Source organism: Dermochelys coriacea, chromosome 7, assembly GCF_009764565.3.
Source record: "Dermochelys coriacea isolate rDerCor1 chromosome 7, rDerCor1.pri.v4, whole genome shotgun sequence".
NCBI classification, from domain to species: domain Eukaryota; kingdom Metazoa; phylum Chordata; order Testudines; family Dermochelyidae; genus Dermochelys; species Dermochelys coriacea.
In genome coordinates, this window is record NC_050074.1 from 69,015,012 (window position 1) to 69,131,382 (window position 116,371).

A 116,371-nucleotide genomic window follows, 5' to 3' on the forward strand; every position below is an offset into this window, starting at 1 on the left:
AGACTTCATCCCATTACTCCCAGTTGGACCAGCTCTAAACAACTCCTTTTCCTCCTTGGTGTAAATACTCCATCATTGATGTGATTGGGTGTCTTGGGCAGGCCACTCTGAGAATTCCACATTCAGGGCAGACAAACCCCAAAAACTGGTGATTTATTCTTTAATTAGATTCACCAAACCAGTAACAAAATAGCCTCTGCAATACCACATTGATTAACCAGAAACCTAACAAGTTTCCTTAGGCCTGGTCTACACTACGGGGTTAGGTCAAATTTAGCCACGTTAGGTCGATTTAAAAATGACTGCATCCATACAACCAATCCCGTTCCGTAGACCTAAAGACCTCTTAAAATCAACTTCTGTACTGCTCCCCAATGAGGGGAGTAGCTCTAAAATCGACCTTGCTGGGTCAATTTTGGGGTAGTGTGGATGCAAATCGACGGTATTGGCCTCCAGGAGCTATCCCAGAGTGCTCCATTGTGAGCGCTCTGGACAGCACTTTGAACTCTGATGCACTAGCCAGGTACACAGGAAAAGCCCTCGGAACTTTTGAATTTCATTTCCTGTTTGGTCAGCATGGCAAACTCAGCAGCACAGGTGACCATGCAGTCCCCCCAGAATTGTAGAGCGTAGAATGTTTCTACGCTCCCCCTATTATCTCCGTCCCTGAGGTTATCACAGATTAGAAGATGAGAAAAAAACACACTCGCAATGACATGTTTTCCGAGCTCATGCAGTCCTCCTGCACTGATAGGGCACTGCTTAATGCATGGAGGCATTCAGTGGCAGAGGCCAGGAAAGAATTAAGTGAGCGCAAAGAGCGGAGGCAGGACACGATACTGAGGCTAATGGGGAGCAAACAGATATGATGAAGCATCTGTTGGGGGAGCAAACGGATATGATGAAGCATCTATTGGAGCTGCAGGAAAGCCAACAAGAGCACAAACACCCCGCTGCATCCACTGTATAACTGCCTACCATCCTCCCCATGTTCCATAACCTCCTCACCCAGATGCCCAAGAATGCGTGGGGGGAGGGTCCAGGCACCCAGCCACTCCACTCCACTCCAGAGGATGGCCCAAGCAACAAAAGGCTGTCATTCAAACAGTTTGATTTTTAGTGTAGATATAATAAGCAATGTGGCCTTGTCCTTCCTTCCTCCCCCACCCCAGCCGGACAACCTTGTCTGTTATCTCATTTTTTTTTATTAATAAAAAAAGAATGCATGGTTTCAAAACAATAGTTACTTTATTTTGAAGGGGGGAGAGTGGTTGGCTTACAGGGAATTAAAATCAACAAAGGGGGCGGGTTTGCATCAAGGAGAAATACATACAACTGTCACACCAAATCCTGGCCAGTCTCGAAACTGGTTTTCAAAGCCTGATGCGCAGCGCACCTTGCTGTGCTCTTCTAATCGCCCTGGTGTCTGGCTGCTCAAAATTGGACACCAGGCGATTTGCCTCAACCTCCCACCCTGCCATAAATGTCTTCCCCTTATTTTCACAGCTATTATGGGCACACAGCAAGTGGCAATAACAATGGGAATGTTGGTTGCACTGAGATCTGACCTAGTCAGCAAACAGCACCAGCGAGCTTTTAAACATCCAAAGGCACATTCTACCACCATTCTGCACTTGCTCAGCATATAGTTGAATTGCTCCTTCCTACTGTTCAGGCTTCATGAGCCATGGGAGCAAGGGGTAGGCTGGGGTAGGTGCGACCGTGCGGTGCTGCCAGCTGGGAGAGAAGCCTGAGGCAGAAGCCTCCAGCTTGCATGATATTCCACGCAGGACTGAATCTCCATGAGACGAAACTTAAAGAAGAGAATGACCTGGAGTCTCTGGCTCCTATTTGGTGCTCTAAGAGGAGAATAGCCATATCTGTCCAGGCACCCCGGTCAACCTCACCAAAGTCTGCCAGGAGCACCCAGGAGATATATGATGGCTATCAGTCCTACTGCACCATCTGCCATGAAGGCAAGGAGCTGCTGCTGTGTAGCAATGCAGTACCGTGTCTGCCAACAGCACCCAGGAGACATATGGTGAGCTGAGCGGGCTCCATGCTTGCCATGGTATGGTGTCTGTACAGGTAACTCAGGAAAAAAGGTGTGAAACAATTGTCTGCCATTGCTTTCATGGAGGGAGGAGGTGGGCCTGACGACATGTACCCAAAACCACCTGCGACAATGTTTTTGCCCCATCAGGCATTGGGAGCTTAACCCAGTATTCCAATGGGCAGCGGAGACTGCAGGAACTGTGGGATAGCTACCCACAGTGCACCGCTCTGTAAGTTGATGCTAGCCACGGTACTGAGGACGCACTCCTCCGACTTAATGTGCTTAGTGTGGACATACGCAATTGACTGTATAAATTCGGTTTCTAAAAATCAACTTCTATAAAATCGACCTAATTTTGTAGTGTAGACATACCCTTAGGCATTCCAGCCCATGGCTCGCATCCAGGCATCCCAATCTACTATATTGGGAGGTTATTGAAAACCCATTTCATGATATGTGAGGTTCTTTCTAAACCCAAAGGATCAGACACATACCCCCAGGTCAATATATAGCCCAGATCTTACCCAAATTTCATGCGGTTAGCAAATCCTTAGTAAACTAACTAAGGATTTAATAATAAAAGAAAAGAAGAGACTTATAAGTGGTTAATAGATCATATAATACTAAAGATTGCCAAGTCCTTATATCAGGTCTGGCTTGTAAAGTCTGTCTGATAACTTCCAAAAGATTGGAAGGTCCTCAAGCTGTAGTTCAAGATGCTCCTTTTAGTTGTAAATCCACAGTCCAGAGCAAGAGAGAGGCAACATGGAGCTGTTTAAGGTGTCTTTTTATATCCTCTTCCATATGCATGGAAAATTACTGTCCCAAACAAAGCCGACAGCCCCTGTAATGGAAAAGGTACTGGCCCAGGATGGAGTGCAGGTTCAGAGCATATCACATGCCCTTACGTGTTTTGCTGAATCATGGGGGTTGGCCTTTGGCTTCTTGCTGTCTGAGGCATTCTCAGAAAGAACTATCTGTACATGATGAGAGTTTGTAAATGGCCCATTGTGAGACTGGAGTGTCCCTGATAGGGACATAGGGACATCAACACATAGCTGTCTGGCCCACATATAACTCTAACTGGGAGGTGTCACTCAGGAATACACCACATGTTTAAGATACATAGACAATATTCATAACTTCAGATGCAAAGATAATGCATGCATATGAACAGGATAATCATACTTAGCAAATCATAACTGTTCCATTGACACCTTCAGCGATATACTTTGTTCAAGATATGCTGAAATTGTTTAACAGTGGTAGCAACAATGATTCAAATGGTCATCTTTCTTATACACAGCATCACAATTGACATAATTTTGTGTGTGTGTGTGTGTGCATGTGTTGTTGCTGGTGCAGGTGGCGATACCTGTAGGTAAGGTTACCCAACACTTCCCATTACAACCTAAGAACCAGTTTTCTAGTTGCTTATAACTTTGTCAAACTTTAACGGTTCAGGTATGTCTGCCTCAGCCTGAAAATTTTTTAAAAATCTCACCAAAAATGGTTCAGCCATTTCTGAGAATGAGGTTAGGTAAGGAGAACACACATTGTTTTACCCGTTTTAACAAATTATTTTTAAGAAATGTTTTAAACATTCTGGCACTTCTGTGCTGTGGAATAGGAACTTCGAATGTGGTAGGAGTATTGCCCTGGTGTCAGAGAAATGCCAATTGCTGTTCCCATGATAAGACACCCACATTTGGCTAAGTTATGAGCCTTTGAAAGCTCCACTGTTTGCACATGCTCAGTAGAGCAACTGGTTAGGGTTTGCCTGCTAAATTCTTTGATGGTTATGTCAGTACTGGGCATGTCTCATCTGCTCACAGTTCCTACATGTGACCATCCCCTGAGAGCAACTGAGCATACCCCATCCTGGGCTTCAGGGTCTGAGCAGGACTTTCCCTGAAGTTGCTGCTCTGAGCTGCTGTGACACTGGGCACCTGAACTGAAAGCCTGTAGACTCTCTTGTGCACTCAGTGCCTACCCCCACCCCCTGTTTCTGGCCAGGCAGAAAGAAGGAGGGGGAAGCAGCCTGACTTAGATTTCAGAGTGTTGAGGAAGTGGAGGCAGGACATGGGGAGAAGGGATTGCAGGAAGGGTGAGGGGTGGGAACAGGACAGTAGCCAGACATGGGGTGGGAAGCAGTAGTAGACAGAAGTTGGAGTGTGTGCACAGCAGCAAGTGAGGGAGACAGGATTGTAGGGGAGGGGCAGTGGCATAGGATCTTGAGAGAGGGGAAGGGAGGAGAAGGGTTTAGAGAACTGTACATAGGCCTCAAACATCCTAAATGGGCCTGGATAGGAGCAATGGAGGAATAAGGCAGGATTTGGCAGTGGAGCACATAGGAGGAGAGGGGGACAAATAGGCTTGTAGGAGGGATGGGGCAGATAGCTCTATTACAACTAGAGGATTTTCCCCTTCAGAACCTGGAATGAAACCCAGGAGCCCTGACTCTCTACATTCCTTACAGCCGGTTACAACTCAGATTTTCCGTGCCACAGGCAATTCCAAAAGTTTGCTTGTTTTTTCATTTGTTCATTGGAACAAAAATTCCAAAATTTCATTTAGGAAAAATCAAACCGAGATTTTGTTTTGAGTAACAGGGGGTAGCCATGTTAGTCTGTATCCACAAAAACAACAAGGAGTCCGGCTACTAATGTTATATATGCCATCATGTGCCAGCAATGCCCCTCTGCCATGTACATTGGCCAAACTGGACAGTCCCTACGTAAAAGAATAAATGGACACAAATCGGACATCCAGAATGGTAACACACAAAAGCCAGTGGGAGAACACTTCAATCTACCTGGACATTCTATAACAGATTTAAAAGTAGCTATATTTGAACAAAAGAACTTCAGAAACAGACTTCAAAGAGAAACAGCAGAACTTAAATTAATTTGCAAATTTAACACCATTAATTCGGGCTTGAATAGGGACTGGGAGTGGTAGGCTCATTACAAAAGCACCTTTGCCTCTGACACCTCCTCATCTGTTATTGGGAGTGGACTTCATACACCCTGGTCAAATTGGCCCGATCAGCACTGGATCTCCACTTATGAGGTAACACCCTTCTCTTCATGTGTCATTATATAATGCCTGCATCTGTAATTTTCACTCCATGCATCTGAAGAAGTGGGTTTTTTACCCACAAAAGCTTATGCCCAAATAAATTTGTTAGTCTTTAAGGTGCCACCGGACTCCTTGTTGATTTTGTTTTGACTTTATCAAAACATCTAGACTTAAATTAATAATATACACAGAAAAGTCAAAACCATAAAGTTGAAATAAAACAATTTTCTACCTTATAAAAATCAGATTTTCAAAGAAGTTTTCATTGAACATTTTAATGAAGTTGATACGTTCCCCGGGAAGGTCTCACTTTTGTTGAAGCAGCATTTTCTGATGGAATTTTTTTCTCTCAGACAAATTTCAACCAGCTCTAACTCGCCTTTGCTGTTAGCAAATAGGTATGAAACCCACTGGCACAGTATAGGTGTTTTCTCCCTCTACTGTCTGATCCACATACCAAGCCTGCTACTACTTTGTTACCTCAAGGGAAAGAGTTCTGTGCTGTGGATGTAAAGGCCCAAACCTTGCTAATGACCCAAGTTGGGGGGTCAATATAGTTCCAAAGATGGAATTTTTGAGTGTTTTTTTAATTAGGAAATTAATGCAAATGGATTATTTTAAAGTGTGTTCAGGTTCTAAACTCAAGCACTCAAAAGCGAGGACTTACCAAATTTCAGGTTACCTGTGCAAAATTAATTTCCTTCCCCCCACATGCAATATGATAGTTTTTAATTACATGACTACATGCTATTTTTTTCCCACAGGACTGACAGTGCTCTGAAACCGCATCAAGTTTCTGCAGTGATTGAGGCTGTTGTCTGTTGGACCCAAATATATTACAGAAATTAGAAGGCATGTAGTGAATAAGGAAGGAGTGGTAGGAAGAGAGAAGATGGGTCTCAGGGTTAGGGAAATCAAATGCCACCCTGGACAACTGGATTCTATTCCTGCCTCTGCCAGTGAGGCTGGCAAAGTGACTTAAATCAAACTTTTCACAGCTGTCACTAATTGTGTGTTCCTTTTGGGGTGCCCAATGGGAAATGTCTGAAGCCAGATTTGCAAGCAGTGCTGAGTGCTCACAACTGCCACCAAAGTCAACTGGAGCTATGCTTTAAAGTTCTATAAAATGCTAAGTATTCTCAAAAATCACAGCCTATGAGAATCAAGCTGGGCACTCAAAATTGGTGAGCACTTTTGAAAAATTTAGCCTTAATTGCTCTGCATTTCAGTTCCCCATCTGTAAAATGGAGCTAAGTATCAACCTTCTCACCTTACAAGGGTGCTGTGAAGATAATTCAATAACATTTACAGTAAGAGCACCGTTACTGTTTATGAAGTACCTATATACTGCGGTGAGAGCCCCATGGAAATGCCTAGTAGAAAATTAGAAAGACAAGATAAGTGAGATAATATCTTTTATTGGACCAACTTTGAACCTGGAGAAGAATTCTGTAGCACTCAAAAGTTTGCTCTCTCGCCAACAGAAGTTGATCCAATAAAATATATTACTCCACTTACCTTGTGTGTCTCTTATCCTGAGACTCATATGGCTATAACAACACTGCAAACAAGGGAAATTTAATAATTTTGTAGTCAGTATGCAAGGTTTGAATGGTGTGTGCAAAATAAGGCCTGGGGTCACACATTGAATACAGAGGATAAAAAGAAATATTGACTAAATACTCATCCACTGAATGAGGCATGGTCCTTCAGAAAAAAATAGTATATGATGATATAAGTAAAGACTGTATCATAATGCACCTGCACAAAGGAGCTGAATTAAAGTTGTACAAGCAACATTGTCTGGTGTTTACTAGTTTTTGAGAAGTGGACGTTGTCTTAGTGTTCTTTTAATGTCATTATGGGATTATATATGTGTGTGTGTGTGTGTGTGTATACACAAGGCTTTTTTACATTTGGAAATAGATGTTACTGGTGAAAGGTGTGAGATTAGGAGCAACTGCAGACTGATGAACTCTTTTTATCTAAAGAACATGCACAGCACAGAGAGCAACTGATTTCCCCCCATTCCTCCAAGATGCTGCAATCCTGAGTCCCATTGCTCCCTGAGTTCAGTGTCTATTGTTCTGAGCTTCAGTCTTCATATCTCTTTCAGTCCTTAGTCTGGCTTTTGAGATTACCAGTGAGGAGGTTGGTTTGTACCAGTTCTGGTGCTGATTTGGTGACATAAGACCCATCCATTGTAAACTGGACTATGATCAGCAGGTCATTTAATATAGATCACTAACTAGCCACTAGATGGAAACAACTTTTACCAGGGACATAAAAATGTAAGGTAATAGAAAGAAGTCTTCCATTTTCTGTATGTTTCCACCACAGCCAGAGCTGTGTAAAGGGAATTTAATCTCACTGAGAAACTGGCTTCCTGTTTCATAGGTGATATTATCCCCCTCATATTATCATATTGAGCTATTGTTCTTAGTAGGATATTGAATTCCCCTTACAATATTCAGTGGTGCCTTAGGGAGTCAACTAAATTCTTATCTGGGAGTTTCTCTGAATAGGGCATATGTGGAGATGATGTGTCCTGGTTTGTATGCTTTGTCACTATTGTGTTAGATTGTATTTACTCATGAGCTTTCAGCTCCCATCACTGATGGGCATATAATGCTTTTACACTATGGTTTCTGAGAAAATACTATGTAGATAATAAAAGTCAGCTGTGTTCCAGAAGATCTATGGAAATGTTATATCCTGCAAACAACTCATGACAGACATCTCTGCAATCATCTATTCTTAGGCTCCAAGACTCTTTTACTCAATTAAAATCTAATAGCTTAGCTCAACAAAATGGGAAAGCATCATTGCATGTTGACTTTTCAAATATTCTTGCACAAGGCTTTAAATGTAAAGAAAATAGAAGCAAAAATGATTGAAGGTAACAGTTCTCAAATGTCTGTGTTGCTGGCCAAATGTATATCCAATTACATTTTTGTGTCTATTAGAAACGTATTGTGTGTGTGTGTGTCCAATTACGCGCCCTATAAATTGTACCTTTATCATGCTCCTTTTGCATTTCACATTGGAGCTGACAGGTAAGTTGAACTTCTTTATAAATTACCAAAAAAAATCTATTTTAAGTATAACAAAGTCTCAATTTAAACTTTCCATCTTAAATACTTTTTCAGAGTTTCTTTACATTTCCCTCTGTTGCTAATACACCAGTCTATTTTTATTGAGGAAATCACCACTGATACAGAGGTGTTTAGAAAATGCTAAATTTATGACAATGAAGAGAAAGAGGCAGAAGAAGAATAAAGTCTGAATGAAAAAGAAGGAGGAGTACTTGTGGCACCTTAGAGACTTACAAATTTATTTGAGCATAAGCTTTCGTGGGCTAAAGCCCACTTCATCAGATGCATTCAGTGGAAAATACAGTAGGAAGATTGTACACACACACACACACACACACACAGAACATGAAAAAAATGAGGGGGTTGACATACCAACTCTAACAAGACTAATCGATTAAGGTGGGCTATTATCAGCAGGAGAAAAAAAAACTTTTGTAGTGATAATCAGGATGGCCCATTTCAAACAGAAAAGGAGTACTTGTGGCACCTTAGAGACTAACAAATTTATCTGAGCATAAGCTTTCGTGAGCTACAGCTCACTTCATCGGATGCATTTCAAACAGTTGACAAGAAGGTGTGAATAACAGTAGGGGTAAAATTAGCACGGGGAAATAGTTTTTAATTTGTGTAATGAGTCATCCACTCCCAGTCTTTATTCAAGCCTAAGTTAATTGTATCCAGTTTGCAAATTAATTCCAGTTCTGCAGTTTCTCATTGGAATCTGTTTTTGAATTTTTTTGTTGAATAATTTTGACTTTTAGGTCTGTAATTGAGTGTCCAGGGAAATTGAAGTGTTCTCCAACTGGTTTTTGAATGTTATAAATTCTTGACATCTGATTTGTGTCCATTTATTCTTTTGCGTAGAGACTGTCCAGTTTGGCCAATGTACATGGCAGAGGGGCATTGCTGGCACATGATGGCATATATCACATTGGTAAATGTGCAGGTGAACAAGCCTCTGATCGTGTGGCTGATGTGATTAGGTCTCATGATAGTGTCCCTTGAATAGATATATGGACAGAGTTGGCAACGGGCTTTGTTGCAAGGATAGGTTCCTGGGTTAATGTTTTTGTTGTGTGGTTGCTGGTGAGTATTTGCTTCAGGTTGGGGGGCTGTCTGTAAGCAAGGACTGGCCTGTCTCCCAAGATCTGTGGGAGTGAGGGATCGACCTTCAGGATAGGTTGTAGATCCTTGATGATGCACTGGAGAGGTTTTAGTTGGGGTGAAAGTGATGGCTAGTGGCGTTCTGTTACTTTCTTTGTTGGGCCTGTCCTGTAGTAGGTGACTTCTAGGAACCCTTCTGGCTCTGTCAATCTATTTCTTCACTTCAGCAGGTGGGTATTGTAGTTGTAAGAATGCTTGATAGAGATCTTTTAAAGTGTTTGTCTCTGTCTGAGGAGTTGGAGCAAATGCGGTTGTCTTAGAGCTTGGCTGTAGACAATGGATTGTGTTGTGTGGTCTGGATGAAAGCTGGAGGTATGTAGGTAAGTATAGCGGTCAGTAGGTTTCCGGTATAGGGTGGTGTTTATATGACCATCGCTTATTAGCACTGTAGTGTCCAGAAAGTGGATCTCTTGTGTGGACTGGTCCAGGCTGAGGTTGATGGTGGGATGGAAATTGTTGAAATCATAGTGGAATTCCTCAAGGGCTTCTTTTCCGTGGGTCCAGATGATGATGATGTCATCAGTGTAGTGCAAGTAGAGTAGGGGCATTAGGGGATGAGAGTTGAGGAAGTGTTGTTCTAAGTCAGTCATAAAAATGTTGGCATACTGTGGGGCCATGCGGGTACCCATAGCAGTGCTGCTGACTTGAAGGTACACATTGTCCCCAAATGTGAAATAGTTATGGGTGAGGACACTGCATGCATCTGATGAAGTGGGCTTTAGCCCACGAAAGCTTATGCTCTAATAAATTTGTTAGTCTCTAAGGTGCCACAAGTACTCCTTTTCTTTTTGCTGATACAGACTAACACGGCTATCACTCTGAAAGTCTGAATGGTTGCTTTTCCCTTTTAAAATATAAATAATTTAGACGGTGTACCCTGAGTAATCTTGATTGCTTCCCCCCCACCCCCACTGTAGTAGACATGCCTACCTATTGCTGCATAAGTAATACTGAAGTTTAACTTCTCATTTTTTCTTGTGTGACAAGTGTATCAACAGCTTTATAAAAAAGGGTTTTTGCTCTCTAGACCAATGCCTATAAAGGATAAATTGTTTAGTCGGTAATAATCAATCATTCAAACCCAACTATTTTATAGCTACACTAATCATGTTAGTATCACTGGGGGAAGGGGGGGGAAGACTAAGCTAAAAAGATTTCAGTCCCAAACAGAAAATGTTATTGTGAAATAAAGAATTCACACTTCTCAATCATTTTTAATTTTGAAAAAAAGCACTCAGCACTAGGTAGTAAATACTCTTTGTTTTATAGCTGGCCTCCAACAATGTTGCCCCAACTGTTTCACATAGTCACAGCAATAGCCTTTTTGCTGGTGACATGCCATGCCTGGGACCACCATGAAGGAATTCACAGAATCCCTGGACTGAATGGATTGCCTGTAAAAGAAGGAACGCCTGGTTTAAAAGCATACCAAGGACTGCGAGGTAATTGCAGGGGTTACCTACCGCAGATGTATAGATATTCTGCTATATTTCATTATTTGTATCTGATAAACCGAATTCTACTTTGTTGCACTTTCAGTCCCATTTTCAAAAGTGACAGACATTTAGAAGCCTAAGTCTCATTGAAAGTTAGCGGTGCTTGGTTACTTAGATGTTTTTCAGAATGTTACTCCACCTCTAAAGCTATAAAGCCACCAGCGAATGTGATTGTGAAGCAGTCAAAATGTGTCTACAGGGATTGTTCCAAATGTATTGAGTTCATTCAGTTTTTAAAAGTCCCTTTTTTGTCATTTAGACATAATCTCTGCATATCATTCAGAAGAATGAAAATCTGGAATTGTTTTCCAATCTGTTCATTTAATCTTGGGGGGAGGGGGGGTCTGTCTGTATGTGTTTGTGTCTCTGTGTAAAGCAACCTAGAGAAAAATGGCCATAACCGAGTTTAACTTTCAGTTCTACTCCTAAATATGACTATGTGAAAATGGCATCTTCTTATTCAGCTGATCTGCTCCCTGTGTCTATTCAGTTGTGTCTGCTGGCTTTCCTGGCTAGGATAATATTTACTGTGCCTTACTCCTGGTATTGCCGCAGAAGCAATGCAACTGAAAATGAGAGAGCTAGGACTGCATTGGTGTTACCGGGTACGTTTCAAAACCTGCAGCCATGAGGCTCAGAGTCAGGTCTACAGACATTTGGACTCAGGCTCTGAAGCCCGGTGCAGGGTGAGTTTCAGAACCTGAGCCTGAATGTCTACAGAGCTGTTTTTAGCACCGTAACATAAGCCCCATGAGTCTGAATCTGTAGACCTGGGCTCTGAGACTTGCTGCTGGAGGTTTTAAAACACACAGTGTAGACGTACCCATTGCAGGCAAAACTGGGACTGCAGAACCTTCACACTTAAGGTATATCTACACCAACTCGAGTAGCCACACGTGACCCCCTCTGAGGGCCTAGGTACAACGAAGGCGGCTAGCCCAAGCTGCTACCCATGCGACCACAGACATACTGCTATTTTTAGCATGCTAACTTGAGCTAACTTGAGTGTTTGCCTGCCTGCGCTGAGATGCACCCTTACAGTTGCTGGTAGGCATAACCTTAGAGATGATGTACCAGTAGGAAAGAGTGCAGCTTGACTTTCAGGGTTTGCACCACTGGAAGTGAAAACAAAAGTCTCTCTCTTTGTAAAAGAATATGTTTAATACAGATATCCTAGAGAGACTATAAACCTGAATCTCCAAAATGCCATCGTTACAAAGTCACTATTCAGAGTACAATCATACTTTAAATGTAAGAGATTAATCTAATCAAGTTAATTGGCACTGTACGAGCTGATAAGAGATAATTACATTTCTGCAAGGTTATCCACAAGGTTTGAATCCACGACCAATAGCACCAAAGCTTCTACCTTCCTTTATTATTACTAGGAAACAACACCCACTTTACAAGTCTGTTACACTTGGTTCTGCTCCACCACCAACACCACATGTGATCAGGGCTTTCCAAAACAGCTATCAAGTCAAAAGTAGTATCTCATCCCAGCAAAATCTACTTCTCTGACCATACCCTGAGCGCAGACCATCCTTTATCATTAGCAGGCCGCAGACTAGAAAACTACAGATTATAGCCCAGATTCTCCTGACCAACCTGGTCCCAAGGGGTTGGAAGTGAAGGGGATGAGTGCTACAAAAATAGCTTTTTTGCAGCTTCCCAGTGCTGTGGCCAGGAAGCAACAGCCTGATGGATGTTTTATCTTACACCAGCAGTCAGTGATCTCAGGGAGCCCATACAGTATCTTAGGATCAACCCTCTTTTGCCTGGCTTGGTACTGGACTGATGCAAAGCACCAGTGGGGCATTAAAGACTAACTCAAAGATCTCAATTTTAATTCTTCATAAGTGGTTCCCTTCTTAAAGTAGTTTCCACGAGCCTTGTTTATCATCAGGATGGTCAGTGTCTGAAAAGGCCCTTCATTTAACACACTGAGATCAAATTTTTTCACATAGAAAAAACAAATGTTACAGTCACAAGCGTTTTAGAAAACTGCTATTAATTTCACACAACAACTTCCACATTATTGGTGAAGGCTGGTCTTAACACTTAAACTTAAGGGCATATATTTTTTATTTTTTGTCCATAGGCCTACTTGCTTCTCATGTTCCTAAATTACAAGAAATCATCAAAGGATTCAAAAATCGAATTGCCAGACTGGAAAGAGGTAATCTGTCTGCTTTTGCTTTCTGCCCCACCCATAACTTGATTAACAAGTGTGGAAAAAATAAGCCATGAAATACCACCTCCTTAAAAATAGTCCGAGTCTTGTTCCATTTATTTTTATATTCTTTTTATACAAAGAATCTCTGGGGACGGGCAATGATACATTCTGTATTGTGTTAGAGAGATTAATCTGTGGGCCATCTAATTAGTTACTAGGGTTCCTCCTATCAGCCTCAGATAACTGCGATAGGTTGAAACACTGATGCAAACCAGCCAAAGGTGGCTTATTGCACAATCTCTTTCTGTGCAGAAGTGCTTTCAGGACTCTCTCTCTCTGGGTCATCTGCACTCTGTGAATGATCTTGAGGGCCATCACAGTTATTCTGTGGCTACAAAAGTGACAAGTGTCATATCTAACTAAGGCCTGCAAAGATTTATGCATGTGCTCAACTTTATGCACTGTGACTAGTCTCGAAGTCAGTCCCATTACTCAGTGTGTGCAAAGTTAAGCAGGTGCACTAGTCTAAACGATAGGAGCCTCAGGAGCAAAGTGAATTTAAAATTCTTCTCTTCTCTCCTTCATTTCTTCCCCTTCCATCCACATTCCCTCTGTCTCTTTAATTTTAATTTCTCTCTCCCCACTTTTCCATCATCTTCATCTATTTCTCCTCCCTTTTCCATCTCTTTCCCATCTCCTATTCCTTTCTAGTCTTATAACTATCTCTAATCAATACTCCTCCCCTTCCCTTCCTCCATTCTCCTCTCTTCTTGAGTTTATATTCTCTTTGTTCTGAAGTCACTAGACAGGAGCAATAGCCTATTCAATTTAGCATGTCATTGATGTTCCATCCAGCAGAGAGCAGTGTCTGGTAGGATAAATGACAGCCTATGATCTGGAAAAAGAAAAGGAGTACTTGTGGCACCTTAGAGACTAACAAATTTATTAGAAAGCTTATGCTCTAATAAATTTGTTAGTCTCTAAGGTGCCACAAGTACTCCTTTTCTTTTTGCGAATACAGACTAACACGGCTGCTACTCTGAAACCTATGATCTGGGTTTCTTTAATCTGGGGGTAGGAGGGAAGCGAGGGTTGTATCAAGTTTGCAATTTGTGTTCCTTATTTTATTCAGAAGGGTTAGTTTATTATGGATGAATACAGAAAGTGGGAGTCCCAGTATAGTAGCAATCATGAGAGTGTAAAATGATTTTAAAAAGTTTAACAAGATTTTTTGCTTTACTTTGTAGTCCTTACTTTGGATGGGACCATAAAGACAGTTGGAAAAAAAACATTTGCTACCAATCGGCAAGAAGGCAATTTTCAGACCGCATTGGAAGCATGCAAACAGGCGGGCGGCTCCATTGCATCTCCCAAGAATAAGGGGGAGAATGATGCTGTTTTCAGTATTGTGAGGTTATTTAACAAATGTACCTATCTGGGTATTGAGGAGCATGGGATTCCAGGTGAAGTCAGTTCCCTGGATAGAATAGCCCCAAATTATACCAACTGGCATGCAGATGAGCCCAGTGACATAGGGGAAGAAAACTGCACAGCGATGTGCACGGACGGTGCTTGGAATGGCACAAGTTGCAACCAGTACTGCCTCACTATATGTGAATTTTAATCCTTGCTCCTACCTTTCCTTTAAAAGGTCGGACATCTGTAGGGTCCTTTGAATTCTCTTTCATCCATAAACAAGAATCTGTCTTCTCAGCATTGTAGTTAGTGACTTCTGTGATTATTCTGTATGAGAAAATGAAAATCAATAAAGTCATGATGCACTGTGATAACCATAGAAGGAGGGAGTTACCTTTAACCACAGCACTGACTAATTTACAGAATTCCTGTCAACCCCACTGTGCTGCTGGTTTCATTTATAAGCAGAATTTGCAATGTTTAATTACAGATATGATATGCCAGCCTAGTCTACCAGCCTGGACCCATTTGGGACACTAAGGGGTAACCTATGAACAAGAAAAATTGTATCACCACAAGTTAGGCACATATCTGGTGATCAGCAGGATGGATGTAGATCCTGGAAGTGGTGCCGTTTTTCTATATCATGTAATGTTTAAATGTTATTGAGCATCCAATCCAAAAGTGTCATAAAAAGAGACAACTCATAGAAACATAGTTTAATTTTGACCAAAATTAGCAGAAAGCTTCTAAATACAATAATGCAACTATGTACTCTCAATAGTACTGTTTGGAAAGTTTGGGAAATATTTAGCTGCGGATTATCTATTTTTCCCATACTTGGCCTTTGTCTGCAGTCACACAAAAGTATGAACTTGTTTGTACTGTATAATACATCAAACTTTGTCATTATTTGTAGAATAGACTGATTTGAGAACAGTTTTCCATCTGCTATTTTTATGAAGTTTTGCAAATAATAAGACCCCAGCCACTTAATTATAGAACATTTTTTTAATTATTGGCTCAACCGATGACAAGTATAAAGTACACATGGTACACCTGTACTTATCTCCTTACTATCACTGAATACAATGACAATACATGTTAACTACTTATATAACAGTAATGACTGAGTAGAGGGCTGTAGAATGTGTTTATGAATATATCCTGTGAATTACAAAGTGACCTATGTGCTGTTATGTAACCCCTACATATAACTATGAACTAGTGGATGTCTAATGCAACATTACTACTCCCTCTCTGAACCTGTGACTGATAAGTACAGTACTTTGTTGGTACGCTCGTCACTGTCACCATTGCATGCATCAGAATACACTAAGTCTTCCCCATGTCATTTGCATCTCCTTGTTGCACAGGTACTCACAGCGCCACACTGCACAAAGGTGGGGATGGCTTCTGGAGCAGGTGGCAGCACCATTATGTTAAGAACAAGATATCCCATGCTATTGACAGGTTTCAGAGTAGCAGCTGTGTTAGTCTGCATTTGCGAAAAGAAAAGGAGTACTTGTGGCACCTTAGACTAACAAATTTATTTGAGCATCAGCTTTCGTGAGCTACAGCTCACTTCATCGGACGCATTCAGTGGAAAATACAGTGGGGAGATTTATATACACAGAACATGAAACAATGGATGTTACCATACACACTGTAAGCAGAGTGATCGCTTAAGACGATCTATTACCAGCAGAAGAGCAGGGCGGGGGGAAGAAAACCTTTTGTAGTGATAATCAAGGTGGGCCATTTCCAGCAGTTGACAAGAACGTCAGAGGAACAGGGCAGGGGGGCGCATTTTTGTCAACTGGTTTGTCAAGTGGTGAAGCCAGTCTACTACAAGCGATTAAAGCTGTAGTTCTAGTGCCGAAGCAGGACCTAGTTCTGGTTGAACGAACTGGTGCCTGTGTGACTCCTTATACCATTGTCTCGTATATTCAATTTGGCAATACTTGTATCCCTTGCTGTTCCAATAACATTGTTTATATTATGTAGAACTGTGGTTTCATGTGATCGGAACAGTGACATTAACCCACTCTATTGCTTATTATGCTGCAGAAAAATACAATGAGCATGATCCATGGCTTGCCCTGTGCACCTACTCAAGATGCAGGAATCAGAGTGTTAATTTCCTCTCAGATTGGTTCCTGGGGCAGTGAAGAGACTCAGGGAAGATTGTGAACTGACACTTCAGTCCTAGCACTGTCGATCACTCTACTGTTATGTTTCACCCCACTAGAGCAATATTGGTGGTATCATGATTTGTTTCTCTATAGCAAGTCTGAGCCCCAGTCATGGATTAGGACCTTATTGTGCACACACAGCACCAAAAAAACCAGATCTGTCCCAAAGAACTTGCAATTTAAGAATAGCCCAAGAGTCAATGGGTAAATACAGATGTTCCAAGAGGGAACCATGTAGTAGTGGATATTGGCTTTTTCTTGGTTTCTCTACTCCGAGTCTTCTCCAGGGCATGTTTTAGCACTTATGTCTATCCTTTCCCCGGCCTATGGCCATGAGCCTTGCTTGCCTCCTCAGTTTGAGGCTGGAGAAATGATGGCCCATACTACAGGGGAACAGGCAGCAATTACTAGATTGTTCTCTTTGTTATACTAGTTTTACACTCACATACCTGCATTGAAGTCAGTGTTACTCCTGGGTCTCCCCCACCTGAGAAGAAACTTGGGCTTCAGTATTTCTAAGATTGGGGTAGATATAATCTTGCTTTTTAATTTTGATTTGATTGACTAGGTGGCTCAAGAGATTGGTTATGCAAATCAGAGCCTCCCTCAGGTCAGATGAGTAGTCACAGAGATTCATTGCAATGAGGGTCATTTACTGGCAAAGAGAAATGAGTTGCTGGTCAAAGTCTAGTGCTCAGTGGACATATAGCCACCTCATAATATGTACATGCCACCTCAAGTATCAAATCAGAAAGTGCCCACGCATCTTCATTGCCATTCTTAACCGACAGGCCATAGGCAGACCTGGAGTTTAGCCCTGTTAGTTCAGGAACTTGAATCACACTGGCAAGGGATGTCTAAGAAGAAGCCTGACACACAGTTTACCTGGTTGTATCTATTCAGTTAATAAAGTGGAGAATTTCGTCTCCAGCACACTTAGGCCAGCATGGCCTTTATATCAACTAAATTCACTTTGAAATTGTTTTTTTTAAGTTGGCCTATGCATATGTGACTCACAAACTAAAGTGAAGGTTTTTTGTCAGAAAATGCCAGACTAAAACCCAGCCCTCAAACCTTATTCATCTCTTAAGTTTACAAAGTTCTGATGAAGGCAGCTAGCTGGTTTAGTACCCATTCTTATTTGCCCACACCCTCAAATACCACCCTGCTTCCTGGCACTCCAAATGATGCCATATAATATTTGAAACTCAGGTAGCTGAATGTCTTGCTTCCAGGAATGACATGTAAGTGTCACTGTGCCTCAATAGGTCACCACTGAGGTCTGTCATATTGAGGACAGGCCCCTGAGAAATAGGATAGACTCGACCCAAATTGGTGGTTCTTCTTCCATTAGATTATACCAAGCCAGTAACAAAAGTGAACGTCTGTAATCACCACACTGGTCAACAAGAAGTCAAAAATGCAATCATCTCCTTAGGCATTCTAGCCCTTGGCTCACCACCCAGACACTAGAGTTCACGATGCGTGGTTACTGAAAACCAATTTCAACAGTTATAGGGTCCTCCTCATCTAAAGAGACCAGCCACCTAGCCAGGTCAATATATAACACGGATCATACCCAATAATCCCCTGATGTCATTCGTTTAGTAACTAAAAACTAAACATTTGATAATAAAAGAAATGAAGAGTTATAAATGGTCAATCGATCATATACATACATGTGATTGCTAAATCCTTATATCGGGTTTGAAGCAGTGATGGAATAAACTGCTAGCTTGCAAAAGTTTCTCTGCAATTGCCCAAGCAGACTGTTCAAAGCTTCCTTGTTAGAAATCCAGTCCAGAAAAATGAAGCCCAAATGAAAGTGTCAAGTGCCTTTGATATCCTCTGCCATGTGCATGGAATTTTACCATCTCAAACAAAGCCCCCAATAGGACAGGCGCTGATGAAGTCCAGGGTCACTTGAGCATATCACATGCCCTTACATGCTTTGATGACTCACAGAGGCAGCCATTGCCCATATTCTTTCTGAGGCATCCACAGGAAAAGCTTTTGGGGCTGGATTAATGTCTTCAATAGCCCATTGTGAGCTAGGTGTCCTTAACTGGCCTTCAACACATAGAATTTACATTAGGGCAATACAGCTATCTGCAGGTGCTACCCAGGATTACAACGCATGTGTAAGATCCAAATACATAGCCAATATTCATAATTTCAGATACATGGATTTAACCAGGATAATCATATTTGATTGATTGTAACTTTTCCATTGATACCTTATGATACACTTCATATAAGATTTATGGAAATTGTGTAACAGTGGACTTCTTTGTTATACACAGCATCACAGTTAGTTTGTCACATTAACGCTAAAACAGATTGTTTACCACAGACCTCATTGAAAACAGGTAAACATACTTTTAAGCAAATGATCATTTGGTTTGAAATTTTCCATGAAACAGACAAGAAATTGACCATCACCAGTTAATATATTTGATAAGATATGGGAATTGCAGCCGGAAATCTGGAACATTAAGAACCAGATGCAGAGTCTAGTGCTGTCTAAGGAAAGAGTCCCATTGTCTTCAGTGGGATTGGATCAGGCCCTAATGGGGCCAGTCAAGAAAAAATAATAAATACATAGCTGTGTGTGACTAGTAAATAGGGTGACCAGATGTCCCAATTTTATAGGGACAGTCCCAATATTTGGGGCTTTCTTATATAAACACCTTCTCCCTTCCCTCCCCAGACACCCTGTTCCTATTTTTCACATTTGCTATCTGGTTACCCTACTAGTAAGTGATGATGTTGATGATCTATTAAAAAAAAAAGCACAAGCCATTTTCCTGCCAAGAAGACCTTCATTAATAACCAACAAGTGACTCTTAAAATAAAGCATTCGACAGTGTGCAAACTTTCACTTTGTTTCAGGACAAATTATCAGAGACACCTGTGGTGAAGACAGATTAAGCCTGCTTGAACATTTCTTTAAAAGGATCATGTCACTTTAAGAACAACAACAAAGTGGGAGGTGAGAGAGGCACCTACAGTATAACTAATCAGCTGTGTATACTTTAATGTCAGCCTTACTTGATCCCTTCTGTCTCACAGGCTAATTATACTCCCAGCTAGCTGCCTTTGTCCGATATGCTGAACAACTTTTAAGAAAAACTTACTCTATTTCAGGCTGACAACCAGGAATGGAATCCCACACAAAGCAACTTGATGGTATCAGTGAGATTTGAAAGATACATCTAAGACTTTAATAAGAAGGTAAGATTAGACAGGAAAGAACAGAATTGCTAATGATACCATACATCATGCTTTCTTAGTTGCCTATAAGAGTAGAAGAAACAGTGCCTGAACAATTCAATCCAAAAAATTAGTTTATTAGCCAGGTTGCAAAAATAAGTGACAAATATGGTAACAGTTAATACTGGTGTTTCTAATTTCCTTTTTTGATCATTTTAAATTGCCGATTTTGTCATTCAATTTAATAATCTCACTGTTAACCCAATGTAGTCTACGATAACTAAATGGGTATGGAGTAGCGTCTGCAAATATGTTGCCCTCGACAGTCCTTTATTTGAAGCAAAGCTCCTCTAATGTACAAAGATACTAGATTCTCATCCAGTGTAGACTGGCATAGTTTCATACCGTTGATTTCAGTTCTAGATTAATTTACATTACTACTACTGGGTTTTGTTGCTTCCATTTTAGGTATTCTCAAATGTATGTGAGAGACTAATTATAGACATTCTATCATAGGAGGAGTTACTGTCCTGTATACAGTATATGCCCCTAATTACAATAAGAACAGGAGACAAGTGGATAACAGACATATGCCACAAATTACAAAATACACACAAAACATACCTGGGTCAAATATTAAGAAAATTATAATTTTTCATATTCTACAAAGAGACCCACAAAATCTCATTGAAATTTGGGTTCACAAATTTTAAATAGTAAGAGAAAAATCATGGGTCTATTTTAACTAACACAGCGCTGCTGTTTACTTTAGACAACTGGCTGAATCATATAACAAGTAACGGGAAAAAATATATTTGTCAGTAAAGTCCTAGTAGTCAGAAATTGTCTTTTATTAATAGTCCGAGATAAAAAAATGATCAAATATACTGTGTAAGTGTATTGTTTCATAATGTATTCTCATTTAGTATTTTTCTTTCCTACTCCTTATTTTCATTTTATCAAAATATATGTCAACACCAAAACTTCATATTGTTTATAGAACCCCCTCAAGTTAAATTTACATTAATTTACACTGTGAGATAACCAGCTTTATTATTGAATACTGTGGCTAAACAATAAAGTCATTTCCCTTTAAAAGAATAAAATGAAATTGCAACAGTATAATATGTTTAACAGTAATTCCAGATATCGCCTGAAATATTTATGAACAACTAAGAGCTTGATCCTACACTTAATACGGATGGATGGGAATATTTTCAACAATAATTTTGCAGTGGAAAATGCCAATCTGTTGAAACCAAAACTTTTCATGGGAAGGGGGCATTTTTATTACACTTTTGTTGGGAATGGTTTCTTATGTCCAGGATGCAATTTCTGGAGAGACAAAGAGAGAACACTCATGTGAGATGTTGAAGAGTCAGAAATCTCTCCCACATGTGCCTAACCTCTGGGCTACTGGCTATTCTGGGGTGACTCGCTGATTTTCCATGAAAAGGTATCCAAAGGTTTGTTTCACCCCCAATGGGAAATTTTTTGAAGTCTCACATTTTTGCAGATTGGGGAAACAGTTTCTCACCCAGCTCTTTTATTACCAGATGTAGGGCTTATTATTGTAAATAGTAAAAATGACTTTAAAAATAATGGTACTTCTCATAGCAGTAAGCACTGTGCCCAGTAGTTAGTGTTTTCAGGATAAGGGGGTTTGTTTGGGGCGGGGGGAGGGTTTGGTTGCTGAAGAGTATAATTTCCTTTTAAAAAAAATGGACAGGCATTTAGGACACTAAATCTCATTGAAAGTCACTCCAGTGCTTTTGAAAAAAAAAGATATATGTAGGACTTAACTCAGGAGTTGAACATTTTTTGTTGGGAAGTGGCCTATTTTAAAAATGAAAACTTGTCACATAAAATTTCAGATCATCAACATTTTCTGGCTCTCCAAAGTTTTCTACCAAGCTTGTGACTCATACGCTTGCCAATTTTTTCAGAAAGTTTAATCAAAATCATTTTAACTTGTTTAATGGCACATTCATTTTCCTCACTGAAGAGCCCTGCAAAACAAACTAAAAATTTCAAAACATTTCACAAAATTGTTTCCTTGTTTTGACTGGCTCTAGTTATTGTGTCTTACTGTTACAGCGAGGGTCCAGGAACCCAACTTCTCACTGGTATATGCCTCAGTGGACTTGCATAGTGTAGTGTAGGCCTTTTAGGAGCAATTACTTTCTTTAGAGGAACAATATAAATCCATTTGATAGTTGTAACTATGAAAATATGGGATTGGCAAATAGTAACAAAATGGGCATATAATGGAATATCATTTAGACCACTAAGTTTAAATAATTAAGTCATAGTAAATTAATGGAGACTGAATTATATGAAGCAGAATCAGTACACAATTGCTATTTTTAATCCATTTTACATTATTTTCCCATAACCCGTTTTAGAGCACCTGTCTCCACACAAGAAAGGATTTGTATATCCTTGATATAAGAGACATTTAAAAATTGCCCAGTTCTCCAGCTGATGTCAGAGCAGAAGCAGCATAGTATAGAACAAGCCCATATGCACATGGAAACTCAGACTTACACTAAAAAAAATTAGCTAGGGAATTTTGATCATTTGAGAACATTCACCAGCAAAACCCATCCCAAGTTAAGTGTTAAAACATCTTACCCTCCCAGTTGTTTAGGGTTCAGAAAATGTCACATGGATCGACATGGATGCCTTAATTTATTATTTTCCCCACTACTAATATTGCATGCTTTATTTTGAAACTGGTATGTATCATTTTTATTAATTACTCTAATATGGTAAATCAACAAACTTACTTAACATACTGTTTCCATAAAGAGATGGCCTAGTGGTCTAAGCACCAGGTTTGCAATACTGAGACTATGCTGATATATAAATATAGATGTTCAGTTTTCTGAGGCATGAAAGACTGTGGTCTCTTCTGCCTGAATTTCAGGATTGTGTCATTTGCTTTATATGCACCTTAACAACCCCAGTGAGGTTTTGTTTTGTTTTTTGTTGGTTTTTTTTTTTTTGAAGGAATCTGAAGTTGCTTCAGTGTCCTTGGATTAAAGTTTTTCTCTCTCTTACTTTGCCGATTGTTTGTCTTGCAGCTAGCTTCTACCTGAACTGGCTACATTTCATTAAGTTCTCAGATTCACTAACTTCTAGGAAATGAGCAAGGGATGGTGCTGCCAAGACGGCTGCTACTCTCCTTTACAAAAACTCAATTGAAGCCACAACAGATGGGCTTCTACTTAATGGTTATGGTGCTGCTGGAGAGGTGAAATTCCACTCTTCCACACAATAATGAGGGAGAGCTCCCTAAATAGTCTTAATCCAAAAATCACAACCGAATAAAATATATATTGGATCTATTGTGCTGTCAGCACTACACTTAGCCCATCAGGGCAGTGAAGAAGACTCAGGATCTTGTTAAATTTTGTGAACTTTTTTGGGGAAAAATCATGGGTGTAGTTTGACTTCTATATTGCAGGGGCTGGGGCAGGGTAGAGAGATTTAACCAGGGCCACAGGTGGCTAATGCGCAGGAGCCCCCATCCGGGCTAGCGGGTGCCTTGGAAGGCTCGTCTGGCAACCACGCAGGCTCCAGACGGTGGAGGGGCCAGGGGAAGTGTGGGAGGTAGCCACCTAACTCCCACGCATGGGTTTCTTGCCGACTCAGAGCCAGCCCCACTTGGTCACATGGTACACCAGGTCCACTCCCTGTGCAGCAGCTGGCGGAGCCAAGCCAGTCAAGTCACCGCTAAGCTGCGCTGCCAGGGGAGAGGTGATTTTATGGATTTTAACTTAGCAATTGTTTTCTATGCATTGATGTATTTATTTATTTCATGGTACTCTTGTTGTGCAGTATGTGTTTGCTTCAACTGTTTGGTGATTGTGTAGGAATTAGTATGTTTACTGCAGCATGGGAACATCTGAGCAGATAGCCTCATTAAATTGTCCCTCACCAGCCAGGCTGTTCTGCCTGCAAGCTCCCACACACAGTTGATAAAGCTCATTGCTATCAATTAATCTGAGAGCAAACATTCGTTTACAGCAAATATTTCCAGCCCTGGGGATTGATTCTGCAGTCCCTTACTGATAAAAAAAAAAAACAAAAACAAGAAAAAGTACCCCTCCCCCACCCCAAAAAACAGAAGAAAGCAGAAGAAGAAGAAAGCAAACAGTTTCTGGAAGTTTTGGAACAGCCTTCCAAGGGAAGCAGGGTAGAAGTGGGAGAAGTACCACTGAAGTCAATAGGGCTGGCCTCAGTGGAGTTTGTAGACTTGGGCCCCTTCTATATGTGTTGAAAAGCAGCAAACCCCTTTCTGTAGGTGGCAACAAGGAAGGATTCTCCTGCACTCAGGCTCTTCACACATCACTCACGGAGCTCTCAATGGTAATGAGAATGGGTGATCCCGGCAGGTGAACCCTATGGGAACTTAGGTGGGATCCCTGTGGTGGGGCCTGGCCTCCCCCACACTGGGGCCAGGCAATAGGAAGTAGAGCTCCCCATTCAGCGCACCTTTGCTCCTTTGCTTTAGGACTTTGCTCCTATTCTTGTGTCATGAAGCAGGAACCCCGCATGCTACTGGGATCCGCTAAGCCCTGCAGCAGCCCAGAGCCATTGAGCTGCTGTGGTAGCTACAGCAACTGTAAATAGCAAGCGTGGCCCCAGGCAGGGGAAGCAGTGACCCATTTCTCTGTCCCTGCCTCCTGATGCCTTCAATGAGAGCCCGCCCTGGGGGAGGTGGGTCAGGAACTCACTGGCCACCTGTGGAGTCCCAGGCTTCCCATGCCCTAAGTGGGCAGGAGCAGGGAAGCTGCCCAGGGGAGCAAACTGCACTGAGTTTCTATAACCTATGAGAAGTCCTTCCCTATAAAGGTAAAGGACACTCTGCAAAAAGAATTCTGTTACAAACAGAAATGCTGTTAGAAATGATAGAAGCAAGATAACAATCCCTTGCTACATGCTTCAGAGAGGGCAGCAAAGCAGCAGAGCCGCTCAAACAGGCTCTTCCAGTCAGGTCCAATGAATATTGTATTTTTGTTCATGAAACAAAAAAAAAAAATCTTCCAGAAAATTCAGCTAAACTATATAAAAATCCTCTTGGCTGGCAGTACAATGGTGACAATAGTCAAGAAACTAGTAGTTATAAGTTCTTCAGGGCAAGGACTGTTCCTTACCATGTTTGTACAGTACCTAGCTCAATGGGGTGCTGTTCTCAGTTGCCCTTCAGGCACTACTATGATAATGTTGAGACTTGAATGTCAGAGGCCATTCCAAGACAAGGAGTTAAATATTACAGTCAGCAACTTGGACGTACTTCACTAATCAAGTGCCTGCTAGTTTCCTTGGTACCTCACTAATACTCACTGCTAAAAACCCACACACAAGCTTCAAAGCTAAGGTATGTCCATATTTGCTTTCCAAACCTTTAGCAGTTGGTTCTTGCTCAACGAAACACAAAGAATCAAGCTAATTCACTGGCAGGGATTTTTTTTTCTATTGTTGCAATGTCTTGTGGTCTGTACCTGTCATTTAAGGGATGATATTTCTCCAGGAGTTATTCAAGAGTAACACAATTACACTGAAGCCATTTCAAAAAAAAGCAACCATACGTTTATCCACATGTCCTGTACATTTCCAGCTGACTGACTGTTAGCTCCTAGGTGCTATACGAGTGGCATTAGACACTAGTTGCTAAGGAGGATCTCCTGATAGAAATGGGAGCACAGACTCAGTTATATTTGCTGTTACAAATACTTCAGATCATATGCCTCCATGGATTTTGGAGCCATTATTGCATTTGGTCATTGTGTCAAGTTCTTGACAGCCTTCCCCAAGGAGAATCCCTTGTTGAACTTGCTTTGTACATTTCCAGAGTAGTCAATAGTGTAAGATTTGTAATCGTTCAGCACTCTTCATAAAAGTTAGCTAACTTATGAAATCTAAAAAAGGACAGAATTTTGAAGCACTTAGCTTTGTTCTTATGATCAGTTCAAAGAGTAGGGCACTAGGTTATAGTCACTGCCCCCTTTGTGAAAGCCATTTTAAGATGCATCTGAGAATTGAAAACAAGAGACTAGTTACCCTCTCTACCCACATGCCTTTTACTCTCACTTGCCATTTCATTTTCCCTAGGCCTATGAAACCTTTACCTTTTTTGAAGAAAGTCATTTAAATATTAGTGTATTTTTCTGATTGTAAACTAGCTTTCATCTTGCTTACTACTATTTCAACAACCTTTACACACAACTTGGAGTTGGTCAAAAAAGGGTCTTTTAAGAAAACTGGCTTTTGCCAGCTACATAAATATTTGTATTTAAAAAAATAAAGCAAGCATTTCATTTCAGGACAATGTCCATGATATTTTTGGGGGGGGTGGTGAGGGTAAACATTTCTACATTTTGGAAAAACTGTTCCCATATGTGAAGACCAAACAATGGTTTGATTTGGTTTTTAAAAGAAAAAATATCCATAAAAATTGGGTGCTGGTGGGAAGACACCAAGATGGGTTCCTTGAAGGGTAAAGGTGACTGGGAACTTGTCTCCTCTTCCTCTCCCCCCGGCCCCCTATATTGCCATCAGGAGTGCCTTCAGTGATGATGATTAAGGGCACCAGGATCATCTCTGTTTCACACCTGTCAACAAAGACTAAGTCTTCAGATCACCTGGCCCAGACATATTCCCACCGGTGTTTGAACTCTGTAAATTCATTGTAGACTGTAGATTTGCAGACAAGTATTAGACTGCAACTATACCATAAAACAAGGCCTTTCATCAGTATTTTGTGTTTCTGCAGCCCTCAGCAATGATCTTAAAGGCTATGTTATAATTATGAGCTGTAAAGGAAGTCTTAGCTGCTTGAGAGAATGGAAGCAGTTCATCATCTTTTCAAGGCAGCCTGTTCTTTCAAGTTCTGATTTAGACTGTTAGTCATATGCAGTCAATGAGATGTATAGTTTAATTGGGACAATGACGACAATAAGAGGCCTATTTACCAATATAAACCCTTCCATGAGATATCTTGTTCTAAATAAAATAAATAAATAAATAAAATAAATGAAGCTCCTGAATCTACTGCCCGTTTAAGGTTCAAATACAAATACAGCTTCCACCAGCTATAGTGGAAAGACAAGTAGAAAGTGTGGCTACCTTCAAGCAAGTCTGAGGTAAAATGGCTAAAGTATAGGAGCCACCTCTCAGATACCCTCCTCTGATCAAGTTTAGCTCTCTCTATTTCTCCTAAAACTCCTTTCTCAAGGCATTTGTTGCCTGCTGCTATTGAAGAGTCATCAGCTGTCCTTGCTAGAGGCTCTGCTACTCCACCCATGCTGGTCAGCAGATCTCCAGGATGCATCTCTCATAAGTGTCCCTCCTTCCAAGGAAAGTTACTCATTAACATCCCCAAATCACTTATGTTCCACACTGGTTTGGTATCCCTTTACTTCCATTGACAATGATTTACCTCAGAAATGAAGAGGTGGTTATGGACAGTCTTATTTGAAAGGAAAAATTCCATCATATTTTACGTTCCCAGTATAAATATTTTTATTGTGACTGGCATCTAATGCATTGTGTCCTACATTTGAGGCTTGGCAAGTTGGGAACTATGCAGGATGGTTGCTTGTTTGAGGAGGTGTTTTAAACCTATTTCTACAATAGTCTGCATGCAAGGTCCCTTCACATCAACACAAAGCTATTCATGCTAGAAAATGGAATTGAAAGTAGTTGTAGGCCCATTTCAGAGGCAGTGGATAAAATATCCAAATGCTGACTATGTCACAATGAAGCCTGTTCAAATTGACATTGTCAACGGGGGGGGGGAGGGTCACGTTGCCAAATGCACCATATACAGAAGTTAGTTACAATGAACCTGGATATTTTTTAGAACTGACAGAAGTTAGTAAAAATATTTCCATTTGCCCCTCCCATCATCCTAGTATGAGTGCCTTATGAATTTAGGCCACTTATAAGATACTATTGAAACGGTTGGTTAAAATTTAATTTTGAAATTAATATAAAGGTTAACTGGGATAAAAGGGCGAGAGTTAACTGAGCTACACAGCACCATTAATGCTCACATCCCCCCTCCGCCCCCCCTCCAAATGTCTTACACACTGCTTTTTTCTGCTCAGTGTTGCATAGGTCATTTGAAGTAGGTAATTACTGCTATGCACTGCTTATATGCACTGTTATACTGGCTTTTCGTTTCCTCTCCTAATTAGCAGCTGAGGGGAGCTATAGAGCCTTAAATGGGAAAATAAACTTCTGGTGGAAAAGAGTGATGCAGTTGAGAATTGTCTGCCTGCATGTAGGGGTTTGGGGGTGGGGGGAGAAAAAATGGGAACAGAAAACAGAGGAGGAAAAGCAAGTGTCCAGGTAAAGGAGGGAAAGGGAAGCAAGAAAAGAAGTCAAAGGTTAAGACAAAATCTGAAGGAAAACTGAAGGCAAGAACCGAGTGAAGAAACCATTATTAGAGGAAGAGACAAAATAGGTTAGCAAAATGAAGGTGGGGGAGGATCGTCCGATACAGAGGTGTGCAGAGGCCACAAGGCCAAAATTAACCAGCTCCTGGACAGACCACACTGTACTCCTGCTTTTCTGGCTCCATGGAGAGTCAGTGCAGCATTCAGAGTAGCAGCCGTGTTAGTCTGTATTCGCAAAAAGAAAAAGGAGTACTTGTGGCACCTTAGAGACTAACAAATTTATTTGAGTGAATGCCTCCGATGAAGTGAGCTGTAGCTCATGAAAGCTTATGCTCAAAGCAATTTGTTAGTCTCTAAGGTGCCACAAGTACTCCTTTTCTTTTAGTGCAGCATTAGTCAGAGAAGCTAAAGTGGAGAAAAATGATTGTGTGAAGAAAAGGAGGAAGAGGAGATAAAAGGGTAGAATCAAAACCTACAAGCCAGTGAACTTTTTATGAGATGTGTATTTTATACAATTGGTGGCACAGGACATGATACAGCTAGTTATACAGAGAGGGGAAATATCCTTGTTGGAATGCAACCAGTCAGGCTGATTATTTAACTTTACAAACATGCAGCTAAGATAACAATAAGGGTAAAATAATCACATTCATGCTTTAGGGTGTAAACTGATATGCCAGGCATCTGGACAGAATTTTTTCCTTCCATGTACAGCATTGCACAATTTACTACAAGTGAAATTCATTCATCAAGTTACACTTATGTGGCTGAAGGGGAAGGGAGCGACTTTGCTATGTGCTAGGGAGCAGCTTTCTAAACAGCCTTACCTAGACCAGAGGAGGGGGATACAAGATTGGGGTTTATGGACTTGAAGTTCAAAACTCCCTGCATAAGGGGAGCAGAGTGGGTGCATTGGCACTCCATTGCCCAGAATGAAAGGGAAACTCCATGTCCCCAAAACCCAGAAAAAATTCTTGGTTTGGAAGCAGGGTTCAGGATTTGGTCCTCAATTAACAGGTTCTGTTTCCTTTTGCCTAATGCCAAAATGAAGTTCCATTTGGAATCTGCTTGATGATAAATCCCAATATTCCTAAAAAATGTCACCAGCAAAATCCTGTTCGCATTCATTAGCAAGTCAGGTGTGCCAGATATCCTGTGACCCATGGGTCACAGGATAAGATCCTTATTACAGATCCTTTGCCCTAGCCTTCAAGGTCCTGCACAGTTTAACACCTGCCTACCCCTCTGCTCCAATCTTGCTCCTTTATTGCCATTTGCACCACCTGAGATGTCTGACTTACCACTCAAGTGCACACTTTTTCCAGTGCAGGCCCCTTCAACGGACTCTGCCCACCTGTCTTCAAGTTTCTCCTCAAAAGACCTCCTCCTTCAAGGAGGACTATATATGCTAATCCACTCTTAATATAAATAAAAATAAAGCAGCATTAGGACACATGCTAGATACCACATCTCACTCATTTGCTTTCTGCTGCACCATATCCCTCACCTTTTGTTTGTATATTGTCTGTTTAGGCCCTGATCTTGCAACCTGTGCAGTGAGGGCAGACCATGGAATACATGCATTGATCACTGCAGGACTCGGTCCTTTAATTATAAGATCTCTGGGGCAGAGATCTCATTCCATTACTAGTCCATAAAGTGACCTGCACGATTGTATCACTATTTAAATAGAACCGATCAAAACTGTATCAAGAGAATTTCAGTGGAAATGACTTTTGGATAAAATGGAAGTTTGCTTGAAAAAAAAAACACATTTTCATCAAGAAGTTTGAGGGTTTCATCAAAAAGGAAGGAAATGCCAAAAACTGAACAAAAATGGGGTTTGAGTTTTTGGACAAACCCCCACAAAATTAAGAAGGTAAATAAAGATGGGAAAAAATGTTTTTCATCTATATTTTTCACAGGGGAAAAAGTGTCCAGACCCATTCTAATAAATAGCAATAATATAAAGTAACTCTACCAAGCAATTCTGTTTATGAGAGAGTCCAGACAAAATTCAGTGGTTGGATTCATGAAAGAAGTGACTGTGAGGAATGTTTTGTAGCTAACACACTAGCTACAAAACCAGTGTTCTCATTATTAGTCTCTCTTTGAATTCTAGGATATAGTTACAATGAAAATTAATGTATTTTCCACTATCACATATTTGCAAGTCAGTATGTATGAAGTTTTTGCATTTTATACGTGATGGAACAAATTCTCATCCCCTGTGCAAAGTCTAAGTGAGTGGGCTTTGTACAGTACTGTGGTGAGTTGTGTCTTGTCCCCACAAACCTTCTGGTATGGTGTGGAAAATCAGCACTGCTACTTTGTGACTACTACAGCAACTTTTACGGCTGGGTTAACAGAAGCAGCCCTGTATGCTCTCCTGTTATAGAGAGGTTTTGGCTCAGTGGACCTGCATGATTTGTGCATTACTTAAAGTCATATAAACATAAGTGGCAGGTGGAAAAGGGTAGCTCAAGAATTGAGACTCCATTCATCTGGAATTTATTAAAACAACCAAGAAGGGAACCTTAGAAATTAACACTGCTGGGAAGAGCAGGTACTCATATCTCCAGTAAAAGAAAGTACAGCCTCCTGAAAGAATGTCTGACCAGTAGATTGCAATTCCTGGAGGAATGCTTCCATAAAACATTATTTTACTTCTCCTACTTCTGACCCAGCTTAGCTTGTGAGAGAGAATAGCATGAAGGTTCTGAAGCTTTGGTTTCATCTTCAGAGCCTGACCTGCCCTGTAAACTATCAGCCTGTAGTTTTATGATAAACATACAAAAAAGTACTTTAGTGCCGACACATATCACCCTCAACTTTACAGGAGTAGAGAACAGATTTGTTTAAAACACCAAACTATACTGCTTCTCCTAGAGCTTTCCCCATCCCGTAAGCTGTTCATACGAGGGTGGCAGTGTGCTATATTATAATGGATATCATTAATGCACTTGCAGGGGTAACTGGCAGCAACCTAGGCCTTCTTGAATAGTTGAGGGTGGGGGGCTTAGGGTTTGCAGTTTGTGCTTAGCCAGGCTATTGGGTTGAAATACATATCTTACCGGTCTACGCCCAAGAGATGTGATCTCACACACACACACTAACATGGTTCACTTGCCACTGGGACACTTTCTTGTAGCAGGGTCTGAAGATCAGGTCTCATCTATTCTGGCATCCCCTTCTGTCATTTGCTTGTCCCATAGCCTCTCTCTCTCTCTCTCTTTCTGCAAGCTCAGACAGGTCACCCTATAGTTTTCCCCTTCTAGGGTATCAAAGCTTCTCCAAACAAACTGTCTGACACCATCTCAGATTGTGCTCCATACCAATTCTAAGTCCAGGCCACTCATCCAGTGACTGATAGGGGAACCCAGGCTGCCCACATTTCCAGCCCAGGGATCCGATAAACAGCAACCAAAATCTACAGAGTCTCAACCCTCTTTACTCTGCCTTCCACAGAATTTCTTCCCCACAGCTTCTCTGGGTAAACCCTTCTCACAGGGCTAGGATCAGAGGACTCTTACTCCCCCAAGTTTCTACCTACCAACCCACCTCTCAGTACCCAGAGAAGAACTCCAGACTCATTTCCTTCTGCTCTCAACTTCCTGGCTGTATATAAGCCCAGCCTGCTCCTGGGCAGCAGGGCTTCATCTCCAATTAATGCTTATCAATCAAGCCTGACTGTCCCCAGAGTGTGTTTGATAATCTTAATTGGCTTCTTCTGAGCCACCTTCACCTCTTCAGGCTCAGGTGGGGGAAACACCGCATCTCACACACATACACACACACACAAAAATCATCCCTCCCTCCCGGCAGGATGTCTCCCTTGGGAGGCGCTGTTTCAAACCTCAGCACTGTGGCTGGTGAGCAGTGTGGCTGCTCACAACCTATTACCCACTAATGTGAGCTGGCCCAAGCAGAATCCCTCCAGCCACTCAAATCAGATCTGATTCTTCCTTTAAAAAAGAAGTCTCAGTCCTGGCCAGCCGTGTAACATCTCTCCTGTTACTATAGCTCCTGCCTCCCAAGAGAGCTTCTACTTCAGCTGGGGATGCAGTACCTTTATAGGGAATAAGTCTCCACCTAGACCACATATAAATATCAACATGGCTTCCTGTAGCTCACCTTCCTTCACCTGCCCTGGGGTGCAAATGCTTAATTATAGGATGTAGATAATGTGTCCTCTGCTCACTTCTTCATACTGTCTCCCTTAGGTCACACCACTGGTTTATCACTCTGATCTGAGCACAGAGCCAGCACTTCCTCAATCTGCAGTAGAGCTGTCTCCTTTCCCGGTTGCTCTTCACCCTACCTTGGGATCTAAAAAAGGATACAGGATAAAGTAGGGCTGTCAAATGATTTTAAAAATTAATCGTGATTAATCGTGCAGTTAAACAATAATAGAATCCTATTTATTTTAAAAATGTTGGATGTTTTCTACATTTTCAAATATATTGATTTCAATTACAACACAGAATACAAATTTCAGAGTAGCAGCCGTGTTAGTCTGTATTTGCAAAAAGAAAAGGAGTACTTGTGGCACCTTAGAGACTAACAAATTTATTAGAGCATAAGCTTTCGTGAGCTACAGCTCACTTCATCGGATGCATCCGATGCATCCGATGAAGTGAGCTGTAGCTCACGAAAGCTTATGCTCTAATAAATTTGTTAGTCTCTAAGGTGCCACAAGTACTTCTTTTCTTTTCACAGAATACAAAGTGTACAGTTATCACTTTATATTTATTTTTATTACAAATATTTGCACTGTAAAAAACAAAAGAAATAATATTTTTAATTCACCTAATACAAGTACTGTTGTGCAATCTCTTTATCATGAAAGTTGAATTTACAAATGTAGAATTATGTACAAAAAACCCCTGCATTCAAAAATAAAACAATGTAAAACTTTAGAGCCTACAAGTCCACTCAGTCCTACTTCTTATTCTGCCAATCGCTCAGACAAACAAGTTTGTTTAGATTTGCAGGAGATAATGCTGCCTTCTTCTTGTCACAATGTCACCTGAAAGTGAGAACAGGCGTTCTCATGTCACTGTTGTAGTTCATATCGCAAAATATTTCCATGCCAGATGTACTAAAGATTCATATGTCCCTTGATGCTTCAACCACCATTCCAAAGGACATACGTCCATGCTGATGATGGGTTCTACTTGATAACAATTCAAAGCAGTACAGACCAACACATGTTCATTTTCATCATCTGAGTCAGATGCCACCAGCAGAAGGTTAGTTTTCTTTTTTGGTTTGGGTTCTGTAATTTCTGCGTCAGTGTGTTGCTCTTTTCAGACTTCTGAAAGCATGAAATATGAAATAAAGCTCCACACCTCATCCCTCTCAGATTTTGGAAGGCACTTCAGATTCTTAAACCTTGGGTCGAGTACTGTAGCTAGGTTTAGAAATTTCACATTGGTATCTTCTTTGCATTTTGTCAAATTTGCAGTGAAAGTTTTCTTAAAATGAACAACGTGCTGGGTTATCATCCGAGACTTCTATAACATGAAATATATGGCAGAATGTGGGTAAAACAGAGCAGGAGACATACAATTATTCCCCAAGGAGTTCAGTCACAAATTTAATTAACACATTTTTTTTTAACAAGCGTCATCAGCATGGAAGCATGTCCTCTGGAACAATGGCTGAAGCATGACGAGGCATATGGATCTTTAGCACGTAAATATCTTGCAACATTAACTACAACAGTGCCAGGCAAATGCCTGTTCTCACATTCAGGTGACATTGTAATTAAGAAGTGGACAGCATTAGCTCCCGTAAATGTAAACAACCTTGTTTCTCTTAGCAACTGGCTGAACAAGAAGTAGGACTGAGTAGGCTTATAGGCTCTAAAGTTTTAAATAGTTTTGTTTTTGAGTGCAGTAATGTAACAAAAAAAACTCCATTTGTAAGTTGCACTTTCATGATAAAGAGATTGCACTACAGTACTTGTATGAGGTGAATTGAAATATACTATTTCTTTTGTTTATCATTTTTACAGTGCAAATATTTGTAATAAAAATAATGTAAAGTGAGCACTGTACACTTTGTATGCTGTGTTGTAATTGAAATAGATATATTTGAAAATGTAGAAAAACATCCAAAAATATTTAATACGTTTCAATTGGTATTCTATTGTTTAACAGTGCGATTAATCGACTTTTTTGAGTTAATTGCGTGAGTTAACTGCGATTAATCGACAGCCCTAGAATAAAGCAGAGCTCTGACAAGAACCTTAAACCCTGAGTGATCATCACAGTTTCTTGTTGCTTTCTCCTGGTTTTTTGAATAAGGTTACTATTATCTCAAAACAACTGAAATCCTGAGATGCTTGGCCTGAACAGAAAAGAGTTCATTATTCTGGCAGCTATATCCCATTTTGTGGGACTCTATCATAAGCTAGAGTATTTAGTACAGACTTGACCCACAGCACCTGACAGACGGAACCCTTCCTGCTGAGCCAAAACCAGTAGTAAATCAAAGCACCACAATGAAGTTGGAGCGACCATATACAGCTTGAGTTGCTGCTGTCTTTCTGACAGGCTGTTACACTGAGTTCTTGCCTACTTACAGACCCATAAGATTGCATGGATCTTCTTGAAAGAGTAGGAAGTATTAAGTCTGGTGTTGTGGATAAATTCTGCCTTTTTCCATCATTTCCAGTCTATTTTGAATCAGAAAAAGTATCTTTGCCTCTTGTCCAGGATTGTTACATGGTGGTGCAATATGGTATTAGACAGCTTCACCCGGAGGTAGCTGCATTTCACTGGTGGACGAAGTGATCCTTGGGGACCGTTTGTATTTCATTTCATATTTCAGGTCGTAAAGTATGTTGGAATCCTTTTTGCCATGAAAGTTGATGTCTGCATTTAGGATTATTGTTCTCATCCTGCTTTGCTAGAAACCAGCTGTGTCACCATGGCCATATGGTGCCATCGTTCCTACCCTTTGGCTGTCTTATTTCATTAGTCTCTGCTCCAAAGAGCTTACAGTCTATCTCCACGGGTTTGTATAATGCCTCGCACAATGAGCCTGATCTAAGGGTGGGCCTCTAAGCATGACCCAGTTACACATATAACTAATAATTATTCTAAGCTAGTGTTTAGTCCCTAGAAACCACCTGTTTTCTAGAGGTGCATGGTTAGCACTGACAAATCTGAATGGGATATTGAATGAACCTTGTGCATATGAAGCAAACTCCCAGCCAAACTAGGGCTGGTTGCTCAGCTGCTGCGATGAGTTAGGGCAGGTCTATACTAAATTGCTACGGCGGTGCCGCTGCAGCTTTTGAAGAGAAGATGCTACTATGCCAACAGGAGAGCTTCTCCCATCAGCGTAGTTAATTCACCTCCACAAGAAGCGGTAGCTAAGTCAAAGTGGTAGCGTTGTCTACTCCAGGGGGTTAGGTCAGAGTAACTATGTCCCTCAGGGGTGTGGATTTTTCACCCCCAGAGAGATGTAGTTATACAGATGTAAGTTTGTAGTGTAAATCTGGCCTCAACACTCATCTGGGCCTTCAGTGACTCAGCCCCCAGGCATGCAGGGGCAGCCTATCACTGAGCAGAGCCTGGGTCAGATGGCCCCAGGATCAAGTATTTCCACAGCCCCAGCACAGCTGCAGTTCAGGCTGAGCAACAGCATGACCTGCCCAGGAATCCTCCTGCTGCCACACAGTGCACCAGACTCCAGCAACTCCCAACCTCCTCCTCAGTCTTGCCTGAGCCCTGCCCCTGCCCTGCACTAGCTTCACTCCAGCCTTGTCGCTGACCTGCTCCAGCCTTGTCTCTGCCTCCTGACGCACTCACCCCACGCCCTCAGACTCTGACTATCTGGTTTTCAACCTTTGGCATGTATCTGGACCCTGGCTTCGGTACCAACTTGGGGCTTGCCTTTGAACTCTGACCACGGGCCTGTACCTGGACTCTGGATCTCGATTCTGAGTACACCCTTCGCTCAGGCCCAATCCCCCGCCTAGCTGTGACCCACGCTCCAACCACTAGGCCTGATTATCAGAGGCAGTGCCTGACGTTGTGTCTCTTTCTATAGCCTTCTAAACATTGCCAAACACTGATTCGGCTCCACTAGTGTTAGTGACATTTGGCATCATAGTGTAGACAGGCCACTGACATCCAGGTCAGGTAATGCTGTTCAGAGCAGGTCTAACTATGCAGTACTTAATACCAATGGAAGCTGGCTGTTCGTTAAGATCAATGAAGCTGAACTGGTGCTGGTCCCATGGGAAATGTTTGCATATGTTCCCCTGTGTAAACAAGACTCTTGTGTCCTGGGGACTGATCCAGGATTTCTTTGTTGTACATCTAGATCTGATTTACTGTGTAGGCTTGAATAATACTTGTCTACTTCACAGTGCTGTTGTAATTATTTATTGTCCTGTATTTGATTGTTTGCGGAACAATAAACATTGTTAATCTGAAATAAACTCCAGAAGATTATAAAGGTGTGATCCAGTCCAGCATGTGCTAGGCTGGCAGTCAAGTGGTAGTTAACCCAATCTGTAAAGCAGGGATGCTAAATGCACTTTACAAAAATAGGCAATATCTCTGGATAAAAAGTACTAGCTTTATTAATAAGCTGTTACAGACAACAATTATTCTTGATATTCAAACTAAACTGTTCTTTCTCCATGTCATGTCCTTACTCTAAGTAAAGCGAGTGCAATGTCTCTAGTAATCTTCAAGCAGATGTTTTAGAAAAAGACTTACGTGTGTTTTCTCTTCACAGTTCTATGTCTTAAAAGTGAGGAAATCATGGTGGACACTGTCTTGGCACCATGGACAATAATCTTGGTGATCTTTGCTACAGTGCTGATAATGAGCTTTCTGATGTTTCTCCCCCCTGTTGCCATGGTGATCTGGAAAATGAAGCATATGCCCCAGATCTCTTTGCATGGAACTGTGTAACCAGGCCTAATGGACAGTGCAATGCCCTGGAAACCCACAAAGAATCCTGCAACTAAACAAGCTACAAACTTACTCACAAATAGCAACTATTTAACAGAATTCATCACAAAAACTGAGCTTTTCCCAGGCCTACTGCTGCTGAGGTCCTGCAGGACACTGTATATAACTTTATATTAACTTGCTAAAGTTCCTACCACTCTTCCTACATCTAATTGGCTGCACTGCACTTCATATCACTTGATTCTTGGATTGCGCTTCTCTCTGTGACCATAACTGACCAACCTATGATAAAAGAAAAACAAGTAGCACATGCCTTTGTAGTTATGACCACTTGTAAATAGCACCAAAAAGACACAAGGTAACTATATTAGTCTGAAAAGCATGGTAAGCCCTGAGAGCTATATATATATATATCTATATATAGTTTGATAGAAGCTGAATATATTTTCCCTCAAAGGGAACAGTGCAATGAATGGCATAGTCATTCTATTAATTAATCACAGTCTTGTGTCTGTTTAGTTTGAAAACTCATTCTTCTGTTTTGACCATTTCTTGTTGTTGTTGGGTTTTTGGTTGGTTTGGTTTTTATTTTATTTGTTTCCCCAAATTCTAAGTATCCAAGACAAAGCTATCCCTAGGCTTGAATTCTTGTGTGATTTTTAACCTGGTGCTCAAAGCTCAACTGTGCAAACACAAACTGTGGCAGGTTAAAGCACACATGCTGCAGGAATTTCCCCTGAATTGTAGTGACCAAATTTACTATGGAAAATAGAATGTGATTATTTAGGTTTAAATATGTCCTGTAGTTTGTGTTCCTTGGTGTGCCTTAGCACTTCTCAAACTGAATATTTTGGAAAGGCGGGACTAGAACAATTAAAAGCTTATTAGCACTCCTATCAGTAAAGTAACCTCCAGCATTTTATGTCAAACATACCCAATGTCATATAAGATTGTGGGCCTGATTCTGCGCTTCTCATGCTGGGTTTAATAAGATGATTTGCACTATATGTGGTTAATGCTTTCCCCTACCATGCAGGTTTGCTCTGAGCCACATTCTGATCTGTGTAAATCTGGCATAAACATGTGCCACTGATCAAACTCTGTAGTTTGTCCCTTTATTGATAATTATGTCAACTTTTAAAAAAATATAATAATAATAATAATCAAGAGGCTAAGTCGTGTTGTTCTTATTCAGGCAAAAGTCTATAAGAGTTTTGTCTAAACAAGGCTCAGAGACTAGATTTCTTTATTTTGGTGAAAAAAAGAGAAACAAATCTGCTTCTTCTGAAAGGGGATAGCAATACTTTTTATCTCACATGTAAGGAATTAAGCTACTGCCTGCACTGTAACTGACTGAACCAGAAGACTTTTTTCTCTTTCCTTTGGCATCCTTTTGCATTGCCATCTAATAAATAAAAGAGGACTGTCCTGTTCAGTTATTGGGCTGAAATCAAATATTCTGGATAATTTTACAGTCTGTTTTTTTTAAATTACTAGCTTTTTAAAGCTGTAACATCACTTCTCAGCTGTACAAAGTTGCCCTAAAATGACCTTCAGTGTGCTTGACGACAACGGCTAATGAGAGGGAAGGCTACTGAGGGTCAAGTGCAGCATAACAACTCCCTTTCTTTGAAATTACTGCTAATAGTCATGAGGATTGGAAAAAGGAACTGATATGAGAAAGAACACAAACAGTAGGGGTGTCTGTTATTAGAGCTGTGGACATGGTGTACAGTCAACAAAAAAGTAGAACAAAATATCTTCCAGACTCAGATTGCTTAGAAAACTAAGTAGCCACCAAACCTCTGTTTATGTTTCATAATTGTTCGTTTTCATGTTCTGTTACTATGTCACCCAACACAGATTAGTCCCATCTTTGAAAAGGACCTGGGATTGTTTTCTTGCTTCTGTTCCAGGTGACCAACAGCTAAGTGTTTTTTTCCTCTTCATGTTTCTCATTTAACTTGCTAAACAGTGATTAGATTTTTAGCAAAATGGTCTTAGCCTCAATCCTCCTCCAAAATTAAATGAAAGACCAAATCATTGTGTATCTCTTCTACCAAACCTGCCTCAGTATTGGATTGGAATCAGACAAGGAAGTATAGAAGGAATGTGGCTGGATGCTTTTGAAATCTTCTTTCATGCAGCTAAGGGACCTGGATGCTCTTTGAAGGTGATGCATGAGGAAAGATTACTGCAAGCTCAAGGCCAAGTGTCTCAAAACTCTTACAAGTGACATCATCAAAGGTGCCTAGAAAAGTTCCATGCTAGAAGCCACTTGTGGTTAAATCCTCTGAAGAGGAATTTAGTGCTTCATTGAAGGGTCAAGGTAAAATAACCAGAGACATTCATGATCCTAGTGGGGCATGTAAAAGTAGAGCATGTTCTCCCAACTGTGTAGCCTTTGCGGGCGACAAAAGTGACTTATGCTGCTTGCTTATAACCATCAATTGAGTTCATTGCACAGTTCATTGCTAAGGACAGCTAAATAATGGGGGAGGGGAAATAATGACACTTTTTTCCTATGCAAAACTCAGAGCTTACAGACATTTTCAGACAGGCATATCCATGGGCATTTAAAGTGTGTAAATTCTCCAACATTCTTTCCTATTGAGTATCATTAACTTTGCTCCTGCTCTGTTAAAAAATGTAGGCAGGAGTTGGAGGTTTGTGTGACATTAGGCATAGACTAGAAGTTAGTGCAAGATGTCCATTTGTATCTAATCTGTTTAAAAGAATAATTGCACGTAAGTCTTCACTGAACACAGATATACTTGCATAGGTTTTTTAAATAGTTTTTCATTAGCTCATGTGAGCTACTATTTGCTCTGCTGTGTTGCAATACATCTTCATTGGCAATGAACTTGAAAACTCAGCTAATCTCATTTTAATCAAAAAGTCTGCTAGGCTTGACCAAATTGAGTAAATAGTTTTTACCACAGCAGTATGTGACACATCTCTAAACAGTTAATGCAAAATTTCCAAGCTTTCATTTAATCAGACTTGCTGTATGTTTATAACATTGATGGGACTCTAGGTACTGTTATACCATCACCTTTTTATGGCATACAGTCCATTTTGAAACACTTCAGGGTTTTTTGCACTCTATTTGTAGACCAGGCTATTAAAAAAGACAAGTTTGTTTTACACACAGAGAGGGGATAACTTCCTGAAGGGAAAGTTAATATCTTATAAATAAAATATAGAATTTTTAACAAAATGACCTTTTTAAAAAATGTGTCTACTTTAAAAATGTAATTAATATCTCATTGTTATCATTCCATATTCACTAAGTGGTCTTAGATTTGACACATAAGTGATCTCAGAATCTTCACGTAGATGGCCTTTGTTTTGTCATTTGGTTGGGGGGAGTTTTGCTCTTTAAGAGGGCTCAGGAGTGATTTAAGTGGTCTCAGTTTTGCTGAGTAGGGTGATTTTGGTATTTAAGTGGTTGCAGGGGTAACTTTTCCCAAGGAAGTTATCCCAATTTTGCCACTTAAATGCCAAAATCACCCCACTAAGTGGCAAAATTGAGACAACTTAAGTGAAAAAAGTAACCATACTGAGATACTTAAGTTAGCTCTTTAATGGGATGATTTATGTGGCACGCCCCCCCCCCACGACTTCTTAAGTGGCAAAAGTCTCCTAATGTGGCAAAACTGGAGTATCTTAAGTAGGAGAAGTCACCTCAGAGATAGCACTAATATGGTACTAGTAAGCACTAGATAGCACTAGTAAGACAACTAAAGTGGCAAAACTACCTCTCAGGTCCAATTAAATGGCAATCACATCCAAGACCACTAATGTGGAAAAAAATGGGACTCCCTGAGTGGCAAAAAAACACCTCTTAGACCACTAAAGGGGTAGAACTGGGAACATCTAAGTGGGAAAAGTCACCCCAAAGGCCACTAAAATGGCAGAAGCCACCACACTAAAATGGCAAAACAGGGGCCATTTAAGTGGCTAAAGTCAACCAAGAGACCACTAAAGGGAACACTAGTGGTAAAGACTACTTAAACAACAAAATCAGGGTCACTTAAGTGGCAAAAATAACTCATGAGACCACTAAAGTGGATGACACTAAGCTGGAAAGGGTTGTAAGCACTTTGGAGGACAGGATTTAATTTCAAAATGACCTTATAAAATTAGAGAATTGATCTGAAATCAACAAGATGAAATTCAATATAGATAAGTGCAAAGTACTACACTTAGGAAGAAAAAAACAAATGCACAACTACAAAATGGGGAATAACTGGCTAGGCACTAGTACTGCTGAAAAAGATCAGTCCAGGATTGTTAAACTGACATGAAGAAAGTTTGCGCTATCACTACTCATGCACTACCTGCTCCCTAGATAAAGAGAAGATTTCAGACTCCAAGGCTGTCAATTAAGCATCTTTCATCAGCACTGAACAAATTTAATCTACATAACCGAACACTTTCTTTATTACACGATACACATGTTGGGATATAGACCATATTGCCTTAGCTTCAGCTCTGAATTCTATGCAAACTCCATATTTGTGCGCATCTAAGGGCTGAAGTTAGTTCAAATGATGGACGTGCTTTTCAACCCTTCCTAAAAATGCCACATGTTCATTGATCTGAGAACTATCCCATTAGATTGATCTGAATTAACCTGCCTTTAGCTTTTAAAATATCCTATTGCAATTATAAATATAGTAACCCGCCTGCCTGCGCTATGTTTGTTGAACCATACACCTAGTTACCACACAACATACAATTAATTGCCATTTCACGTTTCTGAGAGACGTCCTTCTCAGCCTCAGCAAGTTCCCTGAAGAAGATTTCTATCTGCTCGCTTTCAGCAGTGGCATTGGCTATTGTTTGTTGACAGCACATGTGAGTGGGAAAGTATGCAGAATTGACTCCACTGACAGCAATTGGTGAGGCTGTAAAGACAAAAGGAGATTAATGACTAACCTGAAACCAGTGGACGAGGCATGGGATGGGAGTTTGGGTAGTGGCGCCAGAGAAACTAGATCCACCCCTACCAAGTGAAGCTCAGGAATAGCATTTGCTGTCTAAAATAAAGCTGCTCCTCTTTTTGACCCTCGCAATCAGCTCAAGTAAAAGTGAAATGAGTCTCCATATTTAAGAGTGGAACGCTTTCACCAAACACAAGAAGGATGGCCTTGTGGGCTAGGCACTGAAGTAAGACTTAATAAGTCTGTGTTCCATTCCTGGCTCTTCTCCAGACTTCGTCTGGTGACACAATCTCTCTAGTCTTCATCTGTAAATGGAAGATGATAATGCTTTCTGTGTGCTCCCCTTTGTCCATCTTATTTATTTAGACTCTTTGGAAAAGGAATTGCCTTTCATAGTGACTTGCACAACAGGTCCCCAGTTGGGTTCTTTGAGCACTACTGTAATATAAATGTCAATCCCTCCTACTAATATTATTCCATGCATTGATATGGATACACTATCTACAGAAGATGTTAGAATCCACACATTCATCATCAAGCACACAAGAACAAAGTAGAATATATGTTCAAATATAATGTCATAAAAGGTACCGCACACGGCAGGATGATTATTGGCTAATAAATGTGAAAAATGATCAAAGTTGAAACACAAAAACTCTCACATGACCTTTCCTTTACTGTGGGTTTAAAACTAACAGTATTTCTAAACCAGCAGTAAATAAAACAGTACTATTACCCATATTGGAATAATTGCTTATTAGAATTTTAGGAGTTTTCTTAAATCAGTGGCTTTCAACCTGTGGTTGAAATCTAAGATTTCCAAAGGGGTCCGCACCTCCATTTGAAATTTTTTAGGGGTCCACAAATGAAAAAAAAAGTTGCAAAGAACTGTCTCAAATAATAACATGTTTCAGAAATACTCACAGATACAATCAGCCAGCCTGTTTCCACCAACTAGTTCTGGTGTCCAGGAATAACCAGTAGACGGTCCACATTTCTCATATACCCTGCTTCGTCTCAGAAATCCAAAGTCATAACCCTTGTGTAACACACATGAAAGAAATTCTATGAATTAGATGACATCACTGAATATGTTTACTACAATAAACTGTAATGTTAGTCCACTGGATTTCAGTGAGAGTACTTGTGTTAATAAATGTATACATGTTTGCAGAATCAAGGACTTTGTTCATATATATGTGCAGTGACATATCAGTAATTACAATATTAATTGGCAAATTGGAGGGAGTCAGAAGAAAGTCAAAAAAAGGAATTTAAAAGGATTTGAAACTATGATGAAGAGAAAGGGAAATATAATCAGATGGCAGTTATGGGATAACAAACATTGGGAGGAAAGAACATTAAGGAGGCATGATTTAAGGTGTAAAATTAAGGAGTATTGACTTAGAACTAAAACAGGGGGAACAACAAGTTAAGTATCAGGACTCCATGAGACACAACGGAGGTGACTGAGGTGTTTAGAGTCCAACAAATCCAATAAAACCAAGCATAATGTAAAGTCATAATGCAATCTTCCTTCAGACAGGTCTAAAAAAATATACAGCACAATTCTGTTCTGCAAAATCCTTCCTATTCCAAGCATCATTCTCCCCAATACAGACAATAAATGCACAGCAATATATGGACATATGTTCATACAAAGATTAGGCTAAGGGTAACCTTCAAACTTAACACTATGATCTAAGCATTCAAAGATATCTGTGATGGGTACAGGAAAGAGCTAGAAAAGAAGAGGAGAGATAAGACTAGAGGAGGGGAGGTTTCAACACATACCTTTCGGGGTAGAAGGGCTACTGTATTAAAGCACTGAATTACTATAGTACTAACTGTAAAATGTATACAATACCTGGTTACACATTGGCTTGCAGTAGTGATCGCTGTCAATGCTGACACACACAAGACCACCATTTTTGGGAGCCTCTGGGACAGAGCAATTTTTTGACATGAAGGCCTGGCAAGCTTTAGAAAGAGAAAATAATTCAGAGCATTGGAAATTTGGCAACCTTACAAAATTATGCTATGTGTGACAGGGTCAGGCCAGATGGCTACAGGAGAGTTCAGGGAAGGAAGATATTAGCCTCAGGATAAGCAGGTCCCTCTTCCCCGGGTAACTGAGCAGGGGTTACTCAAGGTTAATTAGGACACCTGGAGCCATTTAAGAACCTACCAGAATGGATTAAAAGCCTTCCCCGCAGCCAGTCAGTGTGGGTGATAGGTGTTGTGAGAGGGAAGGTGAGCTGAGTGGTATGAAAGTTGACAAAGACCAGGGGAGAACCCCACAGGTATAGAGATTGGGGAGAAGCCCTACCCTAAATAGGAGCTTCTCCAAAGACCTGAAGAAAAGGACCCTGTCAGAGGGGAGAGACTGAGCCATGCATTTGGTGTGATGCTGCCATGCCTGGAAGGGCTATCAGAGACTAGGGGCTCTCCCTCCTCCAGCAGGAGGGTCAGGAGGAACCCTGTCCAAGCAAATAATAAGCCAAGGGGCATGGGGAAGTAACCCAGGGAAGCTAGCTAGTAACCCAGGGAAGATAGTAGCTAGCATGAGGCTGCTACTTGTAGGGTCCCTGGGTTGGGGCCCGGAGTAGAGGATGGGACTACCCCCCGCCCCTTTTCCTCTCACTGGATGTCTACCAAGGAGGCCAGAAGCCCCAGTGAAGCAGTGAGGGTCTAGCAGGCCCAGAAATGGGAAGGCCGCTTGGAGACAGAATTTACCCACCCACTATACACGGGAGGGTGGAATTCTGAGAGACAAGATGCTATCCTGACCCACTGCTGGAAGGAAGTGTAGGACCCACTGAGGCAGAGAAGAAGCCCTGCTACATATGATTGAAACAAGTCATAATTGCACTCAATGCAATTATCACCATCAAATCTAGGGGCCATATTCTCTTCCATGCTTCTGTCTCTATGTCTTGCTCAGGAGGCTCAGAGTTTCCACAGCACACACTTTCCACAAAAATATTAGTTTTGTCAAAAACACAATTTTCCATCGAAAACTGTTTTGATAGAATACTCTCGACCAGCCCTAACTGTTATGTTTTAAAAGTTCATCATGTTGTGCATGACTCTGGTTGGCATTTACAATCAGTGCAGAGAAAATTGAAAATATCACATTTAAAATAATTCAGATGTTACACAGTTTTATGGAAAATATGATAAACTGTCCATTCCTCAGTGCTACAGATTCAATAAACCTACTTACTGCAGCTACTTGCATTTCTTATAACATGAAAGGCTAGAAACATTTTGTTTTTACTGACATCTTAGGGTTTATCTACAGTGGTGCTGAAAAGTTAGTAATGTCCAGTTCAAGGAGACATACTCACACTAGCTCTGATCAAGCTAATGTGCTAACTAGTATGGCTAGTGTAGACACAGCAACACAAGGGGTGGAACCGGCAAGCTGCCCAAGTATGTACTTAAGGTTTCAGACAGGATCATACTCATTGTAGCTAGTCCCTCCCATTATTTGCACCACCATGGTTATATTTATATTTTTAGCATGCAAGGCTGATCAGAGCTAGTGTGGGTATGTCGACCTGAGCAGGAAATTACACCTTCCAGTGCCAGTGTAGACATTGTCTTAGATTCTGTAGAAAATGTGATCCCCAGAATAATACACTTCACTGCTTACTCAGGGGCATAACCCCAAGTTTGAAAACCTCTGATCTAAAGCCAAGTTGTAAACACTAATATACTCCGATTTTATGTAACTTGTAAAGAAAGGACTTGATGGGAGAAATGGACAGTACTGTTTCCAAAATCTCAGTAAACATCATTGCATCCTCTTGTGTGTTTGGACATGGTGAAGGAGGACAACTGGATCCAAGGAATATATATATCTGGAAGGAATCCATGTCCCCAACCAGGCCCATAGTGATCTAGACAAGGATGTATATACACACATGTGTGCAGTATGTGGAGCTGCATAGGAGAACATCTCTTGCCTCTCAGATGCCCTTTGCCTACTGCGGAGTGTCTAGAGGGCAGACGGAACTAATGAGACCCTGTTACCCTTACTGGGGTTAGGGACACTGGTGGCAGGATCTGCTTTTTCCCCTCTGTCCCCATTAAGGGGAGGGAGACCAGCAAGGGGACAGATCTACCTGTAGAAGAAGGGAGGCTGTTAAGGGACTCATAGCTTGGACAATTCTTCTCCAAATCCAGTTCAATATCTCTTGCTTCCTGGGTAGAAATTGAGGCAAGGCCTCTCTGAGGTTGCTGGCTCTACACCTCTGGCATTCTGGTCTGATTTCAAGGGTTAGGCGTTTGTGATGTCATTGACTAACCACATCTAAGCTTGCTTGTCTGAGGTCAAGGGACAAGCTGTTGTGAGATCACTGGTTCAGCATCTATAGCTTGCCAGGCTGTTGATTGCACAGGCCCCTGTGAAGTTTCTTAGGCCCAGATCTTAAAAGGTATTTAGATTTAGGCTTCAGTACCTTTGAGGAGCTGGGACTTAATCATGATTTTTTCCTGCTGCTTCCACTTCAGACCTGATAATTTCTCATTTTGTCAGCCAGCAAAGAGCAGGAGAGCGGGTTTTGGAAGAGCTGAAGAGGGTTGGATCTGACATTCTGGTTCAAGCCCATCCTTAATGATGCCCAAAGAATTCCTCTGGCTAATACACTATAAACATAGAGTCCCCTTCAAGTAAAAATGAAGATAAATAATAAAATAAAATTCCAATAAAAGGTAAAATCCTCACCTTTCCCTTGAACCTCTCTTAGGCGATCAAGTACCTGTTGCAATAACCATGCAAGGGAATTAATTTCAGTTCTCTGATCATCAGGAAGCATTTCAAGGAAGCACTGAGAAAACCTCTGTGGAGGGAGGAAAGAATGGATTGTTAGTGTGGGAAAGACTTATGAAATTCAGAGAAAAGAGAAATCTCATAGTGTTTTTCATTATCTTAACAAAGTTAATTTTTCCTAAAAATAATTAATCTAAACCTGAAATTTGAGTGCTTATAAACAAATCTGCATAAATAAATGCAGACACTATTGCCAGAGAGCACTGGGATATTGACCTTGGTTGTTTTATTTATACTATATATGTATAAGGATGTAAAAGTGATTTTAAGCACAATTATCCCCACTGCCACTACCACACAACCTCTGATGCCCTCAAAATTACACAGAATTTGCAAAGAGAGGTGAGACAATAAATCAGTCCAAATCTGGGTTCCGTCAGTTAGAATAACCATGCTTTGATTTCCTAATGGCCTAAGCGCTAAAGGTATGTCTACATTGCAATGTAAACCCAACAGCTGACTGGTATTGGGGAACCTGGGCTTACACATCTACAGTGTATTTTAACCCTATGTTAAGACTTTTCTAACCTGTGCTCGAACCTAGGGCTCTGGCATCCACACGCCAATGAGCAGACCCCCACAGTCCCTAGCATCCATCTCAAAATGTGGCCGCTCTTGCCCTACAACCATGATGCACTGTGGGAAAACTTTACTGCCTGCCCTGCTCGTTATCAGGAAGCAGCTCGCTTTCCAAAAGACTTGATTGGTTCGCTCTCCATTGTAAACCCAGGACGCTCTCTGATACGTGCTTGCAGATCAGTGATCAGAACAGAATGGGTTAATGCTGCCCTGAGCTACTCATTCACAGGGGGGAAGGAGTGGCTTCCATTTTCAAAAGAATGGATTGCAGATTGTTGGACTAGAGAAGACTAAAAAAATTGTCCCATGAAATTGTGGGATACTTCTGGAGATTCCCGGGACCCAAGACAAGCAGGGCTGCATCTACACTGCAAAGCAATAGGGCTCAGACCCTGAGTCCTGGTGTAATTCAAGCTCATACCTTCCAGGCCTACAGGTTCCCGGGACCCTGGGTCATCCCTCAGCTAGTACAATTGCAGTGTAGATGCAAGGGCAGTTAGGCTTGAGCCTGGGCTTAAGCACGGGCTTAAGTTGCAGTGTAGCCATACCCTAAGACTACTGTGGTGCCAAGGAGAACTGCAGGTGGCATGAGTGGAAGGAATAAAAAGCTGCAGTCCGTGGATTGTCAGCAGAACCACTCCTCAGAACTGCAGCTGTCCCTGTGGTAGGTGTGCTTCTCTGTGGTGAGAATGGAAAGAAGAGTAAATGTATTTGTTTATTTGCCTGCCCCATCCCAACTCCTCCATCTCCCTTCCTCTGCTCCACCCTTTCTCCACAGCGTGAAAGGAGTTTTCTGCACAGAATCCTGACATCCTGCCACACCATTTCTTCACTGAGTGATTTGCTCCTAATAATGTTGTTAGTCCACATAAAGATGAGGCACAATTCCATGCAGAATACTCCAGCCCATAGCTGCATTTACACTTGTCTTGTACAGTCTTACAGCTGAGATGCAAACTCCCATCTGTTTGATTAGTAGGCAACAGCTCTACCAGCTGAACTAAAAGGGACTCTCTTCATTCTGGTCTAGCCAAAAGGAACTGTTACAGACTAGTGTACAAAGTAAATCCCTGTTTTTTATACATCTTAAACCTCATCAACTCCAGCCCCATACATGCATACAGCTATGAGACCACAGAGTGTATAAAGCCAGGTCTTTACCTTCACCTGATGATTCAAATCACTTAAATCAGCATTTTTACAATTGGCAGTTCCAGCTTCAATAACATCTACAAACAAACAGCATATTTATCTGTTGATGCTTCTGAAAATCAAAAAAGTACATTTTCTCTGCCTGTTGAAATATCATAGTGGAGCACTACAAAAAGATGACGGGTGGACGTTGTTCTTATTATATTTATTATTACACACACATTTTTCCTCCATAGAGACTCATATCACAGGTACTAGCATCTGTTCTCAATATTATGACAACTAAAGAGACACTCAAACAGCATAGGCCCCATAATGCACTATTCTAAAAGGAAGTTAAATCCAAAGCAATGCCTTTAGTAGAGGATGACATCCGATGCAATTATTAATATTTTGCTTACCCCATTCAGGAATACTTTGTGACATTTGTGGGAGGTAGATTTGAGACCTAAACAGTAAACTGTGTCCTTTTACCACGAGACCAAATTCTGCTCTCAGTGACATGGGTGTAAATCTAGAGACAGACTATTAATTTCAGAGGTGTTATTGTAGTATTATGCATATGTAATTCAGATCATAATCTGGCCTATAAAGTGCATTGGGGAGAGAGGATTATTACTACAGTGGCTACTAAACTTTTGTCTTTGGAGACCTGGGTTTAAATCCTGGTTTAAGTCACAAGCAAAACTGAGCTTTGTTGGTTTTACCCAAATGTCTCCTCTGAGGGTACCTTCTAGCCCTCCAAGCCTGTGTATGCCAATATATTTGTTGGTCTAGTGAAAAATATCACAATACCTACCTTTAGGGTTGCTAACCCTCCAGGATAGTCCTGGAGTCTCCAGGAATTAAAGATTAAGTCATGTGATGAAACCTCTAGGAATTCAGCCAACCAAAGTCGGCAGCCCTACCTACCTTATCCATAGTTTTATTAGCACAATACTGTCTTTAGCCACAGGGTGAGATTTGGTCTAGTGCTGTGGGAGGCACAAGGCCCTCTGTGCCATCTAGTTAAGAATTCTAATGGTGCACACAGCTGTGTGTGGGGCCATCAGCATTGGGGTGAACTTCATCCTGAGTGGTTAAGTATGTGTAGTCCCTTTTGTGGGGGGGGGGGACAGAAAGATCTTAAAGGGACCCCTGCTGTCTCCCTGTTGCCCTGTGTAAAGTAAATCCCATAGAGACACCACAGCAGCTCCTACTTCACTCCCAGATCCCAGTCCCTATCTCACAGAGCATGTTTGAGAGAAAAGTGGTCAAGCCAGGGAATTCTTACCCCCCACCAACCTTGGGCTGCTTGATCCAGCCTTAATCAGCCAGGTGTAGGTTAGACTGAAGCTGCTTTAACTTACGCTGAGGACTGTTTTTGTCCCTGGCCATCCTAGGTGTAGATGGGGAGGTGTAAATGTTGCTTAAAGCCACCTTTACCCCCACCTCCCTCGCTTAGCTGCACAGAGGGCAGCTCAGACAGCCCCACAGCCCGGCCTTCTTGTTAACTCTTTTCCTTATGCATGACTAGTATATCTCCCTTTGAAATTATTGCTAGGTCCCTAGCTCACCCACTGTGGTTTTTAGATGTTGCTTGTAATTATTAGAATTGGGAGCACTGGCTGTTGGGAGTCTAAAAGGACAGGGAACAGGAAGGAGGGGGGAGGAGTAGAAGAGGCTGAGGGAGAGCTACTGAGGGTGCAGCAGCAGCTTGGAAAAGAGGTTTCCACTTTAAAAAATGAAGTCCTGTTGAAGTTTGTTAGTTGCCTGGCTACTACAACAACCACTCCCTCCCCTGAAAAGAAATGACAAACTTTATGATCACATTTGTCAGGGATAAATCTATCTTCAAGTCCCACTGTGAAGAGGTGACAAATGTAAAATATGTAAATAGGAGATTTAAAACAAACAAACCTTGCCTGTCAGACAAAGGGTGTCAAATAAATAATCTTTACCAGCACAGTAAGAATAAGCAAAGCAAAAAGAGCGGGGATCACTTTGTGTGTATTTTTGCAAGATCAGATGGTTATGGTTCAAATTCTAGCTTGGATAGCTGAGGTTATCAATTTTCAAATTCAAACCAACTGCAGGAGGTGCTCAAATACCCATTTTAGACACTACTTTGTCTATTTGGGTGCCTGAAGGTAGAAGTAACTGCCTATCTTAGGTTGAAAATTGTTTTCTGTAAGGTATTATTAAAGAATGGTCACAACTTACCTGTAACAAGCCATACTGCACTGATGAAAAACAGCATTTTCCAGAGCAGGTGGGAGTTGTACTTCATCTCTGCTACCATAGAGCAGGTAGTAGTTACTCTTTCCTTTCAAAGTCTAAAACAAAGGTGCAGGAAGCACAGACAAGGCTGTATTTGCACTGGATCACTGGTTATTTAGTTTGTGCTTTATCCAAAGTTAACAGTGTTCCTGTCATGGAGTATTACCCAAGCTGCTGGGAACCCACTGGAGACCCTGCCAGGAATGCATCTAGGAAAGATTTTTATTTACATGGTATTGGATAAGGGGTGCCCACAGTCCCTGCCACTGCTGCCACAACTGAGAAGTCCTCTGACTAATTCACTAGTTTGCTGTAAACGTTTTTATCACTTATTATTACTATTTTCTAATCTTCAAATGCCTGATATGTCACCTTTAAAAAGAAAAATCTCAAAAAAATGGCTCACTCACTTCTAGTTTTCACCCACTTTAGAGAAAATAGGCAAGACTCTCAGCTGGTTTTAGGATACTGCAGTTAGCTAAGGGCAAGAGGTAGTTGAATCATTCATGGAGTTAACTCTTTCGGGCCTGATTTTCCACTTCTTTCTGCCTTTGGTAGCAAGCTACAACAGTGCAAAGTGAGTGGAGAACTGCCCTAAATGCTACCACTGTGTAAGCAAGTGGATAATTCTGATTTGTTAGCATTTTGCACCTGCTTTGTACCTATGTAAATGGCTACACAAGTTCAAATACGGTGGAGAATCAGACCCTTTTTCTGGGAATCATTCACATATTAATTCTGATTTCTGGTATTTACTGGTAAGTTTTTGCCAAGTTCAGACAGTTTACAGACTAAAGTTTGTTAACAAATTGCTTGTTTTGACTATTTGTTATTCATTATTCATATTGTCTGATTGGTCAGCTAAAGTCACATAAGATTGATTCTGCTCCCTCATTGGGGGACTTTATAAAAAGATGAATAATTGATGGTAAATAGCATGTAATAAATTGCAAACAGCAAATACCCCTTTTTTCCCTGTGAAAAGAGCTATCCATGCAAAAAAAAAAGAAAACCCCACACACTCCAACTCCAGCCATTCCCAAAACTTCCATGCAAAGAAAAACCTGTTCACATTAATGAATGTGAGTAGCAAATTAAAAGGAACATCAGCATGCTGGACCCAGAGAGCCGCTAGGAATTTGAAGGGCTGTTGGAGAATACTGTTTTTGCAGGACTCCACCTGCTCTATTTGAATCACTCTGGTAATATGCAAAAAGCCCTTACTACCACCACATATGCAGTTGTCCCTTCTGTAGATAAAGAAAAGATGGCTTCAGCCTCCTGGATTGCCAAGCCAGCCCCTTTCACTAGTGCTAAATTCACCCTGATAAATCTTCTAGCATAGCTTTATCTAGATGTCTTTCATCAGTTGCTCATGTGACCTCCTGAGGCCCAGATCTTGATTTCAATGGGAGCTAAGCACCTAAATACCTTTGAGGAGCTGTGCCAACTTTCACAGCTCATGGGGAAACAAATACAGAAGCAATCTGTGAAAATGCTGATCATGGTTTTGATATATTACATGACTTCTGCCTATGGGTTTCCAGACCGACATAACAAACAAATGAGCTATTGTTTGCACTTTTATGGGAGCTTTGCAATTGACTTCAATGCTCTCAGGACTGGTTGTTTAGCGTGGGAGACTCTGAATGCGAGTAGGCCCCCGGCCAAGAGGAAGGGTAAGTATCTTAGCAAGGCATATGCCTCGGGCCAGATATTTTCAGGAATTAGGCACTGACAGACAAGGCGCCAGATCCTTCATCTCGCTCCAGCTGCTTTGTGCTGGTCTGACAAAGCAAACCAGCGACAATGCTAGTTGATCCAGTCAGCTCAGGCTTCCCCTAAAGTAACAGGAATCCCTGGATTCTCCATGACAATACTTCCGCACAGCCATGCTGTAGGAGTCTTCTCTCCAAGGTGTTCTGCCGGTGGAGTGTCTATGTCTTGGCACTCCCTAGCTGCTGGGACTCTCCCTTGGGGCCATAGACAGCTGGTGTAAGCTAAAGGAGCCCTGAGGCTGCTCTGGCCTGGGGATGGGAGGGTAAAGTTGGTGTATAGTCACCTTTGTCCCTCTCCCTTCCCTGTGTTGTGCCAACTTGAAGCAAGCTCAGGACCAGGACCTACAGAGTGTGATTTTCATAAATGCCTAGGAGCCAGATTTTAAAAGGTATTTAGGTGCCTAAAGATGTAGGTAGGCATCTAGAGGGATTTTGCAAAGTTAGGCACCTCACCGATTTAGGTTCTTAGGGAAAAAATCCCATGAGTTGTCTACCTGTATCTTTAGGTATTTAAATACCTTTGTAAATTTTAGCCTGGGGTGAAATTTTTGAAAGTGCTTAAGAAAACGAGAAGGCCAATTCTCACTGATTTTCAGTAGAAGCTGGGTGCCTAATACCCTTAGGTACTTTTGAAAATCCCACATTAACTGACTTAAGGCCACATTTTTAAAAGGTACTTTTGAAAATTCCAGTGAGTACCCATCTACATCTTGGGGCTGTCCATTAATTGACATATTAGGGTGGATAAGTGGATCCTTAATTTTGCATGTTTGTTTCAGTGTTATAAGCGGAGGGGGATCTTTGAAAATCACCACAAATGTGTTACAGAATTTATGGAAAGCTCTTTAAATGTCTAAATACCTTTACAATTCTGACCCTTAAGACCTATTTTCAAAAATTACTTATGCATTTAGAAGTAGAGCTACGTGAATAACTAATTTTTCAATACACTAGCATTTCCAAAACAGGAAAATTTTGTTTTGGGTCAAACTGAAATGTATTTTTTTGAAATTTTTGGTGAATCAAGAAGTACAACAAAAATTATTTTAGGGTCAAACAGAAACTTTTATTGTTGTGAAATAATTGAAATGTTTTGATTCAATTTCAATCATTTAAAAATATTAGGGATTTTTTTTAAATAACATTAAAGAAAATGTTAAACCAAAAGGTCTTCTGAACCAAAAAACTGAAACATTTAATCTGAAAATGTCAAAATGAAACATTTCAAATTTCTCAGATTTTTTTTTTACTGAAAGACTTTGTCAAAATCAATATAAATTTGCAAAATGGTTTTGGTGTCACCAGCTCTGCATTTTTCACTGAATTTTTTTTGGCAAAAAAAAACAATGTGCCTGTTCTAATGAGAAGTCTAAGTTTCATTGAGAAATCAATGGGACTTGGGTGCCTAAGTCACAGGTTCTTTTGAAAATTTTACCCCATGTGTGTAGCAGTTGTTTTCCTACAATTAATATTAACAGGAAATAGGATCCAGTTTATGACATGGGTTTTATTGATTCAAAACTACTGTACATTGAAACATGACAAAATAGAAATTAAACTCAGAGGCCCTTTGTTGTCTATCTATTTTTCATACACAGAACTAATAGGAAATGGATAAGGAAAGATGTCGACAGCACACAAAGATCTCAACAAATAAGACCGCTTGGAAGAGAAAGCAGAAAAATACTTTAATCACAAACATGCTTGGAGATGGATTTTCACATAAACGTCATAGGTGTAAAAATGTCACACAGACAGGCAGCTCTCTGATGAGCTACCTAATGGGGCTTTGAAGCATTCCTGCTACCCTCATTACCGCTCTGCAGTTGTCAATCACACAGGCTTTATCCCAATCTCATCATTACTGGTTTTGTCAGGTATATAGGCTCCATGGGCCAGATTCTCAGCTGGTGTAGATCAATGTAGTTTCATATTAGATTGATCCAGAATCTTTCTAGACAACTGTGATGTAGGCAATAAATAGCTAATTGAAATCAGTAGTGCTTTGGTGATTTACGCAAACTGAAGATCTGACCCTACATATTTTTAAACTTTAAGAACTTCTCCTTCTATATTTAGAAATTAATCCCTTGGTGATGATGCTCCACCCTGAAACCAGAGGTGGTATTTTATGCCAACAAAGGATATACATTTCTAGACATGCGAAATTGGGGCTCTCAGATGAAAAGAACCTCAGCTGGTCTGTTTTATTCCATGACATAACGTTCATTAGTATACGCAGAGTTTTAATTCTTCCCAGCAAATGAAGCCAAGAGATCTACTGACAGCCACTTGGTCACTGCAAGTAGTGGTGTCAAACTTTGAAAAGGGTTGGGGGAGTTGGGTCAAAGTGCTTGTGGGAATTGTGGGCAGGCTTAGCAGCTGGAAATTAGGCATGTGGAAGGGTTTGGCAGCTGAGAAAGCCAGCTCGGGCTGGGACCTTGTGACAGGGATACATTATGGACAGTACTGCTTATCTGCAGTACTGGTTACAAGTAAACTCAACTGCAATGTTAATATTAGTATTTCTACAGCACCTTTTACGCACAGATCTCAAACCTCTTCCCAGTCACAAATTCACACAGTCACCTCATAACACTCCTGTGAGATAGGAACATATTATTCCATTGCACAGACAGGAAAACTGACACAACTTTGACTTGCCAAGGATCACACAAGTAGGGCCAGGAATAGAACCCAGGATTCCTGATGCATACATTCCCCACTCTACCTACTAAACCAATCAAGAGGAAAGTTTACAAGATGGACAAAGAGAGGGTAGATGAAAGATTCACCCTTCTCATGGTTAGTCGTTATTCCCATTCCACATTTAAATAACAGTAAAAAGAAGCATGGGCATACAAAGTATCCACTATTATGAAGTTTAAGTTCCACATACAGAGAGGAAACCCAAAACTCAATCACAGTCTCCAATTGTGCTGGAAACAATTTTCTCCTGTCTGTACTAGCAGTTTAAACTGGTTTTCTCACTATTTATGATGGGACCCCCTGCTGACAAGTGATCTTAGCAACAGGTCAGTTTCCCGCAGACAGACTGGACTTCAGTATGTTCTTGAATCACACATTTAAAAGCAGTAGTGATAGGATATTCAAAAGAACAAAAGCAAATTAGTAAATGCAATTTAAAATATAAAGACTCATTTTCTAACATGCGTATAAATTTTTTCATGCAAACCCTGCTAGGTAAAATATATAATTGGCTCAGTGTTTTTATGTACCCAACATAAAATCCTTAGCAATTTTTATTTCTTCATGTAATGGGCTTCCCTTGCCCAGAACTGTTGCTACCATTTCCTATGAAGTAGCTTGAGTTGATCATGATGGGATCATGGCACTTTTATACGACGATGAGCAATTTTTTTATATGAGTTCTTTCTAGGATTGGGTGGGGTGTTCTTTGTTGGTGGTGGCTTACTCTCTCTCCCAATAATGATATAAATCATTAAGGTACTAAGCCAATGGTCAATGAAGGCAGTGGAAAGATCATGACTGCAGGCGAGGCTGCCTGTGGACTCCTGGTGAAGTTCCTGGCTGAAGAACAGGTGTAGAACTGCAATCTATTTTTGCATACTAATCCTGAGGTAAATAGAACAGGTCACTTGCTTGTTATTAGTAACTTCTATCTATTAGTAACTGTCTATCCTTGGGTGCAATGTAGGCCAATAAAGGTTCATGAGGTAGTCTTTGAAAAACTATAGCACTTTTTTTTGTAATAACTTAGCAGCAAAGCATGGCTTTTATTATCCAACTAAAGTTTCTTTGCAACAATTGGCCTTGTGGGCTCCTTAGTATGGAAATCAATGAGAGCAGGACCAGATCCTGTAATGTAGTGGATCACCTTATATTGCACTGCTAGGATAATCTGACTTTACAATGGAAAAATCATCCAGGGAAGATCAACCAGGGTAAAGATGATCTCCCTACAGCAGAACCTATGTAGGGGCTCTTATGCCACTCACCCTCAGTGCTCCTAACATAGCAAGGAAGAGAGGTAGTGGCTGGAGGAAAAGGGACATAGCCAGGGTGCTCCCGTGCTACTGTAATACCGACAGACCCTGGTCGTCAGCAGGTGGGATCGAACCTTGGGCCTCTGGAGCTTAGTGCATGAGCCTCTACTGCATAAGCTAAAAGCCATATGGCTGTTAGCTAATGCTGTAGAGTAGACTCATTAATCCCTCTCTTTCTAAGTGGTCCCAGTGCCAATAGATGGGACAGAACACCACACCCAGAAGGTGTGTGGGTTACACTATCACCAGTCCATAGCCCATTTTTGGACCCTCAGGGCCAGTTGCAGATAGCATAAGTTAAAGCAGGCCTTGGGCTCTTCCAACACAGCGCAGGGAGTGGACTTTACAGAGTTGCAACATACCTAGCCCTGGCCCCTGGCACTCAGTCTGAGTCCTTTTTATCCTGGGCATCATAACTAGCCATAGGGCAGCTGAAGCTCAAAAAATGCAATCAAATTCACCTGTGTGAGCTCATGGTCTTCAAATGATGCCCTCAGGTACACCTGCATAGCCCCATTAGTCCTGAAAGGATTTTCACTGGTGGCAGTGAGGGTGTAATATGAAGGCAATGGAGTAGCACAGGTGTATTCCAAGGTGTCATTTGGCCTCTATTACTAGTGATGGGATGGAAAAAAACCAGCTTGCCTTTCTGAGCCTGGGCAGAATTTTTGGGGCTAGCAGTTACAAATAACAATTTAATTTACAAACTGTGCAAATCTGATCTGGAAATCAGTGAATCAGACTGACTACAGAACCCCACTGTGCCTTTTTTGGCCAAATGACTCTTTTACGTGCAGCTGCACTTGGATGTTTTCCTACCAAAGGGCAAGCATTTGTGTGGCTAGAGGACACGGATTAATGGTCTGATTTCTTTTTTCTGAAGACATGGGTTCCAAGCCACACGCACAGAAACAAATAGTTTTGGGGTTGTTTTTTTCATTCTAGCTGGTACACATTGCACAATCTAGCACAGATGCTGAAGAGGGGAGGCTTGTTCCTTGAATAGGAAGGAGGCATGTTGAATTTGAGATGCACTGAAAGGGGAGAAGTTTGCACAATACCTGGCTAAATCATGCCTACTGTTAGCCAGTGCTATTAGTTCTTTATTTTAATGATCACCAAACTTAAACACATAGCTATGAGTCAGGTATTAGATTATTCCAACTGCTTCCCTTTTCAGAATAAGTCAGGAGACTGTATGCAAAGAAACTGCATTCCCCTGAAGCAAGTTTCTCCAATGCAGAAATCCCATGCAAAGGCCACCTAACCCCTTAATCCTTATGTGAATTTTGAGTGGCATTTTGGGTCAATCCCTGAAGCAGCATTAATTTCACTCTTGGTGCCTACTACATCAACATGAAATGGTGACAGAGGACCAGAGCCTGATTTCATTGAAGTCAGTGAGAAAACCCACCCATGATTCCAATATAACCAAGACTGTCCCGAAGTCCATTGCAGAAATGGACTAATCCCATTTCCTTTCACTCACACTTTAAGACAACACAGTATGTGGGTCCACAAACGACACGCTCTCCCTCAACCAGCTATTGCCTGGATCACAGAGATCCCACGTCTACATTTTGTAAGCAGAGCTGCTAAAGTAAAAAGCAGTTGGTGACTTTTAACTTTGGCAGTAACATGTACACAATTCAAGCTATTCTGGAACACTGCCTAGAGCCAAGTGTTTTCTACAGATGTTAGACTTATAAACCTAGGGTGGGTAGTACTGCCATCTAGCGGATGACTCAATCATAGTCTTTCAATTAAAGATGCTGTCAAATTTGGTAGATCCAAATTTTAACATATAAGGACCTTTTATTTTTATTTCCAATGCCTTCTGGTTGTTTTATATGCATATTTTGTCCCCATATAGCATTCAATGTCAAAAATCAAAGCCTTGAGCCTACCACTAGTGAGCAATGCTCCAATAGCAAACCATTGTGTGCATAAAAATAACGACAGCACATTTCAATAAAGAAACAGATCTCAGTGTCATTCTCCCAAAGGGCTGTTGTTACAAACACCAGTGGGAGAAAAATATCTCCATAAATTGTGGATGATACCTTGACATCATGCCTTTAAAAATCTATTAAAATAGGGTACGAACAGCACGCTGCTCTACAGTGTTTAAAAGCACTGTCACTACTAGGCAGTGTTCATATTAGCACAATCCAAGAGAAGCCAATGGAGCTCTAATGCCATACATTGGGATGAGCCACTGACTCCAAAATTTGATGTGCTAAGATGTAAACACATAGAAAGCCCCTATAAAGTACATAGTAGCTAAAAGCTTTTTGCTGCAAGGTCAGTATAGAAGAAAAAGTTTGAGTCACCAAATCATAGCTGATTGGAACACTGTGGAAAGCAGAGATAAGTAGTGAAGGAGGTCTAAGCACCAACAACATCCTTTAAAGGAGCAGCTATGTCGCAGTTACATGATAACGAATCCCTTCCGAGCAAAATGCCCCATAGTTGTATGCAATACCAGATCCTATAAGAAAACTGTCCCCCCCACCCAGATTTCCTAGTGTCCAGTCAGGGTGAGGAGACCTAGTGCTCCTTAGCTAGACTCATGAGGAATACCTTTTTTTTTTAAATGTAAGATCACACTGTAACAGAGTTGAGGCCCAAACGCTGGTTTGTATGTCCTTGTCAGATTTTGCCTTTGTCAGTGGAACCAACACAGCAGCAGTAAAATAAACTGTATTGTGTCTCCTTGTGACAATAAAAAGACAATAAAAAGATGCCTTTGGCATCTTTGACAATGAAATAGGATAAGGCATTGAGAGTAAGAATTAATTCCCATGAAAATATCCTGTCCATTTAAAATCTGAAATTCCTTGAGCTGATTTCTGCCAACATCTTATTGACTAGTAGAATCCTCTTCACTTCTGCTTTAGGAATGGACCCATTATTATTGAAACACAAGTTTCTTAGGCACCTCCCATGAAAATTCATTTCTTCCAAAGTGACCGTAACAGGCAGTCTTCTGATAAATTGGCTTCTTTAAATCCAAATCCCTTAGTGTTCAAGAAAAAGAAAAGAAAATAGTGTTGCACTTTAGACTAAACTATAAATCATTGAAGGTCTGCTGACTGAGGCTAGTTCCTCCTTTCAGTCCAGCAAGTGGGCTGAATTTTGGAAGTGCAAATGTACCAATGAACTTGTTTTATGGAATAATGACCATGAAAGTGGCTATAAGGGTTAGTCTGAAGCCTATTGGGGTCAGACTCAAAACCCATTGAAGTTTATGGAAATTTTGACCCAATTTTCAACGAAATATTTGTGAAAAATAGTCTCCATTTCTCAAACAGCTCTAGTAAAAATGAGATAACATTACTAGGAGCCAAAACTATTTCCACAACACATACTACAGAACACACACAGGTAGCTGTAGTAACCCCTATGCAGGGCCAAATTCTGAGAGGGGCTGAGTACCTGCTGAGAACACAAAACTCCAGCTGAAACCACTGGGAGTTACATCTGGCTTCTTATAAGATCTGGAATACTGTTAGGTCCAGAAATAGTTACAGTTTGTGTACACAGGTGAAACATCTTTTTTGTACTATAGGGACCAATACTATATTAGAAAAGAGGTTGGACAGGCTGATTTAATAGCTCTTTTCCTTCTGTAACCTCTATACTTCTTTGAGAGGAGTTCCAGGAGGTGTTCACTCTGATTGTTCCATATACATGTGCTCCTGCAACATGCTTACCTGACAATGACTCCGGGTCGAAGGTCAAAGTTCTTGTGCACAATGTCCAGTAGCTCTTTCTCTGTTCTCTGAGAGGTTCCATAAGTGAACAATGAAATAGAGAGGGGTTGAGCAACTCCAATGGCATAAGAACCTTTGGCAGACAAAGCAATAGTTAGAAAACAAGGATGGAGCCTCATATGGCCAGCAGGACATGTGACAGAACAATGTAGTATCAGAACACCCTCCTCCAACACAGCAAGAAGAACCCCTAATGGGGATAGTCGATACAAGACGACTGATGGACCCAGTAAATATCCAGAATTACCTCCTGTAAAATGTAAACTATCCAAAAAGTCCAGGCCTGAGGAAGCTACTATGCTGAAAAGCCCCAGTGACTATGATCTTGAACTAAGCAGAAGATCTTATAAGAAGCCAGATGTAACCACGGAGGTGGTGCCTTTTCAGGCAAAGGTTATACAAAGAAGAAGTGGGGCCGCTAAAGGATGAGGATGGAGTGGAGGTTAAGGATAATCTAGGCATAGCCCAATATCTAAACAAATACTTTGCCTAAGTCTTTAATAAGGCTAAAGAGGATCTTAGGAATAATGGCAGCATGACAAATGGGAATGAGGATATGGAGGTAGATATTACCAAATCTGAGGTAGAAGTGAAACTCAAACAGCTTAATGGGACTAAATCGGGGGGGGCCCAGATAATCTTCATCCAAGAATATTAAAGGAATTGGCATCTGAAAGTCCAAGCCCATTAGCAAGAATTTTTAATGAATCTGTAAACTCAGGAGTTGTACCGTATGATTGGAGAATTGCTAATAAGTTCCTATTTTTAAGAAAGGAATAAAAAGTGATCCGGGTAACTACAGGCCTGTTAGTTTGACATCTGTAGTATGCAAGGTCCTGGAAAAAATTTTGAAGGAGAAAATAGTTAAGGACATTGAAGTCAATGGTAAATGGAACAAAATACAACATGGTTTTACAAAAGGTAGATGATGCCAAACCAACCTGATCTCCTTTTTTGAGAAAGTAACAGATTTTTTAGACAAAGAAAACGCAGTGGATCTAATTACCTAGATTTCAGTAAGGCGTTTGATACTGTGCCACATGGGAATCATTAGTTAAATTGAAAAAAGATGGGGATCAATATGAACAGCGAAAGGTGGATAAGGAATTGGTTAAAGGGGAGACTACAACGGGTCCTACTGAAAAGTTAACTGTCAGGATGAAGGGAGGTTACTAGTGGAGTTCCTCAGGGATCAGTTTCGGGACCAATCTTATTTAATCTTTTTATTACTGACCTTGGCACAAAAAGTGGGAGTGTGCTAATAAAGTTTGCAGATGATACCAAACTGGGAGGTATTGCCAATTCAGAGAAGGATCGGGATATCATACAGGAGAATCTGGATGACCTTGTAAACTGGAGTAATAGTAATAGGATGAAATTTAATAGTGAGAAGTGTAAGGTTATGCATTTAGGGATTAATAACAAGAACTTTTGTTATAAGCTGGGGACGCATCAATTAGAAGTAACAGAGAAGGAGAAGGACCTTGGAGTATTGGTTGATCATAGGATGACTATGAGCTGCCAATGTGATATGGCTGTGAAAAAAGCTAATGTGGTTTTGGGATGCATCAGGAGAGGTATTTCCAGTAGGGATAAGGAGGTTTTAGTACCGTTATACAAGGCACTAGTGAGACCTCACCTGGAATACTGTTTGCAGTTCTGGTCTCCAATTTTTAAAAAAGGATGAATTCAAACTGGAGCAGGTACAGAGAAGGGCTACTAGGATGATCCGAGGAATGGAAAACTTGTCTTATGAAAGGAGACTCAAGGAGCTTGGCTTGTTTAGCCTAACTAAAAGAAGGTTGTTAGGGGAGATATGATTGCTCTCTATAAATATATCAGAGGGATAAATACAGGAGAGGGAGAGGAATTATTTAAACTCAGTACCAATATGGACACAAGAACAAATGGGTTTAAACTGGCCACCAGGAAGTTTAGACTTGAAATTAGACAAAGGTTTCTAACCATCAGAGGAGTAAAGTTTTGGAATAGCCTTCCAAAGGAAGCAGTGGGGGCAAAAGATCTATCTGGCTTTAAGATTAAACTCGATAAGTTTATGGAGGAGATGGTATGATAGGATAATGTGATTTTGGTAAGTAATTGATCTTTAAATATTCATGGTAAATAGGCCTAATCCCCTGAGATGGGATATTAGATGGGTGGGATCTGAGTAACCCAGGAAAGAATTTTCTGTAGTATCTGGCTGGTGAATCTTGCCCATATGCTCAGGGTTTAGCTGATAGCCATATTTGGTTTCGGGAAGGAATTTTCCTCCAGGGCAGATTGGAAGAGGCCCTGGAGGTTTTTTGCCTTCCTCTGTAGCATGGGGCACAGGTCACTTGAGGGAGGATTCTCTGCTCCTTGAATTCTTGAAGTCACAATTTGAGGACTTCAATCCTCAGAATTTCAATCCACCTAGCTCAGACATAGATGAGGTTTTTCGTAGGAGTGGGTGGGTGAGATTCTGTGGCCTGCATTGTGCAGGAGGTCAGACTAGATGATCAGAATGGTCCCTTCTGACCTTAGTATCCATGATTCTATAAGATCTTTCTCCTGATCTTCCTTTTAAACTCAGTCCAGCTTCAAGCTAAGCTTCCAGAATTCCATAAACTTCTGATTTCTCCCCGCCTGCCCCATCGCAGACTAACCAAGGCCAGGATAGCTTGAGAAGTGCTGGCCACCTCATCAGCTCTGTCCCTCACAAACCCATATTTCTCAGGTATATTTTTCAGGGAAAAGGCAAAAATGAAAAGTGTTTTAAAAAAAAAAAAGGCAAAAATCAATAAGATTCAAAATGGAACATACTTGAACCAGAACACGATGACACAGCCCGGCTTTCACCAATGACTTGGCCACCAGCGGGCTGCATATGCTGCCGACCGGTCCACCTTTGTATAATCTTTGCCTGAAAAGGCACCACCTCCGTGGGCTCCCCATCCTCCATAAGTGTCCACAATGATCTTTCGACCAGTAACGCCAGCATCGCCCTGTGATATTCAAACAAGCGTTAGCTCTCATGCTTTATTAGCTCATAGCTTTTTTGTGAAAAAATAATTCCACTATTTCACTATCATGTTATTATACTGGCTCCAAGGAATGAATGCTTAAAATGTCTGATGAATACAGTAATTTCCTCACAGACAAAGAGACTTCTAGAAAGCAAGATAGTGAGTTGTGCATTCTTGAGGTGCAACTGTAGCAATGAATTTACTGGTATCTCATTGAATTACCATGACAGTGGGTGACTATGTAAGTTCTTTTAGGGCCAGATTCCAAGCCCACTAGAATTAATGGAAAACTCCCACTGATTTCACTGAGCTTTGGATCAAAACATTAATAAGAAGCATTTAGAGGTCAGGCAAAGAGGTTGCAAGATGGCTATTTCTGCCAGCACTATTTCCTAATGCCTTTTTCAAAGACAAATATTATAAGCTTTCTTAGCTGCCACCAGATCCCAAATATCTGCTTAAAAATTACTTTTATACTAGAATTAAACTGAAAAAAATGCATCTACTTGCAAGATAAAAAGTTCCATTGACGTCAATAGGAGTTTTTCCATTGACTTAATAGAAACAGGATCAGGCTCTATTACTTTGGATAAGATCTAAAGCTGGGTGAATAATTCAATAAATACTGTATTTGATTTCCTCACACATGTTCACAATTTAAAATGAACCAACTCACTTTCAGGTGGTTTTATTTTTACTCTTGGGATATGTTGGTATTGTTATTAATAATAATTTGTATCATGGCAGCACCCACAGATCTTAGTCAGGACTGAGATCACATTATCCTGGGTGCTGTGCAGATATCCAGAAAACACAGTCCTTGCTTCAAGGATTTCACAGTCTAATTTAAGACGAGGATGCAACAAATGGGAGTAACAGAGTAACTGGTGAAGGAGGAAGAGGCTAACAGTGACAGGAATATGAGGCTATCTAAACTAGTTATGCACATGACTTGAGGGTTCTTAGTCATTTAAATGTATGATTATTATGTATATTAATGAAAAAATAAAACAGACAGTAGTAATCCCCACTGACCATCTACACAGCTACCTTGAACACCAGTGCTTACAGTGAGCAGTTAATATTCCTATTCGAACTCATCAAGTCCCATGGTATTCTTACTGCTCCCAGATTTGCTGAGTGCTTAAATACTTCCTGAGTGAGGAAATTTAAAATGTAGTTTGTATTTTTGTGTGTGAACTTTGAAATTCTCTTTATAGAGAATTCAAGACAGTAAAACTCAATCACTAGAATATTTGCAGATAGGAAATATAAAAGGAGAGCTGAAGCTTTACTTAGAAAGATTGTGCAAATATTCACAGAAAATCTTTGGGTGTTTGCCCAGTTCTACTAAGAAATTTCTGAATGACAGAAAATGGAATTACAGCTATCTGAGCTTGAATATAAGCTCTCTCCCCCTAAGAATCTTCTGTTAGATCCTGTAGTACATTCAGAATTTAGGCTTGGGGTAGCACATTCAGTTGCAGTGGGAATGATTGGGATGTCATGAATTTAGCATTATTCTGACTTAACTGAAGGATCAGATAAGAGACTATGAGATGTGTAATTGAGAGACAATGTATTCAAGCACAGATCTCTTTTAAGGTGATAAAAAGAGCTCACATATATTTGTAAATGTTACACAGTGTGTAGTCATGCTTTAAAAGGGGATTGTAATGTAATCAAGGAGCCACTGAGTGCTGCTGCTGTTGGGAAAATGGTATTTAGAAGTTTCATTATAACTTGGCATTCATCATAGCTCTTAAATTGCCAAGGCCAACATGAAGTCATCATTATCCATGAAAATGTGAGGCAAAGAGTCCAAATGAGGTAAGCAACATAGACATTGCTGAGTCATCGTTAACAGCTTTTGATTCCCTATAAGCCTGCCATCCATAGCTAACCATTTCTAGTTTTGTTGCCATTTCCTTTTTTGGGGTGTTCTGTCTATGAAAGGGTAGAGTCATAGAAGTAGTAGTATTATAGCTGCGTTGGTCCCAGGAGACGAAGAAGAAGAAGAAAGAAGAGCTCTGTGTACTCAAAAGCTTGTCTCTGTCACCAACAGAAGATGGTCCAGTAAAATATATTACCTCACCCACCTTGTCTCTCTAAAAGAAGAACGTAGGCATTTATGTTGGTTGCCACAATGAGCTGCATATCATTATTTATAGGGCCAATATTTGTCAATGCTGATGGTGCTTGTTAGACCGTTAATACTGCACAGCTTGTTTTATTAGTCATATTATTAACTGACCACTTCTAATCTACATTTCTCGTATGGGTTATAGTACAATGATGAACTAACTTTGGCAACATGCTTTATACCCCAGTGTACTGGTGCTTAGATATTATGGTAACAGCCACCCTAGAAATACCTGAGATAGGTTTCAATAAAGTGAATGAATTTCAACAATGAAGGATAAGTAGGTCTGTTTGGAATAGACAGATAATTGGCCCTACAGTCAGGAGTGTCCCTGGTAAGAGGATATGGTGCTGGCCTAGTTATGCAAGGAAGCATTATAGGGGGAAGCGGAACAAACAATGGCCTAGGAAGATGTTTTTCACAAAATCTGGACTAAAGGCCTGGTCCTGCAATAGTGAAGTCGATGGGAATTTTGCCATTGACTTTGATGAATGCCACATCAAACTCTAAATCCTGGCTCCTAAGCCTTAACCCGGCAAATCTCTCCCTCCCATTCTCCTCTTGGACAAACCTGGCTAGGGTCTGATTTTCAGAGGTGCTAAACACCCGCAGCTCTCATTGATTTCAACTAGAATTGTGCGTGCCAAGCACCTCTGAAAAGCAACAGTTGCTAAATGTTTGGCTATCCCTTTTACTTCACTGAGTGTTTTGCCTGAGAAAGGACTGAGGGCCTGATCTTGTGAGATGCTAAACGCAATGGGATTTAAGGATGCCCAACACCTTGCTGGGCTGGACACTGAATATGCAAAGCAGGACTTGGCCCAACTTGCTTATATATATATAAAACATAACCATGCCCTCAGAGGTTTCTTTGGAATCCAGTGCATTAAGGCCTTGGTCTCGCTCCCATGTAAATTAGTGGTGAAACTCCCATTGGCTCCAATGGTGCAGGACAGGTCTCTTAACATATGTTTAGTCTGTGCCCTTCTGTGAGAAATACAGGCTGAGGACACAAGTTAATCTGTAGAACAATATGATGGGAAAAGGAAAACTGGCAGAAGGATCAAAAGAATACTAAACACACACCTGTGGCCCCCCAATGACAAAACGCCCACTGGGCTGAAGGTGGTAAATTGTTTTCTCGTCCAAGTATTTGGCAGGAACGACAGGTTTAATCACACAGTCTCTCAGGGTTTTGCGCATGTATTCCAGTGAGATAGTTTCATCATGCTGCACAGATATCACAATGGTGTGAACACGGACCGGGATGACGGCTCCATTTTTCTGGGTATACTGAACAGTGACCTGAATAGGAACGAGGGGGTAAAAGAAACAGCTGTATGCTACATTACCATATTGTTTATATACCACACCAGGCAGTACAATAGCCGATGTACAGGAAGGTGCCTGTGGCAACAAAGTATAAAGAGAACTGTTTAATGGGTATGAGAAATGAAGTGTATGGTTTTCACGTTTGCTAAATACATGAATGAGCAAAGATAACCCAAATTCAGAAGGCTCATGTACAAAGCAAATATTTTACCTCTATGCACCATTGAGCATTGGCCTGCTAAACCCAGGGTTGTGAGTTCAATCCTTAAGGAGGCCATTTAGGGAACTGGGGCAAAAATTGGGGCTTGGTCCTGCTTTGAGCAGGGGGTTGGACTAGATGACCTCCTGATGTCCCATCCAACCCTGATATTCTATGATTCAAACTCTCCAGTGACACTCTTACCAATACATACTTAGACTGGGATTTTCAAAGGAGCCTAAAACAATTAGACTCTCAAATTCCATTGAAATTCAAATCCTTCAGTGAAAACCACGGCCTTAATTTGTAGGCACTGATGAACCAGATTTGCCCTTTAGATTTCCTGACATGTTTTCAGACAGCAGGGAACACCCAGCTCCTGGTTTTCAAGGGTTAAATGTTTCTTCAGTGCTATGCAGTGTCACGTGTCTGACATCCAGGTGCAGCTAACTGTTTTTGCAACACTCAGGAGATTGTATCCTGAGCAGAGGAACTGCTTTATATGCAATCAGTAGGAAGCTGAAATCAGACTGAATGTTATAATGTGGAAATTCTGGATTATCCACTTAAAACAACATTCTGAACTGAACAAATAGCAGTAATTAAATATTGGAAAAAGAAAGCCAAGATTTTTTGGGTAAAACAAGTTTCAGAGTAGCAGCCGTGTTAGTCTGTATTCGCAAAAAGAAAAGGAGTACTTGTGGCACCTTAGCGACTAACAAATTTATTTGAGCATAAGCTTTCGTGAGCTACAGCTCACTTCATCGGATGCATTTGGTGGAAAATACAGTGGGGAGATTTATATACACACACAGAGAATGTGAAACAATGGATTTATCATACACACTGTAAGGAGAGTGATCACTTAAGATGAGCCATCACCAGCAGCAGGGGGGGGGAAAAGGAGGAAAACCTTTCATGGTGACAAGCATATAGGCCATTTCCAGCAGTTAACAAGAACATCTGAGGAACAGTGGGGGGGGGGGGGTGGAGTGGGGGGGAGAAATAACACGGGGGAATAGTTTTACTTTGTGTAATGACTCATCCATTCCCAGTCTCTATTCAAGCCTAAGTTAATTGTATCCAGTTTGCAAATTAATTCCAATTCCGCAGTCTCTCGTTGGAGTCTGTTTTTGAAGTTTTTTTATTGAAGGATAGCCACTCTCAGGTCTGTAATCGAGTGACTGGAGAGACTGAAGTGTTCTCCGACTGGTTTTTGAATGTTATAATTCTTGACATCTGATTTGTGTCCATTTATTCTTTTACGTAGAGACTGTCCAGTTTGACCAATGTACATGGCACAGGGGCATTGCTGGCACATGATGGCATATATCACATTGATAGATGCGCAGGTGAACGAGCCTCTGATAGTGTGGCTGATGTGATTAGGCCCTACGATGGTGTCCCCTGAATAGATATGTGGACAGAGTTGGCAACGGGCTTTATTGCAAGGATAGGTTCCTGGGTTAGTGGTTCTGTTGTGTGGTGTGTGGTTGCTGGTGAGTATTTGCTTCAGGTTGGGGGGCTGTCTGTAAGCAAGGACTGGCCTGTCTCCCAAGATCTGTGAGAGTGATGTATCGTCCTTCAGGACAGGTTGTAGATCCTTGATGATGCGTTGGAGAGGTTTTAGTTGGGGGCTGTAGGTGATGGCTAGTGGCGTTCTGTTGTTTTCTTTGGGCCTGTCCTGTAGTAGGTGACTTCTGGGTACTCTTCTGGCTCTGTCAATCTGTTTCTTCACTTCAGCAGGTGGGTATTGTAGTTGTAAGAATGCATGATAGAGATCTTGTAGGTGTTTGTCTCTGTCTGAGGGGTTGGAGCAAATGCGGTTATATCGTAGAGCTTGGCTGTAGACAATGGATCATGTGGTATGATCTGGATGAAAGCTAGAGGCATGTAGGTAGAAATAGCGGTCAGTAGGTTTCCGATATAGGGTGGTGTTTATGAGACCATCATGCATTAGCACCGTAGTGTCCAGGAAGTGGATTTCTTGTGTGGACTGGTCCAGGCCGAGGTTGATGGTGGGATGGAAATTGTTGAAATCCTGGTGGAATTCCTCAAGGGCTTCTTTTCCCTGGGTCCAGATGATGAAAATGTCATCAATGTAGCACAAGTACAGTAGGGGCATTAGGGGACGAGAGCTGACGAAGCGTTGTTCTAAGTCAGCCTTAAAAATGTTGGCATACTGTGGGGCCATGCGGGTACCCATCGCAGTGCCGCTGATTTGAAGGTATACATTGTCCCCAAATGTGAAATAGTTATGGATGAGGACAAAGTCACAAAGTTCAGCCACCAGGTTAGCCGTGACATTATCGGGGATACTGTTCCTGATGGCTTGTAGTCCATCTTTGTGTGGAATGTTGGTGTAGAGGGCTTTTACATCCATAGTGGCTAGGATGGTGTTTTTAGGAAGATCACCAATGGATTGTAGTTTCCTCAGGAAGTCAGTGGTGTCTCAAAGATAGCTGGGAGTGCTGGTAACTTAGGGCCTGAGGAGGGAGTCTACATAGCCAGACAATCCTGCTCGATGGGTAATTGGAATTAATTTGCAAACTGGATACAATTAACTTAGGCTTGAATAGAGACTGGGAATTGATGAGTCATTACACAAAGTAAAACTATTTCCCCATGTTATTTCTCCCCCCCACTCCACCTCCCCCCCCCCCCCACTGTTCCTCAGATATACTTGTTAACTGCTGGAAATGGCCTACCTTGCTTGTCACCATGAAAGGTTTTCCTCCTTTCCCCCCCTGCTGCTGGTGATGGCTCATCTTAAGTGATCACTTTCCTTACAGTTGTATGATAAAACCCATTGTTTCATGTTTTCTGTGTGTGTATATAAATCTCCCCACTGTATTTTCCACCAAATGCATCCGATGAAGTGAGCTGTAGCTCACAAAAGCTTATGCTCAAATAAATTTGTTAGTCTCTAAGGTGCCACAAGTACTCCTTTTCTTTTTGGGTAAAACAGTGGCTTTACTGAACCAGACAGATAGTTATTAATAGCCTGCAAGTGATCAGGACTTGAAAGGATTCTTTCCATGACTCCTGTATTGAGCAGAGGGACAAGCTGAGTGAAAGCAATATTTACCTGTGTCTTAGAGTCAGGTCTAAGCCAAGGGAGATCACCACTGTGTCTCAGCTCTGCTAACTTGGTGTTCAATTTGTGAGCAAGAACAATAGTGAGAGGCATACATTCTTCTGTCTCATCTGTTGCATAGCCAAACATCAACCCCTGTAATGGGAGAGGAGGGATAGATTTTAAATCAGTGGGGCAAGCAGGGCTTTCAATCCTGTTAAATTATTAATATGAGCATTACAGAAGTGCCTAGAGACCACAAAATCTCACCTGAGGCAAACAGGGCCTTACAATTACTTTTTATTGTTGCTATTACTGGTGTTACAGTAGCATTGGATGGTCTACACTGCCAAGTGTTTTTTGCCAAAAGGCAGCTTTTGGCGATGAAACAGCAGAGGTGTACACACTGCAAGGCCACTTTTTGCAACAAAACTCCTCAGTTGCAGTGCTGTAATAAAACCACCATGACGAGAGTGATAAGGCTTTTTGCGCAAATATTTTATCACCAAAGAGCCAGTGTAAACACCTTGCTCGCTTTTATCACTATAATTGGCCTCCAGAGATGTCCCACAACACCTGCAGTGACCGCTCTGCTTATGCATGCATGTGCCCCTCCCCTTTCAAAGCTCCGTTCTGACAGCCTGCGTGCTGTGCTGCTCTGGGAAACAGAGCAAATCTTTGGCTGGAATGCTCCTGCTGTCTCCCACACTAAGAACACAGAGGCAGGCAGGCAGGAGTGGATGTGTGTGTGTGTGTGAGAGAGAGATTCTGGGCGGTGCAGAGCCAGGGAGGGAGGCGGGGGCTGATGTCAGGGTTTCCCCCTCCCCCTGCCTCAGGACAGGTTGCTTTCAGCTGCCTGGCTGAATTTAGGAGACAGCCTGCTGACACATTCACTCTGCCCCCAACACACACTGTCTGCCTCTTCCCCCTCCCTCCATACACACATGCTCCCTGTCAAACACTCTCCCCCACACACTTCAGCTGGAAAGCAGCTAGTAATCTAGTAGAATGCCCATGGAATGATGGGATTGAGAAACCTGCATCATGTGATGCTGTACCTGCCCCATGAGGCATTGCAAACCCTTCCCAAAATACCCTGCGGCCAGTTGCATAGTAGGATAGCTACCCACAGTGTAATGCTCTCTTTGCCTTTGCAAGAGCTGCTAGTATGGATGCGTTCCAGCGACACAAGCAGTGTGGACAGGCAACATTGGTTTATTTAAAGCCCTTTAATAAAAGTGGTATAATTTTTGGCAAAAAAATCTTGGCAGTGTAGACATAGCCTTAGGGGCCTCAGTTGAGATCAGGCCCCCACTTTGCTAGGCACTCCCTAAACACATAATCAGAGACAGTCCCTGCCCCAGTATTTTTTAGTTTTTGTTAAAATATTTTCAATTTTTGGTTGAAAAGTCTGTGACAGAACCTCAAACTTTTCTGTGGCAATCAGACATTTTTGTGGCAATTTGTGTTTTATTAAATAACAGTTTGGATGGACAATTTTCAACCCACCCTATTGGCAAGGACTATACCCAGATAATACAAGTGATTTATCTAAATGCAAAAATGGAAATAAAATATCTGGGCATATTTTGGACCCAAGCCTTGCTTCTTTCTTAGGCAGACCTCCACAATGAGTAAGGTGTCCTGGACAGAGTTAGAAATACGGCTTGGGGCTAGGGCTGATGCTTGTCCAGTTTTCCCCAAGATCACCCCTTTTTTGAGGTAGCTGTCCTCAGAAATCTATAACTATGTTCAGTATACACTGCCAGCTGCCTGATTCATGTGTTCAGGATCATCCCAGATGTCCCCATGTTTTGTATCTCAGAGGTGACAACCCTATCTGAGACTTTCATTAATGAATGTTGTCACAGTATGCCTGAACAGGCCAATGCTGGGAGTTAGCAGGGATATTTCCTTGGTGTTACTGCTTCCTGTCAGGCAGTCCAGTGGAATGGCAGCTCATAAATGGAATTATTTAAACACTGAAAAGAGGAAGCATGGCCAAGTGCTTAGGACTTGGGAGACCTGAGTTCAGTTCCCTGCTGTGACCTAGTAATAGTCATTTTGTCTCTCAGTGCCTCAGTTCTGCACCTGTTACACGGGGCCAATAGTACTGCCCTACCTCACAAGAGTGCTGCAAGGATAAATATGTTAAAATTTTGTAAAGTGTTCAGCTCCTGCAGTAATCAGAGCCATGTAAGTACTTAAAACAGATGCATTTCTATTTGGTCCCTCTCCTGATATAAATGCATGTTAATTTAGTCCTCATGAGGATTTGGGGATAATATTACTTTGGTTCCAAGACTCTACGATGGTGCTATTACAATTCTCAACAACATTACCATAAACTAGATATTACTGCTAATGAGAACTAGTGTAAATATTAAATACACATTCATATTGGCTTCAGTTGCAGTTGCAGGATTTTTATGCTCTTGGGGAGCAATCATCTCCATTTGCTATTCAGCTCACAGAAATATGACTTGGACAGTCTTAATTATATGGAATGCAAATTATACTAAAACTGATCCCTGCCTCTGGGAAATAAATGAGAGTTACAAATGTTCAGGCAGAATTGCCTTCATTTTACAAACACTGCATTCCTGCTTATGCTTGAAACATTGACAGAGAACACCTTTTTACAACATCAAAGCTCCAGAGTTATGTAAACATGGCACAATCTTATATGATTTTGTTTATTTGTTTATTATTTATTTAGTTAATCTTACTGGGCAAGTCCTGCTGAAAAAGGCAATATCTGATTAATCTAACCCTACTAAGACAGAACTATGAAGCCTATTTGAAAAAGCTAACTTTGCTAAGCTTTAGGGCCCAGATCCTTAGCTGGTGTAAATTGTCACAACTCCATTGACTTCAATGGAGCTATGACAATTTAGATTAGCAGAGGATGTTGTTAGATTAGCAGAGGATTAGCTGTGGTCTATTGTGTGGACCAAAATTGTCCTTGGTGTAACTCCACTGAAGTTAAAGAAGTTACACCAGTGATTAATTTGGTCCTGTGTGTCTCATGGGAGCTCCATCAATGTATTCACACACATGTGCATTTTATTCTATGTTAGAACAGGATCAGACTGGGCAAATTCTTATGAACTGTGACCAAGCTGGTTTTAATTTAGAAAATAGGACAATGGGGTGGATAGATCCTCACTTTCTAACCCTGACCTTTTCAGAAGAAATGTTTTCATTTTAAGGAGATACAGTGATCCTGTCTCTCCTAGCACTGGGAGTAAACAGCTGGGAGTGTACTAGTGGGCCGCCCTAATGAGCCAATAGGGTGATTGTAGAGTGTGTTTTACTTTACTATTGTTTTTGTAAACAGGGATGACTTTTGATTACCTGGTCACCAGCACCAACATCCTCCTCATTCCTGTACATATGAACACCTTGAGCAATATCAGGCGACTGTTGTTCCAGTGCTACCAGAACGTTGCAAGTCTTGTAGTCGAAACCTGTTTAGAAGAAGACACAGGAGTAAATTAACTTCCCTGCACAGCGAAGCACAGCTACATGGAACCATATGCCAGAAATTCCAATCCTGGACAACAGTGCCTTCAAAACTCAGAATCTGCCTGCTACTTGCTTTTACATTTTTGTCAATGCAACAATTCTAATGTGTTCTTCTTCTCTGTTCAACCTCACAGCACGGTCTTATCTCTCTTAGCTGCTTAGCCACAGGCATTTCGGCTAAAGCAATGCTCAGGAAAGTCCCAAACAGCATGAAAAGTAAGAAATCACAAGAGAGAAAATGTATGATCACAGCTGCTATGGTCCTTCTCCAGCAGGGCTATTTCATCATTGGAAGGGTCTAAACACCAAGGAGGGAGCGTCTAAGGAAATATCACTAGGGATAATGAAGGAGATTAAGTTAAGTAAAGGACCACCTGAATATCAAGAATATTTCTTATCAGGGTCATCTGTCAGACTGGAATATTCTCCCAAGGGAAATGGCAGAAGCCCCATCACATGAGCTCTTTAAAGCTGAACTATACAAAATACTCAGTAGAACATCTTAGGGTACAATCCTGTGTTGTAGATAACACTATGGATATAGATCATCTTTAATTTCTCTGATTCTGGAACATCAACCCAAGGCTCAATGACAGAACCATTAGCATTGCTAACATTTTCTCTCTGACCACAATATCTAATGTCCCTGGGAAACAACCCATATTTTCAGCAAATTCTCCTTCTGATAGATCTCCGCTCTTATATTCTGTTTTCCATGTATACAAGAATCTCCCATGAGGGTCAACGGGAGAGCCACACATGTAAGAAAAGCAGATTTGAGACTTGCCATCCAGATCTGAAAGCAGAGCTCTGGCTTCAAAGGACAAGTGAAAAGTTTATACAAAATTGTCAAGGACTTGCAGAATATTATGGCAGAAATTCTCATTTTCTTCCCCAGTTGTGTAGAGGATAATCAGCTTCACCCTATGCTCACCTCTCCCAAAATTCTAGCTACTGACAGCTGCTTACCAAATCTAGGATCAAACACCTATACATCAAATATACACATACACACAAGCATCCACTTGAAAAACACTCCACGCCCTCTTTCCTTTAAGTAGGCTGTGAAGGGAAAGAATTCCTTAAGGGAAAAAGTTATATGCAATTCTGCCCCTTTTAGCTTTTTCTCCTATAGTTTCTGTAGGGCAGGGTTTTCGACTGGGTTCACTAAGGGACCCACACTGCTTTGGTGGTAAGGGTAAAAGAGGAGATTTCTACACTACTGGATCTGGCAGTATTTTCTGAGAGCAATGTTATTATGTTACATAATATTCTGCCTTTGCAGCCAACTAGCAAATGTGCTTTTGCAGCATTCTCCGACCATTCTCTCTTCAGAAGTCTTGTACCAACAAGATTATATCAACCAGGAAATACCGCTAACAAAAGTTTTTTTAAAGAAAAAAACATACTTAATCTTCATGGTAACTGTAAAACGTTTGCAATATGTCAATAATACGATACGTTTATAGATATTGCAAACTGGATGTTGAAATGTATCTCGGATACAAAACACTCTGTTTTTTGCATCAGTACTACACTCCACAGTGCTATGAAATTTACTTTGATTGTAAGCTCCTCAGGGTAGGGACTGTCTTTTTGTTCTGTGTTTGTACAGCTACTAGCACGATGGGGGCCTGGGCTATGATTGCAGTCCCTAAGTTTTACTGTAATACATAATCATAATTAATTAATAAATAATAATAATAATAATATAATACAGATTCACTAAGTCTTCTCTTTCCACTCCATCTGACTAATTTACATTAGTATGGTTGGTCATTTGAATAACATGCAAGTTGCAAGGAGTTAAACTGAGAGTAAATTCTATAGCACAAGTTAGCAGCTACTCTGCCAACATGCTCCAGTTCAAAAAATATCCTAGCTGCTTTTTCCTGCTGAGCACTTTAACCATACAGTGAATAGTTTCTCCTCGGTATGTGATGGAGTCAGAATGTTTTTCTTATGACAGTGTTTGAGCAGCTCCTAGCTAAGACATATGATTTGATCAGACTTGCAGAAGCTCAAGTATGCAAGTGGAGAGAGACCTATTCTGCAGCTAGTCACTGACCAGCACACCATGTTGGCAAGAAACAGGATTCCTGGAATTTTTCCACCAACCTTTAGCTGAATCATCGTAGCCGATTTGCTTAATTGTGTCTCGAACTACTCGCTGATAGTCAACAACGGCGAGGGATGTGATCTCCCCACAGAGCAGCACCATCCCTGTTTTACACACTGTCTCTACAGAGAGCAGGAAGACAGAAAGAAGAAAAAGGGATAAGGGAGGGCTGGATAACTCAACATGCTATTGCAAATAACTCCACTTCTGGCAATGGTGAATTCTGAACAGCCCCTAACGAATACAAATAATATAGGTAATTAAGCTCCCATCTCCATAGTATTAGATCCTCACACATATGGATTCATTTATTCTCATTACACCCCTTGAGAGAGGGAAGGACTAGTATGCTGGAGAAACTGAGGCACAAAGCGATTTGGTGACTTGCTCAAAGTCACACAGGAAGTTTGGAGCAATATAGGAACTGAACTGAGAATCCAGAGCATCATTCCAGTGCCTTAACCAGAAAAGCATCCTTCTATCCTGCTTACGGAGTAAGTTTGGGCCCAACAATCCACACTAATGACCCACTGGTTTGCAACCTTGCCTCCATTTTAAGGAGGGAGGCCCAGATCCTGAAAGATCCTGTCTCCTATCCATTTGAATAGGAGTTAAGCACCACAGTTGAGGAACTGGGCCAGAGAGACAAAAGCTGGTGGTTGTTTTTTCATGAATGCACAAGGCCAAATTCACATGACCCCCAATTAAACTCTGTTTTAAGATCTTCAGTTGGACTTATGTGGAACACAGGCCAAGTGCCAAATCTCACCCTCAGGTATGAAGTTGAGGGGAAAATGGGTCATTTCCATCATGAAAATGATGCCATTGGCCATTTACAAATCTGAGAATTTGGAGACATTTTGCTGACTCTCTCAATGCGGGTCAAATTTCAGCAGTTTCAACATGTTAATAACAACAACTGGCAGACATAACCAAAACAGGGTTAAAACATTTTTCTTTATGATGAGCTGTCAGGAAAACCCTAGAGTTAGCAATGAAAAATTTAAAGTATCTATAAAGCCAAATAAGTGCACTTTGCTACAAATGGTCACAGTTCTTTGGACGATCAACTGTAGTGGAATTAAATCTCTTTTCCTCTGGAATACTAATTACATTTACAAAGTTAACTCTACCATTGGTTTGGTTATTTTAGGCTCTTGCTACAGTCCTCAAACACAATGTACTTTCAAAATTTCTTTGAGAAACAATGTAGTGACACTGTATAATTGTTTGTTCAGATCTTTTTTGTTTTGCTGTACATATAATTTTGAACACAATAATTAGAATAAAAAATGAACGGGCACATGTTGCCATCAACCTCCTACATTTATATATTACAAACGGGGAACTACAAGCAGGTGATAGTAAAGCAGTCACTCTTCCATCTAGTCTAAGTGAAAGAAGAAAATGTGTGTGTCCTTACCACAAGCAACCTTGGCATCTGGATCTTGTTGAAGATGGGCATCTAGCACAGCGTCGCTGATCTGATCACAGATCTTATCTGAAAGAGAACAGAGCAATGTGTCTAAAAACAGTGTTCTCTACAGAAAATATGGACTGTTGACATCACAATGAACTAGAAAATAGTTTGTGGGAGCTGTTTTTTGCTTATCATCTGTCTCTCTAGCTAGCTAGCTATCATACTTATATGGCCCACATTACTATAGTATCTAAGCTTATATAGATTTTAAAAACCATATGACACATTGTTCCGGCAAAGAAGATACACAGTGATGGTGCCTCAACCTGTTCAGCATCAGATGCAGTATGGTATTTATCTGGTGATGTAATTAGCACTGAATACAATTTTACCTGCCCATTTTGCCTGTTCACTTAAGGGTGAAACATGACAGGGACAGTCTTTCCAACAAGACAATATTCAGCTATTAAGATGACCCTTTCCAGTCCAACAGAGAGTATAATACCTTTCTAGGTAATACAGCAGTTAAAGCCTAAGAAAGAGACATTGGGAAAAAAAACTTTAAAGAAATTATAAACATACGTAGATATTCTCTTGATTGTTTTCAAGGACAAACATTTGATGACTCCTATTGTCCTCCACAGCCTTCTCCCCATAATCCCCACACTCTACTAAATGTGGAAGGGAGGTGGGGTAGAATGGGGGGGAGAGCAGGAGGGGATTACAAATTGAAGTTCACTGAAGGCACAAAATGCCCAGGGCCAGTCCTAGATACGTCTAAGGTTATGCACCAAGCAAAGATCCCAGCTCCTTCTTTTGCTAAACAGAGATATTTTCATTTGGTTTTGGTTTCTCGTCTTTCCAAATAAATAAAGCATATTAATACAAGATGTATCCACGATAGAAAGGGCAGCATCTGGAACAGCCAGTTCCCCCCCAGCCAGAAAATGGTAGTTTTCCTCATCTTATTCAATAGGATTTTATTTTTGCTAACAACCGGTTATTAATAAGTTCAGTTATGTGATGCAATTGCAGCATGATCCAACTGACTACATAAGTTAATTCCTCCATAGCACCTCAACGGACATGTATGGATTTCTATGAAATCAGTGTTTTGCTGAGGGGCATAATTTGGGACTTTGAGATATTTACTTTATAGCTAAAGAAAGGTGTAAATTCAGCTACAGTTCATAGAGCGACAAGTGAATGCTCAGATAAGGATGTTATTTGTGGGAGGGTAATTTTATCTCCAGCATCAACCAGATTAAAACTAAAAATGAGTGGCAAAAATTGGATCTGGATTTAAATTGCCCACCCCCACAAAGTTGGAGGTGTTTAGGTCTGGGAGCTTAGCTCAGTCTATTATAAAGAGAGGAGCCAGCTGCAATATTTGGAATCAAGTTTGAATTCCAAACCAACCCCGGGAAGAAAGTTTGGGAGCATCTGGCAATAGGGTTTTGGTTCACCCTGATCTCTACTTGCTATCTTGGAATCTGCCATTGACACAAAAAGCAAGAGCCAAGGTTTCAAGGACAAAGGCAAAAATTATAGACGCAAATTCTCAGTCTGAGTACTTGGATGAAGTGCAGCAGGGCTGGGGATGTGAAATCCAACCCCAATCCTAGTGCCCAGGGAACACAGGGCTAGTAAGTAGGGATGCTGTGATGCCCTGTTCTCCTACCCTTAGCTATTATTCCAGCTGTAGGCCCTCACACCATTTGCATGAGAAGTCACTTCCACCAGATCTGCATAAATACCCACTGCAGTAGGCCTGATATAGAGACCCATTCTGCAGCACTCAAGTGGTGTTCAGGAACCCTCATGTGGCTGCTCCATCCCCAGTCGCCCCTATGTGGCACTCGCTCAGCTTATGCTGGCCCTCCATGCGATGAATGAATGTCATCTATTGATACTTTCATGAGAATTCTCAATGGTCCACTAGAGTAAGCACTCCTCTATGTGAGTGCAGGCTACAGAATGAGATGTTCTGGTTTTTGTATGGGTATGGAAATTTGTGACTGAGAAAATCTTTAATAGCTACGATATTTGTTGGGTGTCAATGGATAAAGATCATTCTTCTGCTTGCCTAGGGGAGATGCTTTTTATAGCCAAATGCCACATCACATGTCTAGTAACAAAGAATGTAGGCTGTACTTACAGGATAGGAGACTGTATCCTGAAAATCAGTGACTCTGAAAAGGACTTAGGGTCATGGTAGATAACCATCTGAACATGCACTCTTAGTGCAATGCTGTGGCCTAGAGACTGAACGTGATCCCTGGATGTATAAGCAGAGGAAGGAGTAGGGGTAGAAGTGGGGCAGTGATATTATGTGTGTATATAGCCTTATTAAGTTCAATCTATTTTGATAAACTAGCTGTCTAGGGTACAGATGTGGGAACCTGCATGAAAGACCTCCTAAACTTATTCTTACCAGCTTAGGTTAAAAACTTCCCCAACGTACAAACTTTGCCTTGTCCTTGAACCGTATGCTGCCACCACCAAGCGTTTTAAACAAAGAACAGGGAAAGAGCCCGCTTGAAGACATCTTCACCCAAAATATCCCCCCAACCCCTTACATCCCCTTTCCTGGGGAAGGCTTGATAAGAATCCTCACCAATTTCTACAGGTGAACACAGACCCAAACCCTTGGATCTTAAGAACAATGAAAAATCAATCAGGTTCTTAAAAGAAGAATTTTAATTAAAGTAACGGTAAAAGAATCACCTCTGTAAAATCAGGATGGAAAATACCTTATAGGATAATCAGATTCAAAACATAGATAATCCCTTTAGGCAAAACCTTAAGTTACAAAAAGACACAAAAACAGGAATATACTTTCCATCCAGCACAGCTTATTTTACCAGCCATTAAACAAAAGGAAATCTAATGCATTTCTTGCTAGATTACTTACTAATTTAATAGAAGTTCTGAGGCTGCCTTCCTGATCTGTTCCCGGCAAAAGCATCACACAAACCCTTTGTTCCCCCCCCCCCAGATTTGAAAGTATCTTGTCCCTTCATTGGTCATTTTGGGTCAGTGCTAGTGAGGTTATCTTAGCTTCTTAACCTTTTACAGCTGAAAGGGTTTTGCCTCTGGCCATGAGGGATTTTATAGCACTGTATACAGAAAGGTGGTTACCCTTCCCTTTATATTTATGACACTAGCCAAGAGAAAGTTAAGAGGTAAGTTGATCTATAAGTACCTCCATTCATGAGAAAACAATTTCTGATGGGAGAAGGCTCTTCAGTCTAGCAGACAATGGCATAACAAGATGCAATGAATGGAAGATTAAATGAGATTCAGATTGGAAATAAGATGAAAAATCTTAACAGTGGGGGTAATTAACTATTGGAACAATTTACCAAGGGATGTGGTGAATTCTCTGCCACTTAAAATATTTAAATCAAGATTGAATATCATTTTGAAAGATTTGCTCTAGTTCAGCCAAAAATTATGGGCTTGATGCAGGAATTACTTGGTGAAATTTTATGACCTATGTTATAAAGGAGGTCAGACCAGATGATCATAATGGTCCCTTCTGACCTTATTAATCTGTGTTGAGATTTTAATTTATATATAAATTAATTATATAATATTATATAAATATTAAAATAATTTCATCTCATCTGCCATAGTTATATGATTATTGATTAATCGGGATTCAGGTTTACTGGTTATCATATGAGTGAGGGCTATCTACCTGGTTGATCAGCTGATCCATACACTACATTTCAGGAAATTCAGCTGCCTTTTAGTTTTGGTCTCTAATTTAAAGTTCAACATTCCTGGTTTTAGCAGTGATTCTGTTTAGCAGGATTTGCATATACTGGATTCTGCTATTTAAGTTTCTGATCTTAGCTGTCCAAGTCTTTTTATTAGCTCCTAAATATGACAGGATATGTCAATCATTATTATCTTATTACTGCTTTACCCATCTCTGGGAATGCATTATCCTCCACAAAGTTAATAAAAATATCACAAACTTTTCTAATAGATAAATAGTGAGTCACCAGGACCATGCACAATGTACTGTCCGTTTCCCTAATTTGAGAATAAGGACAACAGGACAGTGATTTGAAGGTAGAACTGCACTGTCAGTGATTCCCTTCACTAGTCTCATGGGTTTACTAGACCAAATAAATAAATAAATTAAATAAAATCACACCCGAACAGAGTGAGAAGAACATCTCAGATTATCCAAAGAGAATTATGTTTGGGAATTCTCATCCAGAAATCCAATCATCTTGTAGGTGGAGTTCCTATAGCAGATGTGCTGATTGTGTAGAGAAGCAGCTTTCGCTGGCTACAGAAGGAAAGGCAGTGTCTAAGAGAGTTGATGACAGAATTGTCTTAAAATGCCCCACTATTAACTTATCTCCTTTAGTTGGTATTATAATGAAAAAGCTGATGTCTGTAAATGAGGGGTACCCTGTGTGGATGTTCGTATGTATATATATAAAGTGAATTCTTCTCCATATACTTGGACATTCATTTGTCATAAAGACAACAGTTTGTCCAAATAAATAAGGATTGATTTTTAGAAGTGCTGAGCCCCCACAAGTGACCCCATCATCAGCAAAGGGAATGGGAACGTAGGTGCTCAGGACATCTGAAAATCAGCCCAAGAGTCTTCGGATTCATAAGTTTAACTGACTCACAGAAAAACTTTTCTATGAGCAATAGAGGTAGCCAGAGGATTGATTCCAGAAAAGTGCATCTCCTCACCCTGAATGAATTTCAAATAGGCAAATATTAAAATTAGAGCAGGCCAGGAAACAATTTTACTGTTCCAGGAATTATTTTTGAGATATCGAAAAAATTTCCTGTTGTGAATAGGGACAAAAAGCCCAAATCGTAAAAAATTTCACAAAATAAAAATCCAAAACAAAAAAATAAATGGTTTGGGTCAATTGAAACATTTCATTTTGATCTTTTCAAAACCTCACATTCCAATTGTGACCTTTTTGTCTACTTTTTTTATTCTACATTTACTAAAGTTTCTAAACAAAAAGTCATTTAGCCTGGAAACAGAAACTTTTTGTTTTGAAAAAGTTGAAATGGGACATTTTGACAATTTCAAAACTTTTTCCCCCTCAATCATTTTTTAAGTTGAGAGATTTGTTCAAACTGACCTTATTTAGTGAACAGTTTGGGTTTCAACAAAAACTTTTGTTTTTTTATGAAAAAATGAGTTATTGAAAAATTCCTTCTCTTGTTAAAATATGATCATAATCAAGTGAGTAGCCAAATAAATATGGTACTTTCTTACTTCCTGTTGTAGAAAAAAACAGGTTCTTCAAAAAATATCTTCCTTTCCTCTCCTATGTGTCTTTGTAGCTCATCTACTTCTTTAAGAACATAAGAACGGCCATACTGGGTCAGACCAATGTCCATCTAGCCCAGAATTCTGTCTTCCAACAGTGGCCAATGCCAGGTGCTTCAGAGGGAATTAACAGAACAAGTAATCATCAAGCGATTGTTTCATTGAAACAAATTAGATTTTGCTGCCATCAACAGTGCTGCAGAGTCAATATAACTAGGGTATGGCACGGTGGACACTATTATGTCTCATGCATCACCATCAAAACTGTCAGCTAATTGTGGAATGCTGAATGTTTGTTATGATGCAAAAGGCTGCAGAGAACCCAGCTTGGTTTTCTGTTCCCAGATAGAGTTTACAATGCAGGTAACTGGAAATCTCATTTGATCTGTAAACAAATCTGCTATGGAAAACGAATATTAAAACTCTCAATGTCATTTGTAAAGAATATCCTTTCTGAGTACAACTAAGTACAACTATGCTTCAGATATGATTATTTCCATACTTTTCTCATATGAGTAGATCGGGTATACTGAATAACTGCATATTTTATATTTATCATTAAATACGTATTTATGTACAGAGTTCATGACATAAGAGATAACATGCCCAGGACAACTTATTAATCACAGATTTCTAAGACCATAGAGTTAGGAATACTGCATGTCTACTTTATCATTTATTACATATGATATCCTTACAAGGTCAGCTAATATGGCTTGTTACAATGTTCTATGATCCACTGGGTAAGGATTTCATACTACTATATCTATGGGAAGACTTCCATTTATGTACTTTACTGGACTTTGGATAAGGTCTGAAGCACACTGAGAGACAATATTCAGCTTTTCTGCATTCTACTTAAGGTGCAAATATATCATTTTCACACTTCAAAGTGTGTGCCATTCCAAAGAAACCATATAGTACTTACCAGACTCCCAAGTTAAACTGTTCGGAAAATGGGAAGGGTCCAGACAAGATTTTGACTTTTTGTTAAAAAAAAATTAGACGTTTTTGATTTTCAAACAACCAAAAACTGAAGAATTGTAACAAAAACTTTAAATTTTCATCTAAAATCTGCCAAAATCTGAAAAAATTCAGTTTTCAGCCCCCAGAAATGTAGTTTTCTGACCAAAAAAAAAAATGGGGAAAGCATTTTCCACAAAAATTTTCATTTTGTCAAAACCCCAACTTTCCATCCACCTCAGTGGAAAACTTTCTATCAGCCCTCCTAAAGGAGGTTCCACCTCCTTCCCATGTTTCCTCCTGTTCCATTGTTTCTATTTTACAAAATACACAGGACTGTTAAGTAAAAAGACTATAGCAATGCAACAGTAAGGCTGCACTGTTTAAATGAAAAAAAGTCAAAAGTGTAAAAGTGAGGATACTTACAGAAACATGAATTCAGCCACACTGAATATATGCAATACTTTGCATTTCTGTTCTCTTTGTTAAATGTATTGCTTAGTAATATTATTGTATATGTTGTTAAATGCCATCAAATATACAGGTGGTGCATGGTGAATAAATTAAGCCTGCTGTAAGACTTCCTGATACTTCCTGGAAAACTCTGAGGGTGTTCTGTTTGGAGGCAATTCTGCTTAAAGTTACATCAGCCATTCTGGGTGGAGAGGAGAGTTTAGTTTTAAGTGCCAAAGGTTTGGGACCTGGTAGGCACTGAGACTCAGGGAGAACAATGCCTTCGAAAGCATAATGCACCATCATCAAAGAGATTCAGCATGGCTTCCCTTTCCTGGCTAGAGGGTTTCTTGACCAGTCAGTTCTCCTGTACAATTCAAAGTAGAGCAGATCTTAAATGGTTTGGAACCAGGTGACCTGAGAAACCATCTCACTTTCCATATACAGTTGTGATTAGTGGAGGTGCTTGAATTGGAATTTGGAATTCATTCTCCTCTTTAGTCTACCAGAGCCCAGATTTGTTAACCTTCTAGGAACAAAATACCACTTTTGCAACCCCCACCTTTATTCTGAGATGTTTGTGAAGAGGTTGAGCTGCTGAGGTGGGATACAGGGAGTTATTATATAATGTTTACTTGGCAGTCTTGTGTAACAGCAGTTCATTAATTATTGTCAGATCTCAACAGTTTGTGCTGAATCTGGTCTTTTTAATACATGTGAGGCATTGAGCATGCTACAGGAGGTCATTACATCTAAATAAATAAATAATGTATTCCCTGTATTTCCCCTCCCTCTCTTGTTAAGAGGGATGTTTATATGGAAAAACCAGCCAGATCACACCAGCTGAAGATCTCGTCCAGAAGCTTTACTTCTTTGAGGGTTCTCAAGCACAATTTTGTAGAAATTATTCTAAAGTCCAGCTAGGAGTGGGATAATCACCAGTCACAAATGAAACACCTTTTCAAACAAATGTCCCCACAGAGGAAGAGAAATGTGAACATTTTAGTGCTCTCTGTGTCTAAACAGAATGTTCTAAAAGTTTCCATCAAGAGTTACCTTATCTGTACATGAGGACTCTGTCATTCATTATTATATTAATATCATCAAGATAATTTAAAAATATCTATTAACCTTTTTAAAAAGGACTACAACTCTGTTACAATCCCACCTCTTCAACTAGAGGATCCACCAACAGCAAACCTAGGCTGCTGGATTTATTAATATGCACATGTGACATTAGCACATGTAGACAGTGCCAGCCTTTTTGCTTTTCCTGATTCACTTCAATTTCTGTAGAGAGTCCAGGGTATAGAGAACGTTGTGGAGATAGTACATAGTATGATTCTGTAAGTGGTAAATTCTAATAGTATACCCATTTAGACATGGAAAGATGGTGTGACTTATACATACACAGCTTCAACAAAAGCCAGGTCATTGAGTGCAATGTCCAAAGAAGATTCCTCTGTCCTCCCTGATTGGGACTTTGGTACAACTGACATAGTAACTTCCTCCAAAGAATCCATTCTTGATTTTCCATCAAAAACTGGGAGCACTTTTATGAAGCACTGAAATATCTCCCATCAGTCACAGCAGAGAACACACTGGCAATTTTAAGCACCTCTTTTTCCAGAAGAAATGTTTCTTTGTGCTACAGAATCTTTATATTCCAAGAGGCACCAAGAAAAACAATGGGCATTTTAGACATTCTACTGACTGGAGAGGCTAATTACAAATTAAAAAGGGATCACAGAGAAATGTTCACAATTAAACCAGAAACTATGCAAGAGTCAACTGGTGTCAGTTTTAGTTACAAACTCAAAACTCAGGATGAAATCCCAACCCCATTGAAAACTACTGTTAGCTCCTATATGGGCAGTATTTCAGCCTCTGCCTCAGACCTGGACCTAGTTTTGAGAAAACCAAAGATGATTTATGGTTTTGAGCTGCCACCTAGAGAAATTTGTGGTTTCACACAATTTTGCAGCTGAATGCCAAGTTTCACCTTATATATTTACTGATTTAGATTTCTACAATACTTTGACTTATTGGGCCTGTTCTCACTGAAAACTCACAGCAAACCTCAGGAGTAACTCCACTTTAGACAACAGAGTTCCATCAGTGTAAGTGACAGAAGAACCAGGGCTGCAAATCATGCAGGTGTAAACCAAAGTAAACATTGGCATCAACCCCAGTGACTCAAATAGTAGATTTTTTACAATTTTACTATTTAGTTTTAATTTAATGTTTCAAATAAAAATTAGCTTTGGCTGGTTTGTTCAAATCTGGATCTGGATCCAAATGTCTTGAGAGACTGTGGGCATTCAGCACTGGGCATTTGGTTTGGCTCATCTTTAATTAAAATTGTGTAACTAATTCCTCTTCTTCCCTGATCACAAAATTAAATATATTTACAGGTAACAAATGCTCATTTGTTTCAGTTCTTTATAATGTAAAAGCACTCCCCTGCCTGCCTCTGACTTCTGTTACAAAGTGCTCTCACTTGCTGTTTGCACAACTCCAGCTTGGCAGTATTTGCTATCTCTAAGAGTGCCTGGGAATTTTACATATACATTACTTTTGTCAGTTCTAGCACAGATACCTAGCCAGAATGAATGCATTCAAGGAAGCTTATTTTTAACATTAACACTCAGCAAACTTGAGATCCTAGAGCAAATTCATATTTTTGTAAAAGACTATGCATGAGTCTATTGCAGTGGATATTACTGTAGTGTAACAAATTCAGTCTTCTATGAAATAGACTAGGGGAAACCTGTATTTGAATACAGGTTCAGTGGGTTGAGCAATTAACAAATTTAACAAGAACACACTTGCGAAAGGTAGAATTTAAGAATTTAGTCTGTTATATTTGATAGTGTTCTCCCATCGGATGCCCCTCTTCAGACCTTAGGGCAGATCCTCTACCCTGTTAAGTCTGCTTTGCACCACTCACGCGTCTGAGTCAAGTCAGTTTGGCTGCACAGTGAAATCTGCAGAAAGCATATTTAAGCCTAGCTTAAATGGCCAGCTGACACAGGGAAATTCTAACCTAAGGCTAATGTTTCAGATCCCACATCACCTCTCCTTGGGCCTTGTGTAGAAGCATAGCTAGAGAAAAGAGGGTTTTGGCTACGATGCAACTGCGTCATGCTGACCTCCAGCAGCCAGATCAGCCCCTAGAAGCCATTGACAGCTGAAGTATGATAGACCCCCAGAATCAGGGAGCTGCAAAGGGTGTCTTGGTGCCAACCTTACCTGTCCCAATCTGGAAGCCTGTCAACTCTTCTTTTTGGGAGGAATGATCGTTTTTCACACTGTTATATATGAAGATGGGTCTGTTGGTTTGGAAAGAACAAACACTGGCCCATATGTTAGCTCAAACATTGACTTGAACCAAATAAACCGAAATATTTTCATATGATGGAATTCAAAAAGCCCTGGCATGTTCACCTTCCCTCTCTCTCTTTTTTAAAATCTACAGCAAGCCTCCTTTCTTCCCTGAAATGCAATTTGAGACCTTCAGAGATCTGGCAATCGCTGCTAGGGGAGATCCTGTCCACAAATCTTATACATTCCTAAATTCTCCTAAGGCCTGAGGAAGTTCCAGTTACCCAGGAAGCAATGAAATGTGGGAGCTTTAAATAGCACAGCCAGAGAGTTCAGCAGGGAGAGAGACAAACCTGAATACTCAATGAAAAATCACCAGTGGTGCAGTTAGTCCTCCTGTTGGTGATCAGACCGGGAACTGGGGGATTAAGGTGATGCTGGGAACTGCAAAGAGGGAGGAGGACATCAGTGAAGCCCTTGGGAGCTGAGAGAGGGACTTTTGGAATGAGGAAAGGAATTTGAGGGTCAGTTAAACTGAAAGATGGATCCGGGCAAAGAATGGGAGACAGAATAAAAGGTGAAAGGAAAAGAAGCTAAGTGAAGCACTTTTGAGTATTTATCTGACCAAATGCTTGAAGAATTAAAAAATAATTAAGAGACATTTTGGACCTATCATCCTCAAAAGTGTTGCTTTAAATTAAAAAGCCTTCTTTAGAATGACATAAGACTCATGGTGCTATTAATCACCGGTGCTCTATAGTTGCTGAGCAAACACTGAGGTGGAACCTACCCTTCAGTTGAGTGTCTTGTTACATCAGCCACTGACAATTGGGAAAGATCACCAGGCACTGTAAACTGGCATAGCTCCATTGAAGTCAACAGAGATACACCTGTTTGCATCAGCCAAGGATTTGACCTGAAGTAGCCAATTAATACTATTGAGGTGAGCAAAAATTGAAGAAGCATAAAAGCAGATATGGTTTTGGTTTTGCCATTTTCTTCTTATCAGATAGATCATCCCCACCCCACCCCTGCCCAATTTCATTATTCACCTTTATATAACCCAAGTGAGTGCATAAACCTGGAAGGCATTGTCATGACAAAAGTAACAGGATGCAAAATGGTTTTCTAAAAATATACTTTAAAGGACATCAAATAGGCCATTGTCCTCTAGCCTCATTTGTAGGAATTCTTTCTGTTGGCACAAACTGCATGTTTATGGCAGATGATCATTTGTTTTCAAAATACATTAAATTAAACTCTGTTGACAATACATAAAGTTTAGAAAATAACTGTCCACTGCCTGCTTAAGCAATTCCATATGTTTTAACAAAAAACAGATTATGGGGGGAGGGGAGTTGGGGGGCTGCCATGCATAGCTGATGGGGCCTTTCATTTTTAACTGTTTTTAAATAGCCTGCTTAGAGATATTCCTGTCATTGTGACTAGCAGTTTTATGGCAGAACATGTATGCAGGAGAATTTCACAAAACTTCGAGGTTGTGGAACTCAACGTGTGAAACTTGAGGCTATCAGAGATGCAGTATTATCTCAAGTGTAATCTGCTGAAAGAAAGATGCAAAACAAACAAGCAGAAAAGCAAGAACAAATTGCCACATGGAAGGAACACACAGCCAGTTCATGGACATGAATGAGAGTGGCAACTCACCATATCCTACAGCAGCATCGTAACCGCCAGCATTTTGAAGTCTAAATGGATAAACATCCAGTGGAAAAATACTCCACCCTCACCACCGCCCCATATGATAATACTGACATTGACTGGATTCTTCACCAGACTTTCTTACACAGACTTTAATTGAAAATATTCTGACTTGTCTGTACCCCCGCAGCCAGTTACTTACCTGGATGCCCTTCTCCAACAGACTCTGATGTGAACATGAAAGCACCTTCTTCATTTATAGTGTGGTCACATAAGCCATCCACCAGTCTATTCATGATGTTGACACTTTTCCTGATGGGTTAATCAAAATAGTAGTTCAAGAGCTCTGTCTTTAGTGCCTCTCTCTTTCTGAGTGGAAGGACTAAACTTCTTTATCAGCAGGGCTAACACTTCTGTCAATTACTACTTTCCACAAAAACTTGGATTGAGCACGTGAAGTAAGTGTAGTCAGTGTGTGTGTGTGTGTGTGTGTGTGTGTGTGTGTGTGTGTGTATGTATGTGTATGTGTATGTGTGTGTGCACATGAGCACTGATCAGGCATCTGTCTGAGGTCTGTACCTCTACCTACTTTAGCTGTCACTCTGTGAGTTGCTCCTATATATGGAGAAGTGAAAGTGCCTGGATAATCATGTGAGGAAACTGGGAGAGCCCATTTCCTGGGAGGGGAGCAAGTTAATATTGGGATATTTCACTTATTAACTCACTTTTCAGTAACTCAGTATTCAGCCTGTGCAAGATCGGTAGCCATAAAGATTCAATTCACAGGAGTTAGTAAAGGAGTTCTAGCTTCAGTTCAGTTCAGTGGTTCTTTTGGTTTAGCTCTCCCCTAGTTTGGGGCTGTTTGCTCTGAGTATTCTCAAGCGTGTGTTGTGATCACACAGAAATAGAAGAAAGTTGTGTAAGCTTGTCCCTTTTCTGTCAAAAGGGTGAGGGATGAAAAGTTTGTTAAGCACAATATGACTTTGTTTCCTGGTTTTCATTTTCATCTCTAAGTGTGATTCTCCCCTGGAAGGTCTTGTACATTTGCATTCTTTGTGTGCTGTTCTGAAAGGAAATACTGTACATGAACTAGTACCTGAGTAATATAGATTCTGCTGATCTGATTTTATAAACAATCTCTGTTCAGTCTCCTCCTTCTTCTGCTTTCTCGTCTGCTAATTAGAGTCATCTTAAAATTTCTGTAATTCCTACTAGTCCCTAGCAATTAGACATGCACTGACTAATCACAGCTTTAATTTAAGGGAGGTGGGAAACACTGCCATTTTTCTAAAAAGGCTGATTAGGAAATCTTTATGGTTGTGCCTGAACGGCTTTGGAATGTACCCAACCTCAGCCTAAGCCTTGGGGAAGAAACAAAATATTTATATGTAGCTGAGATGCTGAGATCGAGTTACAAATGGATCAAAGGAAACTATTGCTCAGGCTGTCTACTGAAATCTTTTTTTGACATGCAATGTAGTTGTAGCCATGCTAGTACCAGGATATTAGAGAGATGAGGTGGATATCTTGTATTGGGCTAACTTCTGTCAGTCAGAGAGACAAGCTTTCAAGCCACACAGAGCTCTTCTTCAGGTCTGGGAAAGGTTCTTCAAGCATCAGGTAGCCAGAGTTTGGTGTGGGATGAGAGAGAGGGATTTTAGTTTGTGTGTGTGTGTGTGTGTGCGTGTGCAAATGCATGTTCATAGAACAAATGTTACCAAACACAAACTAACCATACAGCAGAAACAGAGTCCCCAGCACCTATTGTACCACTGCAAAAGAGAATCATAAAGATTAGTTAATTTACAAAAAATCATTATGGGTTCAGTCCAGTGCCAACTGAAGTAAATGGGAAAGTTTCCATTGACTTCAGAAAGCATCGGATTAAGCCCTATGATATATTTTTCATCCCGTTGCAATGGTGATGTACCTGATACATGGATCGGTACTGGACATATTGGTTGCTCTGTATACATCGCAAGTTAGATAGCAATGAAGCTGTTACTCTTTGTCACTCTCCGATTTGGCATCTGACTATATGCTTCTCCCCCACTGATTATTATGATTATTTTACAAGCAGGAGGAGGACTTGATAGACACTTCTGCTTCAAATCTTTGCTTTAATACATATTTGCACAAATATTCTTGAGACTTTCATTTTCTGCATCCATTCCTGAGAACAATAATTTACACCAGTAATTTCCTGCATTGTTTGCCCATGTCTAATGACTATGGCCACACAGTGGGACAGCTCTTCACTTGGTGTCTGTTGTCATTATTCCATTGCCATGGGATCTGCCCGAGTCTGTATGCAATATGGGTAAATGTGGCATTGATATGATTGAGGAAAAATTGATATGTTGAAAAGAAAAGTTTGTCATTTTTAGAGGACCACAGAGTAACACCAACCTAAATGGGTAATTATATTAACTCCAGTTAATGAATAACATTCAAAGTTCATATTAACTTTTAAAGTTACATAAAACCAAGTGACAAACATTCCTCTTTGTTAAATCCAGATAAACACCTGAGAGAAAAGCATTCTGTGTGAAAGTTTCAGAACCTTTTCCTCTTCAACTGGGGCAGAGAAAGGTTTCACTCTAGTTCTCTAGTCCTCCAAGGAAACCTCCAGCAAAAACAGAGCAGACAAGATTTGACATTCTAAATATTTATAAGGTAAAACACTAACAGAAAAATCAAAACCCATACACAGACCTACCAGACTTTCTTCGTACAATGTAAAGAAACAAGAACTCCAAAACACAAGCCCCAATCCTGCGAACACTGATGGATGTGAGTAACTAAAGGGGAACTGCCAGTGAGCTTGCAGGAACCACTGTTTGTTTAGCCTTTGCAGCTCCCCTTTAGTAATCCACATTTCGGTAGATGTGAACTAATCTTGCAGACCTTTAGAGGATCACCCATTCTATGGCCTGTGTTAAGTGAGAGGTCAGACTAAATCAGATTTTTCCCTTCTGGCCTTGGAATATATGAATCATCAAGCATAACAGAAGTGCATATGCTGATAATATTCTAGAAATGCTGTACAGCTACTGATCCTTGTAAGACTTCCAGTTTGAACTGCTTCTAGGTATAGTTTCAATATCAGCAGTAACACGACCAGAAATGTTTGTGCATGGAAACATTGCATGGCCATGGACCCCCTTGACATGTTGTTTTTTAGAAACTTTGTTACCAACCATGAGCCATTATAGGTTACAATAATATTTAATTTGGCTTCTTTTCCCAGACTCCTTAATTTGTTAAATATTTGTAAAATGGCAAGATTGTGTAACTGTCAACCCTCTAAGGCAAAAGGAACATCATAAAGTACTGCATATGCCCAATTTTCCCCTTTCCCACTCTCGTGATAGTGGGCTCGATGCTGCAAACTCTACTCAATCTGGCTGACTCCCATGATCTGAATTTGCAGCCACTGTCAGGAAAGTTATTTTGTAAAAACAGCACCTCCTTACCTATCAGGTCGGCTCCCTGTGTGCATTCATTCAGATCAGCTGACTGTAGTGACTAGAAAGCAATATCCAAAGCCAATGAATCCAGTGTGAATCTTTTCTTTGATTTCAATGGTCTTTGGACCAGGCCCTATAATGAGCTTTTACTATTTTTTACTCTTGGTAGCCCTGCAGAGCCAACCCAACAATGGGAGAATGTATTGTATTAGCTTCTGTCTCATACATCATTGACAGAATCATTTGTTAATGTCAAAATGTAGGGCCAAATTCTGCTCCCAGTGAGCCCTGTGTGATCTCTTTGAAGACAATGTGGTGGCACAGATGTTAATGAGGACAGAATGTAATGCACAAAATTTCAATTGCTGGTGACAATGTACTAGCCAGAAAGATTTTAGGTCCCAGGTTGATCCAGCAGGCTAGGCAGCAAGAAAAAAAATCTGACAAAATGAAGAGTCTAAAATATATAGATAGCAGCAGGAAATCATCCTAAAGCCAAGAATATTTATGGCAAAAATATAGGTATTATTTCTCTACAAAATATTCCTCAGAGGCCAAGGAACCGTCATGATTTTCTTAGCTGCTTACTGCTCATGCAAATACTTCCAGAACTGGCAAGAGTGCCAAGCATGCATTGTGCACAGCCTACACACAGCTTTTCCTGTCAGTGCACCTCAGTGCTGACATGATGCAATAATCTCTTCTCTTGCGGGTCAGGGTAGGATTTAAGAAAAATGGCCTTCACGGTGCACATATGTTGAAACTCAGGCAGCCTTTCCACACATTGTACTTCATTTCAGAAATCTAACAAGCCCCTATGTTGGTGATTCTTGGTCATTTTTGTCAGAGCCCCCAGAGAATTGTTATTTCTGCTTTTTAATCCCTGGGAGCTGCACAAATACTTGGGGTGTGGAAGGCTGTGTAAGAAAATAGATTAGATATGAGATAGAATTGACACTTTGGCCTGGCCCCAAATCACTTGTGCCTTATTGTCATCACTTCCTTTTATTTGCCCATTTCCCCCCTCCCTTTCTCTATGCTGTGCTTATCTGCTCTTTTTGTCCTATCTTATCCTAGTTTTCTCCTGTGTATTTTTCCTTCTGTTTCCTTTTTTATTCTTGTTTGTCAGACTCATCACTCTCCCCTTTCTCCCATACAACTCACCATAAAGCCACAGACCTCTCATGGAGAATCTATTGGTGATGCTCATGGAGGAAATGGAGTCTGTGGGAACAGAGAAAAGAAGCTTGAGTTAACACATTGAAGCCAGGACAGCTTACCGGGAGCTGATCCAGTGGCCAGCTACACTCAGGGCTTTCACAACAGAGAGGGAGGAAGCGATAGGTGTCTAAGAATTGGTCACCATCACTTTACCTGAAGAAGCAGAACCATGTTTGCATGGGAAATAGATTTGGAGTCATTCAGCTTTCCTCACTATCATTAGTCTTCTATTCTTGGTACCTCATGAGCTATTCTGGTGACTCCTAGAGAAAGAGGGAATGAAACCAGGGCACAGCCAGGTTGGGAAATACTGCACTTTTATGAGCAGATTTTGAGAAGACATTCACTTAAATCATCTGTAATTTGATTTAGTGCAGCCCCTTGTCTCTAGAGATACAACATTTTAGGCCCTGATTCAGGAAAGCATCCCTATTAAGGACAACACATACGCCAATTGTTTAACTTTATACATGTGTTTAGCTCCACTGAAGTTGTGGGATTTAAGCACATGCATAATTTAAAGCATGGGTGTAAGTGCTGTCATGTATAGGAATAGACTTAAGCACATGGTTGAGTGTTTTCCTGGATTAGAGCATTACTCAGGAAAAAAAAAAACCAGCAGTGAACTCTCTCACCTTTTATGACTGAATAAGATAGTGACCATCTTAATGAGTGTATTTACAAACATCTCTTCTCCTCTCCTTCAAATTCAGGTACCCTAAACATGGTTAGTAATTTAAGTTATTTACTACTTTGCTTTCCTCTGACACTTCAACATTATAAGGAATTAGCTCCAAACCCAGTTTATGCCTGAAGTTATAAAGCAGTTTTCTACAGTGCTCTGTTAGAATGACTTCCCAGTTTCAATACTGGTTTCATCTATACACTCATTTAATGGGAGTAGTTCATATAGCATAGGGATATATAAAATGTTTAAGAATCATGGGGGTTCTTTTTTTCCTGACATAGAAATGTGCACAAAATTATGGGATCCTCCCTAGGTTTTGTTTTTAACTTTTTACCTGTTTGGCCTAAGAATCTTAGTTGGTATGGCAACTTCCACCTTTTCATGGTTTGTATATATCTTCTTACTATATGTTCCATTCTATGCATCTGATGAAGTGGGCTGTAGCCGATGAAAGCTTATGTTCAAATAAATTTGTTAGTCTCTAAGGTGCCACAAGTACTCCTGTTCTTTTTGCAGATACAGACTAACACAGCTGCTACTCTGAAATATAATAATAGTAATTAGCTCTTACTGAGCACTTTTCATCAATAGATCTCAAAGCACTTTACAAAGGAGGGCCTTATTATTATCCTCATTTACAGATGGGGAAACTGAAGCAAAGAAAGGTGAAGCAATTTGCCAAGTTCACTGAGCAGGCTAGAGGCAAAACCCAGATGTTCCATAATTCTCACTCTGTACCTGTGCATTCACTGATAACAAGGGATCTTACTAGCTTCTACATATAGTATTAAGCTAAAATTAACAACATAGGAGAAGTGGGAATTTGGCAGGTAAGATCACAAATATATGAGTGTGAGGATGCCTGAATAGATGCAGCGGAATGCTCAGCACTTTTGAAAATCGAGTCACATTGGGCCTGATCCAAAGCCAATTGAAGTCAATGGAAAGACTTCCATTGACTTCAATGAGCTTTGGATTGGGCCTTTTATTTGGAGTCAGGAGCCCAATGCTAGGCTTCTATTTTTGAAAATCTTGGCCTATGTGAATATCATGGCAGATCTGAATACAGAGTTATAGAGTTTAAGGCCATAAGGGACCACCAGCTCATCTCATCTGACCTCCTGTATATCACAGGCCACCAATACCACCCAGCACCCACACACTTAACTCACCAACCAAAGTTAGACCAAAATATTACAGCTCACAGCAGACTAATCTTTATGTGCCCCAGGCAGAGACTAGAAGGGTCTGAGATGCACCAGTGACAGAGGCTCACACAATGGCAGAGAAATGATTAAGTGAGATATACCCAGATAATCCTGGCAAGTGACCCACACCAACTTTGCTGCAGAGGAAGATGAAAACCTCCCAAGGTCACTGCCAATCTGACCTGGGGGAAAGTCCTTCCCGATCCCACTTATAGGTGATCAGTTTGCCCTTGCTCATGTGAGCAAGAACCAGCCAGCCAAGCGCCTGAGAGAGAGAATGCTCGGTGCCACCTCAGAGCACTGACCTAACCTGTCCAGTCTCCCATCTCTAGCCATGGCCATCTTGATTCTTCAAAGGAAGAAGACCAAAAAAAAAAAAAAACCACAACAGAATACATGGGGGGAGCAACAGCTGGAGGAAGTCCCTTTCTGACTCATGCAGTGGCTGGCTGAAGCCCTGAATTCAGCATGAGCGTTTAGGAACATAAGACATAAACTGCTAGGGACTCCCTGGGATCCTGAGCCCCACCACTCAACTATCACAAGCAATGCCAACATACAATCACCCTTATAAATTTGTCCTGCTCTCTCTTAGAGCTAATTAAGTGGTTTGCCCCCACAACTCCTATAGGGGGGCTGTTCCAGAATCTCATCCCTGTGATGCTTAGACACTTTTTCCTAATTTACAGCCTGAATTTGTTCATGGTCAATTTATATCCCGTTGTTATTGTGCCAACATTATCCTTTAACTTAAATAGCTCTTCACCCTCCCTTGTGTTTTCCCCCAATGTATTCATAGAAAGCTGTTGTATCCCCTCTCAGCCTTCATTCTGCTAGGTTAAACAAATCAAGCTCTTCTAGTCTCTTCTCATAAGATAGGCCCTCCATTTCCTTGATCATCCTAATTGGTCTTCTCTGCACCTGTTCCAGTTTGAATTCATCTTGAATATCTGTGAGCAGAATATTCACTATGGCATGTATTGGTGGACCAGAAACAGCATCCAATCAGAACCAGGTTTCAGAGTAGCAGCCGTGTTAGTCTGTATTCGCAAAAAGAAAAGGAGTACTTGTGGCACCTTAGAGACTAACAAATTTATTTGAGCATAAGCTTTCGTGAGCTACAGCTCACTTCATCGAATGCATGATGTAGCTCACGAAAGCTTATGCTCAAATAAATTTGTTAGTCTCTAAGGTGCCACAAGTAATCAGAACCAGGAAATTTCAAACTGAAAACTGAGCAAGGCAAGGCATTAGTTACCAGTAATCATCTTCATTTCATTAGAGTCTCTTTATTTAAAATTTATTGAACTGACTTGTCACTATCAATGCAGAGAATGTGAAACTAACCCAGGATAAATGGGGCAGTTCCTTTTATAAGGGTGAGATTTATCTGTGGCATAACTCTACGTCTCCAGTGGGCTAACCACAGGAGTGATTTTAACTCCAGCTGGTAGAATTCTACAGGTGGTGAGTGGCTCTTTGTTTTGGCCTCATAATCTATATTCTGGATCCATGAAATATCTGGTTTTGGTTGTTCCTAGAAGTAAATAAGTCAGTCACATTTGGGGCCAAATCCTGCTTCCGTTAAAGCCAAAGATGGTCTTGGTATTAACTTTCTTGGGAGCAGGATAGTGTACTGATTGGTTCCCACAGAGCAGGGGCACTAGCATGAGCTGCACACTTGCCCCTTATCTGCTTATTTTCTTGATAAAACTCTTAGCTGCTGATATTCAAACCATTCCTGAGCTCATTCCTGGCAGCTCTGTATATTAAATACCTCTTTACAAAGACGTGAACTATGACATGTGTCAAGGATGGATACCTTAAGTTCACAAACAATAATGACAAATTAAAGTGTCTCCATTTACTATATCAGTTCTTATACATTGGAGCTGGCTGATTGAGGAAGACAGAATGATAACAAGATTAGTCACTGAAGCAGAGTTTATAAGATTTCTTCTATGCAGGGATCCATATTGTCTCCAAATCCTATAAACAGCTCAGACCAGGTTATAGTCCCTTGACATCTGAGTAGTTTATTTCCAAATGCTCTGTTTCCTTTAATTCTTTTTGGTGCTCTTGGCCAATCAGATACATATGCAAGTGTCCCTCTGGAAGAAATAGAAAGACAAGTATGATCTAGTGGATAGGGCACTAGAGTGAGTGTCGGAAACCTGGATTCTATTCTCAGTTCCATACCTCCCAACAGTCCTGGGTTTTGACTCCCAACCCCTCTGTCACAGTTGAATTTGTACACAACCCGCATTCAGTGGCACCCACAGCCATATATGCACATTACCCATGGTGCTTACCATGGGCCAAGGCAAAGGGAGGGAAGGCAACAGCTTCAGCTGTTCCTTGGCATGTTCAGACCTGTCAAAAATACTCAGTGGCTGCAGGGGAGCTCGGGGTTGGGGAGTGACTTTCCCTGGGTGGGCCAGGCTGAAAGGCAGGGGCTGAGCATGGCATAGATTGGTGCATCAGGGACTAGGGCCAGTGGCTGCAGCAGCATTGGCTCAACAGGGATTGGCAGTGACCAGCTGCATCTCATTTTAACCACTTGAACTGTTGGGAGGGAAGCAGTTCTGCTGTGTGATCTTCAGCAAGTGACTTTGTCTCTCCATACTTCTGGTTTGCTGCCTGTCCTTTGTCTGTCTTGTCTATTTGGATTATAAGGAGCAGTGTACAGGAGCCAGCAAACACAGCTGTAAACAGGGGAGTTTGAGTGGAGATCTCCTGGAGGAGAAGGGAGGCAAGCCCTTGTTCTTTAGAGGCAGTGAGTGAATTCTTGAGAGTGTATCTGCTTGCTGTTTTCTTTATGTTTGTTTTCAGTTTGCAGAGCTGGTGTGGGTATTGTGTTAATCACAGACAAGCTCTGATTAGGGAACAGGACTTCCCTGATTAGGGGACAGGGCTTCCTTAATCAGCAGGCCTATAAAGGCAGCCAAGCAGTGGCACAAGAACCAGCAAACAGAGATGGAGTTTGTAAGGAGAATTTGGGGGAGGAAGTGTGGGTTTTTTCCTAGACAGGCACTTAGGAGGGAAGCCTCTAGTAGATAAGGGGTAGTGATTCTAGGAATGGAAGGGACAATGAAAATGATTGGATGTGGTGGTTTCAGGAAGTACATTATCCTGGAGAGGGTACCATTTGTATGATATGCCTGCCTGATAGATCTGATTGAAGAGAAGATCCAAGGTTTGGAGATGAAGGTAGAAACTATGATTGAGTTTCAAAGGGGATTTGAATGGATAGAAGGAGAGAGAAGGCTGAAGGGAAAACTCAAGATCTGCAGAAGCAAGCTGGACTGGAGAATTGTGAGAGTAGGCTGCTGAGTGAGGAAAGTGGCCAGCATGTGGAAGCATGTGACTATGAGAACAAGGCAGAGGAAAAGACCAGCAAAGAAATAGAGCTGAGGAACAGGTTTGCTGAGTTGGAAATTGAAGAGGGAAAGGCAGGCAGTAACAGAAGGTGGGAGGGCATGAAAGAAGAGATGAGTAGCTAGTCCTACAGGAAGAGGGGAAGAGTCGATGGAGATCTCCTGGGGCTCTGAACTCAGGCTGATGGAGGATGACTCGCAGAAGACTGCAAGTGAGAACAAAAGAGAAAAGGACTTCCAGTCAGAACTAACAGGAGGAAGGCCATGGAATTGCACCAACACCAGGAAAAGGCAGGTCTATGTGACTGGGGAGTCAGGCTGGAGGGAGGTTACTAGTGGAGTTTCTCAGGGATCGATCTTGGGACCAGTCTTGTTTTACATTTTCATTAATGATCTTGACACAAAAAGTGGGAGTGTGCTAATAAAATTTGTACATGACACAAAGTTGGGAAGTATTGTCAATATAGAGGAGGTCTGTAATATCATACAGGAAGAGTTGGATGACTTTGAAAACTGAAGTAATACAACTGAGAAGAAATTTAATAGTGCAAATTGCAAGGTTATGTACTTAAGGACTAACCACAAGAATTTTTTGCTATAAGCTGAGGACATATCAGTCGGAAGTGACAGAGGAGATGAAAGATCTGGGTGTATTAATCAATCACAGGATGACTATAAGCAGCCAATGTGATGCAGATATGACAAGGGCTAATGCATCCTGGGATTGCATCAGGTGTGGCATTTCCAGTAGAGACAGGGAAATATTGTTACCTTTATACAAGGCACTGGTGAGATCTCATCTGGAATATTGTGTGCTATTCTGGTCTCCCATGTTTAAGAAAGATTAATTCAAACTGGAAAAGGTGCAGAGAAGGGCTACTAGGATGATCAGATGAATGGAGAACCTACCATCTGAGATGAGACTTAAGGAGCTTGGCTTGTTCAGCCTAACAAAACGATGGATGAGGGGAGATATGATTGCTGTCTATAAATACATCAGAGATAAACACCAGGGAGGGAAAGGAGTTATTTAAGTTAAGGACTAATATTGGTACATGAGCAAATGGGTATAAATGGTCATCAACAAGTTTAGGCTTGAAATTAGACAAAGGTTTCTAAGCATCAGAGGAGTGAAGTTCTGGAACAGCCTTCCAAGGGGATCAGCATGGGTAAAAATGTTAACTGGTTTCAAGACTGAGCTGATAAGTTTATAGAGTGGATGGTATGACGAGACTGCCTTCTATGGCAGGTAACCCATCTGCAACTGCTAGCAGCAAATATCTCCAACAGCTGAAGATGGGATGCTAGATGGGGAGGAGTTTGAGGTACACAGTGAATTCTTTCCCAGGTATCTGGCTGGCGGGTCTCTCTGACATGCTCAGAGTCTAACTAATTTGGGGTTAGGAAAGAATTTCCCCCAGGTCAGATTGGTAGAGACCCTGGGGTTTTTTGCCTTCCACTGCAGCGTGGGGTGTGGGTCACTTGCTGGTTTGTGTTAGGGTAAGTGATGGATTCCCTGTACCTTGAAGGCTTTAAATCATGATTTGAGGACTTCAGAAACTCAGACAGAGGTTACTGGCCTATTACAGGAGTGGGTGGGTAAGGTTCTATGGCCTGTAGGAGGTCAGATTAGATGATCACAATGGTCCCTTCTGACTTTAAAGTCTATGAGTCTATAAATAAGCTCTTTGGGTCTGCTTCTTATTGTGTGTTTATACAGTGCTTATCACAATGGATAATGCTCTTAGATGGGTCCTCTAAGTGCTACTGTAATAAAATTATTAATAATAATAATAATAGAGTATAACCCAGACCCCATTCAGGCTTTGCCTCCGATCACAACAGGGGGATTACTTTATAAACATGAAACTATATAACTGTGTTGCCTGAGCTGAAGATATATTAATATATTATTTCATTCATTATTAAAGATATTCATTGGACTAAAATGGAAAAGCTTTTTGATCAGAAGTGAGCATCCCCTAAACTCATAGTCATGCATGCTTTCCCCACAGGATAATTGTCCTTTGAAATGTGGATTAAAGCATTGCCCTTCATTTCGATAACATAGGGACAGATTATACCTAAAATGCACAGACATACATAACTCCCACTGAGCATCAGAGGGAATAATCTTGAATTTAAGAATCCTTGTTGGTACTTATCTATTTTAATGGTAATTCCGTAGGTCACCTGCCCATGTTGCCCCATACCTAATTAGATCAGTGGATTTCAATCCAGAACAGAATTTTGTCTTGGGAACCTTGGCATTCTTCCAAAAGCTCAGAATCTGTATAATCTCAACCATTCACATTGCTGGATATATTATTAGCATAAATAAATAAGATGCTCCAACCTCCTAACTACCTCAGAAAACAGAGCCTTTTATCAGGGGTTCTCAAACTGGGCATCGTGACTCCTTGAGGGGTTGCAAGATGGTTACATGGGAATTGTGAGCTAAGTCCCCATTAAATTAAATCCCCCCCTCTTTAATTTATAAGGGAGTTTATTCATTGGCTTGCTATGTGAAAGGGGTCACCAATACAAAAAGTTTGAAAACCGGGGTAATTTTTATAATACTGTAAATTAGACCTTGGACTGTGAAACAAATATTGACTCTAGCACATGAAGTCAGTATTTTGTGAACATCCAAAACCTACCCACTGTTACAGAGTTGTGGAGAGACAGCTTCTGTGAATCTAGGCAGGCTGGCTTCCTGACAAGGAACATTAGGTTAAGTTCAGATTCTTTGGACTTTGTCCAGGATATGAAACACCTATAGACTCTTTCTTTCATGAAGTCCACAACTGTAATTGCATTACTTAATACATACTTAAACACTTATAGGTCAAAAAACATATGAGTTTCTCTGCAAAAGTGGCCACAGTATTTGCAGTTGTACCCTATTTGCACGTACAAAAATTCACATTTCTGCTTGCCAGATAAATACTAACAATTGCCCGATATAAGCATGTCAATGTCCATTTGTACACACAGATGTGGGGATTTGTACATACATGTGACAGGTCTCATAAAGGAGTATTTGGAGGCAGCTTGAAAAATGTCTTCCATTATATGAAGAAGAACATAGCCCTGGTCTACACTACAGGGTTAGGTCAATATAAATTGCCTTGTGTCAACCTAGCTGTGGAAGTGTCTTCACTTACATTTGGCTCCAGCCAGCATAAGTGCCTTTCTATGCCAATTTAATAATACCACCTCTTCAAGTGGCATAGAGTTACAGTCGATGTAATTAGGCCAACGCAGTGTCAGTGTAGACACTGTGATGCTTACGTAGATTGCTACTAGCTTCCAGAAGCCATCCACGATGCCCCACACTGGCAATACGATCAATACAGACGTTCCTGATGAGGATGCACACTGCTGACACAGGGAGCCAAGTATGCGCACTCACAAACAAGCGATAATTGCGGTGGTTTTATGCTGATGTAAGTTAGGTTTACATAATTTTGTTGTATAGACATGGCCTTAGGATTTCAGATCACATGCATTGTGGTGTAAAATTGAAAAAAATAGCAGGAAAGTTTATTGTGGGCTTGCAAGATTCACCCTTTTAGCAAAAAGAGGAAACATGGATATTTTTGTATTGGGTAGACTGGATCCACTTAAACTGATTAAGGAAAATCTCTAAAATGTCACATACATGGAATCCTGGGAGAAGCTAATGAATTCTTGATGCCTTTTTATATGAATTGTTAATCCTTTCCTTCTGTTCCTGTTCTGGCAGGAGAATTCAACCCTCTGAAGTGGACTTGCCAATTCTCACTTGATTGGAGTGAATCTCAGACATTCAGGACAAATTTAAAGGCCATTTTTACAGTATAGTCCCTCATATTCATGATGAAGGATTTTTATGGGGTTTTTCAACAAGACATTTAATAATTCAGTTATTTTTTTTAGATAGACTTGATGGCTTGGGGCACATTGGTAAAAAGCTCCAGAGCCTTTCAACTTCCCCGTTGCCTTAAATAACTAATGAATTCCTTCTTTCCCCCACCCCCCAAGTTTGCAGCATTGCTGAGGTATTCCCTGTGGTAAATATAGGGAATATTATACTCTGTGAGCAATAGTGGCAGGTTCTTAGGGAACTTATTGCAACAGTTGCTAGTTCCAGCGCAGACCAGGGTACTAGTAAACGAAAATTCTCTTCAGACTTCGCTTCAGAGACCTATATGAAATGAGTTTGGTGGCCTCAGTCCATTTTCCAGAGGACAGGTGACCACACAACAAAAACACTATAGTTATTACTAACTTTTTTTTTTTTTTTTTACTACTATCCTTATTGGCAGACTGAACAGAAAGGCTAAGGCCTGAAAGAACAGAGATATTAAACTTTCTTTGTATTCCTAGAGGCAGACCCTTCTGAGCAAGGATGCAGCACAATGGTGGAGCAGTGTGAGAAAGCTGACAGAGCTGCTGTGCTAGTTTGGTAGACAGTATTTAGTAGCATTTTATACTCACTTTGCACATGTGTAAGCCCCAGGTTGTGCAACAACTCTCTTGCTCAGTGCAGAAGAGATTTCATTTTGACTAGATGAAATGGCAAAGAATGTAGCATTTAATATATCTGAATTGTTCTGCTATCCTGGATGGCATATGAAATACATACATTGCATCCATAGCAACCATTATTCCCAGTGCATGGCTGCATGCTCCTTCCATCTTGCTGCAGAGCTTATCCAGAACCTTGACAATGTAAGGCTGCAGTAAACTGGCAAGAACATGACCTTATTGGCCTACTCTATCTCCCTGCCAACCTTGCCACCAAAGCAGAGCCTGCCAGGTAGTAGGAGCAGGCAGGTAACATATCTAATTATTTGTTCCAGGCAAATATATTGGCAAACAACATTATCTTTCACCTATGTTTGAAGGATTTTGTTGAAATCCAACAGCGTAGCACAGTTGTTCTCAAACTTTTTTTTCCCTGGACCACTTGAAAATTGCTGAGGGTCTTGGCAGACCACTTAATGATCTTTCCAAATGTTGTTTGTAGTGTTAGCTAACTATTGTAAAGCGCTTTGGATAAAAGTGCTATATTTTAAAAAAACTTAATAATAACTTTTTTTGGTCTACAAATAAAAGCACACAACTCATATTTTAATATCAGTAGTCTTACCTTTCTAATGTGATGGATGTGCCCTCTCTCCCCCGGCCATGGCAGGCCCTGAGCTGGGTCTGGGAAGGAGTGGGGAGTCTCCCTCTCTTGCCCACTGCAGCAGCAACCAAGCTGACGCTGGGAAGGAGAGCCATCTGTCCCCGGCAGCTGCAGCTGTGGAGCTGCAGAAAGTCGCCTCTTTCTCTGGCCACCGCACCCCTGCATGTCCCAAATTCTCCCCTCTTCTCACCCCACTGCCCCCTCCCAGCTACCCCCTATTCCTCCCAAGGCCAGCACCTCACCTTACATGTGTGTCTTCTCCAGGGTCCAGGCACCTAATTAGTGGAGCCACGCCTGTGCAGCTCCACTAATTAGGTAGGTGTCCCTTCATTCTTTCGTGCACGGCTGCCCAGGCATGCACCTTAGAGGGAACTATCTGCGAACCACCTGAATGGAGCTCGTGGAACACTGGTGGTCCATGGACTGCAGTTTGAGAACCTCTGGCTTAGCACATCTGAATAACACATTTGGAATAAAATTCAAACCAAAACCACCAGGTGTCTGTCAAAGAACCTCAGATAGCAAAGAGTATATAGCAGTAGGATATGTGCACACGTAGCACTAGGTACCTAATATATACTGTGATCACTGGGCACTCTCAGGTGTAAGCCCTATGGCCCGAAGCCTAGGAGAAAAGGAAGGTAATTGAGTGAGCTCTCTGACATCTGCTGGAGAGCCAGAGAAGTAGACTGAGTGAGGCAGAATCTCATTTAAATATCAACTGTGTTCTCTGCTCTCGTCTGCCGGAGAGCAAGGGGAGTCAACTAAAAGGGCAGTTCCTCGGGTGCACCTTAACGAAGGATAGTTTGGGGACATTGGAGTATAACTCGATTAAGTTTTGTACTTGAGGCCCATATTTTTGAGAATAGCCTGTTGGGAGCCCACTGGGGCAAAGCCTGAACAATGATTGGATCTGGGGTCACCCTGATGAAAACTGATGTTTGCCTAGGTGGGGCAAGATGCCATGGACAGAGCTAAAGAGTGGTGGGGGGAGAGAGACTGGACTTTCCAGGCTTGCTGCTGGAAATAGCTCTCTGGGTGGTAGGGGCTTTGATGGGTTCCAAAGGCCACTGCTCTCCTTGCATCTGCAAGAGTAGGGCTAAAAGCTATAATTGCCTTTTGTGAGCAGAGCTCACCAGAGATCCCAGTTGTCTAGCCGGTGGTGAGCAGAGAACAAAGGCCAGCCACAATTCCAGTAACCTGAGCAGTGAGCAGAATAAGGCAGCATTTGGGACTAGCCACAACACACAGCAGGTGGAGCAAAGCAGCAGCTGGAGTCTTCCAGCAGGAGATCTGCAGAATGAGCACAGTTGTGTGTCCTACAATGGGAGCAACCATCTATGTCAGTCTAGCTACTCTGGTGAGGCCTCCCTGAAATCGCTATAGCAGGACAGTCCCAGACCCTAATTTCCTGGACTCCTGGAACCACAAAATGTGAGTGAAGAAAGAGGCAGAACAAACTGTATCAGCCATTCAGTGTCTGTGTGTTTGAAATTTATGCACCTTGAGGTAAATGTGGTGGAAGGTGTTAATATTTGTCCCCATTCAACCTTGCCTTTCCCCGTTATCCATGCTCCCGCCCAATACAGTTTGTTTGTTTTAAACCTCTGTGCTTGCAAGTGGTTACAGATTTGCCTAGCAAAGGCCCCACAGGAATTATAGGTTCCCAGATTACTGGATGTGGGCTCAAGCCAAAATTAAAGAGAATCCTCTAAAATAAGGACATGGCCCTTGTTACTGCCAGTGCATTCATTGGCAGAAGGATTACACAGGCTAAGGAACTTCATTCTTAGGATGATGAGGGATCATGGTTTCAAATGGGTATAGTTTTCACTGCGTTTCATTAATCACTAAGAGTTTTCCATGGCCTCTGGCCAGGTCCATGTTCAGTATTGCCAGCTCTTACAGTTTTATCATGTCTCATGATATTTGGTCTTTTTATACATAAACTACTTTCAGAAGTGTGAAACAAATCTTTTCCATTACTTATTGTTCAACTTCCATCAAATACAAATGTTTCATTATCATAGGGCTGCTTGGAAGAGTTGGCCAGCACACAATTGATTTTTTTTTTTTTTGTCGGGTTCCATATTTTGTACCTTGATCCCCATTTAACCAGGTGCAGCAGTTTGCCTGTTCATTGTACGTTGCAGGGGCAGGGCCCTACACTGTGTCCTCTATCACACAGCTGTTGCAATAGTTTTGCGGCAATTATGTTGTGATGTTTCATCACCATATTGCATCTGCCTTGGAGATATGTTGAGACTGTTTCCATGCCCCATGAATTGTGGTATACCTCCATCAAAATTGTGACTGTACCTTGAAAAAGAAAAGTGGGGGCAGGGGAGGGGATGAGAGCTAGAATTGATAAGATTGTCTGGGCCGTGAACTCTTGTTTTGTTATTGTAGGGGTTGCTCATCATAAAGACTACCTGAAAGTAATGTCTGTGGAGTTCAGTCATCAGTCGGTGCTTAGGGTGCTTTAAGAGCTGATTTATTTTGTGTCCATTTCCAATGGTCTGTGCATAACTGTGACCTGGGAGCCCCTTAATGCCAACTGGCAGAGGGCCCATAATACTGTAATACCAGGCCTGACATATTCACTATCCCCAACACACTGTTGTCATAATATGTATTTGAAAGGTGTCATGTCGGGTATTATATGTAAACTGGTACCATGCTGGTCCTGAAAATCATTGGAGGATGTATATACAGATTGTGTATCAAGGGTTATATATGTCTGCTGGAATAGGTGCCTAAAACGCGTTTGGGAGGCACAAACCCAACTTGCCCCAGACAAAGAAATGTGCATTAACCTGTCCGACCAGCTTGATTACAGGTAGAGGGCAAAGAAAGTATTTACATATAAGGCAAACAAAGCCATCAAGCTAACAAGCAACAGAGGAAGAAGCATAGTGAACTCACTGGAGGTTGGAGTCTGCACACCAGGAAGACTTCCTGGCTCTCAAATCCATTGATTTTGGGTAATTTAAGTAGAGCAAATCCATCACTTAGGGGACGTAGGATACAACACCCTCTTAACCTGCGATAATTGGATCCCCTGGCTTGGAGGGCTAGAGATGCTGGTAACTTGAAGAAAATAAGGAAACTACTTTGGCAAAGATTACTTGGTAAAATTAAACTTTAGTCTCTAGAAAGCATGTTTTTGTTTTGTTTTGCTTGTAACCATACCTGTCTCTTTTTCTCTTGCTTATTTATCACTTAAATCTCTGTTCTTTGTTAATAGACTTAATCTAGTTTTATTACAAAACCATCTCAGTGCTATGTATTCAAGTGACGTGTGCGTCTTCTGCTAATCTAATAGGCTCTTTGGAACCAGCAAATTTAATAATTCCTGCAAGTGTCACAGGGAGAGAGACTGAACACTGCAGAGAGGCATCTCTGGGGAAACTGGGAACTGGGGTTCACTGACTGTTACCTGCAAGGCAAGGTTTAGATTGGGAAGGTCTCAAGATGTTTGCTGGTGAAGTAGACGAGGGGTGTGTCGGGGAGCTAATCTAATCTCCAGCAAAGCTCTCACCTCCTGAAGTAGAGGGGTAACACAGTGGCTTATGGTTCTGGGCTTTCTGAGCAGAACATCACAATAAGAACAAGACCTTCACATCATCTTGCCTAGACTCTCCATCTGGGAAGCTTCACCCTTAAAGGCACAGTGCCCAATACCCATTTTAAAAAATAAAGTATCTTGCTTTGGTAAAAGAAAAAAACACTGGATGCAGAATCACTGAAATTTCACAAACAAATACAAAAATAAAAAAGAATCAAAAGCAGATCAACTCTTTGTTTTAATCAACCTTCCCAATGTCCCATCAAAATTATTAGTAATAAAAATAACTGGTTCAAGCTTCTAGAATAGAACTGTTTCTCAATTCCCATGTTGTTTGTCACTCTCCTGGAGTGAGTACTTAGTGGTTTACACAACAAGAGTATGTGATTTTAATATTGGAAAGTAAATGAGAACTACCACACAACCCTAGATTGACCTACATGCTTCCACTAGAAATAGCATATCACAACTTGGTCTAGTCTTTGTAAATAAGTCAGTCCTAGGCAAGTATGCACTAAGCCTATTTTGAGAATTTAAGTGGGACGTAAGCAGTGCACTCGTCTCATTCGGGCCTTCACCCAAAGGAGAGCCAAGTATGGAGGATACCCCTACTGACTCAGTGCTGGGGGAAATGTATGAAAAGATTATAAAAACTAGGGCTGTCAATTAATCGCATTTGTAACTTACAAATGTAGATTTTTTTTTTGTTATATAACTGCACTTAAAAACAAAACAATGTAAAATTTTAGAGCCTACAAGTCCACTTGGTCCCACTTCTTTTTCAGCCAATTGCTAAGACAAACAAATTTGTTTACATTTATGGAGATACTGCTGACTGCTTCTTATTTACAAAAAGTGGGAGTGTGCTAATAAAGTTTGTGGATGACACGAAGCTGGGAGGTATTGCCAATTCAGAGAAGGACTGGGATATCATACAGAAAGATCTGGATGACCTTGTAAACTGGAGTAATAGTAATAGGATGAAATTTAATAGTGAGAAGTGTAAGGTCATGCATTTAGGGATTAATAACAAGAATTTTAGTTATAAGCTGGGGACACATCAATTGAAGTAATTGAGGAGGAGAAGGACCTTGGAATATTGGTTGAGCTGCCAATATGATATCACTGTGAAAAAAGCTAATGCGGTCTTGGGATGCATCAGGCGAGACATTTCCAGTAGAGCTAAGAAGGTGTTAGTACCATTATACAAGGCACTGGCGAGACCTCATCTGGAATACTGTGTGCAGTTCTGGTCTCCCATGTTTAAGAAGGATGAATTCAAATTGGAACAGATACAGAGAAGGGCTACTAGGATGATCCGAGGAATGGAAAACCTATCTTATGAAAGGAGACTCAAGGAGCTTGGCTTGTTTAGTCTAACCAAAAGAAGGCTGAAGGGAGATATGATTGCTCTCTATAAATATATCAGAGGAATAAATACCAGGGAGGGAGAGGAATTATTTAAGCTCAGTACTAATGTGGTCACAAGAACAAATGGATATAAACTGGTCATTGGGAAGTTTAGACTTGAAATTAGACAAACTTTTCTAAACATCAGAGGAGTGAAGTTCTGGAACAACCTTCCAAGGGAAGTAGTGGGGGGCAAAAGACTTATCTGGCTTCAAGATTAAGCTTGATAAGTTTATGGAGGAGATGGTATGATGGGATAACATGATTTTGGCAATTAGTTGATCGTTGACTATTCATGGTGAATAGGCCCAATGGCCTGTGATGGGATAGGAACTGAGTTACGAGAGAGAATTCTTTCCTGGGTAGCTGACTGGTGAATCTTGCCCACATGTTCAGGGATCAGCTGATCGCCATATTTGGGGTCAGGAAGGAATTTTCCTCCAGGGCAGATTGGAAGAGGCTCTGGGGGGTTTTCGCCTTCCTCTGCAGCATGGGGCCTTGGTCACTTGCTGGAGGATTCTCTGCACCTTGAAGCCTTTAAACCATGATTTGAGGACTTCAATAGCTCAGACAACGATAAGAGGTTTATTGCAGGAGGGGTGGGTGAGATTCTGTGGCCTGCATTGTGCAGGAGGTCAGACTAGATGATCATAATGGTCCCTTCTGACCTTAAAGTCTATGAGTCTATTTACTATGTCACCTGGAAGTGAGAACAGGCATTCTCGTGGCACTTTTGTAGCTGGCATTGCAAGGTATTTACATGCCAGATATGCTAGACATTCATATGACCCTTCATGCTTTGGTCACCATTCCAGAGGAAATGCTTCCATGCTGATGATGCTCATTAAAAAAGAATGCATTAATTAAATTTGCAAAAAGAAAAGGAGTACTTGTGGCACCTTAGAGACTAACAAATTTATTAGAGCATAAGCTTTCGTGAGCTACAGCTCACTTCATCGGATGCATTTGCTGTAGCTCACGAAAGCTTATGCTCTAATAAATTTGTTAGTCTCTAAGGTGCCACAAGTACTCCTTTTCTTTTTGCGAATACAGACTAACACGGCTGCTACTCTGAAACCTGTCATTAATTAAATTTGTGACTGAACTCCTTGGGAGAGAATTGTATGTCTCTTGTTCTGTTTTACCTGCATTCTGCCATATATTTAATGTTATAGAAGTCTCAGATGATGACATGTTTGTTTTAAGAACACTTTCACAGCAGATTTGACAAAACGCAAAGAAGGTACCAAGGTGAGATTTCTAAGGATAGATATAGCATTTGACCCAAGATTTAAGAATCTGAAGTGCCTTCCAAAATCCGAGGGACAAGGGGTGGAAAATGCTTTCAGATGTCTTAAAAGAGTAACACTCCAGTGCAGAAACTACAGAACCCGAACCACCAAAAAAGAAAATCAACCTTCTGCTGGTGGCATCTGACTAGGATGATGACAATGAACATTCATTGGTCCGTTCTGCGTTGGATCGTTATTGAGCAGAACCTGTCATCAGCATGGATGCACGTCCTCTGGAATGGTGGTTGAAGCATAAAGGGACATATGAATCCTTAGCGCATCCGGCACGTAAATATCTTGCGATGCCAGCTACAACAGTGCTATGCAAACGCCTGTTCTCCTTCAGGTGACGTTGTAAAGAAGATGTGGGCAGCATTATCTCCTGCAAATTGTAACCAAACTTGTTTGTCTGAGCGATTGGCTGAAGTAGGACTGCGTGGACTTGTATGCAGTTATTTTTTGTACATAATTCTACATTTGTAAATTCAACTTTCATTATAAAGAGATTACACTACAGTACTTGTATTGGGTGAATTGAAATATGCTATTTCTTTTGGGTTTGTTTTTTTGTTATTTGTAATCAAAAATAAATATGAAGTGAGCACTGTACACTTTGTATTCTGTGTTGTAATTGAAATCAATATATTTGAAAATGTAGAAAACATCCAAAAAATATCACATGAATGGGATTGCAGGAGTTGAACAGTGGGCTGCATTTGTCCCAGTGTGTTAAGTGTTTGTGGTATTTTCAGAGAGGCTGTAATATGGGCTCCTCTAGTTCCACTGACAGTAAGTTAAATGCAATGAGAAGAGGCAAACTGACACAGAAGTTATAGTAATTAAGGGAAATAAAAATGCTTCTATTCATTTTAAAAAAATAACAGTATAATTCATTATTAAATTTGTTTTAGATGAAAATTTTACAGAGTAGGGCCATCTGCATGTAGCAACATGGAAAGCCAAAGTGTATTTAACTAACCCATGTGTGATTAAACAGAAGAGAACAGATTAGCAGAGGGCATGTCACATTTCAGTGCAGCAGCATTTTCAGAAAGGGATCATTTTCTCAACACTCTGCAAAAAGGTTGATATTTTCCTACAGATGAAGAGATCTGCAGTAATGCCAACTCCAACTGTTCAAAAATCATGAGTGAGGCTCCAAAACCCATGAAATTGGCTTACAAATCATGAGATTTTTTTTTTTAAAAGTGTTGGGGGTCTTCTAGTTTTTGAGCCTTCAGGGTTCATGTTTTCAAGTTTTTCTGTGCAATTGTGAGGGCTAGAAACGTATATGTTTATTTAAACATTAAAGCTGATATTTGCACTTAAGTATTGCTATCACCGTTAAGGCTGATGATGTTTATTAGAGTAGTGCTAAGGGGCACTAGATTGAAGTGCAAACACAGAGTAATAGCTTCTCGTGCAATCACATCACTCTAGGAGCTGGGGTTTTAAGAGGCCTACCAGCAATCATGAAACCCACAATAAAACTGTGAGTTGGCAACTCTGCATATAGGCTTTGATTGTGCCTTTAATGCATTGGCCCTTGTTGGGGGCTCTGCAGAGCTGCACTGCCCCAGAGGAGTTCCAGAAATCAGTGCTTCAAGGATCAATGCCTCCCAGGATAATTAGTGCACCAGGAAGCATACTCACTCCCTCAGCCTTTAAAGGGGCACTTCCCATCACAGCTGGCAGCTCTGTCTTCCTGAACTGAGCTCTGGTCCCTTCCCTTCCTCAAGCTGATGTATTCCCACCCCCAGGCTTCCTCCCTCTTTCGTTGTTTGATGTTTTTGCTTCCTCAGCCCTCCCCACTAGTGTGCTGTTGCTGAGAGTGTGCCTCAGTTTGCCCCCATATAACCTCCTCTTTTTCTCTCCACCAGGGTTTCTGAGGATGGTGAGCTAGGTTCACATTCCTTCTTCTTCCCACTGCCTAACATGCATGTTGCCTGCAAATGAAGTATCTACTTCATTGTAATGTCCCCACCCCAAGTGGCCAGAGGCCTGACTGGCAGCTCAGCAGAGGAGCAAAAGTCAGATAGGAGAGAGCACTCAGCAGCTTGAGCACTGCCACAGCTGCAGATTGATCCTTGGACCTCCCAAAAAGCAGTACATGGGGCCCACGACTTTGCCTCCAAGGCTGGCCCAGGACAAATGAGCCATGACAAACTTTCAGCCCCAGCAGCAGGTTTCCATTTCTAAGTATAGCTCAGCAATGGAAAAGGCTTGAAACTTACTATTTCTAAAAAGGAATGTTGACATTAGCACTGGGCCATAAAATCAGCAGGCCTGTGGTTCTAGTCCTCTGGCACATCCTGGCCGTCCGTGCGTTTGCATTCCTTAAGTAGAATCAGAACTAAGGCCGTGTCTATACCAGGATTTGTTGGCAAACATTTCCCACCATTGAGCCCACTGCTGAAGCAACACAATTGTTAGCAATGGTGAGAACACAAATTTGAATATGGTGACATGCCTGCCAGGGTTTTCAGCAGCATGAGCTATTAGCCATTATATTTGATGCCTCTGTGCCACTCCGATAGCACAGGAGGACTGTAAAGTCTGTGGAAATGTCTCCCAAGAAATACCTCCAATATAAAGGGTTTTTTCAGACATAGGGAGCACTTTGGCAATGTGGTCAGAATGTACTGAGGCAACAGCTGTAGCTGTTGGAATTGCCATTTGAGGTCATTACTATATGTAAAATAAAGCCATTCTAATTGATGCCAAAAACCTGGCTAAAATACAGGGAGACGTAAAGGTGGCTTAATTCCAGCTTTGACCCTACTCTATTTTTGTGCCAAGCACAACTTGGGTGGGGTGCAATATCAGGCCCCACATCATCTAACCCTGCTCAGAGCAGATCTAAGTGACATGATGGTAAAAATGCTGGCAGACACAGGCACCTTGATTATGCTAGTGTTCTTATGATTGCTACCACTTGTGGAGCTGCCCTGGTGTTAGCAGCAGTAGGAAACTTTGGCCCAAAATCCCCTGTGTAGACTGGTCAATGTCTATAAAAGCACTGAGTGTGTGTCTACTGTGAGGACAGAGCAGTGAGGTGTGATTTGGGTATGCTTTTTATTAAGGAACCTGTTTTAAATGTCTTAAAAAATAAAACAAAAATGCATGGATGCCTTGCTCAACACCAGGAAAGAAAATGAGCAGGAATAGCGCCCATTTCCATAAGCTACTCCCCTCCCTTCTCCCCTCACCAAAAAATGCTGTAAAACAGCTGCAACAAAACTTCAGTACAAAAAGCCTCAGCCATGGAAATTTTCAGCTGTGTCTCAGTGCCCACAGTAATTTTACAGTGCAGTTCGGGGTTAAAATGAAACAAACAACTGAAGGCCATTTTTCCAGGGTTAAAATTATCAGCTAAATAAATACTGTTTTTTTTTAATTATCTACAAAACACACCATTGGCAAAAACAAAACTGTTTGAGGCAATAGTGAATCAAACATAGGTGTGTTTGAATGCAGCCAGTAGCTTGTGCAAGAAGGTCTGCACAGGAGGTGGGGTGGAAATGAAGGAGAATGATTGGACAGTCCCTCAATACATTCCCAGAAATGCTACTTGAGACCAGCATGCTACTCAAAGGCTAGGCGCTGAAAAAAGTGTAATTTATTAGCTGAACTCTCTTTCTCTCCCCATCCCCCTACAACAACTAATCTCATTTTTCTTCTGCAGAGTTTCTTCCCACATGTAGCCTGAGTCAATCAAGGCACCTACATTTATAAAGGCACACAGGGACTATTCTTGAGGGACAGAAGACCTGCTTGTTATATGGGCAGAGCCTAGTGGTGCTCCCCTTTTTGACTATGGGGGTTTTGTCTTTGACATCAGTGTGAGCAAGTTCAGGCTCCTCAGAAGTTAATATATTCTCTGTGTAAAGAGGAGAGGTGAGCTTTGTATTCCCACCATTTAACAAGAAGTAACAATGAGCCGCCTCCCCTTATTTATCTGTATATTCTTTTTCTCCTGAAAGGTAAGCATTTCACACTGTGTGCGACTGAGCTTCCCTCTTTTTTTTTTTGGAGGTCTGGGTAGTTAAACTGATTCATTTAGACCTTATTCTGGTCTTCATATCTGGTTTCTTCCTTACACTTGCTTCAGCTCTGGAGGAATGGCAACAGCTGTGAGGGGCACACTACTATCAGCACATTATTTGGATGGTCTCTATATGGGGTTTCATTTTAGCCTAAATAAACCTGCAGGCACTCTGAGGAAAGGAAGAGAGAACATGTTAATGATTCTTCTGTTGATATTTTGGCAGTATATTTTCCTCAACATTTTCTAACACCTGCTCCCAAATTCTACCTTTCCCTGCAAATATATTTTAATGCTAAATCATACTGCAGCTTAAGTTTCACTTACTGATTGCAGTTCTCAATACAGTGCCTTCCATTTTATTCAGTCAATGATCACATTTCATCCTCTATTTAATTGGATTAAAATTTCTCAAATCAAATAGTGTGTATTAAGAACAACACAAATGCCACTCCTTGGACTTCAAGGTGCACAGCCAGGAACAGGGGAGGGCAAAGGTGATTTTAAGCCACCTTTGCACCCCTGGATTCCAGGACTTGCTGGGGACAGGAGTGGTCCGTTCTGTAATTTGCAAAAACCCTGCCCAGACCATCTGTGGACTACTCTGCACCCCAGAGTAGTGTTGAGCTATGGCCGCTCCCTCTCTCTCCCCTGTCCTCACACAGGAATGTCTCTATGAAGAGCCATAAACGTCAACTCTGGTCTAGTCCTGAAGGGGGGGCGGAATTCCCCTATTAGCCATTTGAGACCCTTTATAAGCCCTCTAGGCTATTGCAGCAGTATTCAGGAACTGCAGGGTGTAAAGGTGTCAGAATCTGACCCTCTATTTGATCCACTTTAATTACTTCTAAGCAGGTAGTGCTGGAAAATAAATCACTGCCTTTAGAAAGATGCTACTTAATAAGAGGGCTCATTCAGAATTTGGTCTAAGCAGAAAGAATCCAAAGAAAACCCACAATTATTAAAAACAAAAGAACTGCAACAAAAAGTTGTATTCACAGATTGTTACGGACATTACAAATACTGCCATGTGATGCCAAGATATAATATGGACCCTGGTGGACATATATGTAACAAGATCAATAGTTCATTTCAAACCAAGTGATCAGAATGGGAGTGAATGAAATAGCAAGTAAGTACTGTGTTTCTATTGGTGTAATAGGGAATTAACGGCTGAAATTATTAACCAGCATGTTAAGGGCCACAGTCTTGTGTTTTAGCTGTATTTCCTAATTACATATCAAGGCTGAGATTTTCAAAGCTGACTAAGGGATAGGACATGGAGACACAGCTGCCATTAAAATTACACAAATATGTATCAATTCAGAATAAATTTATACATTGCAACACGGGAATCCAAACCTCTAAATACTTATTCACACAAATAGTTCCATTTACTTTTATGAGACTATTTACATAATTAAGGATAGCTGCATGAATCAAAGTTTGTAGGAATGCATCCCAGACTATTGATGCTCTACTGTTGTGTCTTTATAGAAAAGTTTTCTCTAAAACAGGCAAATGCCAATAAACAGCATAAAACTATCAACATGCATGGGCAATAGTATAGCTTTGGGTTTTCAATATTTATTTGCCAACGAAATCCAAGGCTATTTTACATATTTTTTACTTGTTGCTACAATGCAGCATTTTTAGCACTTTGCAAAGATGCATTTAACCTATCAGCCCTATGCCACTTTCCAGCATGAAATTAAAGCATGAGTCAAAGTCAGAGAATCTTTCTGTTGACTTTAAGGGATTGACCC

The 116,371-nt window shown here is 40.9% G+C and overlaps 3 protein-coding genes and 1 long non-coding RNA gene across 5 annotated transcripts; 2 read left to right on the forward strand and 2 right to left on the reverse strand.

Annotated features, from left to right (window-relative positions):
• Positions 1 to 10,222: 10,222 nt before the first annotated feature.
• Positions 10,223 to 15,814, forward strand: LOC119858331 (pulmonary surfactant-associated protein A-like). Its single transcript, XM_038408693.2, has 3 exons — positions 10,223 to 10,838; positions 12,994 to 13,071; positions 14,316 to 15,814. The coding sequence occupies exons 1-3, from the start codon at positions 10,679 to 10,681 to the stop codon at positions 14,690 to 14,692; spliced, it is 615 nt and encodes a 204-aa protein (XP_038264621.1). The 5' UTR covers positions 10,223 to 10,678; the 3' UTR covers positions 14,693 to 15,814.
• A 3,877-nt stretch (positions 15,815 to 19,691) lies between these two features.
• LOC122461079 lies at positions 19,692 to 38,409 on the forward strand. Its single transcript, XR_006282794.1, has 2 exons — positions 19,692 to 19,913; positions 37,061 to 38,409. It is a non-coding gene; the product is annotated as an uncharacterized LOC122461079 (long non-coding RNA).
• A 3,247-nt stretch (positions 38,410 to 41,656) lies between these two features.
• On the reverse strand, positions 41,657 to 52,386 carry LOC119858330. Of its 2 annotated transcripts, XM_038408691.2 has the most exons (7): positions 51,426 to 52,386; positions 50,959 to 51,071; positions 48,766 to 48,833; positions 46,921 to 47,035; positions 44,056 to 44,168; positions 43,113 to 43,227; positions 41,657 to 42,152 (listed from the first exon to the last, which is right to left on the reverse strand). In XM_038408691.2, the coding sequence occupies exons 2-7, from the start codon at positions 51,035 to 51,037 to the stop codon at positions 41,962 to 41,964; spliced, it is 681 nt and encodes a 226-aa protein (XP_038264619.1). In that variant the 5' UTR covers positions 51,038 to 51,071; positions 51,426 to 52,386; the 3' UTR covers positions 41,657 to 41,961. The 2 variants fall into 2 exon arrangements, with proteins under 2 accessions (XP_038264619.1, XP_043375037.1); XM_043519102.1 differs by lacking the exon at positions 51,426 to 52,386 and having other exon boundaries at positions 50,959 to 51,200.
• Positions 52,387 to 54,359: 1,973 nt separating this feature from the next.
• Positions 54,360 to 89,648, reverse strand: MAT1A (methionine adenosyltransferase 1A). Its single transcript, XM_043519125.1, has 9 exons — positions 89,353 to 89,648; positions 77,426 to 77,503; positions 76,002 to 76,124; positions 73,713 to 73,825; positions 70,368 to 70,511; positions 66,835 to 67,053; positions 63,401 to 63,584; positions 60,538 to 60,669; positions 54,360 to 59,841 (listed from the first exon to the last, which is right to left on the reverse strand). The coding sequence occupies exons 1-7, from the start codon at positions 89,444 to 89,446 to the stop codon at positions 63,435 to 63,437; spliced, it is 921 nt and encodes a 306-aa protein (XP_043375060.1). The 5' UTR covers positions 89,447 to 89,648; the 3' UTR covers positions 54,360 to 59,841; positions 60,538 to 60,669; positions 63,401 to 63,434.
• Positions 89,649 to 116,371: the final 26,723 nt, after the last annotated feature.

Coding starts and splice junctions, on each gene's coding strand:
- MAT1A (XM_043519125.1), bottom strand. CDS start 89,446: ATGAATAGACTGGTGGATGGCTTATGTGACCACACTATAAATGAAGAA. Junction 76,125..77,425: donor AGATGCCAAGGTTGCTTGTG/GTAAGGACACAC, acceptor TGCTCTCTGTAG/AGACAGTGTGTAAAACAGGG. Junction 73,826..76,001: donor CTACGATGATTCAGCTAAAG/GTTGGTGGAAAA, acceptor TCTTCTAAACAG/GTTTCGACTACAAGACTTGC.
- LOC119858330 (XM_038408691.2), bottom strand. CDS start 51,037: ATGGTAGCAGAGATGAAGTACAACTCCCACCTGCTCTGGAAAATGCTG. Junction 48,834..50,958: donor TGCAGTATGGCTTGTTACAG/GTAAGTTGTGAC, acceptor GTTTGTTTGTAG/ATGTTATTGAAGCTGGAACT. Junction 44,169..46,920: donor AAGAGAGGTTCAAGGGAAAG/GTGAGGATTTTA, acceptor CTCTTTCTAAAG/CTTGCCAGGCCTTCATGTCA.
- LOC119858331 (XM_038408693.2), top strand. CDS start 10,679: ATGTTGCCCCAACTGTTTCACATAGTCACAGCAATAGCCTTTTTGCTG. Junction 10,839..12,993: donor AGCATACCAAGGACTGCGAG/GTAATTGCAGGG, acceptor TTTTGTCCATAG/GCCTACTTGCTTCTCATGTT. Junction 13,072..14,315: donor AATTGCCAGACTGGAAAGAG/GTAATCTGTCTG, acceptor TTTACTTTGTAG/TCCTTACTTTGGATGGGACC.